This window comes from Apus apus, chromosome 3 (genome assembly GCF_020740795.1).
Source record: "Apus apus isolate bApuApu2 chromosome 3, bApuApu2.pri.cur, whole genome shotgun sequence".
In the NCBI taxonomy this organism is placed as follows: Eukaryota; Metazoa; Chordata; class Aves; order Apodiformes; family Apodidae; genus Apus; species Apus apus.
In genome coordinates, this window is record NC_067284.1 from 31,201,594 (window position 1) to 31,345,772 (window position 144,179).

Sequence of the window (144,179 nt, forward strand, 5' to 3'; positions counted from 1 at the left end):
GATGCATTACCAAGATCAAAGAACAAAATTCTAGCCCCACTGAAGTAATCAGGAGGTAGCCATTGAAAAAAAACTGCTCCCACATCTTTCTCAAACTAATATATCTCTTAGAGAATTACTTGGTTGATTGTTAGTGTTTGTGGGGTTTTTTTCTAATTAAGCAAAGCTTCTGACATTTCAAACTGTTTACACCTGAACTGAAGCAAAAAAAAAATATTTTTTTTTTTTTTATTAACTGAGGGAAAAAAGTCTTGGGTAAAGCAATTTTACCCCTTTTGAATAGATTAAAACAGTTTTGTTTTTTTTTGTTGCAGCAAAATCTGTGTATATTTTGTGCTAAAAAATATTGAGAAAGTTTTGCTTTTATTGTCTTTATTGTCTGTTTAAAAAAAAAACACCAAAAAAACAAACAAAAAAAACCATAAGACCAACAGACAAAACAAACAAACCAAACAAACAAACCAAACAAAAAAAAAATACACAAACAAAATAAAACACACAAAAAAACCCCACAGACAAACAAAAACAACAACAACAAAACAAACTTCACTGGAATATCCCTGCAGAAAGCTTCAGTCATGAGAAACAAATCAGTCATTTCATGATGAATTTGTCTATGGCTCTATGGCTCCATCAGGATAGTATGCAAATGCTTCCCAGATGGATTTGTCCTGATAGCATCTTTACGACATGAAGAGTTCTCACCCTTCTCCTGCTATGGATGAGGAAAAAGGCACAAATATTCACAATGAAACCTTTTCCTCATTGTTAAATCCTGATTTGAAATGCCAAGTCCCAGGTTTTTTTAGCCAATGTTTTCTTAAGGCACTTCATTTATCACAGGGCGCTTTATATACCCTGAGCACGATTCCCACTGACTCCAGTTCTCTCCCTGAAAGCTCAGTGTTGCTGCAGATCAGACACCAGGTGTCCCCTGGTAGACACTACAGTGAGGATCCACACATTTTGTTCCCACCTGTGAAAAAAAAAAAAAAAAAAAAAAAAGTAATTTATGCTGCTTGTCCAGGGCTGTAAGGTGACATGACCCTTCAAGAGCCCTTGGGCTCAGCTGGACCTGCCACAGCCTGGCCCATCTGCCTGTGCAAAGGGAAGGGTGGAGGCAACTGGCAATGGACAAGCTGGTGTTGCCCCTCAGAGGACAGCTCTGGAGACTTGAGTTGCTCTGAATTTGATAGCTTCTTAAAAAAATCTGCCCCACCTGCAACTGCTGTTGGATGATTTATTTGGAGAGGCTGGGGAGAAAATTGCTATCCCCTACCCAGGACTGCTCAGGATTTTCCAGCCAGACAGCAGGAATGAGAATCACCTCCTTGGTTGTAAGCTCTTCACATTTTCCATTTTTATAGTGAGATGAGGGTGCTTTTTAATGAGGCTTTGTTAAATCCCCATCTTGATCCTTTTCCTGAATCCCATCTATCTCATGTGGTGCCTGAGACAGGGTTATAGAATAAAACATTTAATTGGACTGAACCTGGTGAGTCCTGTCTCGATCACCAGCAGCTTGGGCCTCAAACAAGCTCCGCCCCTTGGCTCTGTATACACAGAGTGGTCTTCCATTGTGCACAGTCAAGTACGTAGCTCCTTGCTTTTGGCTCATCCCAATATTTTTGATCCTTAGGCTGATACCATGGAGCTCTTCTAACAGCTCAGCAGCCCCCGCAGTAAGCTGAGAGGGCTGGCGAAGGCAGCCCTGTGCCATGGTGCCTGGTGCCTGATGCTGGATGTGAGAGATGATGTTGCAGGGAGAACTCTGCTCAGACAGTGCTCACCGATGGGAACATTGGATATCTTTAACAAGGCTCCTCTGAGCTGCAGTGAACTGAAAGGCTCCAGAGACTTAGGGCTTGCCCAGATGTTGATAGCATTTTTTTTTTTTTGGTGAACACTGCAATCATGTTTCAGGCACCTAATAAGGAGCAGTCCACGACTCAGGTTTCAAATGTGATGCTAGAGTCTTTCAATAAAATGGTGGCTGAAATATTCTAAAATGGGTGAAGCAGCTTGTCTTTTCCTGCATGGCGTACTGAGGAATCAGTGCACCCTTTCTACAGTGTTTTTCCTGGATGTTGTGATAAAACTTTTCTAAAAGCATCCAACCTGGGGTAAGCACTCTGCAGAGGACGTTTCAACTCAGAAAGACTGGCAAAGTTATGAGAAACTAAAAATGGGAGTTTCAAAAGGGCACATTTCAGGAAGCTTTCACTATAAATACCACTACTTATACTGTTTAGAAAGGCATGGACTTACGCAGTACATGTAATTTTTTAGGCACCACAAGCAGTTTTTCAACAGTAAAAAATTTTCCTCCTGCTTTAAAATCAAAACTCAATACAACATCAACTCTGGAGCTAACTTGTTACCTGCACAATGAAATTTTGTACTATCTTTAACACCAGTAATTCATATGACTCCTGCCATTATTTGTGGCTTGAAAGATATCAGGAGAAGGAGGGGGAGGAATTCCTACTGACTTGAAAGAGGTTTTTAGAACCAGTGCATTATGGAGTGCAGTACCCTTTTTCATAATGGCCCAATTTGGTTCAAAGAATGCTTCAAGGCATTCAAAACTGCTTTAAAAGCAGCAGGTTCTAAACTACATATGTCAAGTTGCAACCAAGAGTGAAATTTTATAGCTCACTGAAAAATAAGATTGTATTATGGAAAAATCTGACACGCCCTTAATTATTGCAGCCTGAATGAACCCATAACAATAAAGCAAACTAATAAAACTCAGGAGACACAAAAGGCAGGTCTGTAATAGGAAGCTGGATCAATGGGGTGTGTGAGTCACTGCAGAGCTCTGAGGAGCTTGACTTTTTAATCAGAATACCTGGCTTGTAGCCTCAGCGGAACCCCCTCTGCATGGCTGCATGGAAAACCAGCCCAGGATCCACTTGAACATGAAATGGCATGCTTAAAAAATGTCCAGTTATTTTATGCTAGTTGTAAGAATCAAAGCCCTTGAGCCCCAGGTACCTGCAACATATAACCTTCTTACACTCTTTAGTCTACTAAGCATGTTCAGTTTCTCTGTGAGGGGAAGAAGTTGTAATGCATTCTTTTCAGACATATAAAGCAAATGGGGCACAGAGGAAACAGGACTACAGTATTATTTAGGTCTTTCAGTTCTGCAGTTTTTCTAAGTATTAGTTACCTAATTATCCCTGAGAATCTGGGTTTGGGCGATTTGCTCACAGCCACACAAGAGAGGAGCGACAGAAATGGCAAACCTTGCTTCAGCAGTGCTGTTATAATGATAACATGTTGTGTTTAAATTCTGTGCCACTGAGGGTCAAATTAATCACCTTATTTAACATTTCCCTTTCCCCTTTCTCTTAGAGGGACGGTATAAATGTAATTGTAAAAGCTGCATCTTTATGCCATTCAGAAGCTTAGGCAGCTTAGCCAGTGTTCTCTATAAAAAGATCAAGAATAAAAAAAACCAAAACCAAACAAACCACAACAAGCAATGCCTACCATATGTATCAAAATGGCTTTAAACAGACTTTTGGTTTTCCAGCTTTTAATACAGCCACATTAATCTGAGTTAAATCCTCACGTTCTTCCAGGTTTCTTTACGGTTTTTGTGTTTATATGACTCTAAAGTTGACTCTGCTTATCCAGAGGTTTAACCCTCTGTTAAATCCCAGCCTGCTATATTTAATACTCTCACTCCCTCTCGTGGCTCTATTTTGTTTATACACTGACTCTGAAGAACGATTTGCAGACCAATTGCAAGCAAGTAACATCAGAAGAGACAGAGTTAATCTAATGTGCTGCGGATTTCCCATTATGCATGAGTGTGCCTGGTACACTGGATTAATAAAAGCAGTAATAGAAGCTTAAAAGAAAAGGAACAGGCATTGCAACAGATTTAAGTATGCAAATGGAGCGAGGCAGGCGGGCCAGAGCCTGCCATCTGATCCACAGCACTTCCCCCTTTGACGGAATTTATGGCATGGTGCATTTTGAAATCAGGCTGCTTACATCACCCATGCCAGATCCACTCCCTACTTGGGGAAATCTGGGCAAGCGGCAGGATAGTCTGAGGTTCCCTGAACAAAGCTTCCAGCAGATTGTTTGGTCAGATGTTTGCCACCCCGCAGATAAAGCCCCAGGGTTTGTAGGTCTCTGAGAGAGCCTGCCAAAAAAACAGGGTCACTGGGGCTCTGCCCTCCCTCCCTGGCCTTGTCCTAGCCTGCATGGAGGGGAACCTGACCTCCCTATCTCCCTTTGGGCTCCCATGGTCCCACAAGGGGAGGATTTCGCTGTATAGGAGTCTGCCTGTGGCAAAATTCACTCACCAAATTCACAATAAAAATTCTCTTCCAGAGGTAAAAAAAAAAAATCTTAATGTCAAGAGGCAGCCTTCCTTTCCACACACATCTCTGCACAGATCACCAAGGGACATCAATAGGTCATGCACACAAGCAGACAGCCAGTGCTGGAAAAAGCATGCAACCTGAAATCCCTGCTTCTGTTGGGATGGGCAGACAGCCCCTGCAAAAGAAAACATTTGACAAAAGAAAACAGATATATTTGTCTAAAAGAAATGTTGTTCCTCTATGCTCTTTCATGCTATAGAAGAGACTCTGAGGACAGAGAGGTCTTTTGAAATTCCTGTAATTATTTCCCTGGCAACTCCCTTCCTTCAAATATTTGATTATTCATAACAAAGCATTCAAAAATTAGGCTCACAAACCTCTTCCACTAGCTGATACAGGGTGAGATGCATTCTCACCTCTGACCAACATACAGGACCTGCTAGTCTGAGCCTTAGCATGTGCACAGCTCCTGTTAAAGACCAGGGGATTGGTGCCCAGGGCTCTCCACATCTGAATATTAGATACCAAATCTAGTGTGTGGATCTTGTTAATTCCACACTGAGAAAGAATATCAGAGCTCATTGTGGTAATCTGTGATGGACCTAACCCAGCCAAAACAGCCATGACCTCTGAAGGAGTTCAGATCCAGATCCAGACCACAGTGCTGCACCCCAGCTCTGCAGGTCATGCATGCAACATTAAAGCAACCCTAATCCCAGGAGAAAAAAAACAGACCTCAGACTTGTTGATGCCCCAGCTGTCCTTCATTTATTGAAAGTGGATTCATGGCTTTTCCTATCACAACTGGTCATACCAAAGGCATGGCTGGAAGCGAAGAACAATATTTGTTTTTCTTCTGCAGTGTGCTAGTATGTTCCTGTCTATTTGCTGCCCAACAGTGTAAACCAAGGAAAAGCAAGGTTTGATATTTACTAATGAGCTGTTTTCCATAGGGTGGGAACTAGAAAACAGCTTGGTAACAGAAATCTTTGCACTCCTTCACACTGGTCATCTCTTTATTCCTTCTTATGTCAATAACTCCCATGCTGCTGCTATTTTTTGCTCCTTAACATGGTAATGGAAAATGCTAAAATCACTCACCTCTACATCTTTTCCTGTGGGATGCAAACGAACACCGGCTACAATATATTCATTTCTCTCTCAGTGACTACAGCTGCTGAGGAAGAGAACAAAACAAAAACAAACCCTCAAACAGGGAGGTGAAACAATGGTGAGAAAAAGCCTTCCACAAACTTTGAAGCCTCCTGTGGTTTTATTGATTCAGACCCTTCTGAGAGCAGCACTTCTCATCATGTCAGCATTTGTAGTCCTGAATGAAGGCAGGCAGAGGTACATGTCTGAGAGAAGTTGAACTTCAGAAGCATCTTGAGCAGTTCCTTGGGCTGCTAGGTTTGGTTTAAGAGTTTTAATCATGTCCAAAACACTCCTCCTATCCCTATTACTGATGTTTTCTAAAAATTGATCAATGCATCATTTTTTTGCCCTCTGTCTGCCAAAGATGAATTAGAAATCTGAACGAGGTACCTGCATTTTACATGCAGAGTGTAGACTTTGATCAAGGATCTTGTTACAGCAATTACACACAGCTTAAAGGTCTCAAAAAGTACCAGAGCAGACTGAGCAAAAGGTCCCTATTAAATCCTCCTCCCTACCAGATGCATTACTCACGTCTGCCCAGAAGTGCAACCTCAACTTGGCAGTACCCTTCCAGTGAAAAGACTGGTCAGGGCTCACCCACTGACCTTGAGAGCACAGGGGCAGAAATGCTGTTCCTTTGTACAATAGATTGACAAAATACATTCCAGGAAGACATAACCAGGGGTCAGATCTTCACTCTGCCTTCAAAAGGTTCAATCCCTTGTCTCTTTTCTCAGGTAATAGTCAGGCTAAAATTGCTTTGGGAATAAGAGTGCTCATGTTCTTGTAGCCCTGCAGAGAAAAGATTAAGAAATCACCACATTTCTATTTCCTATTTCCAGGAGGCATTTGGGAAAACAAACAAACAAACAAACAAACACAAAGAAAAAAAAAGTCATATAACTAAGCTACGTATTTAGTGACAGATTTAATTCCCTATGCCTTGCCCCAGCATGGATGTGCACACATATGCACAGTTCAGGATAGTGTGCATCCCATCTAGCATCCTTGCATCCTTTTAATTTTGCATCAGCATGATTCTATCATAGATGATCAAGTTTTGAAAAAAAAAATGCCTCTACCCTTTGCATTTTCTTCGGAATTTTTTTTCCATTGCTGTTTTTGTATGCAATATCCACTCTGCTTTTTGTGGAATGACCTTTAAGGAGGGAAATGTGTATTCCTGACCATGCCTTTTGTTTGAGTATCCCCCATTTTTCCTGTCTCATTCTTTATTATGGCATGGGCTGAGCACAGCCCTTGCTGATTCCCCTCTGACTCACATCTCCCCTCTACCTGGTGGGCTGCAAACTCAGAACAGCTCCCAGGTTGTTTTGTTTCTGCTGGAAGACATTACCTGTTTTCCTTTGCCTCCCTTGAGGGGCTTTCTGTAGCCTTCTGAAATCTTGTTTGATCAGGTTTCTGAAACATGGGCAGCATCAGGCAGGGCTCCGTGGCCAGAGTGGACATCAGGGACTGTTTGGGCCAGTGAATTTGCATGTACAATTGGCTGCAGACCATTCTGCTCCTCTTTATCCAGCACAGTTCTGCAGCTGCTCTTTTGTTTTGCCCTGAAAAGAACTGCCCAAAGAACCTTGGAAAAGAAGATAAGGGTAGCAATCCCTGTCCCTTCTGAATATCATGAAATCATCCTGAAAAAAAACCAAAAAAGGATTCAGACTTACAGGAAAACCTTTTTGAAATGCCAAACAATTTCTTCCTAAGATCAAACACTTTGAGAAAGTGAATCTATTTTTGGTGATAGCTGGCAATGCTACATATAGGTGCTTCCTTTGAATTGCAGCTGCAGATAAATAAGTTTTCATTTCCTATGTAGAGCCCATATTCAGATAGCTGTCTGCCCAGTGAAGCTCCCACACAGAAAAAGGAGAGGCTTTTCATGGTACTTTGTGAACAGTTTGTTGCACAGATGATGCATCCTCCAAGGGAGGCAGCTATAAGTGTAAAGCAGATGAACTCTAGTGCTGAACCCTTTGCTGTGCTACAAGTGTCATTTGAGAATGCTGCTGGTAGCCGAGGAGCTGTGCTGCTATGGGAAAGACAAGCCAAACCCAGTTAAAGGCCTCTGATGCTAAATATGATGGTTAAATCCAACAGCAGTTCAGAAGCTGGGAACTGCTAAATAAAAGCTAACTGGAAGTATTTTCCCTTCTCTAAAATAGCCTCTGTTCCATTTACCAAACAAATTTCACATGGAAAATGTAAAAGCAGAGCAAACCCCATATTGCTGGGACAATGCACATACATAATACACAAAAATAGTACAGTAACTACATTATTAAGGAATGTCTATATGGCTTTTTTAAGAACAGACATACTTAGGTAACCAGCTCCAGTAAAATACTGTTGTAGAGATCGAAAGTGTAACATTTATGAGACATTTATGCCAACCTGACACAGAAGCATTCCATTTTGGAGTGAAAACTAAAAATACTCTTAAGATGTTTGAGGATTTCTTTTCTAGAGGGACATGCTCTAGCCCCATGCAGATCTGACCAATACCACTAGAGTCAAGGAAGACTTATTTGGAAATGTTCCTCTATAGGAATATTCATACTCACTAAGAAAAGCCTCAGAATCACTGCCCCAGGAGACTTGGAGCTGTGGGAGGTAGTCTAGATCCTCTACAGAAGCTGTTTTCTCTCCTCTCAAGAAAAGACGTGCCTGCTTGATCACAGCATCTTTTGCAAAAGAAAACAGAAAGCCAAAGAAAATACGCAGAGTGCCCCAACCTTTCACCTGTGCAGCTGTCCCTGGGGAGGAGGAGAGCAGCAGAAAAAGTATGTTACCGCACAGGAGTTAATTCTGTACCTGCTGTGTGCTTAAAATTGGGCCTTATCTGGCTGGCTCTTCATATACAATGAGTTTGTGGACATTGAAATTTTTTTCAGTGTATTTCCCCTGCTTTGGGGTACATCACATACACTGTCTCTGTGGCTGAATAAAAGGTCATGACTGACCAGCTGGTAACACACAATGCATTTTTACAATGATGGCAGGGTATTCTAGCTTTTGTTTCATATTACAATGCCTGCATATTTACATAAACCCTACATCTGTTTAGTAAATTAAGCCAGAGGGTGATGATCTTTGTCTTTCCAAAAGAGCTGATTTAATTTTATTGAACATAGCTTTCCATTTAGAAGATCAAAGTCAGTGTAGCCCTCTGCAGCAACAATTCAGTCTTATGAGTTTCTTCAAATATTCAAATTAAGAAAAGAGAGGAACTAGGACTGAAAAAAAAAAAATGAATTTTAACAGACAACTAGCAATTATTCATTCCTAAAAATAACAATAAAATAAAACAACCCACAAAACAAAATAAACTCTTTGGGACCTTTGTTTATCCTGGGCTTGAAGAGAGACATTTTTCTTTCCATCCAAGTCCCATGTAGTGTCCTGACTCTCCTGTCAGGAGTTGATAGTACAGGCATCATGAACATTTTTAGGCAAATTTCTAGAAGGCGGTAATGCTGTGCTGTCCTGGCAACATGGACCAAAAGGAGATACAGCGTGTTCCAGGTTATCACTCATTCAGAACACTGAGGAAACTGACCCAAATTCTCCAAAAAAACATTTTGAAGATATATATGTTGCTTCTACATTACATCTATGTAATACATCCATATTAGCAGTTCAGCTTGGATCAGGAAGACAAGTTTGAAGCATTTTTTCCTCACCACTTTGCTTCACATCATGGAACAGTCCTGGTGTCTGTGAACTGCACTCCATCCAGACAATGCTAAACCAGAAGACCAGGTGAGATCTAAAGCCAAAAGTTATGTAGTGCATTTCCTGCACTACAGAGAGACCAGCCCATGTGACCAGATTAGAGCTAGTCTGAAATAAATTCCCAAAACACATGAAGGCACACAATGGGTCCTCTACACCAGTTCCTCTGTGCTACGCATCTGCCCTACTTGTTCCAGGCCACCTGCTAATAAAGACACAGCCCAAAGAGGCTGCACTACTGCTTTCAAACCCTCTCACTGCTTAAATGGGTGAATAGTGCCATTTTAGGCACCATATGCTACCCCTGCAGGCCTCCAGCTGCCACTCTGCAGATCAACAGCTCAACCAAATGTCTCCTGTCATATCTGGCAGCCCCATGCAGATGTCTCAGATCCCTTAGGGAGAGTAACTGGCTGTGGATGTCTGTGTTTAGGCAACTGAATACCATTTTATTTAAGTATGTGTTGTGCTCCCTTCCAAACCAATAAAGTGGAAGCAAATCAAATCAAATATATATTAAAAAGAGTCAAAATACTATGGTGAGCTCTATGAAATAAAATAAAATAGTTTACAAAAAGTACAAAAAACTTAAATTGGCCGAATGAAAGTCTTGGGTTTTAACTCAAGAAACACACAAACTTTGCAAATAGTGCTTATTTTCCATTAAGGACTGGATGCACTGACTTTAACAGAACCGTTGAGAAACTTGATATTAGGTTTCTGTGTGTGCTTTACTGGTCTAAATCCCCTCATGCTCTGAGAACTGTAGTATCACGACCTTTGCACAATCACATCCTAAAGGACTGTACTTGTAAATCCATAAATTGAAAACATTCTAAATTTATTGAGATGTTAATAAAAGAAATATGCATGCCTTCAGCCTGGAGAACGATTGACAGGGAGCAGCCTTCTTCTGTTAGTAACTGCCCAGCCTCCAGAATGGGTTGACCACCAGAAAACAGGGATACTCCAAGGGCTCATCACACTCAGGTTTGCATGGCAGAGGCCGGTGGCCACCGGCCAGCACTTTGTCATGGTCCAGCCTCCCAGTCTTAGACAACACCCACACCCCAAAGCTGCAGAAAAACTGTTCTCTCCAGCAAGACACAGCCGAGGTTTCTGAACTTGCATGTACTAATTTGGAGCTTCAGATCTTTTGAGCACTGAAACCGAAATCCTGACCTCTTGTGGCCACCAAGCTGACCAGCAAAACAGTCGGTAACACATAAAGCCCGTGGTGTTCTTGCTGGGCACGAAATAGCGTTCGTGTATTCCTGCTGCTCCTCTCTCAGCCCTGTCTGCATTTCCGCAGCTAGTGTCAGACTTCTACATTTGTTAGACAAGTAAATTAAAGTAATAGTGCAGTTTTTTTGGACACTGTGGACAAAATCACGACAGAAATGCCACAGATAGGGGAAGTGATTGTGCACATTAACATCCTGCATGTGGCACACAACCTCTTGCAGACCTTTATTTCTAACAGACGTGAGAAAGGAACATGAAGGTTTGGTCTGCCTTGCTTTGCTGGTCTGTTAGTCTGCCTACGTAGCTTTGGGTTAAAGAAAAATGTGGATGATCAATATATACTTCATGTGCATAACTGATGGAATTGAATTAATTTAATTAATAATTCAACATGTGTTTAAAAACCACAAGAAATAAAGGGTGAAGGGAAAAGGTTCAATCATTCCCATTGCTCAGATTCTCTGCAGTTTTACATTTCACATTATCTTAAAAGAACACAATTAACAGTAACAAAGCTATTAATAGGATATAGAAACGTTTTATTAAAAATATTTTAGCAGTGATTTATCAAATGTTTTTAATATCAGGCTTCTGTTTCCCCCTGGAATTAATTGATCTTTCAGTTGCTTATGTTCAGAGGCTTGGACTTTATTACTTAGAGGCCTTGATGTTTATTTGCCCTCATTTATGACACATTTTTTGCAGGATGCCCGTAAGAACAGCAGCTGCTTATGCTCTATTCCAGTAAATAACACCAGGCCACTAAATACTCAGTTCCTCAATGTTACAATAATTTTATTGTTTTACTTCCAGATGACATTTCAGCCTCTCCTTGGGCACCTAAAGTTCCTGCTGCAAACCAGTGAATTTTGGTGCACAGCAGATGTGGGAACAGGTTCTCCTGGTGATGAAGATGCAACATGATACTGTCTTGAAATATCACAGTGTCAGAGAGCACTCTAAGGGCACTTCATACATAACCATAATATGTTTGTGGCTTTGGTAAGATGCTGAATAACATGTGAGTAGTATTTTGCCTTATACAGAAAAGTACAGTAGATAACAGTGAAATAGAAAACCTGCACAGGCTACTATTGACAGAAGAAAGTGAAGATTCCTCATTGGGATGAACACATCACAGTGTTTTTTCAGGTACCAAAACAAGAGAGACAATAAAAGTGCACTAAAAAATATCTTTTAACCTCTATTACTCAGAAGTTGCTTTCACAAAGCACAATGTTTTTTAATTAGTTGTAGCACTGTCTGAAGAACCTTTTCCTTGGAGGGGGTGGCATCAACCTCTTGGCATGCAGGATTCACCATCCTTCTGTATGACTCTTCAACTCTATTGAAACACAAACCAAGATAAATGGAACTACAAATTGCAGGGATATTAAATGGCATTAGTCATCAGTCTCAGAAGAAAGTGTTCACATTGCAAAAACAAAGAGGAAAAAGTTCTAATATGAAGCTAAGAATGAAATGTGAACCTCAAAGCATATAGGTTCATTGATACTGATTTCTAGAACTCTATCTATATTCACATGGCATGGCATGAAAGTATTTCTTTCTTTACAGCTTGGCACTGGATACAGTCTGGTATAGCAGTACAGTGGACAGCCTGCTTCTAAAACCTAAGTTAATTTATTCAGAGCTTGCTAAGGTGTCTCTGAACTATATGGCATGGCATTGCGTAGGTGTGCCCTCTGACTGATAGCAGCTTTGAGTCACTGGATTACAGAGTTGACACATCATTCAAACCTTTTGTCTGATCAGCTCTGCTAGCTGGATGAATACCAGGATAGAATGCAGGATGAAAACCTCCCCACTTAAGACTACAAGCGAGAAATGACATATAATGCAGAACTCTCCCACATTTAGTCTATGAGGCTGTGAATATAATTTTTCCATGTTCCCACAAGAATTAATAATGCCAAACATTTAGGCCACATGTTGTAAGATGAATCAAGAAAGACTCTGAATCTCTCATCCAGGTTGCCACAATTAATGACTAGAAATAACCAGTCTTTCTGACGGGTATAAGAAGTGACAGAATTAAAACATGAAAGATTCTTAAACGACAGCATGTTCCCTTGGCTCACCCATTCCTCTGCAGGTCCCACTGCAGGAGCTGTGTGTCAGCACACAACTTTTTTCAGAATTAGGCAATGGATATTCTTAAGGTACATCATCACCAGAAATGTTAAAACCCTAGAGGCAGATTTGAACTTTGCAATTTGTAGATACCAACACTGATATTCAGGTGTCTACACTGAGGTGGCTACACAATCACTAGGTATCTAAGTTTCCACTGCAGACAATGATGATCTAATCAATACACTTGGCAGAGCCTAGATGGCAATTCAGCACACCCTGAAGCTCGTTACAGAATCACAGAATCACAGAATTGTTCTGGTTGAAAAATACCTTTAAGATCATTGAGTATAACCATAACCTAACTCTACCCAGTCCAGTACTTAATCCATGCTCCTAAGCACCACATCTATCCATCTTCTAAACACCTGCAGGGATGGTGGTTCAACCACCTCCCTAGGAAGCCGATTCCAGTGTTTAATTATCCTCTCAGTGAAGAAGTTTCCTCTAATACCTAATTTAAACTTCCCTTGAGTCCATTTCCTCTTGTTCTCTTACCTAGGGTGCAATTCAGTTGCCTAAACAAATGTGCTTAGTACTGCTTGAGATGCATCTCATTTAGCTTCCTGTTGCTGGTCCAGAAAGGGTCCACAGGTTCTGCATCACATCTGCCAGCCTCTAACAGATGCAGCAGGTCATACCAAATGGATCTAGATACATGTGTTTAGATCATTTCGCTCCAAGTGGGTGGTGAGCTGAGTAATTTCAAAGGCTCCATTAAATGTTTACTATATTGGTACCTGAGACACATAGCACAACTAAGGAAATGTACAAGAAGATGTCTAAATTTTGTACTCTTAATCTGGAGCTCAATCCCCGACTTTTCTGGGGAAGTTATGTCCTTCCCAGTTCTGGAACTTGTAGGTTTCTCTCCTTTAAGACCTCCATAAGAAATGTGCTACAGTATCAGCAGCAAGCAGAAAAATACAAGTATTTTATCTCTGAGATCCTTTACAGGAGATTTAAAGACTTCACTTGCAGCTTTCAAACACTTTCAGTCAGAAGTGATAGAATTTACCCTCCTTGTTAGCCACAAATCCTTTCAAAAAAACCAAACCAAAACAACCAAAAAACCCCAAAACACTCAAAACATTCAAAAGCTCAGAAAAGGAAATTCTCATCCCAATAATGTGAGTAGGACATTTTGCTGCTGGTCCCATGGGAACCAAGACTGTCTCCATCCTCTTATTCCTCAATAAAAAGTACCTTTTGCGAAACAAGCTGTTAGCTTCCAGCTCAGCTTCCTCCTTTGTTTTCTCCAGCCCTCGATGCTGAAGTCTCCGGACTCGCTCCGTGGGGTCAACAGTCAGGAGAAGAACAAGATCAGGTTTAAGCAGATCCTCAGGCCACTGGTACACCTCATCATGAGCTGGTGGAAGATCCTGCACATTCCCATTTATTTCAGTGGCAATTGTGTAGGCAGCCGTGCTATGCCAGTATCTACCAGCGAAATACAGCATAGAGAGAGAAATTTTGAAAAGGACACTAACTTTTTAGTAATATAGGAGACAGGTGTCAACACAATGGCAATAAAGACAAGGTAGGTGACAGAGTGATTTTGTAAGGAAACGTAAAGAACAATTCTGTGTCATCCATGATTCCTTAACTGAGCAATAATACTCAATGCAATGTTCAGAATGACTGAATTATTAATTAAAACATATGGCAGAAGCTACACATTAGGCAGAGTGTTCAAGATACTCCTATCAAAAGAAAGTCTTCTCATACAATGAGACATCAAAAGAAGAGTTACATTATATGTCAAAATCCAGTATACCCTTTTTTGTGGTTCCCATCCTACTTGATGCAACCGATTTGGCAGAGAACATGCAGTCTTCAACCACATGTGAATGAAGACAGACTTAATGGTTATGCATGGCACTTGCATTTAACTTTCCCACCACTATGAGGCACTGTATTTTCTATATTTCAGTGGTTTTGAGGCTGGTTAAATACAGCACTCAAACATATGTAAACTTCTGTGTATGTCTGTTACAGTACATTTACTGAAACAAGTGCATCTACACTTTATTAAGAGTAATACTGAAAGCTGCCTACATAGTTAATGAAAACAAGAAATTACATAAACAAGACCAAAAAAAGTCGGAAGCACATTTCAGACTTTACATCCTCAAAGAGTAAGTCTACCTAAAACTTGGTCATTCTAAGCCACTCGTATTTCAGACCCTTCTTAGAGATAGCCATGATCAGCAGACTTCCTTCTCCCCAGACTTGTCACAGAGTCCTGCTTTGCCTCATGCTGCACAGTCCATGCCTCCACTACTCCTAACTGAACATATAAGGTGTGATAAAGCCAGTTGTGTTACACTGACAGAACTCCCCCACTTGACTGTTATCATAAGTATAGAAGTATTACTCTTTAAAAGATTTTTATTTATACAAATACTTGCAAATTAGCACTTCTAAAAAAACAAGCCACCACCACCACCACCAAAAAAAATTAAAAACCTGCAACAAAACAAAACTAATAATAATAATAATAATAATGAAAAAAACAAAACAAAACAAAACAAAAAGCAACAACAACAAAACAACCAGGAAAAAATAAACCCAGAGACTATAACCGGCAACTTGTGCTTGTAACACTGAACAACTGTATGATGGTACTGATATAAGATTACTTTTAAAATACACAAACCTGTCTATGATCACAGGTGCCTGAGTGGATGCTTCTGCTATTTCTGAAGCAAGAATGTAGTTGCCTGCAGCATAAAATGCTCTTTTAACAGGTGCTGGTTCATCATCAAATATTGTCCTCCACTGGCTGATGCAAGCTGGTGGAGATCTCAGCAGTGTGGCATTCAGAATGTTCTTAACAGACTGGGTTACTGTGGTTTTTCCTGCATTTCATTTGCATAAGAAAACATTTCTTATATTACATACCAGATACAACTGAGTTTTAAAAACTGAAAAACAGCCCTATGTGTTCATTTGGAGCACACGTTCTGACACCTGGATATGTGACCTAAGTAATTTGTGATAAGGTTTTCAGTGAAAAATGATTGAGTCTGGTTCGATGAATTATTACTCCACTTTCTACTCCCAAGGCCTTCCACCACTCCTTCTTGCCAGCTTTCTGTCTTCACTCCTGTAAATGCATTAAATGCATGGCAATTTCTCTATATATTCTTTTACAATAATTTTCTAGTTCACAGTTCATGTGGATGTTGCAACGTTGTCACACAATACCTTCTTTTTAGAGGGCATTTTCAGTTCTCTTTAACTGAAAATACAGAAAACAAAGTTATTCAGAGGCAAGTAATATTTCTCTTCTAGAAAAACTGCTGATGGTTTCCCAGACTACCACTATTTTAGTTCATTTATTTGAGAAATCTCCAATACAAGTATGTTTCATCATCTGCACAAGACATTTAATTTCCAGTACTCCACTCTTCTTATTATTTCATTTACAAAGATAAGGAATTAATCCACTGAATGAAAATTAGCATAGGCTTTTTGATCATTTACGAGTAAGAGAATCATCAAATCATAGAATGACAGGGGTTGCAAGGGACCTCTGGAGATCATCTAGTCCAACCTATCTGCGAAAGCAGGATTGCCTGGAGCACATCACACAGGACTGTGTCCAGGTGGGTTCTGAATATCTCCAGAGAAGACTCCACAATCTCTCTAGGCAGCCTGTTCCAGTGCTTTGCCATCCTCACAGGCAAGTTCTTCCTCATGTTTAGACTGAACTTCCTGAGTTCCAGTTTGTGTTTGTTGCCTCTTGTCCTCTCACTGGGCACCACTGAAAAGAGCCTGGCTGTCCTCCTGACACCCACCCTTTAGGTATCTATAAGCATTGATAAGACCCTCTCTCAGTCTTCTCTTCTCCAGGCTAAACAGTCCCAGCTGTCTCAGCCTTTCATCATAAAAGATGCTCCAGTCCCTAAACATCTTTGTAGCTCTCTGCCAGACAGTCTCCAGCAGTTCCTTGTCTTTTCTTGAACTGAGAGGCCCAGAACTGGACAAAGTACTCCAGATGTGGCCACACTAGGGCAGAGTAGAGAGATGACCTCCCTCTATCTGCTGGCCACACTCACTTTAATACACCTCAGGATGCCACTGGCCTTCTTGGCCACAGGGCACATTGCTGGCTTGTGGTTAATTTGTTGACCATCAGGACTCCCAAGAAGACAGCCTGGTACTTATAGTTACTGTAATAAGTAATTATTTCAAATCTGTTACAGATTTCCAGGATTTTTTGATTTTTTAAGCCTTACACCTGGCTGAATGCCACGGCTGCTTTTTTCCAGCAATTCCTCATCGCAGTCCTTCACCCACACATTGCTCTTACCTGTGGCATCCAGCCCCTCAAAAACTACAACGGGAAATTTTCCCTTCTTCTGGTGCTCAGGACATTTCCCCAACAGGTCGAGTACTGCTCCAGCCTCCGGGATTCGCGCTGCGCACTGCAAGGAGAGATGAGACTCTTCGTAGGGATTGCTACCCAGGTTGCTCTCCCCTTCGGGAAGCCAGCAGACCCTGCCCGCGGCCCGGCCCGCTCCCGCGGCCCCGGCCGGCGCTCACCTCCCGCAGCCGGCGGCGGACGTCGGGGGCGGTGGGCGGCAGTACGCGGCGGAGGGGCGGGGACCCCAAGGGGCCCCCCAGAGGGCACCCCAAGGGGCCCGGGGCGCAACGCGCCAGCATTGCCGCCGGCACACGGGGACCAGAGGCCGGCAGATGGGACCGGGGAGGCGGCAGCGCGGGGAGGGGCGGGCGGCAGCGGGGCCAGCGGGAAATGAAACTAGCCCCGCCGGCTGGGAAAGCGTCTGGATGCGGGGAAGAGCTCGGAAAACAAGGACTGCTCCTCGGGGGGCGGGAACACTGCATTCCCTTCCCCGCTTTAGTGGCCCTGGAATAAACAGGTCCCCGTGGGAAACGGCTCTGTGCATGGATGGGCTGGAAGCGAAAGTGAAAAATAAGGTCTTGGTCTCGGGATCCGGCCTGCCTCCCCAGCAAAAAAAATGATCACTTTGCCACGGACTCCCGTGGCTGAATCCTGGTGTCCTCCCAAGAAAGAAGCTCAAATACACTCTGCTGTTCCGAACTGGCTCGAAGAGACAAACAAGCCGTAAAGCTATTTGAACTGGTTTGCAGTGTTACAGTGCCCAAGTAGCACCAAACTGGCAGGCTGTATTTGTAACTGAACCCCATTATTCTGTTACTCAGTGCCATGATAACAAGACCAAAGGATTCAAATAATTTTGGAAATAAAACGGACTTTTACAAGCCTGCAGTGTTCTCGTAACTTTTTGATAGCCAATTTCAGCTTTTATCAGCTCAGGAGCAGGAAGCAGAAGCACTGCCAATAGTTGTAACAGGTTCCTGTCAGCTGCTGTGAGTAATGTTGCACAAAATGTGTGTTTTCAAAATACGTCACTTGAAATCTAGGAGAACCTGCACCTCTGCAGAAACCTATTTCTCTTTTTCAATAGTTGGAAAAACTCACTTAGTGATATCTGAGGTTAAAGATTCTGGTGCATCTTCTGAAAGAATATACAAATGAGCACACTCTGTAAGAAATTCTTCAGAAACTCGATGTCTTCCTCTGTCCTATTCAAACATGCTGCACAAATATCTTTTGCTTAGTGTATCTGCAGTGAGAGGCAAGCAGCTGGTAAGCAGTATCAGTTAGCTAAAGACCAACTGTACTAGCTGGAAGCTTCCCATACTGAGGAAACTGGTGGTAGGCCAGGCCAGAGCAGGAGCTGGCAACACAGCCTTGGAAGCTCTTTAATACAGCCCTAGCAGCAAGTACCAAGACTGGCTTTTTTAAAAAGATGAGACATGCCCTTTTTCATACCTGGGAACTCCTGTATTGTTCCACATTGACCAAATACATACCTATGGCAGCTATGTATGGATGCCAGAAGAAACAGGGTAAAACATGGTTCAGTATACATTACATGGTAATTTTAAAAACATAATATGCACTACTGACTAGTGGCTCTTCTTGTCCAATATTTTGGCTGGCAGAATGACATGCTGTGCTTAAGCCTGGCTTATCTGTGGTCCCTTCTCCTAGTTCACATGCTCCTCCAGCATTCAGTCACCAAATTAGGAATGTTAGACAGCACATCCTCATCTCTTCCTTTTAGTGCCTATTTATGGACCCTTGCTCATTTATCTGTCCAAATCCCTTTTTGACTCCACTATATAGTCTACCTCCACAAACCCTTGTGGTCTCAAATTCCAGCAATGCACAACCTGTTGCTTAAAAACAATTTTCTTTTATAAGTTTTAAATTCATATCCTACTTCTTTCAACACGTGCCCCATGTAAGAATACTTTGGTGAATAACAGTTCAACATTCAGCTTATTTATCACCTTCATGGTTTTGTAAATCTCACTCAGCTTTATCATGTCAAAAATGAGAGCCCCTATCTCTTGTAAGGCAGGTGCTTCATCCACTGGATAATTTAGATGCTGGGATAACTCCTTCAATGCCATGAGGTCCTGCCAAGATGTGAAGACCTGAACTGTACCACTAGTCAAGGTACGGCTACACATACTGAAGTTCAACAGAGCAGCAAAACAATGCCATCTGCCTTCTCAATACCTTTCTAGATTATATTAATTTTTTTGTTGACATTTTTTGCTGCTGCCTCCCACTGAGCAGTGATTTCAGAGAGTGAACAATAGTAAATCAGATCTCTTTCCTGAGATATGTGTCACTACTGAGCTTAGCATTAGTCACACAAGGTTTCAATTATTCTTTCCTACGTGCATTGCCTTACCTTTAGCTACACTGAAGCTTATCTGCCACTTTTCTGTCTATTAGGGTTTTTTAAGTCCAACTGACTTTCAGCCAAGTTTCTCTTCAAAAGTGCTTGAAAAGCTGTGTTCCTCAGTGACCTCTCTGGCTTCTTGCTCTTTTTTTTTTCAGTTTTCGCTATGCCACTGTTGCCTTTCACCTTCTGCTGACCAAATGCAAACAGCTTACTTTCGTTTTCCCTTTTCCCCTCCCACCACCTTGATATAATCTTGTTTACAAGCATTCCTGAGCCAAGTGGGTGGTACTGCCCTCTTCATTTATAATATGCTTATACACATATTTATAAAAGGCATGTGATGTCTGTCCTTCTGGCTAATTACTTAAAAGCACCTTCTTGCAAGGCTTTAGCTTTTTCCCATCAGATTATACACAAACAGTTCAGTTAAAAACATAGGAAGGTATGTTCCCTTTTACGTCCACGGCAGGTCTTTGTTTTTAAAATCAGTGTAGAGAGTATGAATCTGTTTTGAAATTAACTTACAGTAAGTATTTTTCAGTGTCTTCACAAGGACCTTTTCAAGGATGAAATCATGTTGAAGAGCAAATGTGCTAATTATGTGAGAAACACTGTTCTGGAGCCTCTTTGCATCTTTGATGGCCCACTGTGTTTACATATAGCAAGAGGGAAGAGATACAGACCCAACAAGAAGCCATATGACCATTTAAAAATGTTTTGATCCACCAAAAGTGGAAAAAGAGAAAAGAAAATCTGAATCTTAATAATAGAATCATAGCATCAACCTATAACTGTAAAAATATGTCTAAGTGCACAGTCCTGCAATGTAGATAAAGCAGCTGAGGCACAAGGCAGGAATTACTTAAACTGAAGGCCCATAAAATGCATAGGTGCATAAAATAAACACAAACAAAACATAACTGTTTTCATGCAGAATAAACTTGGAAGAGCACCAGTAAAGGGCCCTCCAGTAAAGATAAAGGTCTGCAGATGAGATCATAAGAACACCTAAGTCAGTATAGTGACAGGCCAAGAGACCTCCTTCTTCTGCCCATGCCAGTGGTCAGTGCCAGATGCTTGGAGAAAAGTATGGAAAGGCCACAGAAGGATCCTTCTCCCCAGCTCTTGTCCCACATTCTAGAAGTCGTTTGCTCAAATGCTTCCTGAGCTGCAAATCACATACATGCCATTAAAGACCCATGGTGGAAGTACTCCAAATGTGCCTAATCTGTGCCTTTGTTTATATTGTGTTTTACATGTGTTTCATAATTTGATTGCATGTGGGTTTTAACTTTCTGTTTGGTAATTTCAGTGGCATACTTTGGATTCATGCATCCCGAGGCAGGATGAGTCATTGCAATTACAAGGTCCTTGACAGAATCCCATGTATGGTGCTGCAGATGCAATGGGAGCTGGGAGTGGAGCAAGAAGCAATACATTTATCAAATGCTAAGAACTACATCTGCCATTGCGTAGCTGGCCTGGTTGGTTTTGGACCATTTCTGGTTCTCACAGGTGACCTGACAAAGGCTTCTCCTTTATCCTTATTTATGTTACTGGTTCATGTCAGTAATTGGCTTTTCCTAGCAAGACGCTCTTTGACTGGGACTGCCAACTAGCCACACTGAAGAGCCCATCTCTTTATTAAAATAAATAAAAATACATTATTTAGATAAATAATACACCATTGTTTTAAAGTTTTGCTTTCCTAGCAACTAGGGAGTACAACAACATTATCTATGTTCATCCAAGTGGATTATTTCATGCTAATTGTGTACCTATGTACCATCCAGGGCACCATTACTACTATTATTCAATCATTTAAACAAACAAACAAACAAACAAATGTTGAAAAGATTTTTGGTGGAAATTTGCAGAACTGAAAAATGTTGAATACTGGGCTTCCATCGTCCCACTGTAGGATGGCTTCTGTAGGAAAGAAAAGGAAGGAATCAGACCTAATGCTTTCAAAGAACATCTGTTGTGCCATCGCGGAACTGAGGAATATGGGAATTGCCAGCTTGGTCCCTCCTTGTGTTACCATGAGAGGGCAGACATTACCCCGGCAATGTGCCATCTCAGGCAGCTGCCAACTTAGCTGCTGTTAAGGCTAACCCTAGATTCAACTTGGTGCAGTAGCCTGAGGTGCTTTTGGCAATATTGGAGACCAAGAATCAAAGAACCTTCATGGATTTTCTTTTAATGAATCTGAAGTCATCAGACTCCCTAACCTGGAGTGCTCTGCAATGCAAACCTTTTTAAACATAGAGGAGTTTGTGGCTGTCTCTGAAAAGGATGCAGTGCAGTTAGTTACACAAGCTCAGCTTTCCCTGTGCTTCACGAGACACATTTGACCAGAAGAACTAAAGCCACTGAGCCCATACATATCAAAAGAGGTACTCAGGAGCTAGACACTCAAATCCAGAGATGCGCAAACCAGCTTCCAGTCCCGGGCGGCCGGTAGGGTTCGTGATGGCTCTGCAGGACCACGAAGCGGGTCGGGAGAAGCGAAACAGCGCCCGTAGCTTGGTGCCAAGTTTCCCTTCTGCGAGAAAGGAAAACGAAACTAAGCGCTTCCCCTCGCCCCGCGGCGACGGGAGCGACTGGAGGGGAGGGGAAGGCACGGCTTTAAGAGCGCAGCGCCGGGCGCTGCGGTGCAGCTTGCGAGCTCAGCCGAACCGAGACTAGACTACTTGAACCGAACCGAGTCCAGTCAAACCGACCCCAGACGGGTCCAAGTGAACTGCATCGCATCCCGCCGAGCCGAGCCGAGCCGAGCCGAGCCGAGCCGAGCCGAGCCGAGCCGAGCCGAGCCGAGCCATGCAGCTGGACGCGCTGTGGCACCGGTCGCTGGCTGTGGCGCGGGCGGTGGTGGCGGCGCTGAAGGTGTGGCTGCATGCGCTGTGCTGGGGCCTGATCCCCCTGTCCCTGCCCCTGCCCGGCTGGCGGAGGGTCTCAGCACCCAGCCTCGCCACCTCGGCGAGCCCACGGCGGGAGCGGGACGACGCGTCCCCGACGCCTACCAGCGTTAATTACCACTTCACTCGGCAGTGCAACTACAAGTGCGGCTTCTGCTTTCATACAGCCAAGACCTCCTTCGTGCTGCCTCTGGAGGAGGCCAAGAAGGGGCTGGCGATGCTCAAGGAGGCAGGTGGGTCAGGGGGGCGCGCCGGTTGGGAGCCTGGGCCGGGGGATGCGCGACGACCACGTCCCAGCAGGGACGGAGGCTGTCCCTCGTCACCGGGCTGCAGCCGGACACGGGCAGCTTGTGAGAGAGGCGGGCAGGAGGCAGGCAGAGGTTCACAGCATCTTTTGTTGGTCCTTTTCTAGGAATGGAGAAAATAAATTTCTCAGGAGGAGAACCGTTTCTTCAGGACAGAGGCGAATTTGTAGGCAAACTGGTGCAGTTTTGCAAGCAGGAGTTGAAACTACCAAGTGTCAGCATTGTTAGCAATGGCAGCCTGATAAGAGAATGGTGGTTCAAGAAGTACGGTAAGGAAAAACAGCTGTTCCCAACAGCACTGGTGGGGTTTGGGAGCCTCCGCGGGGCAGCCTCACCCAAAGATGGCATTTGGTGCAAGTGGGAGATGGTTTGTTAGTGGTTCATTTACAGTAAATGCAAACCAAACGTAAGTACCTCTGAAATACTGTTAATTATATGTTGTGAACATAGGCAGTTTCTACTATTGCCTCTTTGGTATATTAGTGTAAAAAACTAGTAGCTCAGACTGTTACCATAACGCTGGGGACGCACAAACAAAATGCATGTTTTGATGCTGCTGGTGCTGTTGCTTTTGTGGTTCATGTGATGACTCCACAGACCTGTATTTACATGGCACTTTGTGACAGATGACAACAAAGTGAAAGTGGGCAGGATCCTCACAGTTTTTAACTGAGGGACTGAATATTAATGTTTAAAACTTGTTTTCAGGTGAATATTTAGACATTTTGGCAATTTCGTGTGATAGTTTTAATGAGGATGTCAACATTTTGATTGGCCGTGGTCAAGGAAAGAAGAACCATGTGGAAAATCTGCATAAACTGAGACAATGGTGTCGAGACTATGCTGTTGCTTTCAAGATAAATTCAGTGATCAACAGGTTTAATGTTGAGGAAGATATGAATGAGCAGATCAAGGCACTCAACCCTGTGCGCTGGAAGGTAAGAAAGTAGTGTATACCATAGGTTTCCCATTCAGAGAAAAGAAGTAATGAATTCCTGGAGTTGTCTGAACCTCTAATGACCTCAGTCATATGTCCAGCTTGATCAGGTGCTAATGGACTTCTTGTCAGTGTTACATGGTGTTGAGTTAGGTTGTCTCTTTCTGCACCTACATGGAGCCTAATATGTCAGGAATCTTTTTTGTTGTGATATTTAAAGGAAATTACTATTTCAGCATAGGTAGATCTATTTTTTTATGATGCTGAAAGTAAGACAGAGGGCCTTTGACATTTGGAAATGTGTCATGGTGTAGAGAAAATAAGGAAGAGTTAGCATACAATGAAAGATAGTATTAATATATTATTACCAATATATGTGTACATTAGACATGTTCTGTTGTAAAGTATTAATGGTTAGTGTGTATATATTGTTATATTTTCTTCTAGAAGTATATTAAATACATTATGTTACCAGTTTGAAAATGAGTAGAAATGATGTGACTTATAAATATGGGAGAACTTGTGGAATAATTTCTCATTGTTAGCTTCATGGAAACTGTATATACACGATTTCCCAGAAAAACAAACAAACAAACAAACAAAAAAACCTGTAAGTGAAATCTTGGTCCTATTAAAGGAGTGTAAGGAAAATATTACATACTTTTTAATATTTTATCGAGCTTCCTGGCCTACTTTCTTACTGAGGTGACAGAGCATGTTGATGGCAAAGGCACATTTTTTTTCCCCCTCAAAGTCTATTCTGAAAGTATTTGAGGACCTGGCCTTTAGAAGGAGGCCGTTAGAGAGACAAACCATTACATTTTGTTTCTCAGGAGTCTTCCATGTATTTTCTGTGACCATCTGAAGCTAGTAAACTTATAGTCAACAATCAGGTTCTATTCTTTTATCTGAAAGATTGACTTAATGGTCTCCATCATACATAGTACTTACTGGCATTTATAGTACAGCCATGGTACTTGAGGTTCAATCCAAATTTTATGTGAGCTTTGATTATCTGTTCCCTTATTAAGACCAGAGCAACTAAGATTTGTATGGAAACCTGATCAGGAACCATGACCGTATAATTACATTTAGAACTATGTAATGTTAACATCATAAATATATATCTGCACCATGCCCTTCGTGCAGTATTCATTTATCACAATTTGTGTCAGTGTGGCTCCACTGACAGAAAAATTGAAGACATTGCTACTGAGACAACTAAAGGTTTTTGTTGTGGGGAGAGTCTCTTATTCTCAGTGCAAGTGAAAACATAAAATCTTAACCAGATTCTTTCTGTCTTCAGGTGTTCCAATGCCTGCTAATTGAAGGGGAGAACACTGGTGAGGATGCTCTGAGAGAAGCAGAGAAATTTGTTATCAGTGATGAAGACTTTGAAAAATTCCTGGATCACCACAAAGATGTCTCCTGTTTGGTACCAGAATCTAATCAGAAGGTAAAATTGAAACTGTCCTTTTGTAACTTGATGTGTAAGTGAAGCTGGAAAGATGGAAAAGAGCTAGAAGCTTTAATGGCAATTAACACTTTCCCTAGTAGTATTGGCTTACAAGAGATACAGTAAAACTTTGTCAGCAACTGCTTTTTTTATGGTGAAAGCCAAGGTTTTAAATTTTCTTTAAGGCTTTTTATTGAGCACAAAGTTATTAATAGAAGAGTAAAACCTCACTGATCACAATCCTGAGGAAACCAGCAGGAATCCTCTGCTCAGTGAGATGTATGCATGAATTATCAGCACAGAAACTGGAGAAACTGAGTTTTCTATAGCTGAATGGTGGACTCTAAGCAGTAGTTAAACCCTCCAGAAAACAGCTTTTCCCTACCAGGGCACAAAAACCTGTTAAGTCTGACTATTAGTGTAAACACACGTCATACTCTAAGCATAGTTTCCTAATAGGGTTTCAGTGTCATTGGCCTGTACAAAGTAAATATGTCATCCCAGTCAGCATTATATTGGGTATAATTGGGAACAAGAAGTAGTATTTTTGCCTGACAGATCTTACTGGGTACTACCACAATAAAGTAAAAGATTTTTAACATTGTCTGAACTCCTTTGGACTGCATGTTCAGGCTCTTCATTCACAAGGAGACTCCACTCCTTGTGCTACTGTAGAGCCCAGAAGTTAACTTGCTGAGCTGCCATCCATCTTACGTTAGCTGCAGTAAAGGACTTTAGTGCCTAAGGGTGGAGCTTAAGACATTTTGTAAAATGCTTACAGACCCTACACGTGGCATGAGGAGAATTAGAAGACTCATTGTTAAGAAAGTTTATGAACTGAGTGAGCAGATACTAAGTTGAATTAAGTTCAGGATTGCCAAGATAGGAATCTCATGTTCCTTTTCCTCTCCACATATTGAGACTCTTTATTTACAGTTTGCTTCTTAATGTATAGAGAGATCAAGTGAGGAGTTTGGGTTGCCTTTACTATGTCAGACATAGAAGAAGGACTGTGCACTTTAGCAGTTAAGGCATTTGGTAGAAGAGAATACTCATCAATGAAGGTGTTTAGATGAGAAGCCCTACTTTTTTTTTCCTTCAAAGAAAGAAGTCCTTCAAAAAAGAGTAGACTTCCCTCAGTAGGTTTGGTTACAGAAGACTGTTTCTGGTATCTGTTAAAACTGTGTGAAAAAGATGGACACCACATTGATCAAACATGTTTTGTGTTCTACACAGCAACAAGTTCCAACTACCCAGAGGATTTTAGGGAGGATCATGAAGGAGATGCCCAATTAGCTGAGCAAACATGTCTTATTTGAACTGTTAGTCTATTTCTTGGTGCAGATCTGAGAGCTCTTTCAACTGAGAGATTACCTTTGAGCTGGGAGAACACCTTTTTCTGCTGAGGTGATAAAGAAACACCCGAGCTTAAATAGTCATGTCACTTGCTTGGAAAATTACATCATCATTTCATTATGCAAAACAGTCTAAGTTCTGCTGTTGTAGCAGTTAATTGAAAACTTGGATATTATTTAAAACACCTTTATCCAGCTGGGCACCCACATTTCAGGTAGACACTTCATAGGTCATATTCCAAGAATTAAAGGTTTATCATGCATTAACTCACGCTAGTAATCCTGTCATTTGTTTCTATAAATTTGATCCAAGGTCACTGAAATAGTGGTAAGGCACGACCTGCATCAACGGTTTATATCAGGCTTGAAACAAATAGTTGTTAGTTTTCTCCTTGATTTTTCACTAGAATGGAATTTTGTTTTCTATATTAATTTAGTTTTTTCTTTTGATGTGTTGCAGATGAGGGATTCATACCTCATTCTGGATGAATACGTAAGTCTTTTTATTTGTATGCCCATATATGTATGTGTGCAAGAGTAATAACCAATTCCATTTACTGTGCATTCTATAAAATAATTTTATCATGTAGTGCAAAGGACAGATACATTTTTTTTCCCATCAAACATACTGAGAACTATACATGGAACCTGATGGCAATTTCTCCTGAGGTAATAATACTTATGTTCCAGTTCTTAGTATGTTTAAAGGGAAGAGCAAATCTTAAAGTGTAGATGTGTTTCTTTGCAGGACATCTGTGCTGTTTTCCTTTGATTTAAAAATACAGAACTTGTCCTGTAAGTTAAGTTTCAGAGAGCTTTCTAACTTAGTTTACATGTAACTGAAGAGCAGACATTTAAGTTTCAGGATTTAAGGTATGGCTTTGTGACTGCCAAGATGTGTCAGTGTGTCTAACCATGAGCCTTCTGAGGACTACAGTGAAACTGTTCATGCACTTACAGAGGTTTTTGTGGGATTGCAGTGCAACTCGCTTAATTCTGTAGAAAAAAAAAAACCAAAACTTTCACAAATTGACTTTCTAATGTCTTTATCTGTTGATGATCCAGATGCGTTTTCTAAACTGTACAAATGGACGGAAAGAGCCTTCCAAGTCTATCCTAGATGTTGGAGTAGAAGCAGCCATAAAATTCAGTGGATTTGATGAGAAGATGTTCCTAAAGAGAGGAGGAAAGTATGTGTGGAGCAAAGCAGACATGAAACTGGACTGGTAACTCAATATACTGAACTAGAACAGGTCAATTATGTAAATAACATAGGTGTGTATATATGTATGTATGTAATGCTTTTAACTACACTTGGTATATTACCTACCTTGATGTTTAGCATAACTTTGTATGCAAATGTGTTGAATATTTTTAGAATGTAGATTATGTTCTTATCTATTGTTTGGTTGAACATTACCAAATAGCTCAGAGCTTTCATATAAATGTATCTGTGAAATCAACTTTCTAGTTCATTGTATGAAGGACTTCAGGGCAAATTGTTAATATAATGTCATATAGGAAACAGTTTTAAGATAACACATAAGTGTGCATGCCAGGAAACAAAACCAAACCCACTCCAATCTCTCATTCCTTATAAACCGCTGTAATGTTTAACTGGAAACGGCTCATGGAACGATCTGCTCCGTTCATGTGGAAAGGTGGATCGCAGTTCCTCACCAGATCACAAGAGGGCCACCTTCACAGTCCCTTGGAAGCAGGCCCTGCCTTTTTCAGGGATAATAAAAGGTCAGAATATAGGAATCAGTATCTGTAATAATGTATTTTGAAGGAAATCAAGATGAAAAAATTGGCGGTTCTCATTCTGTAAGACTGAAGTGTAAAAGCATATGTTTTTGTTCTCCCTCTACTCCATACACCCACACAGTATTTGCAAGGATGTTGGGTGGTGTAATTTTCTGTGAAAATTTATTTTTAAGTATGAAAGAATATATTATTTATCCTAAAATATAAAAGGAAATTTTACCCAATGATAAGCAACTTATTTCACATTTGCAATGGCCTTACTCCTAACAAATATTTACAGTGAAAAAAATATTTGCATTTTATTAATAATGTCCTCCGTTTTTCTTTTGTCTGCAAATACTGATTTATTATTTTTAAAACTTTCTTTTCTCTCCCCAAACATACAGTTCTGCTGAAGATACTTTCTGAAATTAATTAATACTGTGTAGCATACCTAAGACACATCTTCTGTTGCATGCTGGCTGTGGTATTCACATGCGTTTTATTTTGCTAAGCCATGGAATTACAAACAACAAAGTTTTAAAGGTTTCTTGGCTCAGTAATCATTCTTGGTTGCTGGTTAGAAATGTGCAGGTATTAAATGAAACTAATCGGGTTTTGTGATAGCTGTCTGCTTTTGAGGCCTGGCAGCATCAACATGAAATAGAGAAAAGTCAAAAAACCCTGCAAGATCAGTATTTTAAATTACTCCTTTCATTCTTGGTTCTCTAGCAATTGTTACAGCTTTTAATTGCAGTTTTCCAAATTTAATGAGTCCCATGCCTCCCTCCACCCTGTATCCCCCCAAAGAGCAAAGCTCTGTATGAAGGGCACGAAGCTCAGCATTGCACAAAGCAGAAGAGAACTAGCACTTACTCGTTCATCCTGTCCATGCAAGTCAAGGAGTGTCTCACATGTTTAAATATTTGCAAAAGCTGGGAGCCAGCAGGCATTTAATGTACCACGTAGAGAAAATGACACCTTTTTTTCATTTTTCTGATAGATGATTTTTTTGAAGTGGTTTTAGAGAGAAATGTTTAGCATTGACTTAATGCATCTTCAAAATTGAGGGGAAAGTGCTTAAGTAGGAGCTGCTACTTCGGAATAAAGAAAGGAGCATCTCTGAATACACTGTGAAAATATTTCCATTTATAATTCCTCCAGTTTCTATTTTTTACTATCCTAACTAAATATTCTGTCTCAGAGGTACTCTTTTGTCTCTTTGTATTTTCCATTTTTCAATCACATTTCCTAGACACTTACATTTCAGGGTTTCTTTTCGCTTGTACTTAATACTAAGTGACATTTTAAAATGTGGCCCACACACATTAACCCCACAGTCTTTTGGCAGTTTTTTCACTGACCTCAGTTGGAGTTCTGCCTGAGTAGCAACTGTGAGCAGTGCAAATGTATGTAACTGCGAGGTTTGACATCCTCTATGTTCCCATTGCTCAGATATTAAAGCTAGCCTCTTCTTCAGCATCTACACTGCATGATAGAAACAAATCCTTTTCCTTTGCTTCTGGCTCAGTCCCAGCATGGGGAAAGATTTAATGCATCAATGTACCAGTAAATCTACCAGCTTGCTGCTTCTGCAGAATATACCAGCTGTACCACAGCACGCAGATGTGAGGTGGAGAAACTCCCATACTGATGCAGAAATCCTGCCATTCTTTTCTTTGCCTTTTACTTGGTAAATGGTTATTCTTTTGCTGGAAGAGATCCTCTGTGCCTACAGGGGAAGTTGTAGGATAAACAAAGGGAAGCTCAAAATGTGAAAATCCAGTAAAAAATGTAAAGACATTGAAGAGGGTTTTTATCAGAAGGTTCTAAGTTCTTAAAATATTAAGGATTTTACATTGCTTCTTGCTACCATACATAGTTAAGAAAAAGTTTCTGCTCTGTGTGATACGCTTTTTCAAAGGAAATTCCAGTCATGTATATTGGAAATGAAGAATTTGACATAACACAGTTTGACAGACTATCACTGAAGTTAATAGCTATTGCTATATGCACAATTCACTTTTGTGTAAAATCTCAACATTTTCTTGGGCTACAGCTTGATTACCCATGGTTTGTTTTTTTATAGTTGTTGTGTTTGTTTTTTTTTAATCTATAAACATAATTCATGTTGGACCAAAAATGGACTTCACACTTTCATTCTGAAGTTAGACCTAACTTTCAGCATGGGACTGGAAAAAATAATACTGAATTCAACAGGGCTACTCCCACACTTTGAAGACATGCACATTGTTACCCTGAAGAGTCAGGATTTAAATTCAAGTCCTGTAAACACAGATATGCTTAATTGTATTGTCACGTGTAATCTCATAGTACTGCAGCTAAGTATTTCCTAAAGATGCTGAATTGGGAAGGGAGTTACACTGTGGCTTTCTAGCATTATGCAGCTGTTCATATTTGTAAAATTGTAGAAAATTAGCATTTGGGAGAATTACTTCCTTCAGTTACCATTATAATGAATATACCTTGGGTAATGAATTAAACCGTCCATTTAAGATGCCTTCTTTTCCAGTGTGAAGGATGCTTGATGTATTTTTGAATGTTGAAAATTATGAATTTTTTAACATTACTGTCACATAATTAGTGCAAAATATTTTGTGTTGCACATTTCAATAAATGCGTTTATTTCCTAAAGTTTGCCTGTAACTTATTTAACTATAACCCGGAACCGTAAAAGCAGAATGTGTGACCGCATTCACATGAGAGCAATAATTCTGGATGCAGTCTGCATTTAGCACAGGGGGCTGCTTGCATGGTGCCAAAGGCAGCATCTAGGCCGAAATGGAGAACAATAGTGTTGATTCTCCTTGTGATGAAAAGCATTTGTTACATGCTTGAGTGGACTGGGATGTGCTGGGAGAAGACCGTTGAAATACCTTGTGCTGTTCAGATGACAGCCATTAAAAAAAAAAGACACAACTGTCCATAAATATCGGAGGAGAAAAAAATATTATCTTCTGTTCCCAGAAATAAGAGAGTAAAGCTGGTCAATTTAGAGACATAAAGACAAGCGGCCTCTCAAGCTCATCTCCTGTCTTAAGGCTGCCATATAAACTGATTATACTAGAAAACGTGAAATGGGGCTTTTCACAGTAATCGCTTGTGTGTGTGTGGGGGAGGTTTTGCCAGGTTTTTTCCTGCTTATTCTAGTGGAGCGAAGGTGCCCAGGAGCAGAGCTGCAGCAAAATGCTTTCTGCATCCTGCCTTCCCTGACCCCACAACCTCTGCAATGTGCCCCCCAGGGACTGCTGTGTCGTGTCACCCCTGCTATGGCTCAGGCAAGGGCCTGAGCTGCCTTTTAGTAAATCAACGAGACAGCTCCTGCTCATGGCTGCAGCTCGGTGTTTTTCCTTTTGTGTTAAGGAAGAAAGCCGGTCATTGCTCCATATATAAACCCACAACAGGAAAGCAGTTGTTTTTGCTAAACAGTGCTTGCAAAACAGCCGTGACCTTCATGGTTTCCTTACGTTTCTTCCCTTCTTCCCTTCTCTGCCAGCAAGGTTAACCCATCTGCCCTCCCTTGTAAAATCCCCCGTTGCTCCTCTCCTGCCGCTCAATGACCTGCTGGGCCGAGGCCGCAACGCGAGGGCAACCTGAGATGCGTTCCCTTGAAAAATGTTAAAACAAAGCCGGCAGCACGGCCCGCCGAGGGAGGCTGTCCCGCCGCTGCCGGGGCCAGCACAGGGAGCACGCCCGGCGCTGCCAAGCGGAAAATCCCGGGATCCCCGCTTGATCCTGCCGCGCGGGAGGCGCCTCCCGCCGCCGCCGCCAGGGGGCGCCGCTGTGCCCGGCGCGGCCGAGCGGGGCGGCCGCTTCAAAGCGGGCGGGCGGTGGCGGCGCCGCGGCGCTTAATGGCGCCCGCCCAGCTGCGGCCCGCCCGCCTCCGCCCGCCCCCGCCCCCGCCGGAGAAAAGCCCGGCAGCGGCGCCCGCCGCCCGCACGCTGTGGCTCCGCGGCTGGCGGTGCTGAGGGAGCGTGGAGACCATGCCCGGGGAGGCGGCGCCCTGCCGCGGCTCGGCGGGATAGCGCGGGGCGCCTCGCGCCTTCCGCAGGCAGAGGCGGTAGCAGCCGGGTAAGGTGTCCTGGGCAGCGCGCGGGGGGAGCCGGCGCAGCAGTGAGGGGTGCGGCCGGGAGGTGGGGGTATCTCCTTCGGCTCTGCCGAGCTCCGGGGCTGGGGGTGTCTCCTCTCCCAGCCGCGGCGGGGCACCCGCATCCCCTTAAGGCGACTGCTGTGCCTGCCGCTACCCGCGCAGGGCGGCTGGCGCATCCGCCGCCGGTGGGCTGCGGGCCTCCTGCGGGCCGCGGGCCGCCTCCTGGGGAGGCGGGAAGGGCAGAAACAACCCTCGTTCTGCTGCCGATGACTTTCTGCTCCCGGGAGGCTGTCCTCGGCGCCCAGCGGCAGCCGCTCCGGTGGGTGCCCCTCACCGGCGAGGTGGGGTGTCTGCGGGGCGGCGGAGCGCTTGTTTTTGGGAGCGGTACCTGGCTGTAGTAAGGGAGGTATGGCAAACTGCAGGCTGGCTTGGAGGAAAGGGTGCTGTGCGGCTTCCAGCCGGTGTGGTCGGGGGCGTGAGGAAGACAGTTACTTAGACTCGCGTGTTTTCTGTTCTGTGATTTCCATAAATGAACTAAAGCTTTCTGTTCGGTGCCTTGGAGTGCAATAGCCACTCTTCGAGGGGGTGAAAATAATTAAATGAAGAGGGTTGTGGATTGGCATCCACTGCCAATGTTCTGAGGTACAAATGAAGTGTGCAGTTCGAGGAGGAATTGGTTTGTTTGGGTTGCAGGGGTGGAAGAAGTAGGAGTAGGACTCGGTTTTTTCATGCTTGTAATTTTTTTTCTTCCCCCACTGCTCTTAAGAGATGCTACTACTGACTTTTTTGAGATGTTGGAATAAAGTATATGTATGATAATGAGGTTGCCTCCCACCCCCCAGGATTCTCAGTGTCGTTTTAATTCGAGAGTATCTTATTCCTGAAAAAAAAAAAAACAGGCCCTGAATCACTGGGTTTATTGCTTCTAGAGGACTGGAACAGGGAGTCTTACAGGGGTGGGCTGGTGGAAGACGGTGCAAACTGTTTGAATTTCCATTGTATTCTTGGAAATACTGTCATTTCTGTCCAGGAACATATTATTCTCTGTTCTGCAAAACGCATGAATGTCAATTTATAAATAGATCCATTTGTTTATATTGTTTCAGCGTAGCTAAACAGCCGTTTACTTTGTGAAATGGATTGCTTCATTCCGCATTGAGCTTATCAGTGCTGCCCCAGGAGTGGCTGCAGCTGAAGTTACAATGTTCCTGGGCAGAGTGCTACTGGAGAGATTGTATCAGGAGTTTGGAGTCAAACTCCCGGTTGCTGCCCTTTCTGTTCGTTTGTGTCAGGAGACGTAGTGAAGGTGGGGGAGGAGGGAGAAGGGTGTCTGGCGATGTGAAGTGCTGGGGGGCATATTTGTGCCTTTATAGAGACTGTTCTGTACTTAGATGGGATTTTACAGCATGGGAGAATTTATAGAACTATCTGCTGTTTATGTTAGGTCATCAGACAAAGTCGCCTGACTTGAAGTTTGTTAAATACCCAACAGAAGCAAGATCAAGTGAGAAAAGGGTGATGGTGTTGGGGGAAAATCTTTACCTTTGCTTAGGATCTGTGTGAAAAAGATAGGATTTTATTTTTTTTTTTCAGTATGAAGCTTATTCCTTTACCCCTGCTTTCCCTAGTCATCATGTCTCATTATCCTCTCATGCAGTCTGTATATTGTTCATGAGGGGGAGAAACCATCTGTGATTGAAATACAAATACAATAGCGGATGTTTCAATCTGATATAACTACTTTGAATGAGGCATCCTTCAGATAAAACAAAGGGTCGATTCCCCCCTCCCAAATTGCCCTGCTTCCTGTTTAAGAAGCTGCTAGATCAAATAATGTGTTTATCATCTGCAGGTATTGTACATTTTTGCCCTTGAAGTACAGTCAAGTATTATGATTTATTGTCACTTACAGTCTCAATTTTGCATATTCCATTATATTAAGGCAATAATTTGGGGATTAAAAGACTATGTTTTTGCTTATCTGCTTTTGATTCTAAAGTTTTTTTCAGTACTGCATTCCAAGTCTTTGTCACATTTTCTGCATATTTTTTTATAAAACTTCTGACAACTTTCAGTTAAGCCAAAGGACAAGGCTGTTGTCTTAACCATGAGTTTTGGCTGCAGTGCCATACTGGGGATATGAATGGCTTCAGTGTATCTGCTGTCTTTACAAGAATGCTCTCATAGGCTGGCAGAAAACTGTTGTTTGCCCTCCCAGTGCTGATTCAGGGAAAAAAAAGCAACTCTGATCATCCTGTGGCTTCATCTGTGCACGCAGACCCTTTCTCTCCTAGACAACTGATGTAGCAGGGGACTCGGGACCTGCTCTATTTTTCACAGTGTTTCCTGTGGAGTAGTATTAGTAGTTAAGCAGTTGAGTGAGTAGTCTATGGTTTGATTAGGAGATTTGCCTTTAATTATATTAAACTGCAGATATGAAAAGGAAATGGAAAACAATTACAAACCAACCCACCACTCAGTTTGAATGGTTTAGCAATTCTGTTGTGTCTAACAGGCTGTGGTCAGCTGTCCTTTTTCTAAGACAAGATCCTTTTCTATTCTGCTTTGCAGATGGGAACTCATAATGTTCATATTTCTGTGACCTTTTGAAGGAGATCAGATGAAAAGATCATAATGATAATTCCTATTTTTTACTTCTGATGGCTGGGAGGAGCTGTTGAAAAGATGCTTGCTCCTCTGGCTGCATGCTGTAAAGTAATGGGAATGATTTTTTTCTGTTTAATAATCAAATTAGATCAGAGATGCTTTCAGTTTTTCTTCATGTACAGTCAGTGAATACTGGAGCTGGCAGTGCTGGTACAGAATGGTTTTCAAATAACTTAATTGTTCACTGATGGTGTCATTTATGGTGCTGACACCATAAGTGTCCTTTCTTAAAAAGGCTGAAGAAAATGAGGAACAGAGAAAGTGAACCAATGTGTCTGATAGTTTTATTTACTGAGGAAAATATCATCAGATGGTTCTAGTCTTGATGAGACAATATTATGTTTTTCCTTTTTATAGCCTCATTTCCATCTTTTTGAAGAATAGTAACTGAGTGATAGCTTTTTGCATTAAAATACTTTTCTGTTATCCTCAATGTGCCACTATGACAGTTTAATTATACAACTACACTCTGCTTATATTGAACTGAAATTAATTATTGAAGAAATGGACTAATGCTTACTCAATACAGCCTTTTTCTACCCTATAAAATCTAAATGATCATCAGAAATACTTGGAAATGTAGATGGGTCTTGCAGGTTTTCTGGAAAATAGTGGATTCTGATGTAGCAAGTTCAAGCATAGGGCTTTTTCACTATGATAAAGGGATCAGCTTTATTTGCATTGATCACAACTTCACTTGTGAGCAGCTAGGTTCCTAATTTTCAGAATCTTAATTTTTTTTTTCTTGACTGTCACTTGGAAATTTTATTGACTTCTGTTTCTGGAATATTGAGGTTATTTCTTGTTATCATAAAACTCCACAACAAATTACAGTCTCTGAAAGCTATCACTCTGGTTCTTGGAGAAATTTTCAGCTGACCTGCCTCCATCCCAGCTCCAGCCTCTAGTAAGTAGGTCATTTGCAGCATAAGAATTGGATAATACCTGGCACCTGTTGTACACATCTAACTCTTGGGGACTTCTATATTTAGCAAGTGAGGAATATGAAGATGAATTTAGGAAAATATATTAAGGCAACAGTTCATTACTGGCCCACCATACTCTGCTATGTGATCAACTTCTTCCTATCTTTATTATTTCTGCTACTGCTGTTTACCAGGCTTCATGTTTTGTTGCTGGTGAGGATCCACTAAAGGAAGCATCTGTGGATTTCTTAATCTCACAGGTGAAGATCTCCTTTATCTATATATATGTGTGTGTGTATATATAAATAGAAGTTACATATAATTTTCCAAGTTATATAATGTGATATACGTATATGAAATACTTTTTTACCCATTAATTTATCTAAGCAATGTCTGGTAGGGGGTGGATCTGACAGAATTGTCAAAGTGATTGCATACTGTCCCACCCACACTGGCTTTCCTGAAGGACTTGTTGTTAAGACTTCTGATGTCTGTCTTTTTCTCAGCACATTGCCCTTGAGGTACATCCTCTTCAGATTTGGGTATGTTGACAATCATGCTTTCATTTTGCCAGGCAGTGCAGGCTCAGTGTAGCCTCCTTCTGTTGCAGTTGGTTGCTATGCACAAATTGTGGCAGACCTGTTCAGTCTGTTCCTGGTAGGGTAGTAAAAGAGGTGAGGAGGCCAGGTTATTGAATCACAGGATCATGAAATGGTTTGAGTTGGGAGAGACCTTCCAAGATTATCTAGTGCAATCCCTCTGCCATGGGCAGGGAGGTCTTTCAGTAGGTCAGATTGCTCACAAGCTCCATCCAACCTGACCTTGAACACTTTCAATGGTGAGGAATCTGGGGCTGGTTCTTTTTCAGCTTTTTAAAAGGATCTTTCTGGTATATCAGTCTGTTCTTACTCATAGATGAACCTGTTAGATGACTGCTTCCTGCCCAAATGCCTCTGCCTAGGGACTATAGGAGGGGTCATGCCATATTGCTTAAGGCAGTTGTAATTTTCTGGACCTGATGCTTTAGTCGATGTCCTCTTAGGAGGAAAATGAATGTTATTTAACTGTGGTTTTCCTTCTGTTGCTACTTTCAGGAGCAGTTTTCCCTTTGTCTCTCTATATCGGTATTAAGAAGTGTATCCATCCAAATGGAATGAGAGCGATGCTCTGCGACTTGTGTGGTCAGGCTTACATCAACAGGGCAATCTTTTAACAGTGACTGAAAATTCAAGACAAAGCTATTTGCAGTCAGTGTATATATATTTTTGACCTGGATTTCTGAGAAAATGGAGATCACATGCAAATCTCATTGTGAATGTCTTTCATTCTTGCTCTAATAACTTCTAAACCTTCTGACAAATTCCAGTTGCATTTGAGAGTGGTAGAAGCTTATCTCCAATAAACCTACAAGTTTTCTGGCAGTTTTCTGTTTTAGACAGATGGAATCATTCCTGCTGAAGAGATATTACAGTCTGAACTCTTCCTATAAGTTTGACACACATTCCTAAGAAACTAGGTTTTACTGGTTCAGTTGCTTACAAATCAACTTACATTTTGCTTCTATTTTTTGACCTCATCTTAAATTAGACTGTTAATTCCTCTTTGGATATTTTTGTAACAATTTTGATTATGGAGGAAGAGGAAGTGTTTAGTCTTTACTCTCAAGTACCTGATCATAATATTGCAGAAACTGCATGATGAAAAAGGAAAGGCTCTTGTATAAACTTACCATATGACCCCTTCAATTAGCTGATCATTTTTGCACACTGATATCTGCTGAATACATCTTATGGTTTTCTCTTTGTTTCTTCATGCTGGTTTGATTAATATTCTACCATCGTCTTCCTTCATGTATGAAGTATTTCTTGTCATGCATTTGCAGCCCAGAGGAGAAAACACCTCCTCCTACTTTCTTTATATTAATTATGCATTGCTCTTACCTTTGATTTGTACTGTCTGTTCTTTTGTGGAAGAAGTGCTGACCAAATGTATGTGTTGAGGATATGTGTAAGGTGTGTTAGATTTGTGGAGAGTCAGTCCATACTTAATTTTTTTTTTTAAAAACAAAGCCCATAACTTTTAAGTGTTCTGGTTGTTTTTTCCTAATGTTATTTGTACTTCTGGTATTTGTTGACATCTTAGATTTTGAGAGGCTTGCAGATGACATTTCTCTCCACTTTAAATTGCTAGGTTATGCTTGTTTCAGTCATTGTTTCCTAGTGTTGTCTGTGTGTGTGTCACTTTCTAGAAAAGCTGGAGTGACAACATCCATTAGGTTTCACTAGCTGCAGCTGGTAAGCTGGGAGAGGTAGGATAATGACAGTCACTGCTGCAGGATGCCTGTGCCAGCTCCGATGAGCTGTTGGTGCTCATTGCATCTTGAGGCTTGCTCTCAGCTGATCCTCAGGACCAGACTTGACAGCTGTGCAGGCAGGAAAGATACAAGTGTGCTGCAGGGGCTGTCTGGGAGGATGCAGGAGGGCTTCTGACAACTCAAGGTGACACTGGCAACTTTGCTGTGTATGTGATACAAGTGGGTCAAGAGCCTACTATGCTCTGACTTGCTGCTAAGAACAAACTGCAGTCATAGCCTTTGTGCCTCAGAAAGCTTCAGGTAAAACAGACCATGCAGCTCTTCCTGTTAATCACTGAGAAATGCAGTCTGTCAAGGCTGTTAAGCACAACATAGTGGTGAACTTTGTAGTTACTGCATGTGTTGATGCTAACCACTTCCTAAGGGTGCAGTGTGTTATCTCTGATGGTAAACAGTTAAAAGCCTTAAGTTCATGGGTTTTCATCTGTCTGTACTCACTTGCAGGGTGTAAGTTTATCTCAAGGCTCCAAACTAGTTTGTTTTTCTTTATCTTGTGATGTGACAATCCCCGGCCTTGGGAAAGGTTAGGCTAGGAGCATTTGGGCTGTGTGAGGCTTGCGCTACATAGTGCTGCTGACCCTGGCACCTGTCCATGCTGTTGTTGGCTCTGGTATGTCTGTGCTCTGTACTTTGGATCAGTGTGGCTCTGAGGGAGCCATTCTCCACTGTGTGAGTTCATCCTTCTCTCTGCTGTATTTTCTCACCTCCACTGCTTGGCTGAGCAAATGCTGCCAGAGCTTAACTTGCATCAGATTGCTGCTGTCACTGAGCATCAACTCTGGTAGTGTTCAGAGTATGTAACCTCCCCTATTTATCTTCTTTCTTCATGATGTGATGTTCCCCTGGGGCAGAAGCATCATCCATGCACTTTGTATGGATTTGTGTCTGGAAATCCATTCTCAAATATTTAATCAGTCATTGTTATTTAGGGTAAAATGTGTACAGTTCGTTCTCGTTTTCCTGTTCTCTTTGCATCTGCAAAGAGATGTTAGTAGGATGCTAACCCACTTCTTTTTCATCTCTTGTCCCAGGTTGACATTGCCTTTGAAAATTATTAGTTTAGAGGGAGCAGAAATGTAGTTCTAGCTTCAGTTCACATTAGCTGAACAGCAACTTAAGACAAATTCTTAGACAACTCATAAATCCGAAGAATGCAATAGTTTTTTTAGCAAACTGTCAGTTAGTGCTGTTTTTACCAGTCCCTTCACATTATCATTAGCTCCTTATACAGCTGCAGTTCACAGATTTGAATGAAATCTAGTATTTACAGCTGTGTTCCTTGCCTTTCAACTTAGACTACTGCTTTGAAGCCTTAATATAGTTACAGGTAAATGTGATTTTTAGGTTGGGATTTTGTTTTCTTGACATCCACGATTCTACTGTACTGGTCTCCAGAGAAACACAGGTCTGTTACCTTTTGTTAATGGGGCTCATTGCTTTTGGGTGGAATGATTCAACATAGCTGCCAAATATAAGGAAAAATGGTCATGTCCCCTCATTTTGCTAATAATAGTGATGTACCATGTATCTGGCAGGCAACACTGCTGCTAGTGGCAACTTCAGGAGGGATTTCTGGAAGGGCAGCAGGGTCATTTAGGATCCCTGCTTTTTTTTTTTTTTTTCTCAGGATCTTTCCTCATACAGCTTCATTTCTTATCCCTTGGAAGTGACTAATTTTCCTTGAAATAACAGCTAATTTCTCGCTGTGTTATCAACTAATTCTGATTTTTGAACTGTGGAAGGATGGCAAGGATGGTGCTTTTTTTGGAGGAAAAGACATATGCTGGTCAGAGTGTTACTATAATTACAAGTTGGAGAGTGCCAGTGTAAAACAATATGTGGATATGCACATCAGGATGTCCTATTAAAGTCACCTCAACTAACATGCAAATCCACTTCTCTAAATATTAAGGGAGTTTTCGTAAGATTCCCGTAACATGGGTGATACGGAAATTGTCCAGCCCTACTAGCTGTGGAGGTTTTAAAGAATTCACAATATCTGGAGTTGAATGTGAAAGAGGAAATTCTTGTTCTTAAAAAATAGTCTTTACAGTCAAAGCAACTTAAGAGAAGTATATTTAAATGAAAGGCAATAGAAATCTGTTAGGCTGCAGTAAGGTTTAGATCTTTTATCCTTTAAAGCTCTCTGATAAATTTTTTACGGACTTTGGTTTTTGTTTCTTCAATGTTTGCCAATTATGCTAAGATGTTGGTAATCTTGAGGAAGGGAGGCAGTCTGAAGGAAACCAAGAAAATAACCTTTAAGTGAAGTACAACTTAATTGCTTTACAAGCAGCAGCTCTCTCTCATCCCTGTGTAACTGCCTGCATTACTGGGAAGCTCGTGTAAAACTGCTAGCAAGTAAAAATGACCCATTCCATTGTGTGTAGCAGGCTGCTTGCCTACCCTCTGGGAGGGGAAGGGGAAAACCAGCTCGTCTGATGTAAGAGAGCAGCTTGCAGTATGTACAGAGAGCTGCCTGAAACTAAATGTGAATGGCCCACCTCTGAACAGGTACTTAGTGGTGATTGAGAAGGCAGTAGGTATCTTTGCACTTAAAAGTTGGTGAAAGGCTGTAGGTAGTTAGTACCAGACCATCAGCAAGTAAATCTTCCAAGAAACGTGGGAAATGCTCATTATAGGAGCTGTGGAGCTGAGCTTAGGTGTTTCATGTCAGCTGAAGTCTTTATCTGCTGTCCAAATGTTTCAGTACTTAAGTGGGAGAAAATCAGAAGTGAGGTCTCTCCCATACATTCATGACAGCATTGATTATTTCTGTGATGGTATGCAGAACTCTAGTACTTGAAGATGGTAAATGCTGTAACATGAAAATAAAAAATAATTTAAAAGGCTTATGCTTCTATTTGGTATGGACATCTTATTTCTGAACACATGCATCAGATTTAAGCAGATCATGTTTTGATGCATTTATAAATGCTCAGTTTGGCTTCATTATACCAGTATCTTCTGTGATGGAGTCATTATATACTTAGGGAATATCAGTGCCAAATTGACTTTCTCTTACATTAAGGTGGCTCCTGCCACTTAAAACTATTATGTTCCTACAGTGATGGGAAGTCTGTAAGGATCAGAAAAGATTCCTTGATTTGCCTGAACTTTTTTTTTTTAATATAACTTGTTTTAGAGAAACCCAGGAACAGTAATTTTCATAATACTACTACAAAAAAATCTCCTAGTTTTATTTTTCTTCCTAGTCAGTGTCCATTCAGTACACTGGAACAAGGAAATGAGGATATGTTGAAATAGGGATACTTTGCATAAATAATTTCCAAAATACTTGCCAATTTTGGATGCTGACATTTCCTGTGGATGTTAAAACTTAAGTCATATAATGGAACTGTCAAGGCAAACAAGATGAATTCCTCAGAAAAAAAATAATGTAAATATATTGGTTTTCCCCTCAATGTCATATGCAAAGTACACAAATGCAAAGAGAGTAGAGTAGCTTCAGGGCAATCTGTCTCAAAATGGGCAAGTGCATTGTGCATCTGAAGATCTGTCTTAAAAGGGGGTGAACTCTTAATGTGTAAAGACTGGGTTTGTCAGTAAATGAGTACTGTATGACAGGGAAGATGCAAGTTATTTCAGAGCCTTGTCAGAGAATTGTCTGGTGTTGGCCATGGAGGCAGCCAGGCTGAATGGGGGCCTTTGACTACTGTGGTGTTATGAATTGCAGCGTCGCATGCCACGCTGTAAATGAGTAGCAGCATACACAGAGAAGGGGTTGTGTACCCTGTATACAGAGCTGTATTTTCCTTCCTGACAGTTCTTGTTCAGATCATTCTCATCTTTTATGGTTTCTCCCTGTGTGTGTAGGGGAGTGTTGGTTGGCTTGGTTTTGAGGCTACATGGGAAACCTGAGGTTGAAAACTGAAGATAAATAGCATATCAAATTCCCTTTTCCATCAAAAGGCCCATAGTCCTCTCTTGACCAATATTATGCCTTTGGTAAATGTGTTAATAAAATACAAGATGCAGAGGAAGATCAATGGCAGTTGCAGTACAGCTCTAACCCAACAGGCATAGAAAGAGTGCCCCCACAGAATTCTGGGGATGTAGGGAATATATTCTTTGGCATAATGCTATCATAACAATCTCTTCTTGCCTCCTATTTTGACCTTGTTTTGACTGTGTAGCTTGCTACCAGTCATCAGAGATCAAACCATTGCCAAGTCTGTCCCTCTGGCCATAGACTATATGAAATGCAGAGGTACAGAGGTTAATAGAGATACAACTGCCCCATATTGTGTGGACATTTTGTGGTCTGAAAGGGGTTGCCCTGTGTATTTCTCTTCACTTGGTCCATCTCTCGAGTGTTCATATTTCAAGTGGGAATGCAAGTGCTTCAGGACTACAGGAATGCAAATCTAGGGCATTTAAAATGAAAATTTCCTGCATTAAAAGAAAGCTATCTTTTTTTCCAGTAAAATACTTTGTTTCAAAGTGCCTGAGATGAGCACTAACTTTTCTGGTCCCTTTATGACTGACTGTCAAAATGAGGTCATGTTAAATCTATGGAATTGTAGGTCAGGCTGAACCTGTCCTTAGTCTCCTGTTTAATTTCTGTCTAGTACTTCAAGTGAATAATAGCTTTAAAAATATTTTAAAATGGAGGAATTAAACTTATCTATGCTGTCATACATGTCTAAGGGATGGATAGAAATTTTTCAGAATTTAGACTTTTTTACACAACTTTGCATTTCCTTCCAAATCCTAGTAAAATTATTTTAATATTTCCCCTTAAGAAACTAGAATAGAAAGTCACGTGGAAAAAGCTTTTTTTCCTACACAGTATCACCTACCTATATCACCCTTTTTATAAGAATCCATACAGTATTTCATCAACTTTACTACATTTGAAAATCATCTGGAAGGACTGCAAAACCTTCTCCAGTAAGACAAATATGATATACTGATTTCATTGTACTAACAGTAGGTTTTGATTGTTCTTCACTGGAGGGAAAAATAGATACAGGGAAGACATTTTCCATTCCGCCTTTTTAATGAGCCGTGTGAGTGTGTAGTTTTCTTCTCTTGAAGACTTAGTGTGTGCTCTTCTATTGCATATATTAAAGTAAACCTGATGGTTAAATCCAAGTTATGACCACCTCTTCTTACAAATCTAAAATGACAAGGCTTCTTTGGCAAGTGCATCCAGGAGTTACTAGAGTATTAATAGCTGTCAGGTTCAAGGCAAAGCTAGTAATTAAATCTTCTGGTCTATCATGTTAGAAATGTAATATATTTCCCTGTTTTTAGCACACAGTATCTCATGTACTAGTATGAATGGATCTGTTAAAATACCTTTTATCGCTATGCTTTGAGCTTTTCTGTCTTCATGAAATCATGTAACTACTCTCTGTAATAAGCTTTAAAGAGCTTTCCACACCTGATCTGACCTGATAAAAAGAATCTTACTGTCATGAACCAGTGAGACAAATAACTGTTCAGCTGTGGTAACCTGAACAACCCTTGCCAAAAGAAAATGATGTGGCATATGTAAACTTAAGGAAAGGAGGGGAAGGATTGTTGCAGCTGGATAGCTTCAGACTCCTCTGGGGAGTCCATGGGAATTTTGCCTTCTGACTTAAATGACCAGTGGAGTTAGGCTGAAACTGAGCAGCAAAGAGCTTTACCCAAAGGTCATATGTGCTTTTACCTTCACTAAACAGTATATCTAAGTTCTGCTTAAGTGTCTCAAGTTGTTACTCTGTCTAACCTCTCTGGCATAGGGATTACAGGACTTTAAGACATATAAATACCTTGCACAGCAGAACTTCCCTCTGAGTGCCGTTGTCCTTGGCTCCTGCAGAGCTGTCACTGCTGAGAGATCTCATCTTTCACCCTGAGGTTCTTTCCCCTTTCTGTGAGGGTGACAGTGTAGGACTGTGTGAATTGTGGCCTCCTAACTAGGCTAAGGAGGCTGGTGAGGACATAAGTTTTGCATAATCACATATTGTTACCACCATAAGTAAAGGTGAGAATCCAAGGCTGAAATTCCCTCTTATGAATATAATGTGTCAAACTTCATCCTTTTCTTAAGCATCCTTAATCTTTCATCCTTGGACCTTGTGCCTACTGGGCTGTGTGAGCTGCATCATCAGCCCTGCCAGGATGAAGTCGAGGGAGGTGAGTTTCACAGCCACTCGTGCCTCCTAGCTGCTCTTGGCTGGCACAAAAAAAACCAGCTGAACCATGGGCTGATGCACAAATACAGAGCAGATCCCACAAACTTTCTTTCCGCATCTGTCACTAGTCCTGTGCTGAGCCTGACACAGGCTTCCCAGTTCTGCCTGTCAGCTTGTGGCTCTGTACAATAGAGCTTTTCTTGTTGAGAAAACTATTAAAGCACGTGAGCAAAAGCACATCGGGTGAATGGAGCAGCCGCTAACTGTAAGATATGTACGAGTAGATGTCTGAGAAAAAAAGTGAGAATCAAGATGGTCCAGAAGGACTGGGCCTGGACCAGACACCATTTAACAATTTCATTTGTAGGACAGAAACCTAAAAAAACAAGCCAAGTATGGTGTTTACCAGTCTGTTATTTCCAGATTTTTATGATAAGTGAGCAGTCACAATTAATTACTTTCTTTTTTACAAGTAAAACCAAAGGCAGGTAAGAAGAGTGTGGCTGAATGCAGTCAAATTTCTGAGAGATGAGTTTTGTGGACATCCATAGCATGGGAGACTGCATCCAGGAAAGCAGCAACTCTGCAAAGGTACTAGGGATCAGGATGAATAGAGGACTTTAAGTTACCAGTGCACCATTGCAAGGAGAGAAGAGAGGACTTGGCAGATGGGATATATAAAGTAAACTTTTTTCTTTTTGCATGGCATTAATGGCAGTAATACTCAAATTCTGTGTCTGGTCCTAGTTTTCACATCTTTAAAAGGTCTTTTGAAAACCTGCAGGATGTATAGAAAAAGAGCCATGAGAATTATTAGTGCTTAAAAAATTCTTGGTAAAGATTTAATGCAAAAAGCTTGCGGTATGAGCAACTTTTATTTACTTTTTTTCCTTGCATTTGTTTTATTTGTTATTATTGGATCCCTGTCCAGATAATTTTAGGACAGACTTAATTTTATCCAAAGATGAATATCTAAAATAGGTCAGGTGGATTGATCTGTCAGGTCCATCTCTGAGACAGATCACTTTTGCTTATGGAGGACATTGTCACTGGCTGATCAGAAGCAGGCAACTAGCTCTTAAACACTGGTGAAAAAAAGATCAAGGGAAAAGAGGCTGAGAAAGTTATTAAAATTATGGAAAAGGAGTTTGAGGCTTTTCACATTACTTAAATATCAAACGAGTTTAAAATGGCAAGATATCATCGCAGGAGAGATGACCATTGCTTATGTCCCTTCAGAAATACTTCTTAAAGTCAGATTTTCTTGGTTGAAGCCCAAGAAAAGGAAGGTCATGAGCATGTTAGTTGTCTGACAGGTCAGAAGGTGAACACTCCATTTCATGTATATTATGCATGTTCTTTCTACAGGATTTAGACTTACAGATTCTTGTTAAATATCATGATCAGCCTGCAGGCTGGGTAGCTGGCAGGGTGCTGGCTAATAAAGGAAGAGCTTCTTGGGAAAGCCTTTTGTGGGAGGAGAGATAAGAGGTTTGTTTGGCTCTGTGTAGAGCTTAACCTTGTAGCTGTGTATCTCCAAGGAAACGTCAAGAGAATTGAAATTTCCAGTTTGGATAAGGGGAGGCCTGGAACAGGAGGCAAATCGTTGAGATCTCTGTGTAGAGAGGATAACTTTTTTTTTTTTGTGGCTGAAGAAGACTGCCCAGGAGCAAACAGGAGGAGAGACAAACACTGCTGATAAAGGGAGATCTTTCCTCAGAATCCCTACTGCCTTTGAAAGATAGAAGTGATAGAGAGAGCCCCAGGATGGCAGTGCCAGTGAAGTGCTTAGTGAGGTGCTGGCAATGGCAAAATGTTGTAAGGGTGAAACAGGTCAGGAGATGAAGTGGGATCAAGCTGATGCAGTGGCAGAGTACTGGACAGGACAAATTTTGTGCTCAGGAAGAAGGGCTGGAAAATACCTGTGGTAGAGCTGTAAGCAAAGAATTTGCAGGTACCTTAAACACTAACTGTACCTTGACAGTATGCAGAGACTAAGTGTCTTAGCTGCCTTGACATGGAAGTACCTTATACTAACTTTCTTTTATTTTCCTTTAATTTTTGTTATTTCTCTCTTCCTCTCATTTAGAGAGTGAGAGTATGGTGGGTTGACCTTGGCTGGCAAAGCTAGTCTGTCACTCCTCAGCAGGACTGGGGAGGAAGAGAAACTAAGGTAGAAAAAAACTGGTGGATCAAGATAAGAGCAGGGAGAGATCATTCACCAGTTACCATCAAACCACACTTGGCTCATGGGAAAACTAGTTTACCAATCAAATCAGACTAGTTTAGTGAGAAATAAAAAAACAAATCTTGCCTCCCACCCCCTCCCTTCTTTTCAGGCTCAACTTCACTCCTGATCTCTCTACCTCTTCCCCCTGACTGGTACAGGGAGATGGGGTATGGGGGTTGTGGTCTGTTCATCACATGTTTCTACCTCTCCTTCCTTCTCAGGGGAAGGACTCCTCACACTCATCCTCTGCTCCAGTGTGGGGTCTCTCCCATAGGAGATAGTCCTCCATGAACTTTTTCAGTGTCAGTCCTTCCCATAGACTGCAGCAGTTCTTCTCAAACTGCTCCAGTGTTGTTCCCTTCTGTGGGCTCACAAGTCCTACTAGCAAACCTGTTCCAGTTTTGGCTCCTTTCTCCATAGGTCCTGCCAGAAGCCTGCCCCAGCACAGGCTTCCCGTGGGGTCATGAAATACTTCAGGTGTCCACCTGTTCTGGTGTGGGGTCCTTGGCGGGCTACAGCTGGATATCTGCTCCATTGTGGACCTCCGTGAGCTGCAGGGGGACCCCACGGTGGAATCTTGGCTCCAGTGCCTGGAGAACCTCCTACCTTTCCTTCACTGACCTTGTCTCCAGAGTTGTTGCTCTCATATTCTCAAGCCTCTCTCCAGCTGCTGTTGTGCAGGTTCCCCCCATACCCACTTCTTAAATGTGTTAGTCCAGAGGCTCTACCACCATCACTGGTTCTGCCTGGGCCAGCAGCTAGTCTGTCCTGAAGTCAGCTGGCATTGGCTCTATCAGATATGGGTGAAGTTTCTAGCAGCTTCTCACTGTAACTCGGGGAATCAACGAGTGGCTTCTAAAACATTGCCATGCAAACCCAGCTTGGAGGCATAACTAGAACCACTGGCAGAAGTTCTAAATTGAAAGAAGGTGAACAGTGCAGCTCTTCAAACCATTTAGTTGTGCTTCCCACCATTAAAGAAAGTGGCAGGTCTCTTGAGGTGTCCAGCCCAAGGCAGGTCATGTACACAAGCAGTATTTGTTAGCCATGTACAAATTCCTTGTCTTGCTTTCAGAGTCCTCAGGAAAAAGGTTATTAATTTGTGGTGTTCAGTATAACAAGCTGATGCATCCAACGGTACTTCTGACCCTAAGCTCTAGAAAGCCTTTCTTATTTTACAAGCAGATATGCTGTAATGAAAATAGATCTTGTTTGTCACTTTTTTCTCCTAAAAAGTTAAGAGAATGTGGGAAGAGGGTAATAACATAGTTTTCTCAGATTTCTTAATTTTCAAGCAGTATTTGCAGCAAAGAAACAAGTAGGAGGGGAAGGTTAAAGTGAGAAGGATCTGGAAGAAGGAATAAGGGAACCTCCTTTTGGTGATATAACTTGGTTGAATAACTGATCAGTAGCCTAAAATGTTACAGTTCATATATATCTGAGCTTGTTCAAGTGCAGGTTACCTGAGTGTTCAGGTGGTTCCTTTTAACTCCTTTTTTTTGAGGTTTTTTGTAAAAGTATGGCAGGTATATGGAAAATATATCTCTCTCTAAATGAAAATAAGAGACTGGAGGATGAGAATATTGCAGCAATTAAAGCTTATTTTCAGAAGTTCTAAATTTAACGCATGCTTATTTAAAACATAGTGCTTGTTTAAGCATATTGCTTAAAACTTACAGATGAGTACAAAGACCAGAATCTTGTGTGTTTGGCTATAAACAAATTCCAAGCTGCATTTTTTTTTTTAGCTTTGGTAATACAGGACAGGTTTTATGTTAAAAATCTACATATTCATTTTTGAGGACATAGGTTTTCTGATTATTCACTGTAAAGTAACTGAGCAAATGATTTCTTTCACAGAAATAACCCTGTTGGATAAAACTGAAAATGGAAAATAGATTGATGCGAAACTCAAGACTCCTGCCAATTGCTGTGTTCTGTGTTCCTCCTCTTCTCTGGCATCTCATCACATTAAAATGCTCTGCCTACAGACTGAGTTTGCTCAAAGTAGTGGGCTTTGTATGTGGTTTTATATGTATGTTTTCCTGGTACGGTTTCTGGAAATGCGTTTCTAAATGTGTGGAAAGTTGCTGTAGATCAGTGTTGGTTTTGTACATAAGAAATCCTGGAATCTAGTTCTGGATATAACTTGTAATTCTTTGGAGTATGCTTTCCTGAAGTTCTAGGTCACGGGGCTTCAGCTGTGCTAGATAGTAGTAAAGTGTATTTTTCCCCTTCTGGCTTGGAAATCTGATCTCTTGTGCATTACAATTAATCTTCCCAAGCTAATAAATACAAACTGAGCCAGTAACGGCTGAGTAGAAAGGGTTAAGAGGTGAATTTTGTCTTTCTGCACTAAGACAACTTGTGCCACCACACAGTTTTAAAAGCTCATTGACGGAATGGAGCTGTTAGTTCCGGTTTTCTACAGTCAATCTAAATAAAGTCTGACCCTTATTTTTTGTTTTTCAGGCTTGTCTAACACTACCTTGAGCCAAATTCCTAGACTGGTTGGTGCTTTCTCATGGGATCCCTGTGACTGACAAAGGAGAGATTGTTGTGGTAGGCGTTTGCATTGACTGTCTTGACAACACTTGGCTGGGACACAGACAGATGCAGTTTCCAACGCAGTCGCTCTTTCATAGGACTCTTGTGCCAACAGGAGATGGGGGTGGAGGACGAGTGCCTCAGAGATGGGTTTTATAGTCTTTAGAATTGCTGTTGTATTCCCCCCATAAAAGTCAAAAAGGCATAGCCCAAACTACTACAGAGGAGGGAATTTGTCAAAGTTTGCTTTTAATTATGGAGCCCTAGAATGAAAAGGGTTGGCTCATTTACCTATTAAGTGGAAGAAAATAGGAAAATCTGCATTCTAGTTAACTTTCTTGCAAAGTACAAGGTGCAGAGAGAAGACTTGTTTTGGTGCAGTTCAGTTATGGTCTTTTGAAGCACAGTTTTACGGTACTGCCTAAAACAGGTTCAATAGGGTTTTATTGCTATATCTGTATATAAGGTATATGGAGTATGAATATTTTTCTCTAACAGAGCCTGTTTTGCTTTCATATGTGGTTCTTGATTTAATAGTTTAATGTCCCACAATACTACATTTCCAGTTTTAAACAGCAGTGAATCCATGCTCCAAGTAAGGGATATAAGTAATTTTCTTTTTTGAGGTGGCTACAGATCTGTATGTACTCCATAGAAAGCTGTTGATATATTGGATAAATGCATTTCCAGTTAGTAAAAAAACAAAACAAAACATTTGCCTTCTTCTAGAAGGCAGTAAAAATCCTTTTTAAACAATTAAAGTCTGTTCTTTAATCTGTTTGTGGTTTGGAAAGGATCATTCTATAAATATCACTAGAGCTGGAAGTGCTGTATTATGCTTACTCTAATACATGGCAATATGCACAAATAAGACATTTCTAGGTTCTTCATTTGCTTGAGCATATGATTTGCTGTTGGTTGCTTCCCATTTTCTCAAGCAATCCCACTTTCACTTACATGCATCTTCTGGAAACGTTGAGAACTCACTGGCAATTTTTTTTTTTTTCTTCTTTAGCTCATGTTCTTGGCTTAATTATGAAAGTGTAATATCTTCTTGCTTGACTTTTTCTGATTATAGGAAAAACCTCTTGTGAAGAAAACATAATTGTGCCCTCACTGGCTTGAACTTAAGTGTTGAGGTTTTTATATAGGAAGCAATATGGTCATCTTGAGTAACATGTCTTAATGTGAAGAAGTGCTGTCTAATTGTAAAGCTTGTTGAAATATTTTTTGTCTGAGATTTCTGCTCACTTTTTCAGTACTAAGTGAGAATTTTTTTTGTCACATCTCTTACTCATAAAAAAAAAACAAAATGGGGGGGAAAAAAGGACGAGATTAAATTTAACGTAAAACCAAAATATCTGATACTGTTTTCAGCATTCCCTGCTTAAAAAGCAAGCCGAGGTTAAAAAAAAAAACAACAACAAACAAACACAAACAATTCTACAGCTTAATTGCTTTATTTTTATTTTAACTAGTTCATTTTAAAATTTCCATGCAGAGGAGTAGAAAGGATTTCTTGGGTCCCAGATTGTGCTGTAGATTGTGTAATTCCTTTAATAAACTTTCAGCTGACAAGTAGTCAGTATTTCTGTTCCGTTTACTTTTGGAAAGCTGTAATAGTAACATATAATACACGTCTGATACTTAGAAACCTATAGAAAGTTTCTATAATATATTTACAATGGCCAGTTTATACATGTCTCCTTGTGGCCAATGTGTCTTTTTGTCTCAACTAATTCCTCTCCATTGTCACATGTTGCCCGGCGTCACGTGCAAGGAGTGACCCTATTTCTTCTTAATTTCCCTATGTGAAGCTAAATAAGCCAAGCTCCGTTAGCTTCCTTTCCTTCAAGAGTCCCACAGCTGTGGATTTCTGGTTTTTTGTGGACTTCTGTGATCAGTGCAAGAGCAGCTCCGACATACTGTGCACATACGTAGCTGAAATGTGCCTCGAGTTTTTGAATCTTTGTTGCCTGCCAACCCTATTTTGCTGAAATGGCTCTGAGGGATTACTGAAATGGAGCATGTCCTGGCAGGGATCTGTATTGGAAAATATTTGTGGCATACAGATGATCTTGAGGTATTTGTGTAATGAGCAAGAACATACCATACATAGTTCAAACTGTTCATACAAAGCAGGGGAATGCTGTCCTTTTATTTGCCTTGTCTAACAGGCAAGAGCCCACCACTTCCATCAGTGTGATAGCGAACATTTTGGCAGAACTTACTGATCTTTCCTAAGCATCTAGTGAAAAGCTTATGCCTTCCCATACCTGACAGAGGCCTACAGGAAAGCTGGAGAGGGTCTTTTTACATGGGCGTGTAGTGATAGGACAAGAAGTAATGGCTTTAAGCTGGAAGAGGTGAGATTTAGATTAGACATTAGGAAAAAATTCTTCACTATGAGGGAGGTGAGACACAGGAGCAGGCTACTCAGGGTAGTTATGGATACCTCATCCCTGGAAGTGTTCAAGGTCAGGTTGCATGGGGCTTTGAGTAACCTCATCTAGTGGAAAGTGTCCCTGCCCGTGGCCTGGGGGGTTGGAACAAGATGATTTTTAAGGCCCTTTCCAAACTGTTCTATGATTCTTCTTTAGAGATGCTTTTATCTTGTTCATTCTCATTAGAAGGGAGCAGATGGGGAAAGTTAGAGTTTACCGGTAAAAGGCAAAATTCTTCTCTAATGATCTACTGTTGGCTTGAAATTGTGGGGCTTTCTTATGGAGTTATTTATTTCTGTGTCATTGTTTATAACTTTACATAGTTATAATGTTCCATTTTGCTGTGAAAGGAAGCAATCAAAATATTTTGGCTTTGCTTTAGATAATGTTTTCTAAGTAGCTGTGTGTAACCTTAATGGCAGCTGAGACCTCTATAACTGAGTCAGTGTACCATCACCTAGTGACAAGTGTGCAGTGTGGATTCATAATTTGCAATATTATTATTTCTTGTAGCAGTAGCCAAAGGCATAGCTTGGCTTAGTGTATCACAGAAAACTTTGATAGCTAAAATGAAATTTAGTAAAGATGTAAATATAATCTGCCTACAAAAGTCAAGTAGCGTGTTTGCAGCCTGTGATGAGAAGGGAGAGCTTCAGAGCTGACAAACTCATCCTGTGGCAAGAGCCACAAAGTCAAGTTTGTTTTTAATAGTAGTTTATGAAACAGGATATAAAATTAAACCTATTCATTGGTTTTAGTCCACAAAAAATCTCCCTCAATAGCAAAGACAGTTCTGAAGGTTGGAAATTACATTTTGTAAGCAAAAATTTTAATGTAACTTACATCAGCTCATTCTAGAGCCATCTGCATGCCTTTGTTTATATGTGAGTTTCTGTGGCTTATGCAGAGCAACATGGAGTGGTTTTGACCAGGCAAGAGCTCTTCAGTCTTCTAGGTTTTTAATTCTTAGTTCTGAATGGTTGACTATTACTGTGGAATAACTTAGCATCCTATTGAAATAAATAGTTGAAAGTTGCATTTCTGAGGTTTTATCTCAAATACTGGAGTGGTTCTTCTTTTTTTTGTTGTTGTTGCTTGGTTGTAGTTTTTTTAAACCTAGTATTTTGTAGTAAATTCAGATTAAGAAGTTTTGGGGTTGTACTATATGCCAAAACCTGAATGGGATTTATTTTCCCCCTTTATTTTGCATGCTGTAGAACTGAAATCTGACTATGAATGTTTACTTATTGGATAGATTCTGTTCATATGTGAAATTGGCTTGCTGGATAGTTTCTCCCAGATACTGTAAAACTGGCCGCTTGTCTTGTTAAGAAGGAATTGGAAGTATCAGTGGAGTTGGGGATAGTTAATGTTTTTCCTGTTCAGATGCTGACTACTGCAAATGCACAAAGCAACAGGGAGAAGCTGTAGGATTCCAGTATTTCAATGTGCTGGAATGTACTGGCAATGTATGAAGTAGGGGAAGAGGCAAAGTCAAAACACTTGTCTGCTGGTGTGTATTTTGACCTTCATAAAGAAGTTAGGCAACCGCTGGATACCATAAGTTCTTGTAGCAATCGTCTGTCTTGTGCAGAAGGATCTTACTGCTGCATAACAAAGTCAGTTCCTAAGCCTTCACAAGCAGAACTTCCACATTTTCCACTTCTTTTGAGTGCAACTTACACAAATTCATTACAACAGTACTTGAGAAATTTTCATGCCACTGCCTAGATTAAGACATTACACTGGGGCCTCAGTTTTATCTCTGATCGCTTTCATTCTCCTCTTGGTATACTGATACTATCTCCTGCCAAGTTAAACCAGTTCAAAAGCTCCCTCCATGTTTGCTTTCATCTCAGTGTAACTGAATCTGCTTCCCACCCCAATAGCTAGAAATTGAGCTCTTTCTTCTTTTTTGTTTAATTCTGTCTTGCTTTCTGCATGTCTCAATGCAGTTTCACTTGCCTAGAAAATTTGCGGGTTGACTTGAAAACATCCTGCAGGTAAGAACTTCCAGTGGGGAATGAAGCTGCCAAAGAACTCTGCATCTCAGAGAGGACCAGTCAGCTTCATCCCTTTTACATCATGATAAAAGACTGATCTACAGCTTGCTGTAATAATTGGTAGTCCTTTTAATGTATCTGTCATAATTCTGATGTGCTGGTTCCCATTTCTGTAAAGACTAGAGGCTAGGGCTGAGGAATAAGCCGGCTAGTGACTGGTCTGTCACGGCACAAGCTGAGCTGTGCAAGCAAAGTAATATTCTCAGGGTCTGTGGAAGGAACTTCTCCAGGAACATGGAGTCCTCTCAAACCTCTCTACTTGCTGTTCCAAGCACAGCACCCACTTTTCAACCAGAGCACAAAGCAAATCTCTCCAGAAGAAAACATTTAATTTTGAGTATTAGTAGAGAAGGCAGGAGAGAGCGCAAAGTGAGACAGGATAATTATATTGCCTTATGCGCTATGCGCCCCTTTGCCTGCTTTTTCCATGGACAGTGTCTCCAACTGCAGGAACCCAGGCCTTCTGGTTATTTCATGCTGCTAGTAGGTATTGATGCATCTTCCTCTCAAACCACCTCAGCTGATTTAAATCTATGGTTAGAAGTGAAGTCCAGTTTGTCACTCAATATTGAAGTGTTGTGCCCAAGTACAAGAGTGCCCCAATGTTCAGTGAATGGGGCAATAGTTCTTTGCCCTGCAGCCTGAATTCTTACTCGAGTGCTATTTTTCTGTGACTATAATCAGTTCCTTTTATACTGTTTTGTGGCTATTTTTTTTCCTACTGAAGTTTTTTGATTGTCTTTATCAGGCATTTTTACAAATAGTCACTTCTATTGAATTGCTAACAATGACTTAGAAGCCCTATGTGGTCAGCTTATTCTTACATGCTTTTAAAACTTCTGTTTGAATGTTCCCTGTTCTGCACGTTCTTAACCCATTTTCATTCTTCTGTAGACCTTCAGTAGTGGGGTGTGGGGTTTTGTTTTGGATAGATCAAAAATGTGCCTGTAGTTAATCAGTTACTGACCTAGTTGCTTTGGTCAAATTCCCAAACTCTCCATTAACTCAACTGTGTGACTTTAGCCACTAGACTTCAGAGGCTTAAAGCTTATGTAGCATTGCCTTAGCTTAAATGCTGTAAGGTGCTTTAAGTCTGCAAAAACCTCCATATTCTCCACTTAGAAGAGTTTGGTATGGTTGAAAGAAACCCTGAATTTCCCATCTTCTGTTGCATTGTGTTGCCTTCCTTCCTACACTGCTCTACTCTGGCCTGTCTCACCTAAATGAGATCTGAAGCTCACCAAGCACCTTTGTTCAAGTTGTGATACTCTTGCTCCCATTTGTGCTGACTGGTGTAAAGAAGATGCACTGCTCTCATGTCTCCAATTTTTTGAACAAAAGCTTGTTTCAGCTCTTTTAGAGAAACTGCAGCCAACTTATCTACTCCTGCCTCTTGTTTGTTTTTAAAGTAGCACTGTTTTACTCTTGAATCTATTTAATTGGTTTCCTGCTGCAAAGAAACTAAAGGGCTGCTTTTGCCAATTAATTAGGGCAAAATACTTGATTAGTAGACAATGTAGATTTACCAAGGATTTCAGTAAAGAAGTGTGGGATACCTTTGGTTACACACGTGTTCTCTGGGGGGTTCTTTTCATTAAATATAGACTAGAAATTCAAAGATATTCCAGGGTTCAGTTCCTTCCCTTTGAAATTTCTCTTCCTGTCTAGTTCTAATATTGACAAACTATTTAATCAGAAAAGCATGTAGAGCTCTTAACTCCTAGCCAAGCACTTATTATCCTCTGACCAAAAAAAAATAATAAAAAAAAATCTAAAGGATTATTTCAGGCCTGTGATACAGCTTACTCATGTAATAGGCTATCTTTAGGAACATTAATAGCCATATTTTAAATGAAATTTCTATTATTGGCCTCTTAGATTGCTAGTTGCAATAAAGTCAACCAAGAGAGAGCAATCAGTTTGAGTTTGTTACTATGAATATCCAAAACCAAACCACAAAAGCTAATTTTAAACAGTGGGTTGCAATCAATGTTGTTTAGTTTACAACCTCTGAGCAATTCCTTTTCAAACATCTCTATTTTAAACTGGTATGTCAGGCCAGTGTGGCTGCTCTTTCACAGTTGTCTTAGCATAAAGCACTATGGTGGTCATTAGAGTAAATAGGAAAAGGTAACAAATACAGAACTTGCCAAAAAAGATTCATGTCTTAGTACAGTAGATTCCCTTTAAATAGGGAGGTATGTCTTAAGAGCTGAGTGGGTGGTGTGTGTGTTTGTACCATGTTACTTGGCTGGGACCATAAGGAAACAGCCTCATCTGTGGTCTTCCCAGAAGCTGAAAAGAAGGCAGACTTCTGTGGTTTGTCTTGTTTGGTTTGGGAAAGCACAAGTTGATCTTGGAAAGATTCCTGCTATCTAAAATGTTCAACATGTGGCCTGTGGAAAGTGTAGAACATGTTGCCATTTTTTAATTCAGCCTTTTTAATAATAAATGTTTACAGTAAAAAATTATTTTACTAAGGCCTTTCTGCTTCATTTTTTAAAATTGAAATAATGTTAAATGGTTGAGGTTCCTTCTGCTTTTGCAGGCTGCATACAAAAGCAAGGAATCCACAGGAGTCAGAGCTACTCAAATACTGTTTTTTTCAGACTTTCTGACACCCAAGTGGGTCTAGAGAAAATGGTTGTTCACTAAATTCAGCTACTCATCCATTTTTTGAGGAAGTTAACTTAGTACCAAGGATATTAAAATTAGTTGTTTTATGACTTGGTGTTGATGTTAACATCTAAAACCTGTGTTTCACTCTAGTATGCACTGTGCAAACAAAGTCTCTTTGCCACAGAGGTATTTGCAGTCTGAGGGTGATACAGACCCACTTCTGGGTGTCTTGCAGTATGGAGAAATACCTGACCTAATGTTTAAGGCAGTTTGATTACTATTAGTAGGCTGACTGTGTCAGTGCAGAGAAACCATCTGAGTATGTGTTAAGCTTCTGAAAAGGATTTTTTAGATGTAACTGATGTCCAAGTGAGAGGCTTGAAGTAGATATTTTAGGTAGGATGGGGCATGTCTTCAAAGAATTCTTAGCTGTTTCCTGGGTATTGCTTTTGTGGGACAAATGTCTATCATCTTTTAGATAATAGACTTGTGGAAGGAGCTCATTTTCTGAAATAGCTTAAGGAATATATTGTATACATCAATGCTTTAAATATAAGTGTTGCTGCTTTGTTTTAATGCCCTTAGGAAGTGAAATGACTTAATGCTGGTAATGTTAACTTCCTTTAAAAACCATTAACACTCACTGAAGAAAGCTCTTTGGCTGTTGATTTTTAAAGCTCTTCATAAACCCCTAGAATGATGAGTGCAAACTTAAGCTGCCCTAGAAATGTTTTTCCTCCTTGCCATAATAAATCTATGCAAATTGCTCTCACTTTTATGCTGCATGCCAAATCTGTCTGCTGGGAAACTGTGAAAAATAAGTGTGTTTTCCATCCTTGTGCCCAGGATGCTCTCTGCTAGTAAGGAGGTCAGCACTGACACCCATAAGAAGAGCACAGTGGTTTCTAGCATCTTTTCTGGCTGTGCTCATGAACAGGTAGGAGTTAAGGATTGACCAAAGTGTGGGAGACTTGCACAGAGCCACAGTCCAAAACTGTTTCACAAAGTGTGCTGCACGGGATATAGTCGCCGTGCCAGAACCAAGTACGTGTGTGCATGTTAATTTGGGGAAGGGTTTAATGTGGCCTAAGAGTTCTAAGATGCAATGCAAAATGTTAGCAGGAAATTCTTACCTTGTGAGTAGCCTGTCACTTTCACTACATATCAAATCTCTAGCAAAGTCAAGTACTGTCATCAAACTGGGTGTGTTTGTTGCTTCACTGTTACTGAAGTATTCCCTCTTTAGTAGGGTGAATTAGGTGGGTATGTAGAAGGTGTAAGGGCTACCTTAAGTACTTTCACTTTTCTCTTCTTAACAGCGCAGTGATATGTAAGACCACATGTTTTTTATTAATTGTATTTTTATTTTTATGGCAATTCAAATCAACTATGCTGTTATAATGTTAGAAAACATTATCTAAATTATTTTTTGATAGCTTATTCTATACCGAGATTTTCCTTTAATTTTTCACATCTGTTCCATTTGGGTAACTCAAAGCGAAGTTTGGCTCAAAGTTTGGGTAAAAAAAGCCAAGCCTCTTTCATAATATTGAAGGGTAAAAAACCCAAGAAATTCCTAATCAGTTCCATACTGTCCTTACTAAATGAATGAATTGGCAGGGAAAGCCACTTGCAAATGTAGAACTGCCAGTATTTTGTTCTTAAGGTGTTGTTATAAATGATGAAAGAAAAGCTACATTTCAAGCTCCAAAAGCATCATAATTTACTGCAATTAATCAATGAGTGAGAGGAGAAAACTATATGGAAACTGTAAGTATTAAACATGGCCCAACACCTATTGATTTTTAAGAGCTGTGCTCAAGAGTACAAAGTGGTATGGAGAAAAAACCAATAGCATTCCTCTGCATGTGTTCCTGAAATCAAAGGTCTGTAACTTACCGGTACTTGTTATCTAGAAAACTGTATTGTGGGCAGCCCTGAAGGGGAGGGCAAGTGTGAGGAGGGGAAAAAACCCCACCAACAATGTAGGAAGCACTACTATGCTACAGTAATATTACTGTGAAGGGTTAGAGCTAGGGCTGTCCTCGAGGGCCAATACATCATACCTCTGAAAATACTGCATTTGCAGTATTTTCTGCATTTCTCTCTCACTGCAGAGGGAGAAGGAAAACATTCACTCAGGCAGCTAATGCACTGCTGATCCACCCGCTAGCCTATGTGGTGTTGTAGGTACCAGCTGATGTCTCTGTCTCAGACACGACTAAACTGTGAGCTGCTTGGTTATGCAGAAAGCTTGAGGCAGAAGTGGTTATAATAATGTTCTTAACTCAGGTATTGTTCTAATCACTAGATCATCCTTTTTTTGGTGTGCACAATCTTAATGGTTCACACTGACATAAGAAGTTCATTGTTTGAAGGTTTTCCAAAGCCTGTGCTAAATGACTTAACTGGACCATCAATAAGAAGGTAGGAAGAAACCAGACCCAAGTGAGCATCTGTCCCTAATCAAGTGTTAATACATAATAATCTTTTTCTAAGTCCCTTGGCCCATGTGAGTGGCAGGTCTGTGCCAAGGCATGTGCTGGTTGAATGTCACATCAGATCATGGCTTGGAGGAATGTAGTTGAAACATGTGATGCTGTAATTTGTGAAAGGAAACTTGGGAACAATCAACACTTTATTCACAAAATTAGCATGGCTGAGATATTTATTACTGTGTTTAAAAAAAATGAACTGCTTATCTCCCAGAGATAAAACTTGTCCTGAGCCAGTTTCCTAGTAAGACACCCTCACCTCTCCTGTTTGGGTGACCTGTGCTACCTTGCCTTGGACCCTGTGGACTGGAGGTAGGACTGAAAAACTGGATTGTGATGCAGATGTGATGGGAAGAGGACAGGCTGCTTCAAGCAGGAGGAAATTAAAGAAACAGTTTTATGTATAGGAAAGGAGAAAAAAAGACAAAGGAAAAAAACCAGCAACTTCCAGGAGGATGCAGGGAAATGATCAATGGATTTGAACACTGAACAGACATACTTGAATCCAGAGTAAAGTTTGTCAGGCCAGAAGTTCTTTGTAAAATATCCTAGCTGATAGGTGTAGTTTTTATCATGTGAAGCATCAGATGATACGGAAGCTTTACTATTTGGTAAGAGATGCAGGAATTCTCAAACCGTTTCCTCTCTTGCCCCTGTTTAAGTTCAGTACTACTATTGAGAGAAACAGTGAGTAGCTAGTGCTATCAATCAGGCTAGATCCTGTTTGCAGGATGTACTGAGTCAGGCTTTATTGTTTTTTTCTCTCTCAAACACTGAGGGGGGCGGAAAAACCCCAATTTTTCTGATCTAAAATACAGTCCATTGCACAGTCCAGGCCATTGGATTTATTGTCAGGAGATGGAATTCTTCCAGAACATTGTAGTGGGTTTTTTCTCTTTGGGTATTCTTTTTTCTTTGGCTGAAGTGCCTGATACTAGACACAATGTCCCTCTGAAGGCCTTCCAAATCACTTTCCTTCCTCTCACTGAGTAGGTAGTTAAGGTGGTTGCCTTAGAAAATCTGCTTGGTTTTGTACCAACAGTAGAGTGACTGCCTTAGATAGCCTGAAACCTATCCTAGGTTTCTCCTTGTGCTTAGTCTGATGTGTGACAATAACGTGATGAGTTGGTATACCGTGATGTCTAATTCAAACACACTGTACTTTTCTGTCTTCTGAAGACTAGAGGGACACTTCTAGGTCATAATTGATAAACAGTGTGAGATGGTAGAATGGAAACTGACTTCTGCAGTCCAACATCTAGCTGGAGTTGCTGTTTTTAGGGATGGTTTTGGGAAGAGTAAAAGGAACATTTCAGATGGCTGTAACTGCTGCACAGAACATTTATATGATGGTTTACTCTTTCTGTGAAGAATCTATCATTTCTTGTTCTTCAGCAATATCTTCTTTCTAGTCCTATTGTTTGTGTGTTCTGTTGGTTCCTTTCCCTTTTAATATTGTTAGTGGAAGATAATTCTTCAGAACAAGGGAGGACTTCATGCTAATCTCTTGAGTGGCAGATCTGGGTTATGAGACTGGGTGCTTGCTGTCCGCACTGGGAGCTGTGAAAAATGCTGTCTTTTACAAATATCTGCTTGGAATGTTGTGGTTGTTGTTGTGTCATGGGAACAAAGAGAGCTGTGGGTAAGTTAACCAGACTTCACCCCACTCTTAATGCTGTTTTCAGATGCCAGCATATCTGCTGTGTGGTTCAAATGTAGCATAAGACGAGATGGTACTTGTGTGCTGCCATCCAGTGTGACCTGGACAGACTGGAGAGGAGTTGGGCAGAGAGAAGTCTAGTGAGGTTCAATAAGAGCAAATGTAAGGTCCTGCACCTGGGAAGGAATAATGGCATGCATCAGTATAGGTTAGAAGTTTACCTGCTAAAAAACAGGCATGGGGAGAAGGATCTGGGAATCCTGCTAGACAACATGTTATCTATCAGCCAGCAATCTCCCCTGTTGTCAAGAAGGTGAATGCTAGCCTGGGATGCATGAGAGACTGTGGCCAGTAGGTGGAGGGAGGTCATCCTCCCCCTCTTTTCTGCCCTAGTGATACCACATCTGGAATACTCTGTCCAGTTCAGGGCTCCTCAGTTCAAAAGAACTACTGAAGAGGGTCCAGCAGAGGGCAACAAAGAAGACTGGGGGATTGAAGCATCTCTCAGGATGAAAGGATGAGAGCTGGGACTGTTTAACCGGGAGAGATGACTGAAAGGAGAAGTTATAAATGTCTGTAAGTATCTAAAGGGTGGGTGTAAGGAGGTTTGAGCCAGATTCTTTTTAGTAGTGCCCAGTGGCAGAACAAGGGGCAATGGGCAGAAACTGGAACACAGGAGGTTCCATCTGAACATGAGGAATAACTTCTTTACTGTGAGGGTAACAAAGCACTGGAACAGGCTGCCTAGGGAGGTTGTGGAATCTCCTTCTCTGGAGATGTTCAAATCCCACCTGGATGCAATCCTGTGTAATGTTCTTCAGGGAATCCTGCTTTAGCAGGGGGATTGGACTACATAATCTCTAGAGGTGCCTTCCAACTCCTGATTCTGTGATTGTTGTCTTACAGCTTGGAAGTTGTTAAAACCTGAGCTGTTAGTTCACAAGTGTCACAAGACAGCAAGAGGGTTTGCAGAGGGTTTTCTCAGTCCTATGTACTTTGTTCCTTCATCTGAGACTTGTCAAATGCAGTGGAAGTACAGCACTAGGCAGTGCACCAAACATGCATTTTGCCGTAGTTGCAAGGAAAGACAATTTTGACTGATGGAAATGAGAGAATTGCTCAGTGGGTCTCTCCAAGTGTCTCAGTCAGAACTACGGCTCTGCTCCCTTGCTCATATTCACCTTTTTTCAGTAATATTGCACAGCTGTAAATGTGATTTCTAGCTTTAAGCTTCCAAGGCTTTTTTCTGCCCTTCCATGCAACAAAGAAAAACCCGCAGACCTCAAGTTTGATGTTACTTGGTTTTTCTGTAAACATAGCTCTTACTTTCCTGAGACAGTCAACTGTGAAGAAGGTAAAAACCTTGTGGTATGTTAAAGTTGCAAACTGCTCTTACTGATTTATTGCCAGTGTGGAGACAGCTCAGTATGCACTAATTAATCAGTTCTTGTAAGCAGAGAGGAGGGAAAGAATAGGGGGAAGCAAGGAAGAGGGGTGGAGGAGGAAAGAGAAAAATTAAAACAGGAAAATGTTAGGGCTGAGAGGAAAGGCATAGCAAAGTAATTGGTTTTGACTGTCTAAACATGTTTCTGGAAAACCATAGAATAAGACGTTAAAGTAGAGTGCAGTGGAGTTGTTTATGCCCTTGTTGCTACTGTTCCCTTCACAAGGTAGAAAATAGTTAATTCATGAGTCACTCCTCAGTGCTAGATAGTGTTCAGGGATTGTTGCAGCTGTGAGTTGCATGCCTAGGTTACATCTCACTTTGGTTAAGACGAGTCTCTTTTAGGTTGGCTTCATCTTACCTTACTTTAAGACCTCTTACAGATCTTGTCTGATTAATCCTGGGTTCCTTTCATTGTGGGGGAGTTAGGACCAGCAAAAAGACAAGGCATATGAGTGGAAATTTAAGATATTTTCAATCCAGGAGGTTAGTAGGTTACCTGTAGCCAGTAGCAGAGCTGTAGGTGGTATGACGAGCAGAACTGCCAAAACAGTCAGCGTGCCCTGAAGTACGTGTCTACAGCCTATGACTATAATGGGATCTCATAGCTGGAAAATATTAACATATCTTAAACATGGTAATTTGGCATGTTCTGAGCTGCCTGCCTTGGCTGAAAAACACTTAGCTGTGTTGCCCTTGGTGGACCCCTGGCTTTGAGCATGAATTCTGTTAACAAAGGTGGTGACCACAAGGTGCAGAATACTCTATAAATCTGAAAACTTAGTGACCAGCTTTTCTGGTAGAAGCAAAATCTGAAAACATTCAGCTAGGAAAATGAGTTTGGCTGTTTATGATTGTCTTCTGATAACCTAAAAACCCAAGTCAACAGGGTGTTGCTCTCTCACTCTGGAAAGCTCCTGGTTGTTGCCAGGATCTGCTGAAATGGTTATTTATATCACAACTCCTTTCAAGAAAGATTACACTGCTTTTGCTCTACTCAGCTGTTAGTGGAGAGTGAAGGGTTGGGGTTTTTTTCCTCAACTGTTGTTCCTTTGGTCATTATGCCTATAATGCTTTTCAATCTGAGCTTGATCTCAGAGTCTCGCTACTAGGGAGTATTGTCACACACAGCCGGAGATTTAGAAGCTGTCCATGATTTTTCTAATATTTTAAAATCTTTGTGATTTGATCTAATGAAATGAAGCTGTGTAAATTTCAATACATTTTTTGCCTTATATGATGTTAATTTCTCAGAAGAAACTAAAAAATGTTAGCCAGTTTTTACATTCACTTCCCCTAAGTTGTGACTTGTCCTAGAAGTGGTCCAGTAGATTGTTTTTTGCAGGGTTATTTTGCACTCGTGATGCATTTGTTCTCATACCTTTTATTAGTGAGAAAGCAGCTGTTGTGGTTTTTTTTTTCTTTGGCCATTGAAATGTTTGAATATGGTTTTCATGTATATATTTCTATATCACGTGTCTATACATGAATATATTAGATATTTATATATATTTAAAGTATGTTATGTATCAGTCAGGAAAGTAAAGAAACATAGTGCCTATTCATGGGGCAAACGGAAGTCCCTGGAATAATTTTTTCACCTCAGGTAGAAGCCTCTTTCCCGCATACTGTATTGGCCAGGAAGTTGAACTTGCTGACAGTGCTCTAATCCTTTATATGTTTTTTTTATCTCTTCTGGGCTCAGCCCTGGAATAGCTTGAAGGTAAGAATAGAGATGGTGAGCTTGAAGTTGGTGGTGTAAGGGCTTAAAGGCCAGATCTGAAGAGTTCACAGTAGATTGACACTAACTCTGCCTGCCAACTCTTATAATTGTAAAATCTACCTAGTGGGTGAATTTGTTAATGAATTTGTTTTAAAGAGGGGCTTTTAAATGGCATTATAATGCTGTTGTACATTTATGTAATAAAAACTGAGTGAAATACGTGGAGAAATTTGTATAGATGTATACTTTTATACATTTCTGAATATTAAGTGTACAAATCTTGCATATAGATATACCTTATAAAAAACATACATAAAATGGTACTATGAGAGATATGTTTAATTCATTTAGGAAGAAGGGTGTTGCTTCAAATTAACATAATTTTTTTAATTATGTATGTTATTAACATAACTCCTTAAGGCAGATGACTAAGTGTACGTCATTAACTAGTTTTCTGGTAGGAGAGGGGACTGAAGCCCTGTTTTAGTACTTAAGCCCAGCCCTGATCTAAAGCTGAAATTTGGATTCTATTGAAAGTTCTATTTTGGATCTTGCTTGATGAAAAAGACCCAACAGTTAAAGTGTGTTGTGTATGACTTTTATTCAACTGGATTTTCTAGTCACTTTTATTCTAAAAAAGCTGGTTATACATATCCATGAAATGTTAACTTGATGCAATTGCAGCTTAACTGTACAGTGTCAAGAAATACTTGAGTGCAGTGAAATGAGAAAAAAAAAATCCACATTTTATAATTTCTTGAATGACTTGCATGGAAGAAAGTTGCATTATTTCCTGCTTTCACAGTTTTTCAGACACTTGAATAATTTCTGTGTTCTGCAATTTCTTGAAGCCTGGAAAAAAAAGAATTGCTCTGTTCTTGACAAGACCAAGTCAGCTGCTTGTTCTTGGTTGAAAATGTAGTCTGTGTAGGTGTACCAAAAACTAAGGGTTACTATTCAGAAATCCAGTTTGTGTTCACTTAATGAATTAATAGTTAGGCAGAAATAATGAAAGATTCGTTTCCCCTCTATACCCGTCTTCCAGAATGTGTTAACAGTCACAGTTTAAACATATTGATATGTTGCTACAGCAAAAAGATTTCAGTTGCTTCTGTGTCTTTATGCAACGGTTCATTTTTTGTGTGGACGTGCACATGGTTGCAGAGTTAAGTAGTTATTAGTCAAGTTGCTGATTATTTATGAAAAGACTGCTCTGACCAAACAAACTATTACGAAAGCTATTTCCTGTGCTTCCTACTCCCAGCTTGTTTTGGGATGCTGTCCTAGGAAATGATAGGCTACTTTACTGCATTTATTGCAAATCCAGTACTACCAAATATGAACCACAGTCTGCAAAAATATATAAATGAGACTCATGTTAAATGCAGTTGAGTTTGTTTTCTGAACTGCTGACCAACTTGTCTTCTGGATTTCTGTGCCTCTAGTTCTGATTTTTCACACCAGTTACCAGGGCCTATGAAGTATTGATGTTTGTACTGAGTTTGGTAACCAACACTAAACCTCTAATGAACTAAACATTTATTGGAGTAATATTTGTTCAGTAGGGTGGATTGGACTGTAGTTTTGGACCTTTACTAGCTGTATTTCCTGGGGCCTCCCAGCAGGTAGCCAAACCACAAGGCAAAATTTTCTAGTGACTGGTGCTGTCACTGGTGCCATCACTGGTGCCATGCTTCAGCATGAAGGCACACCAGTACACATCTTTCATTGTTTTGCTCCTCTAGACATCCTTTCAGATGCCTTATCTCCTTGCTGTTATTTTACATCATCCCTAAAGCATTGCACAGCACTAGAACGCAAGAGGATAGAATCTGAAACCATGAGAGACCACAGCTATGAAACAGCAGGAGCCTTAATCTGATTTTGACAGAAGGTAGTTTTTTCTCTGCTGTAATGCATGTTTGTTTTTAAGAAGTTTAAGCAGCATGAAGCAATGTAGAAGCTTACTATTTAGTTGCAATGGTGTGCTAGATGATCATGAAGCAAGATCTAGCCTGTGCTTTGAAAGCTTCATTCCCTGTGTTCCTTTACAGGGATACCCAGCAGAGATGTTCCACTGGGATGTGGTAACTTTCTGTATGCCTTTACCAAGGCTTTACCAGCAACATTTATTCACATGCAAATGAATATAGGTTTTAGTTATTAAAACAAAAGACTATTTTAACATAGGTTTAGTGTGCAATTAAGGTTGTAATGGTTGTGTGCACATATAATGCTGCAGCAGGCTGAAGTGAAAGGTAAAGGGATAAAATGCTACCTTGTATTATTTGTACTTTATTTGAAATAGTGACATACAAAAAAAAAACAACTAAGACTAATTTGGTGCTTTGGAAGCTGTTTTCTTTGGCAGCATGGAATAGAAGCCTTTAGGAGTAAACTAAGCACTTTTTTAATGCAGCCCTATGAATGGAAGCAATCAGCCTCTGCTGAGCATATTCCTGTCTCAGCAGAAGGTGGTTGGCAAGAAAGGGTGAACACAAATGGCTCTACTGCCATTTGAAGCTACATTCAAGTTTTACTTTCTGTTTTTACCATGACTGAGCTAGTCATGGATTGCATGTCCATGTGTATTGGGACAGCCATTGTATTGGGCAGCCAATTTCTGCTGGCCTGATAGATGCCAGCTTGAAAGAAGCTTCACTTTAATTCATTTTTGCTTTGCAGGACGGGACAGAGACAATAAATATTTCCCAGTGAGATGTTACTGCAGTATAGTTGTGCTGCCGAAGAGGAATTACCACAGTGATACCAGTGAGCCTCTGAAAGTCCTGGGGATCAGGGAACAAGTGTAAGCCTTGAACCTGGAAGGTTAATATTGTCCCCTTTATCATTAATTATTGACCATAACTCAATAAATATACATTCCTTTTTTTGTCTGGATTGTACTGTATTGATATATTTTAACTTTTTGACTGAATTGTGGCAGATTTTACCTCTTTGTCATCTTGTTTTTTGGTCTGCTCAATGTGCGCAAGTGCATCCTTAAATTTTATCCCTCTTCATTGTTCATCTGCTAGTTCTGTCTGCCTGCTGTCACGAGCAACAAATGTGCAACATACTTGGCAAAACAAGCAAAAGACACTCAAAATAATGGCAAACAGGACTAATTCAGATAGATTTGATCACTGCTTTTCAAATACTTTATCTGCAAATGTCAGAAGAAGAAAATTGTTTTTGCTGATATCTTGTGTTAAATGAAAAAATACTGATAATTGACAGTAAAGAAGCAGCCTAGTAGCCTTTAAACTCTTGGATTTTCATTCATATCACCTTGTCAGACTTTCATATTACAGTCTCAGAAAAGACTCCATAGCACTAGTCTTATTTTGTGATGTGGAGCTGTTATTCCATATGCTGTTCTGTGGGACTATTTCAACTGTTGCCTTTTGAAACAGTGTGGAGCTCGTGTGGGGGTTTTTGTAGGAAGTGATCCAGAGCATTCCTGGAAATTGGGCTATTGAGTCTGTGTTCTCTCCTCCCTTACAGCTGCACTAGAAAAAAGTATTATTAGGCTCATTTAGTGTCCTTTATATACTTTTTTTAAAGGGCATCTTCTATTAAGTTAGACTTAACAGAAGGCTAATGCAAAAATCTTCACTTTGTTTCAGAGTATTTAGAGACCTTGGTGGAGTCATGTCTACAATTAATTGAATATCAAAGATTCAGACTTCACAAACACTTCTTTGAACTCTCACTGTGTCTTGCATGGGGCTACAAGCATATTTTGCCTGAACATCTGCTTAAACCTAGTCTAATAACCATAACAGTAACTTGTTGCAGTTCTGGAGGTCTTAGTAAGGTCACAGATAATGACTTACATAGAAGCAGTTGCTGCCACTAAAAAAACCTGTAAGCATAAAGTAACATAACTGCCTGTGTGGGGAAGGTAAGGAATAGCTAATATTGTGAAGGGGTGGGCGGGGGTGGTGTGAGATAATGGGGACCTCCGAGAAGCGTAGGGGTGTGAAATTCCCACACTTGGAAGGTCAATATCACAGTGACAAAACAATACTAGTAAATATGTGAAGATTGGTTATACTACATAAATTATCCTAGATGTCTGGGGAAGTGTGTGGGTTTTTGACTTTTGTTTGGGTTTTTTTTCTCTATGTGTGAAATGTGTAAATTAACTTTCCTATTTGTGGGAATACATTTGCTATGTGTGAGATTATTTTGTTTCTGGTTAGTCATTTGACAGCTCTACGTCTGAGCCCTGAAGCCTAGGACAAAGGTGCTTTGTATGGTCCTATCCTATTGCTGTCTAGAAGGTTATAAATAGGTATTATAACCTTTTTATCACTGACTTAGTATTCTTACTTGCTCCAGCTGGTTGTTGCTACAACAAAGTTGTGCTCTTGGCATATAGCAAAGATTGGGACAAAAATGTGGAGTAGAATTCAGAGTGTACTCAGAATATTTGTCATTATTTTTAAAACTAACTTAGCAAACTGATCGATCTGCCATGCTCTTAAGAACGAAAACATCTGACTCAGTTGCAACATCATCAGACTGGAAAAGGGACGTAATAGATGCTTGGTTCACAAATGACCTTGTGAGTCTCACCTGGGTAGCTGAGTTGTGGTATAAGGGAATGTATTAAGTGATGGGTAATCAATATTGGTGGAAGAAAGCTTGTAAGTAGTGGTGATAATGGCAGGAATTGGGAATGAGATCTTAGCATGCATAATGTCAGACAAAAGTCTGTGACCTAAGAATATTTCCTGATTGCTCTCATATTTGGTCAGTGTACAACACAGGGTTTTTCCCTCTGCTTGCTATATGCGTGTTCTATCAGGCAGGGGATGTATAGCATACTGCAAGTGTTGACACTGTCAAATTAGCCATTGCTGTTTATATGTTTTTTCCCCAAATAGCTAGCAGGTGGCATCTGACAATGAGATTTTTTTTCAGTGGCAGAAATGTACTGAGTATCAATAAAGGAAATGATGGAATGTCGTTTGTACTGTTTTTCAGACTGCTCTGCAATGACTACAGCAAGATATAGGCCTACCTGGGACTTGGTACTCGACCCATTAGTGTCCTGTAAACTCTGCCTCGGCGAGTATCCCGTGGAGCAGATGACAACAATAGCACAATGCCAATGCATCTTCTGTACCCTGGTGAGTTTGCTTTTTTATTAGGCATTAAAAAACAATGCGTAATTTTGACTGCAGAAATTGTCTCTTTCTGCTGAGTGGGTTTCACCCTGAAGTATTGATGTTGCAGTGGAAATAAGTACTGTTGCTGCATACTTGACACAAATGTTAGCAGGTAAACTTTTCTGTTTTCCAGTTTAAAAAAAAAAATTAAAAAAATGAATTTACTCAGCATTTCCTGTACTGCTGTATATAGTTATCTCCTTAGGAAGGGGGGGCTTTGGTTTGGTTCCTTTGGCTCTTTCTGGATTTTGTTTGTTTATAACTTTAGCCCCAAGTCTGTCTGGAACAGAGCCATGCAAACACTTGTAACTAGAATAGTATTTAACGTATGATGGATTCTAGTTTTACTCTATCATAATTACAATGACATAAGAGGTTTTCATTACCTTATTGCATACCATGTGTGCCTAGAATATCAAGAATCTTGTCATGTTTAGCAAATAGGGTTTTGTACTTAAGTGTAGTAAGTAGCAAAGATCTTCATAATAGTAAAATCGTATTGTTAATTTACAGAGAAACAAAAGTTGTAGTAGTTTTCCATCCCTAATGATTTTGAATGAAAATGTTAAATCCTTAAATTTTGCTGCCTGTGCAGGTACACAAAAAAGGACCTTTTAATGATGGTTCAGCAGTGCAAAAATTACAGTAACATCAATAAGAATATAATTTCTGGGTTGCATGCTCTCAGACTTTAGTACTGTCATAAACTCTTAAGAACTAATAAATGCAGACATGGAATCAGGTGTTTTTTATTTTGAAAGTCCTTTTCAACAAAGGTGGGGTTTTTCTGTTCTTAATGTTGAAGAGCAAGGATTTTTTCAAGTAGTCTTTTGTATCTTTTATTTTTCTTCATGGGAATACTATTTTTTAAATAAGATTTTTTTTTCTGATAGTTATTGAGAATCTATAGGGGGTTGTCAACAGAACAGCTCCTTTTTGTTGCTTATTGAAAACAGCAAAAAAGAAGCAAGGCGAACAGCTCAGTTTCTAGTATGTATAGTGTTCTAAAAACTCCAAGTTGTCACAACCAACTTTAATGCTGATGCTCCATGGGAAGATAGAAAGCTAGTACTCAGGCATGTGAACAGGTATAGTCTGTTGCAAACATTATGTCTGTCCAATTAAAACATAAGTATTGCTTCATTGAGTTCTTTGAAAGGAGTGTTTGCTCAGGCATGCAAAAATATCTAAAATAACAGGCTTAATGAAAAAACAGAATAGTAAGCTTCATGAAAACTGTCCTCTACTGCACAGTGGATAGTTCTAGTATTTACAGCTGTGTTTTCTGTGTTTATTGCCTGGATGTGTAGAAGATTTTAATTTCATTTTTCAGTAACAAATACTTAAGTGACAGCAGAAAGGCTCCATCTTGTTCCTTCTGACTTTTCCTGCCATCACTGATCTTCTCTTTCTTCTTGGTGGGATCCTTTTGACACAAGACTTTGGATGGAGTCTGTATGTAGTAGATCCTGTACATTATACTAGAATTAGTAGAAATACAATTGGAGAAATATTTATCATCTCTGTTTTGTTCTTGGTGGACCAATATATACTTTTGTCCCAGCTTCTTGCTTTTATGTAAATTATCTTAGTTAACTGGCCTCTGTAGTGATAAGAGCAAGAGAGATGTCTGTCAGAAGTGTGAAAACTACTTTTGCTGCAGCTTTTGCTCATAGCTCTAGTACTTCAGTCTAAATTGCAGCAAGCAGGGACTACATGAGCAGGTGTAGCGAAGAGCTCTTTCAAGTGCAGTGCAACTGGTATGTAGGCAGAACTTAGGTCACACCCTGGTTTGAGCCAGGACAGGGACAATTTTCTTTTACTTTTCAGTCAAGTCCCTTCTAAGTAACTGCACTTGCTGAAATTAATAGCATGTTTTCCAGTCAGTGTCTGTGTCTAGGACTGTTAATGCTCGATGTTTATAGTTAACTGCTAGAGAAGAGAAGGGAATGCAGAACCAAAGCCACTGCTTGGTTCTGAAAAACATCTTATGTTCTGGAAACAAAAGAGAGGAAAGAGGTCACACCTGTGACCCTCCTGTGGGGAGGAGTGGACCAGACAGGTGACCAAAATTAACCAAACCAAATAGTCCATCCCATACAGCTTATACTTGGTGTAAGAGGTATCACGAGGGTCAAGGTCTCTTCATCCATGGCTGGTGTCCTGGGAGTACTTGGTCCTCTTGTCTGCCTTTGATCCTGATCCGTGCATTCCTGAACCCATATGTCCCTCCCTTCCACTCCCATCTGCTGCTGAGTCCATGAGCCCAGTCTGGGACTTTTCCAGGCTGGGCCTGCACCCTTGGTGGTGATGAGAATGTTTGCGTTGTGGAGCGTGATAGTGGGTTTGTATATATTTGTACATATTTCATTGTTTTCCTTTTCTTCATGATTGTTTCATTAAAGCTGTGTAGTTTAGTTCTCAACACGAAAGTCTCTCCCTTACTCTTTATCCTTCTGGGAAGGGAGAGGGGTTTTCAGAGAGCATCTGCCAGTCGTTTAACTGCTGGCCCAGCATTAAACTGTGACAGATTAATGTGCAGATTTCTCAATCCTATAAGATTCTGCAAATCGTCACACATCATAACTGTAAAAGTGCTGTGGCAAAGATCTCATGAAGGCTTGTCTCATCCTAGCACTTGTACAGTAACACAACATTGCTATTCAGAAAGATAGAATGGGGACACTGTTTCCTTTTGCTCTCTGGCAGAGCTATGCATGGATCGAATACAGCAGACAGCCACTCCCCTGCTGCTAAGGCAGAGATGCTGCAATTTCCCAGAATATTATTTTGCCAGTTGTAAGCTATTAGTATAATACTCCATTATGGTTTTTATCATTATGATCATTAATGTGCACATAATGCTGTAAGCTCTCAAGTTTTGTACATCTCATTTATTAGGAATGTATCCATTGTTGGATTGCTCAAGGTACCAGAGGAACAAAAGTCGAGAGAGTAGAAAGGAAAACAAGCTATCTGCTGTTGGTTTTTTGTTTGGCTCTTTTTCTGAGTATTGTCAAAGAGCAAGCTAATACCTCATTCCTTCTGGAATAATGTCAGCCACAGGACCAAACTTAAGTGTACTTCTCAAATTTTGGACCAAAATAATTACATCTCTCTTAATACTAAATCACTCTTACTCAATAGCACATAGTAGATAGCTAGTAGCCTTAAATTTCAAGATAGTCACTGAGCAATTGCTTGCCTCAGGAGAAGTAATTGAGTTTGCATATTGTCTTCAGAATGTTTTCCTCATGACCCTTGTCTCCTTAGGAAAGGAAAGGGACAGTAAAGCCAACAGAGCATCACTTTTTGTTTAATTCTGTTTTGTGTTAGTTACTTCATCAGAAGTTTTGAGTTACTACTTAGCCTTTGCTTTTTTTTGGAATGAGGGGAGATAGGAACAGGGTAATTCCAGTTCCTGCCTAAAATTCTAACAATTTTATCTATGATTAAATTATCGTGTGTCTTAAAGGATAGGTTGTTCCCTTAATATGTTACCAATTGTGTATGTATTAAAGTTACAACAGTTTTTATTCCAGTTGGTACTCTTGCATGAAAGTCCATCAGTCCAGACAAGCAAATATCTAGAAGAAATATGAAGCCCAAGAGATAACTTGTCTTTCATGGGAAGAATTATTATAATTACTCATCTGCAATCCACCTTGTTACCAATGGAAGGAAAGAGTGCTATTCACATATGACGTGTCCTACACTCAAAAAGAAAATAACAAAGCTAATGTTAAAACCTGCCTTCTGCTGTTCATTTGATTTCTTGTTGGCCAGCTATGGACAGGTAAATCAGCATTGTGGTGTTTGAAATGAATACTGCTATGCCAACTTGATACCTATCACTTGCACTTTGATTCTTATGCATAGGCTCTACCTTAAGCCCCTAAGACAACTAGTTGATATTCCCTGGATCTTTAGATGTCTGAGTTTGGTAGAACTGTGATAGAAGTCTATATATAAGTGTATTCTGTATCCAGTAGCATAAGTGGGATAGTGATAGACTCTTCTGCTATCACTAGCCCTCTTTAATCAGGTTTATTGCATTTGCCTAATCATGGCTGTTCATATATGTCTACTTAATTCTGGTCATGCCCCTAACTGAGCATCTTCATATGCTGAAGATCTGAAAAGAAGGTAGGATCCTATGTGTGGAGAATGGCCCACTATGATAAGCAAGGCAAATGTCATTAGCCTGCCTATAACTGGCAGAAGACTTTTTTTCTTGTTATGTTTGATTGGAACCACAATAAGCTTTGCTGGCCTCTGAGTTGAAAGACAGGAAAAAACATGATTTACATACTGTTCTCGCTCATGCCAATTGAGGCAGGATCAGCTTCTGCTTCCCCTGGGGTGAGGCAGATACCAAGAGAAGCATGGATGGGAGCAGGTGGGCTCACTGCTTTCTTTATCTGCCATGGTTTGTCCCTGCTTGCTAAAGGAAACCTGCCTCAGCAGCACAGCACCTGACTGTCCCCCAGCTCTACCAAGAAGAGATGCCCTGTTTGCTTTGAAACAGAAGGGAGGGGGAAATGTAATGGCTTATGAGGTTTTACAGAGCTCTGGGTACTTCTTAGCAGCTGTAATGTTTTCCTGTTTCCCACCAGCTGCTGGCAGAGTTAGAGCTTGCTGCTTTTGCTCACTTCCCCTAAACCTTAGCAGAGAACTGATAATAATCTTGACACATGATGTGTCAGAAAGGCTTTTTGGTTAGAGGTCACTGTATTTGCATAGCAATTTGCATGGCTTTCTGGGTTATAACTTGTCTTGGAGGTGCTCTGATGGCAAAAGTACCTGCTTAAATAATAAACTCATCTGTTTACAGGGGTTTACAGGTTAGGAACTGCAGATCCCTGAGTGAAAACTAGATCCAGAGCCTTCAGCTCTCCCCTCTCCTGCGTGATGTTACTAAATGAGATTAACATTATCTGTCTTCATCTGGATATTGGGAAAGCTAGTTCATTTTTGTTTGCATAGCATTTTCATTGTGAAAGTGAAAAGTCCTTTGTTTGCAGGTGTGTTTTGCTCCCACTCAGAAATACTCATTCTTTTCTGAAATAGAATAAACCTTTCTCAAACAACCATATAAGAGAAGACTGATTTTTTTGTTGTTGTTGTTTTTTTGCCTCCTGAATGTTTGAGTTTCATCCTGCATATGTTGGCATTCGAAAATACATTTCTTTTTGTGAAATTTACTGTGTTCTACACAAAACAAAAGAATTTTTACATTATCTTATGCAAGATAATGGAGGGGTAACAATTCAACATGAAACAAATGCTTACATGTACATCCATTTGAAATATCTATTCGAAGATTAAGATATACAGGAACCACAAGCTATTATCACAATTTTGCCATTTTCTGCTGACTACCTACTGATGTGAAATATTTCTCTGAAGAAAATGTGTTTATCTTCTATATACTTTACAGTACACACTGATACATAAAGTATATATGAACTTCCAAAAAACCCTCACAACAACCAACCCACAATTTCAAAGGGAAGGCAGCTTTATGTCCTCTTTGTCTTCCCTTCCTCTAAGATGTTCACTTGCAAACAAGCACTTGTTGTTCAGGCTCATTTAGTTTCTGTTGCTTGATCCTGTTGGTGATTCCCACAGCTATTGATTGCTGTGTCTCAAAGGGTAGTTGCCATAGCCTAATAAGTTAGTAGGGCTCCTCTTCCAGAGATAGCTCTTACTGAAAGTAACTGCCTCCTTGATCATACATACATTTCTTCTTACCTCACTGTCATTTGTTGACTGATGGCTCAATGCTGACAATTCCCTGTACTCAAACAGGCACCAATTACTTCAATGCAGAGGAGCTGGAGGCTGTGCTCAAGCAGTGGGCTGATGCACCTCATCCCCAATGTAAATATCTTAGCTGTGAGTTGTTTGCATCAGCTGTGTACCAGGGACTTCTGTGATATTTGGGTGCTATGTCAAAGTACTTGGGCAGAGGGTAGAGCCAAAATCCTCAGGCTAAATCAACAGCTGTCTTTGCACTAACGACAGTGGTGTTTGCAGGCTGCTGGCCATTTCCCATTTTGGGATTCCACCAGCTGATGAGAGCACAGACTTTTGAACAAGACCAATTTTTACAGCTCAGGAAGAGATGCTCACATATGGAAGCACATGGGTTTTTATCTTCCCCAGCCAAAACACCATTTGGCCCCTCATCCACAGGCAAGGTGATGTGACTGGATTTAGTCTGACAGTACAGTCTCTAGCAGAGCTGCAGAACAGTGCTCTATTTGGCACTTGTCAGACCACACCTGGAGTATTGTGTTCAGTTTTGGTCCCCTCTCTACAGAAAGGCTGGAGAGGGTCCAGAGAAGGGCCAGAAGTTTGATCAAAGGACTGGAGAGGCTGAGAAAGGTTTGTTCAGCCTTGAGACAATAAACCTTATTACAGTGTTTCAGTACTTATAGGGAGACTACCAAGAAGATGGAGACTCCCTGTTACAAGGAGTCACATGGAAAGCACAAGGGGTCATGGGCACAAGTTGCTCCTGAGGAGATTCCAATTGGACACAAGGTAAATTATTTCACCATGAGGACAATCAAGCATTGGAACAGGTGACATGGTGGATCCCCTCACATTGGAAAGTTTTAAGTCTCAGCTTAACAGGGTGCTGAGCCACCTCATATAAACTATAGCATGTATAGGTATTTTCCAGTGAGTCACTAGTTAACCATGTGTAGGATTAGGGTGATACTAAAAAGCCTTATTGAGAATTGCACACACTGACACAACAGTGCAAGAGTATTTCAAAGCTGAGCCTGTGATTAAATAAGAATAGATTTGAGCAGGATTATAACTACTGCTTTACAGAAATGTAGTAAGTTTGAAAAAAAACAAAACAAACTTAAAAGCTCCCCAAGAAACCTACCTTCTTTTTTTGGAAGAAAGTAGTGGTTTTTTTCTATGAAGTACAAAGATTAAAAGTGCTGCTTTTTTTTTTTTTTTTTTTTTTTCCTTCCAGATGAGCATTCCTGTTGCTTTTAGAAGTATCCTCTGAAATAGTAAAAAAATGTAGTACATTACAATAATACACAGCTACAGGTAGCCCTACTCTACAGGAATAGGGGAGACTCAGCCTCAGACCTTAGTCATTCTTCCCTCCTCTTCATGAAATATCCCAGCTCTAGGCTGCTTGGTTTAGGGAAATTTTTCCACTTGGGATTGTTCAGCTTTGTCTAAATTGAAAGTCTTTCAACAAGATGTCTTCTTCAGGGAAAAGCTTTATAGTCCAGAGTGAAGTTACTGTTTGGACAAAAGGGGTGGGGGCTGTTGTTCCAATAATATTAGCCTCCACTGGAGATGTGGACACCCAAATTAATGTCTCCAATTTGTTTGTAGTGAGAGACATACAGTCACATGCACACTCTCCCTCCCTGCCCCTGTGAGTATTGCACACTGCATCACTGTTTACTAGTCTAATCTGAAGCTAAAACTGAGCATTACATCATTACCTGAAAGACTTATGGCTGATATGTCTACCAGGTTAAATACCTATTCACCAGACTGCAGAATTGGCTTAGTGGAATTAGCACAGAGCAGAATAACCTTGGTGTTATGCTGTCTTCTGGCAAGAAAAGCTATCACCTTCTCACTATTCATTTTTAGCAAAAATGCCTGGTCTCCAGAACATAAAAATAGTACAAAGTACTATCGAAAGTAGTTGTTGAAGTAGTTTTGTTCATCTGTGTAGCCTCATCATGTGAATTTTGAGCTTTGTTTTAGCATCTTTTTATCACAAAACCTACCCATAGAACAAACTGTAGGTTTGTAGCTGCAAATCACTGTTAAATAAGTGCATCTGACTCAATATAATTTCATATAATTTCTTGAAATTTAAGGCTGAAAGGTGTCGCTGTGTTCATCCAGGCTGATATCATTTATATTATGGATTGTAAAATACCAACCAGCATTTCTTGACTCTTCATGTGGTTGAATGCAAGTTTATATGAATATATGTGCTTATGTATATGCATATTTTCAGAAGTATGTCTAATCCTGGTTTGCAGATGATACACAATTTGTGAGTTCAGCAATTTAGTATACATGTTAATAATCATTTTACTTGGAAACATTTCCTTTTTCAGTTTGAGTTTTATTCCCAGTATTATTTTCCATTTCCCCTCTTTGCATTGACACTTAGACCCAATAATTTTAAAATCAGATTTTTTGGTTTAAAAAAAAAATTAAAAATATCCCATGTTAAAAAGGTACATCAGCCTTGCCTTGTGTGCTTGAAGCACAGTACAGAACTCTTAGTGATTGTCTGCCCAAGGTGAAGGGTTGTTTCCCTGATTAATATTTCTGCATAGTAGCAAATGCCTTTATCTGCCTTTAATATTCACCTTTACTGAATGTGTTGTAAAAAATTTTCATTCTGTTTCTTTTTTAGAACTTGGTAAACTCTAGATTTCTTTCCTTCTATGTCTTCTTTTCTTCCCTTTTAATTTTATTAATAGGTGTTTGGGTGTTTTTTTTAAATGCTTTACCAATACCAGCATATGATGATTTTGTGTGTAGTGAACATTTCATTTTGGGATGGCTGTGGCCTAGTGCCAGCACTAAAATACATTTGAAATTTTACAAAATAAATCAAATTATGCAGTGATGATATGCTTAGCTCTTCAATCCTGTTAGGCTTTTTTGGCCCTTCCTTCCAAATCCACTGACTTATTTATAAATTTTTCCATATGACTAGGCATTTGCATCTGCAGCATTAGTGTAGCCAGAAGTCTGCATTTTGAAAAAATCCATCTAGCAGCTCTTAAGAAAATAATACAGGATAATCTTTTAGGCTGCCTACCTCTCAAATAAAAGGTGACATCTTGAAAAGCCATTCCTTGTCTCCTGTGATAGTAGCAATAACTTGTTCTTAAAAGTCAATGGGTTGTAACTTTTCTAAAAGATATTCTGCTATTTAAAAGAAAAACAAAGACGTTCACTAAAAATCTCCAAGTATTTGTAATTGTGTGCATTTTGTATTGTAAAATTATCTTAGGCACCGAATGATAATTTTTTTCTGTCCAGGTATGTGGCAGATATATATTTCCCCACACAGAAGCAATGGAAATTAGGGGATTTTTTATGAGTTATGATGGTTTTTAGTTGTTTTGGGGTGTCAGGAGAAGTCAAAGCATCATCATTAGAAATAGAATTGTTTCTCAGAGTCTCCTAAAAGAAAATTAAAAGCCAGGCATTACATTCTTTATGTTGAGATTTTACTATGGCCTGTGTAGGTTTGTTAGTTAAATACAGCAGAGTAAAATTGTGTTATGGTTTGGAAAGCAGGCAAAAAAATAACCATTTTGATTTTCACAAGGTATTTTGGTCTACATACTGTTACACAAAATAATGTGCAGCTCCAAAACAACATCACATCAGTGGTCACTGAGTATAGCTGTCTGCATGACCAGTCCTTCATGTACAAAGGTTATAAGTACAACTTATCTTGCAGAGTTTTGAATATTAGGTTATGCTTGGCAGCTTCAAAAGAGAAGTCACTTCTGGGCAAAAAAAAACCCCTTTCCTAATTTACATAGGCAGCTGATAGGAAAGCTGCTACTGAGTTGGGCTCTCAGTTGATCCTTGTGAGAAAATGGATCTGCCAGAAGTCCTCAGAGTGGGTGTGCTCCTGCCCTTTGTCATGGGGACAGTAAAAGATGGTAGTATTCTTGGATTACCAGGTGAAAGAAAAAAGTCATGCATACACCAGAAAGGACAGCAGTGATGTGCAGAAAGAGGACAGGGCAGGAATGCACAAGAAGCACGTATACACAGGGAGAAAGAAGTGATGCTCTGGGGAGCCAACTGGTTGGTCTCTTTTGACTGGTTTTAGTAGCAGTTGGGTTATCTTGCCCTGCAGTTTTTATGAACTTGTAAAGTTTTATATATAGTTTATATAAATGATTTTATATATAGTTAACAGTCTATATATAGTGTGCATATAATGCATATGTTGCACAGTGCTTTGATTTCCTTTGCCTATTGGAATTTACAAAACTTACTGCAGTTTTCATGAGGTTCCCTGTCTAACATTCATATATGGTAGTATATTACAATCTTAACTTAAAAGAATATGAAGTTGTAAAATGAATGTTAAGATCTGTATAGTTAAGGAACCCAAGCAACCTTAGTAGTATTCTAGAGTGCCACCATGTAATAATTATTTTCCTCCCCTGAGTAATTTTGTATGCTAAAAGTATTCATGCTGGACAGGAATCTAAGCAACTACAATTACCTGTCTCTTGTTGCAACTGCAGCATAAAGTAACTTGCCTAAAAATTGTTACAAAGTGACAAGGTTTAGTTCTGGATTGGAAAAGGAGTAGGAGCATATTTATAATTTGGTACTGTAGCTGATTCATGACTAAAGGTTTACACACTTGCTCCTCTCTTATTGCAGCAGGGACAGGTTTTCATTATTCCGGGTTAAATTGTCCAGATTAAGTACAAAACTGAATGCAAAGGAGATGTTTCCTCTTATGACCTACTTAATTCAGTATGCAACATCTAACCCTGGCTTCATCGTGTCAGACTATATACATAGCAGAAATGTACAGAATAACCACCATCAGTTTGGGATAGATTTAGAGTATCTCCAAGTCTGACTGCTTTAAATATAATTTTAGTTATTCAATTACTGAAATTCAATTAGGTGTTTTTTTTTAAAGAAAGAAACAAGTGGAATTTAGCAAAAGTGTTGCTTCAAATGAAAACAATTGACACACATCCAGTAAAGGAAGATTACAGATGATCCTCAAGCATATTGGTTTCATAAAGAAAATGTACAACAAGAAGGGTATCTTGTGACTTATTTCAACCTCAACCCTTAGGTACCTAATTTCAGTTCCTGTTTTCTCTGAGAAAAAATATGTAATAACAGTTAATTTTGATAGTTGTTTTGGGTGAAATACATTCTTACGTTTTTTTGTTCATCCTATACAGCACTTTATTGCCTTAATGGAAAGGCTATGAGAATATTTTTTTCCAGCATGGGATCAACTACAAGCTGCATAGAAAATGAGCAACAATTTATTTGTCATCTTTTTGTAGTAATCTTGTAATGAATTTTTCATAGTATATAACTGAGTGCCTAGTCCTACTGTATTTTGTTTGCATGCTGCTACATTTCTAGTACTGTAACCAGTTTAAAATTTTCTGACACAAGTGGCATATCTTGTGTCCATTCTCAAGAGAAGCCACAGCTATCCTGTGCTTCAAATTCTCTTGCAACCACTTTAGGTTATTTCTTTTCCACCCAAGAAATCCCTGGAGTGAAGAGGTCTTGAGTGAACAGATTGTTTTATCCTCTGCCTAATTTACAGTGATATTTCATGGCCTCGAGACAGCATCTGTGTTCCCAGCAGGTGTAGCGTAAGAAGCACACTTTGGCTGTGCTGGTTTTGAGGAGGTAGGTGCCACATCAGGGGAAGGCCTTGGGCACGGGTGATGGCAGGAATGAACTGTGGCATTCCTTGGAAGATGTGAGGAAAGGGAAACAAATAGGCTTTGGCAATGGTCCCAAACAGGTTGAGGAAGAGAATTAACTGCATTAATGATTAATGATGGCAAAGCTAATCCAGCCTGAAAAGTACTTCCTATAAGTGCTAAGTGCTTGCATTAAAAATGTATGCATTTTCATTTTAATCCACACTTGGTGTCTGCAAATGGAGGGGAAAGGGAAGAACCAGCAGTGTCATTATGACAAAACTTACATCACTACAGCTGAAATTGCAGTTTGCCAAGACATGCAGCCTAGGACATGTTTCTTGCAGAGCTCAGACTGCTGTAGTTGCTACTAGTGCTACTTTTGAACTGCTTCACCACCCACCCAGCAGAGCTCTAAGCAAAGGCTTAGAAACCTGCAAGTTAAACACCTACTAAGTAAACAACTGTCTTCATTAAATCCCTACTGATAAAGAGGAAACTATAGACCAATTGTCCAGTCTCTGTTTTTCTCTTAAAAAAAAAAAATAGATCAGTTGTCTCTGAGTAGGAGATGCAGGGAAGGGGACTCTGACAGAAATTATTTGTTGTGTTATAAAGGTGATGATATGTTGCCACCAGAAAAGCTGTGTACCAGAGCAGCTGAAATTCTGGGGGCCGAAAGTGATGTTTTTGCTGCAATCAAGCTGAGAAAAATAAAATCTGAAAGAAAATGTTAGTATAGGTGATAAGGTCTCAGAAAGGAGCAGAACAGATGTATCAAGAGGCTGAAGGAGTGGACTCAAAGTCTAGACCTTAGTAGCTACAAGCCACACACAGAGTTAGGCTGGAAATGTCCTTGTTGATGGGCCTGTGTGGTGGCATGGTTGGAAGGAAGAAGCAGTGTTATGCTCTGAGCTGCAGTTAGGCACACAGGACTTGGCAAGGTCAATGCAGCCCTTTGCCTTTGCAGGCTGATGTTGAGTCAGCAGCTTTGTACCTTTTGCAGGTTCTGTCTGGAAATGGTACTTGAAATCCCAGTTTTGACAGCTTGCTGCAGAACTAAATTCCTCTCACCTTCCACCCAGCTGTATGCTGAGCTTGTTTCATAACTTTATTTGACCCAGCTGCTTGTCTAGCCTTACTCTCTGCTTGTATATCTGGTAACAGAGGGTTATAGACCTGCTTTCTGTAAGTGTCTCCAGTTTGCCACTGCCAGCTGAACTTATGAACAGGGTGAGAACACCCAAGGGTGACCCATCTGCTGGAAGGCAGACCCTCGTTTGGTCTTTCTGTGGAGTGTCAGGCTGATAGAAGTTGCACAGTATCTGCAGGGAGAAGGACATCTCCCCCTCCATCACTCCCCTTGCCTCCCTAGCAAGCACCTATGCAGTCCCTCTCATCTTGATGTGGGAAATGTGGAGGTAAAGGGGGGTGGTTGCTCTTCAGGAAGGTCTGGTCTTCATTTTCCCTTAGTCTAAAATACCCACCTTTCTTCTCTGTTTTGTTGGTAGCTGGGCTGTGCATGACTGTACATTTTTAGTTATGACTTGGGCAAAATCCTGTGGTTGCTAGGGGAGAGAAGTACTAGTATTACCAATATTTATTATTCTGTCCCCATGGAAACTAGTTCTTCTGGGAGTCCTAGATGTCACATTTTTTCTTCTTATGGAAAAGGAAGTAACCATAAAGTTCAGATAGTTATTTTCTAGAAATAGAAAGCAAAATACACCACTCTGCTCTCTGGTATGCTTGACAGTTGTCTGTCTATGGGTAGTTATTGCTTACTAAGCTGTGTTGTGGTTTCCAGTCACATAAAAGATTTTTGGAGTGTGGTTAATCTAATTTTATCTTCATGGTCTATTATTTTTTTCTCCCCTCCTAGCTCCCTGTTTGATTGTCCTTTTCCCCATTATTGCTATTTTTTAATTTGCTGCATATCTTAAACTGAGGAAGAGTTACTTGATGAGGAAATGAAGTTGCTGTTCTATATTTAGAGGTATAACCATGGCAAAAGTTGTGAACATGGCCCATGGTTGTAAAAGGGTACAGTAGTATCTGTTTTTTCAAAGACGTTCGAGTTCTTTAGATTTTCAGAGGAAAGTTGTTAAAAAAACTGGGTAGTATATCCTTGGTGGGATAGTTATGTCAGTCTTTTGCTCTCTTACAGTGCCTAAAACAGTATGTGGAACTTTTGATCAAAGAAGGTCTAGAAACAGCAATCAGCTGCCCTGATGCTGCCTGCCCAAAGCGAGGTCATCTGCAAGAAAATGAGGTATGCTTTTATTACATATAGTTTGTTGTTTTTTTTTCTTTTTTGACTGTTTAAATGTCTTGCTCTGTATGTTACAGCTGTCATTGTTGCCAAAATACATTTTTAATAATTCTGTAAAGGTCAAATATTTTGTCTCTATTTGTTGAAAATGCCTCAGATAATTGCTGTTGCTAATGGGAAATTTTTCTTTTCCTTCCTTCAATAGATTGAGTGCATGGTTGCATCAGAAATCATGCAAAGGTATAAGAAGCTACAGTTTGAAAGAGGTAACACATGTAACTGTACTCCTTGAAAGGCTGTGGGAATGGTATCACTGCAGACTGATCCCATAAATCAGAATCTGGCTCTGCACATATTCGTTCAGTATAGCATAATGTATTAATTGTTTGGTCATCTCAAACAAAAAAACCCAACAACTTGAGAAATAGAAAACATTGTTTCTGTTCTTGCCTGTGTGATTCCCAGAACTGCAACATGCTGGGAATAAATTAAGAAAATTGCTGTGTATTGTGTCGCCCTATAACTAAGGGAGGGAATGAATTCTACTTCGAGTTTTTCTCTTTGAACTGACTACCAGTATTCTAGGGGCTGGAGAGGCAGACTGACCTCTTTTGTGGAGCCACCATTATCTCTTGTGATGGCATGTGGTGCAGAATTACTAGTTCAGATAATCTGAACCTTGTTAATTTTTATGAGCATATAAGATGACTGAGTGCCTATGGGGATGTGGAACTGTGTTGCCATAGAGAATTTCCAGTAAGGTTTTGCTGAGGGTAGGATCCAACCTAGTAACTACTGAAGTTATTGGTGAGTTTTGATTGACTTCAGTGGGCTTTGAAACATAAAATGCCTTACCAGTAAGGCATCCCCTCAGAGAAAGGGATTAAACTGTATAACAGTAATACACTATTTTTAATCATGTAGTTACATTAGGACAGAGACCAACTTGATACAGAGTCTTACCGGACAACGCACTGTACACTTTCTGATGGGTTATACCTGCATAGTATATGTTCTGTTTAACTCCCAAGTATAACTGAAGAAAAATACATCTCATTCTCAGAACAACTTTGTTTCTGTGAATGAAAGTGGGCAATTAATTCAAACTCAGAAAACTCAGTTTGGTTTGGTGCTTGTTTGCAAAGCTGGCCAGATTTCTGTCTAAGTGGGTAAAGCATGAATTAAAAGGATTCCTTTGAAAATGCATCTTCAAATGCCCTGCCAGCCAACCTCAGCTAAATACATTGCTATGGAAGGCTGGTCTTGTAACCGCCTTTGAATTTTGTTCTTTTATGCCCCTTTACAGAAGTGCTTTTGGATCCGTGTCGGACTTGGTGTCCATCTTCTACTTGCCAGGCAGTTTGCCAGCTCCAGGAACCAAGCCCACAGGACCCCCAGCTGGTCCAGTGTAAAGCCTGTGACATTGAGTTCTGCTCTGCTTGCAAATCTAATTGGCATCCAGGTCAAGGCTGTCAAGAGAACATGCCAATATCTTTTCTTCCAGGAGAAACAAGGTAAAGTATTGTAAAAGATCAAGTATTTATAAACAAAACACTCAATCTTGAAACAAATGGGAGAATGAATAGTAAAGAGGCATTTTCCTGATATTTTGTTTTAAAGCTGTTTCATTCACATAGTCATTCCTGTTATTTTAATGTCTTATTCCAAAGCTGGATAGCTCTTGGCAGCCTCACTCCTTGCCGCTAATCCCAGCAAAGTACAATGAAACTACTTGAGCCTCTGTCAGCCACTCTTTTTGCCCAGTGGGAAAAATATTATATCCAGGCAGTTCATGAACTTCCCTTCAGAGATTGTCATTGCTGCTACTATTGTGGGCAGCATGAAATATGGTAACATCATCGTCAGCCAGTGATTTCAGGATACTCTCACAATCATCCTAGCTGCTGCATGTTTGGCCAAAGATCCTAAGTTCTGTTTCAAGCTGTTTCTGGGGCCATAGAGCAGCCAGTGGATAGGAAAGGTAAAATACTGTATCTTTTTTCCTCAATGTTATGGCTGCTTTTAGTTTTTATTTCATGTTTCATTTTCTACTCTGTTGATGATTTGTTGTTTCATTATTCTGAGCATAACATACCAGTAGCTGTTTGTGCTACCATATGTTTGGAGTTTCATATATATTTTATGGATTCAAAGCATTTTTCTGTCATATGATTGCCCCTAGTGTGACTAACAAGCATGTGTCCTGCTGTTAGGCAGATCAGTCAAGGGTCAGTCCTGTTTTCCAGCAAACTGTTCATTCCCCAGCAGTCGGTCTTGTATCTCCCACTGGCAGTGGCTGCAGGGTGTCATTTTTTTTAAGGTACATTTTAGTTGTTGGTTTGCCTGCATATGATAGAAAGCTACTCAAGGGAAAGAAATGTTCTTCCAGTGTTTCCACATTCCTCTGTGTTGTGCTCACTATATGAGGGGACATCCATTGATTTTGTACAGTCCTGCAAGCCAAGAAGAGGTGATGCTGATTCTAATTCATTAACTTGTTAGGACAATGTTAGAGAAAAATATATTAATTCTGTAAGAATGGCATGCCCTAAAAACCTCATGGGTCCTGATTGGGAGGGCAATTCCTATATCCTCAAGATGGACAGAGCCAAGCAGGTCCGAAAGAATGTGGACTGGGCTTATTGTGCTATCAAGGGGCTGCTTCCTCTTTTCTGAGAAAGAAGGGAGAAAAAAGGAAAATTATCTAGACATGCAAAGCATTTAAGTGTGACCTAGCTGCTGCTCATCTGATATATTCCAGGAGAAAACTTCAATATCAAGTAGTATAACTAAATAACAAAAACAGTTGGTATAATATGTGGTAAAGTGTCCTGACTCTGACATAGGCACTGTAGTCATTAAACATTTTTTTTCTAGACATATGTTTGAAAAATAGAGCATAGCCAAAATACCTGAATAACAAAACTCAGTTGAATATCTTTAAATTAAAAAGGAGGCTTAGCTTCTTAGCACAGTTCTTAAAGGTACTTCTCTAAACTGATACGGCCGTACATCTTACTAATTCCTCACTCTCTCCCACAGTTCAGTTTTTAAAATGGAAGAAGATGATGCTCCAATCAAACGCTGTCCAAAATGTAAAGTTTACATTGAACGAGATGAAGGCTGTGCCCAAATGATGTGTAAGAACTGCAAACATGCCTTTTGCTGGTACTGTCTGGAATCTCTTGATGTGAGTATATGCCATGCAGTCTGGTTCTCAGAAGCTTAGAAGCTCATTGCTTTGCGATCCAGCTGTCTCCCTAATTAAAAAGTAGCTCACTAGCTTCTGCCCAACTTGGTGGACCGCAGCTCACCAGAGCTGATGCTGTTAATTTGATAGGATTTGTATGTTCTGTTTTATTTGTCTGACCTCTGTGATCTTAGCATTTTGCCTATGTGAGTCAGTAAATAATTATTATGAAAAAAAACCACAAACAAACCTAAAAATATTCTGGTTTTCAACTTCATATGGCAACTGACATGGGGGAGGGGCACTGCTGTTGCTGCTTTTTTTTTTTTTAAATAATACTTTATTTAGTACTGATTTTTCAATATTTCCTTTCTTGAAGGGGTTACAGGATGAGCATGGCAGTGTTCTTAGTCTGTGGAAGTTTAGTGGGCAAACTCTATATTTGGTGTGTCATCATGCAGGAGACTAGCAGTCAGATTTGTTTACTGTTCATTGTGTTCTGTGGGACAAGAAATAGATCTGACATCTGAAAAAGAATACAATGTTCTCCTAACACCAGGAATTAGTCTATAAGCTGCTGCTGTCATATGTTTGGTTTTTTTTAAAAACAACCTGTTATCTGCCCAAGGATCAGAGTATGTACGATGTGCAACATCTGTTTCCATGTAATTTATTTCATATTATAGCATGGTTAACAATAGAAAAGGAAATGTTTAGGTTCCTGAAAGCTAATCTAACTATACAAATCCCGTGGTTGTCCCATTTGAATGCTTTACTAACCGTCCTTAAGTCACAGGCTTCTCACGTGCTTGGTTAAAAAGCAGTGTTCCCTTGGTACTAAGCCTGCTATCTTGGCTGATTTGTAAAAGGGTGGCAGAACAGAGAGGCACATAGTTTCTCAAAAATCAGTATTGTCCTTTAATTCTTCAACTACCAAAAGGAACCAAGATTGGGAAGTCTGCAGTACAAGTATTCATTTTCATTTGCTCTTTCTGTATGTGTGTAAAATACTTGCAGTGGTCAGCATTTAAATATCCAGCTTGAGAGCCTTTGGCAGAAGAATTTGTTATACATACACAAGACGTGCTAAACAAACCTGTTTCTGAAGATGTTTAAGTGTAAACAAAGCACTTTGGAAAGATTGGACCTGGCTGCATCCACTTTACTTCGCTTCTATCTTCCTGTACAATTCTCAGAAATTAGTGTTTTATAACTTGAAGAACAGTTTATACTTCTCTTTATTGCCTACCATTTAATATTTTGCAGGATGATTTTCTTCTTATACATTATGACAAAGGACCTTGTCGAAATAAGTTGGGACACTCCAGGGCATCTGTTATCTGGCACAGAACACAGGTAAAGCTCATTTTTAAAAGCTCTATACAGGTCTACTACTGTCATAGTGCCTTCCTTTGCTTTACTCATTTTAAGAAACTTGAGGTAAATTTCTGGGCCAAATGGTGGCTGACTTTCAAAGCAGTTTTAAAGAAAGGTGTAGATTGGAGAGGAACACTTAGCTGTCCCAGAGGGGACACTGAGAGCTAGAAGGGATATGTTTGCAAAGCCAGATAAATGCCAATCCAGATATACTCTCAATAAACCTGGAAGATGAACTAGGTTGCCACTATCCATATTATTAAATGGGAAGCTGATCCTGCAAGGGATCTTCAGGTCCAGCTCTAGAACTGGAAAGGCATTTGTCTGAGTATGCTCAGTATCTTGCTGTGGACTCTTGCAGTTGACTCATTCATATAGGTTGGACAGAAGGTAACCCAGTGAGCTTATTGGTAGTTTCAAACACAGATTCAAACTGACAATTAAAAAGAATGTGGCAATACCTCTTGTAGTCTAGATCCAGTCTTACTGGACCCAGCATGAATGCTCATAATGAAAGACCTCTCTGCACCACTTTGATGCATAGGATATAAATGCCGGTGCATTACTTGGTCCAACCTACTGCCTTTACAGTCACTCTAGAGATACAGGGACATCTGGGTATCTGAGTCGTCTCTTCTTAAATTAACTGTGTGCCAGTAAAAAGCTACCTTAGCTTGAGATAATCTGTACTTCAAGAAAATAACTTTTCTTTCCATTTGAGCATAAACCCCAAGCCTGGACAAACAGCTAAACTGAAATAAAAGAAGGATCGCACCCCTCTCCCTCTACATACACCCCCGAGTTTTGCTTGGTTAAGCCAATGGTAATTTAGGAAGTATGTGGATGCAGAAGGTTTTTTTTATATGCCCATAATATCTTTAGACCAGAGGAAATGGCTTGATGCTGAGTAGGGCAGTAACTTCTTTAGAAGCAACAGAACCAAGTAGAAAATTGGTAAAGTAATACTCAGCAGGCAGTTTTGTTTGAAAGAACAAAAAAAAACCACCTCAAAAAGCACCAAAATAAACACAGAAAAAAAGACCCACAACAAGCAAAATTAACCTTGATAAATTCTTTGATGGCATATTGAGGCTGAAAGGAAGATGGAATAGGTATCTCATAAATATTACCAGGAGTCAATTCCATCCACTGAATTTCTGACTTTCAGAGCTTGGCTCTGGCTGGCAAGTGCACCTGGGCTGCAGAGAGCTAGGCAAGGGCAGGCTGTCTCCAAAGAGCAGCATGGCAATAGTTGCAGCTCACTGTTTTTAAAGGAGATGAGAATTTAGCTTTGGTTTATGTCTGTAGTAAAGAAGTGCAAAGATTAGCAAAGGGAAGTTGCCTCAGTGTGTCAGCACCTCCTTAAAAAAGGAGACATGAAACGTGCACAACTCTGACGCTAGAAAAGAAATTGCTCTTGGCAAGAAATAAGTGTGAGGGCAGGCAAGCTCTTTATCCCTGGACAGCCAGGAGCCAGGACTGAATGCGTTTGGCGGAGGGGGCGGGCAGTGACGGTCCCACAGCGCCATCTCCTGCGACCAGCCCTCCCCTCGGCCCCTCTGACATCCCTGGAGAGGGAACTGCCTAAAGAAATACGTAGTAATCAGAACGAGAAACTGCCTGTGGCCGACGAAAGTACTACTAAATAATCTCGTCTATATCATGGCTAATTAAATATTGCCAGGTAATTGAAGCAGCATATCTAGCCCTGGCTTCATTTTGCCTTCTGTTGTGAGGTTTTGTTGGCAGATGAAGCATTACACTCCTGCCTCCATTATTCACAATTATTCGCAGACACTCTCCTATGTGAATTAATCTAAATTATTTTCTCAAATAATTCGCAGACATATTGTTGCAGCATTATTCTTACAGTTGCCTATGGCAAATAGGAAACTTCCTTAGGCAATGGACCTCAACATCATTTTAAAAAAATAATTTTCCAAATTTGAAATCTGTAGAAACTAATGGAGTTTGGCATGCTAACAGGATGGGTAGCTCTGTGGTCCTCTGCTCCTGCTGCTAAGAGGGTGATCAATAAATGTAAATGAAAAAAATGCTTTTAGATAGGGTTAGGTCACGTCCCTTGAAGCAATGGGATGAGCTCAGGTCTGATTGTAAAAAGCCATTTGGCACATGCGAAGTCTTTCTATAGTCCACGGTGTTTGTAATCTGTGGCTGAGATTCCCAATCCCATTTCTGCTGGTGAGAAGTTTGTAGGAATCTTCCCGGTTTATCCATTAATAATACCAAAACCTTGTTTGTTTCATTTTGGTGATTTCTCCCACAAAAAGGGGAGCACCTGAAAGTGGGAGTCTCTAACTCTCTTGTAGTCTTGATCTTGATGTTTAATATTTAGACTTGATGAAGAAAAAAGTAGCTAGTCCTTTCATTAGTTATTTGAGATACAGCAAAACTCAGAAAGGCAAATAACCATCTGCATCAGTTTGTGTGATGTGACTGTGTCGTGTGGCATGATTCTGACTGGAGTAATGAAGCACGAACATTCACTTTCTGATTCACTTAGGTTTACTGATCACAGGCACTGACTGTAGCACCCACTTCAAGGGAAGTGCTGCTTCTACTAAGGTCAAGAGCATTTGCTGAGGTGCTTTTGAAGGACACTGATGATGCACTAGTAGCAGCAGAATCTATAGACAAAGTGTCATCCATAATGCAATGGTATTCCCTTCTTTTGCAGGTGGTAGGAATTTTTGCAGGATTTGGTCTTCTACTTTTGGTGGCCTCCCCTTTCCTTCTACTTGCTACACCATTTGTTCTGTGCTGCAAGTGCAAATGTAATAAAGGAGATGATGACCCTCTACCTACCTAACCTGAGAAGACTGGACTCATCACACGTGTTTTGATTTTATTGTTGCTGTTGATGTTTTCCTCTTGCACTTACATTGCTGTAGCCTTACTTGCCCCATTCTGCTTTTCATTGACATACAGTCTTGGTTCCAGGAACTGTTGTTTCTACTGTTGCATAGATCAATTGAGAACAGACAAGGAAGTTAATGGAAGGCAAGTTTGGTGCTAAAGGGAGACCATGGACCCAGGTAGCTATCTGAAATGAAGAGATGATACGGCTAAAAATGATGCAAAAAGTTTCTGCTGCCCTGCTGGTGGACTGGGAACTGTGCTGAATGACATCAGCAAAACAATCTAAAAAGCATACAAATATAAACTTTCTGCATATCCGTTTACTTCAAAATTTGGTGTCTTATTCCTGTATATATTTAAGTTGCCTATGATTTAAATCAGATAGTCAACTTAGTGTGATTTTTGCCATGCTTTTGTTAAAGCCATCACAATGTCCTTTTTAGTACCTATTTTTCCAAGTATAATAAAATCAGTAAGGTGCATATAGGCCATCCTATGCCTTTCTTGAAATTTGGGGAGGATTAGAAGGACAGAGTTGGTCCTGTTGCCTTCCCGGAATTTTTTGAAGTCTTATAAGAAATTTGTTTGATTGAAAGCTACATTTTAAAAAATGAGTTGATGAAGCTGTAAGGTTGATTGGTGACACAAACCCACTCTCTAATCAAGGTTCTTTTAAAAAAGCATTGATGGTTGATTACCACTGGACCACTAGTGTTTTTTCTGAATTGTTATTTTATGCTGTTGTTTAGGGTTCTGCTATACTTACAGGGCTATGTAACTTCTAATCCAGGTATCTTAATCTTTTTATATATATATACACATATATATATAAAATCCTATTTAAACCAAATATGTAAATAGCTGGGCTATTGAAATATTTTGGAATTTCAAGATAGCTTGGTTCTGTCTTTAGGGCAATTACTAAAAAATACAGGACTAATTTTACTATTCAGCAGACTCTTGGGTTATCAGTCTTTCCTTTTAAGTATAAAAATACATTAGGATTATCCCTGCACTTAGTAATAACAATGCCTGGGATATTTGTGGAAGTTGTACTTTACATTTAAACTACTTAGCCCATTTTCAGAGTTAATATGATATGATGTGTGGTGTGTGATGTTAATAACAATGCTCTGACAAAACAAGTTTTCATTTGAATACTCTTTTGATTTGATAATTTTGTGGAATTCACAGTACAGTGTTTCTAGGGTAATAAAGCATGCTAGTCAAGATACTGTTAATCAACTAGTTTCTCATTAGAAGTATTTTGTTGAAAACCATTTTGGTCTGATTTTAAAGCCTACAGGAATTTGATTAATAACTTCTTGCCATGAAATATGAAGCATCTGAAAAAATGGGTATGTCTGTGTGTAGTGCTGAAGGAAAACATTGTTTTGAATGGCGTATGGACTGAAGTTTGACAGTGTTTTTTTCATCATCATTTATTTCTGTGCATTATTAATGTACTGAGATGGATGAATATGTTCAAGCCAGGATATTTTTGCCCCTAAAATGTATTAAGACCCTTAAATGCAACTGCTTCTTGCTGCTGTCGCAGGCTGGGAATGTTTTCATTGCTCAAGCATAAGGAGATTACTAATTTCTTAAATATCTTTCATTTTATACTGTCCATCCGTTAAATAAAAAGTCTGGGGTACAATTTTGAAAGGGGCCACTGTCTTTTTATAAAGCTATTCTTGAATTTCTCCTCCTCCCCTTGTTCCAAGTTTAATGTTATCCAAATTCAAACTGTATCAAACCACAGATTTTAGCTCTGGTAGCTGGAGATTATTTGCAATTTGCTTACTTATTTTAATGAGTTCAGCCATTAAAATATGAAGAAGGATAGCTGGTTATCAGCAAGTCTGAACTTTTGATAGCTTCAGATTGTTTATGGCAATGCACAGTTTAGATCTTTACTTGCAATACCTGCTTTTGTTATCTCAGTACTTTTAGTGTTTTAGCTATCTTTGTTATTAAAAATTGCTTAGTTGTTCTAAAATACCTGAAGGGAAGTCTGGGTGGTGCATTTGATCGCTGATTGCCGGCCATCGAGGGACATCTGAAGCACTGCTGGGTTCAGGGGGCAGTGAAGTGGTTATCTCTGGCCCTGGCAGCAGCTCAGTCCATGTCCCCAGCAGTGCCCTGAGCCAAGCACCTGCCTTGTCCTGGGCTTATAGCTTCAGTGTGCAGAAGCAGTGGAAACCCTTCTGTGAAGGACACCTTCCTGCAGGTAAGCTTGAACTGTGGCCTTTCATCCTTGGCCCTGTAATTCTATTTAACTGGAGGAAAACAAAACCCAAACAAACAAACAAAAAACCCCTCAGCTGGACAACAGAAGGTAAAGATTTCATGGATTGTTAATTATCTAATTGGGAGCATTAAGGGATTTTACTATATGTGGCAGTGGCTCTAATGACTGATTCTACTGCTGGGATGATAGTTAAACAGCAGAGGTGCAGCAGCCTGTTAACTGTACCAGCGTGCCCTGGTGTGAGATTTATTTTCTCTGTGCCTTTCTTAGGGACTGCCTTTGTGTGGCACTGAAGCAAAACCTGAGGTTTCCATCATACTGTTAATAGTCAATGTCAAAGTTAATGAATTTCCAGATTTAAAAGAAAAAGGATAGAAAAAGAGGGCCTTTACACATACAGACATTTTAAAATGATAGTTTATAATTGATACAGCTAACATATATAGTCAGAAAACTGTACTTCTGTCAGTGAATCTCTGTAATCACAACATACTTGAATTGCTACTGGAGATTTTTCTGACATATCTCTTCTTTCACATCCTGGCTGTTGGGATATATTACATGCCTACATATACTTACCATATACCTAATCCTTTCAGATTTGCTCAATGTCATTCCATCTATATTCTTCTTGGGGATTTTAATTTTTTTTAATTTTTTTTTTAATGCTGTTTTGTTTCCAAAGTAGAAACATTTCACAGTGGTGTGTTGAGTTTGGGGCATTTTTATGTTACAGCTTATGTTGATGGTGTGACATTTAATATGGAAAAATGAATGACTCTGCTGCTTTTTAGGTGGAATTCTATTATAACAGCTTTGGCTTTTTAGATTTTCACTAGCAAAATAAGATTAACTGCATGAGTTCTGTTGCATTTTTATGGTTATGCCATTATTTAGGCTTTTTGCATTGTCTTAAAAGCTGATTTTAATGGAGTTTGTAACAGTACATCATTTGCATGTTTTGCTGGGGTGAAGTGGTGTCCTTTCTAGTGAGCATGGGACTGAGTGTGGAGTCCAAATTCCAGAGGCTTTGCAGTCCCCCTAAACTTGCCATTCATTAGCTGAGCTGAAGTCAGTCCTGAGAGAGATCAGGACCACAGCCTGCTCTGACTTCAATGGCAGTCGTGTTGGTTTTTCCACACATGACATTAGACAAGTCACTTATCTCCTCTTATCTTAATTTAACCATCTTTGAAATGGATGGACCAATGTTTACCTACCTCACAGGAAGGCTGTGAGAGCAAACTTATTGATTTTGAGGCTGTTCAAGATTCTGTGATGAAAGATTATCTATACATTTTTACTGTACTTTTATGTTAATATGTCATTTCTATTCGTGTTGGCATTCATCCTGAAGCCTCCTGTTACTGACTTTATAATGCCAAGAGTTTGAGATGCTTTCCCCCCATGCACCAAGCAGTATGATCTTTCCTCAAATACTCTGGCTTATGAATTAGGCAAAATCCCTAATAAGTGCTGACTGGATCAACTCACATTTTACAGCTGATCTCCTCACATGTAGGAAACACAATCAAAATTGTGAAAAGCTCTCTTGTCTATGGAGCTGACAGCATAAAATATTCATAGATCAGAAAAAGATTATTTAAAATTGTTACAGAAAGGAAAACAAAAGTTAAGTTCGTGAATTTCATCTGTAGGTCTTTTACTTTAGAGGAATAAATATAGACCACTCTCTCCCAGTGAAGTGCAGCATGCATAAAGCTTTGTGCAAGTTTGTTTTTTTTAAAACCAGAGTTTGTACATTTCACATCCATAATCTAAAATCCTGAGCAAAACTGGTAGAATATGGTGGTTTATGACCATGATAATAAAGACATCAAAAAAGCCTGCATCGGTGCTTAATTGCTAATGCACTTATAGTAAGGCATGCTGTTTGTGTTTAGAGCCCTGTGGTCTTCATTATTGCTTTGATTTGTATCTCAAGAATTCCAGGAATATTAGGTACAGGTACATGGTACATGACTGAACCTTTCTTGATCATTTCATCATGGATGTATTTTAAACTTGTATAGGGATAAGCATGAAGAAGTCATGCATATGTATAAATAATGTATTTGGCCAGTGTAAAAATAGTTCTGTTGGTGTAAGTACATTTTGTGCCACTAACACTGTGATGTATAAAAGAGCTGTTGAATGCCTTTTAATGTTGTGTTTTGTACTTTGAATCATATTGAAGAGTTTAATTTGTAATTTCAATAGATATTTTAAATGAATGTGCCTCCTGTGATTCTTCTTAGTGACTATTCAGTCAGCTATACATTCACTAAAGATAAGTGGTTTTGTTATGCTAGGACTCCCTATGCTTATCTGCCTCACCATCCTTCAGAGCAAGCACAGGCTGTGGCTTTGGAGACGTCCTGCCTCACTTCTGGGTTTAATTGGAGTTTCTGACTCATCATCTCCCCTCTCAGCCGAAAGAGTGAAATCTGGGCATCTCTAGAGCTAATTTGACCCACAGCTGGGGCTTTGGTCCAGCTGCTGTTGCAGTCATCGGTGTGTGCTCTAGCTGGGTGGATGTGCTGCTCCAAGGATCACTTTGAGACGTGTGTATATTCTTGCAGATTTATGTCTGGTGGAGGTGGCCAGGATCATTCAGTCACCAGAGGTGACCCACATCCATAGTAATATGTTCTGTTAATAGTGGTGCCAGCACCAGAATAACTCCTGAACCATACCTTGGCACTGGTTGGGAGTGTTCAGGTCAAAATCATGCCAGTAACTGTCCTGTGAGAACTGAACAGTTGAGATAATTTATTCCCACAGCACAAAAACATTGTGCTAGTTCTCACATTGTGACAGTTATGGCACTAATAGAGATGTGACTGTAGACAATGAATTATGGGCACACAGATATATGGGGGTAGTGGTAGAGATTGCCACTGCCTACCTTGAAGCAGTGTGGTGGTTTATGGTGGTGGTGTTTTTTTGTTGGTTTGTTGTTTGTTTGTTTTTTGTAATGGAAATCATCTAGGATGTGTCTCATAGGAGATTTTGTGCTGTGGATACTTGCTTGTTAGCAGTGCACTGACAAGTGCAGGATATATAAAACTAGTTGAGCTGTTGACTTTGAAAATAAGGGAACTCATTTTGTTGAAGTTTCATGTAACTTCTGTGATGGGTATAGGGCGAGTGAGGGATACCTGAGCTGGAATATGGATAAGCTTTTCCTGATGTAATAGAAAAAAAGCACATAGGAAGGGGATTACAAGGCCTCTCAGTGAGTGATGCTTGTGAGCCTGTGAGCCAGCAGGGTGCAGCCTCTGAACGCCTTTGCAAGCAAGAAGGACTGGCTTGCTCTGAGAAATCCATATTAACAAGATTTCTATCCAAGTTTTTAAAGTCTGTGTTTCAAAACTTCCACAGAGCTAATTTTAATGATATCACAGTTAAAAATAACGATGTTATGATCGGCGTGCATACTCTGCTGGGGCTGTTCTAGTCTCTAGATATTAACATATGTTATTTCTCCTGTTCTCTGAGAGCATGTAAACCTTTTCTGAAAGTGAGGAAGTCTAGGTATTTGAATTTTCAGAAAACTGATATAAGTATAGAGATACTCCAGTCTGCAAATGTGAAATGAGTGGTGCAAACCAGAGGTTTTTCAAGATGTCTTGTTCAGAGAGCACTGGTTAATCACACTGAGAGAAGAAAGGGGAACACTGAAAGTCAGTTAAAACAGTTTAAGTACTGGTTAATAACATTGCATCTTCTCTATATTTTATAATTGACGGATGTTGTAACTGAGCCAAATTATTCTCTTCTCCCTTCCTACCCACGCCTGCTGTCGTATCTGTGTTCCTCAATACAGATGTTCAGCAGAAACAATGCAACTGTCCAAACAATAACACTAACCATCCGTCTAACAGTCAACATGTTTGGTAGGGGAGGCAGGCTGCAATGAGGGGTTGCTGTGAGTCCTGCGTTTACCTCCCTCTATTTATATATGTTCTGATGTTAATGTATCTTCCTTCGCCCTGCCCCCCAAGTACATTTAAAGTAAGGAAAGTGGAAAGTTAGTTTATTGTAAGTTTTGTGGCCTAGAGGTATGTTTCAGGGTCATACCAATGCTAACAAAAACTCTAACTTTTAAGTAAAATACATGTGCTCTCCTGGCTGCCACCATCTCCCTGCCAAACTTCCAGAGACTCCTGGGAAAATTCTGGTTCATGCCAATTACAGTCTGTTAGGGATGTGTTTGGAGCATGTTTTTCAGGACATCGCAATTATCTTATGCAATGGTGCAATTAGAGAATTTGGATAGCCCAGTGTTGCTTACCAGACTGTTGTTAACACTTTGCTTCCGCTGTATCACTGCATTTTGTTCAGCAGATTTCCCCAGCCTGCAGCACTGATCAGGTGGTTACAGACTGAGGACCTTTGCAGTGCACGGTGCCTCCAGCCTTCCAGTGCTGCTTGCAACTCTTCCTGGCTTCTCAGCAACAGGGTATGGTTTCTAGGTGCAGAGCAGCTTTACATGTTGAAGAATATCCCTTGGAAGTATCAAGTTTACAAGGGCCATCTCAGTCTGAAGGGGCCATCTCACTGCTTCCTACAGTATGAAACATAAAGCAGAGAGATCGAGAGCAGCAGAAAGGAGGGGCACTGAGAAAGAGCACCTTTCCCTCTGTCACCTCTACCTATGTGCTGACAAATAGAAATGTAACTTTGGTGCTTAGTGCCACCACCCTCATCAGCATTTGTGATCTTAGGATGTGCTGCATTGCAGGCTCTGCAGGCAATTACTGGCATCTCCTTACAACTAGAACTTGCGTGTTTTCTAGGGTGCAATCATCTCCCTTTGATGGCTTTTATTGTGCATGAGAAAACTTCCGAGCCACAAGGTCTGGCAAGAGGCTGTGCCTGGGAGGCAAAGGAAACAGAAATACCTGAGGTTCCAGTAACATCTGCTTTAAATCACAGGATACCTTAATGACCCTTCAGGACACTCAGTACTTAAAGTCTTTAAAGTTTTTGATGGCAACTTCAAATGTGCAGCCTGTCAGCACAGATCAATATGGTTGTAACACTTTATTTTGGCTGGATGGAGTACGACTTTCCTTACTCCAACTTGAATATTAAGCTTGCAGAGTTTTAGCTGCTATCCAGTGCAAGCAAAGCGGCTGAGAGCTGCCTGCTTGCCCCTTTACTGCAGCTCACAGCACCATGTAGCACTCCATTGAAATGGTCATGATTGTCTCTGCTCATAGATAATTTCTGAATACAGGTGGGCAGCAGCCCCACAGAGGCAACTGTGACGTTTCTAGTGTCTTGCTTCAAGCAACTGGTCTCAGCTGGGAGGCTGCATTGGGTGGGATTTGCCAATAAAACAACTAAAAATAACCCCAGTAGGAGGAATTTATAAGGCTTTATGTTTCTGAGCATTCAACAAGCACATGTGAAACACTATGAATTGTAAAAACTCCTGAATACAAGGAGCACTCAGTGTGTTGGTAGGGGAAGGAAAACCTTATCTTTTTATATCAAAATATAATAATATCCTTAAAGGCCATAAAAACAGTCAGAGCACAAGGTCCACAATTTTTTCCATTACTCTCTACAGCATCCTGTATGTCCTTTGTGTAAAGTAGGTATTTCCACTCCAAAGAACTGACCCTCTCATAGCATCACTGAAAAGCTACTCAAGATTTGACATAAGGTTTGTGATGGGTGTGTGGGTTGCGTGCTGTGTTCTGGCTAATCTCTGCTCCTGAAGCAGCTGGGAGGGGGTGGCTGCAGAGGAATATTTAATGAGTCCATAAAGATTAGAAAAGGTGTTGATCACTTGATTTTTCAGGAGCAGAATAAGACAACTTAAGCAAACAGCTCTGAATCATTATTATTGTTTCCTTCAAAGAGCAAGATTTTAAAAGATACTTGGCATCCACCTGTCTCCCACCCCACAGAGAGGAAAACCTCGCTGGTGTTACTGCTGACGTATGTTTCACTGAAACAGATTTTTCTTGCTATTTTAAACATAAGAAACAAAACCCAAAATTCCAATAAGCTCTTGAGTGCTGCACAATGCCTGGCTTATTTCTTTTCATGCATGGTGTCATGGCAACAGGAAGAATTCAAAATTAATTATATTCCAGACAAGATGGCCTCTACTTACATTATACGTTGGTTTTAGCTTGGCCTTGTGTTTTATTTTTGCCAAAACAATATCAAAGGTGCTCTTTGCTGCTTGAGGACGTTTCTTTATCTAGTATTAAGTCTTGTGGTCACTAATTTGAATGTATAGCAAGCTCCCAAAGAAAATTATGCCTTTGAATTAATCTAAAGATAAGAGACAGAGGAAGATCCAAAGGGAAAAGCAGAAAAAGGTAGTAAGTCATTAGGACAAACAGATCTTATTAAACTTTAGTAAAATCTATGAGTAAAACAAAGTATGTTCTCTTTAGTAAAAAAAGTTCAACAAACATTGCTGTTAAAAATTCTTCCACAAAGATTTGATTTATGGACTTACTAAACAGATAAGGGAATGCATTTCATCTGAGAAACATTCAATACTTGCCTTGATATGATGATGCTTTAACCTTAAAGACACTTCAGTGGCACCCAAGGAGAACTCAATGAAAATTCCATTATGCTTTCCAGCCTAGCAAGTGTTTCATTTGTTCATCCAAATACAAAGGCCCAGATTCTTAATTTTTCTCTTCTGCTGTGCATTGCTAAAGAGTCATACATTGCATATATTTTCCAATATATAAAGGGCTAAATTAACATTTTTAACCACTAGATAGCATTCTTATACCTGGAAAACCAGCTCTGCAGATCTGTACCAGCAAGGCTATTTTGCAGTTCCACCTGTAGATGTACTGTGCAACCTAAGAAGGGACCACAGCTGGCAGAAGAACTTGCAAAGACTGAGATTTTTCTGCAGCAGATTCCTGCAGCCTCTGGTCTGCATGATCCATTTATGAGGCACCTTTCTGAAAATCATGAGGTGTAAAGGTCTAATTCATAGAGAAAAGGGAGTTTGGGATTCTTTATGTCCATCTCTTGGCTTTTTGAGCCATAAGCATCTGTATCTGCAGCTTTCATTCGTTATAAGGACCAGAATCAATGCATTTTTAAAAAACAACAAAACAAACCAAAATTGAGACTTAGCACAAGCTCCAAAAGTATGATTTCTGAATAAATAATAAATCCAAGAAGATGTTGCTTTTTTATTCTTTTGTTTGTGTGAAATATTTTGCATGCCATTTATTTCCTTTGTGCCAAGTCAGTTGTGAATTACGTACTCCAGGTGTCAGGCAGCCACAACTAACTTACCATTGATTAAACAAGATCTTATCTTTTTTAAACTGAAGGAGAAATGCCATTTTTCATTGGAATGGAAACCTTTATCCAACTGGGGGGGGGAATAAATAAATAAATAAAAGATTTATTCAGGGGTTACTGTGCATTTAATAGAATCAGAGAATGACAGAATTGTTTTGGTTGGAAGAGACCTTTAAGATCATCAAGTCCAAATGTTAACCTAGCATTGCCAAGTCCAGCATTTAGTTCTTGACTAAATTAAAATGGAAGAGAAGACCCTGAAAAAAACTGATTATCCCTCAGGATTTGCACACTAGACAGTGTTGATGACAGTGGAAGTTCCAGAAGATAATGCCACCCCAGACTTTGGCACTGGGGATCAGTTGTATGTCATAAGTAATCTCTGAATATTATGACTAATTTCTATGTCAGAACAACAGCTACTCATTGCAACAACTGAGGAAGAGCATGTGGGAAAAGCAGCAGCAAGAACTGAACAACACATTGAAGCATGTCTCCGAAGTAGTGTTGGAGGATTCATCCACTTACCAGAGGTATGAGAGATGTCCAGGCCCCTTTCTCAATTCCTCTTGTCTCCACATATGGAATATAATAAAAAATAAAAAATAGACTGTTACTCACGTTTTTGAAGAAGAAATGTTACTCAGTTCTTCAACAGAAATATTTTGGGGGTATAGAAACTTCCACAAGATGGAGGATGGAGATTTTCTGGTGCATGGTGCAACTTTAGGATCAGCTTCATAAAGAAACCTGGGAGGCAAAGGACCATCAGTAAGAGACAAGGAAGTGCATAGGTTCACTAGTCTGGAATTAGTCTGAGGAGCAGTGTTATAGCTGTGGCACTCTTACTGTGGCTCTGTTTCCATGTTTTGTATCTGTACTGCTTGGAGCCAGCACTGTTTATTGCCACAGATGACCCTGGAGGATTGTCAGCATCTGAATTGCTCTAGCATGTTTTCAGATAGTTCCACAAATGACTATTGCCATTAATTTTGGATATTATTTTAAATGGCTGTGCTTCTTTTATGCACAGAGATAACGAGACCCAGGTTTTTTCCATATGGACTGGCAAGCAAGCAGTGATCAAGAGCATTGACGTGTACCAGTAACCCCTCTCTCCCAGGAGCATGCTTCCAAATTGTCACTTCTGAAACATGTGGTCCCAGTTAGCAAAACAGTGAGACCTCGTAGGCAGCTGCAGAGAGTCTGTATATAGTAATCCATGGTGAAACAGGAGCAGGAAAGCAGTAGGAGCCCAGTAACTTCCTGGATATGAGCAATGTTATGTCAGCTGAAAACTTGGCAGAGCAGATTGATAGTGGGGGTAAGGACTAGAGATCAAAGAGTTAGGGAAGAGGCATCCAGTAGAGTACAAGAGGACATGATATTTAATAAAAAAGGGAAACACACAGCAGCCTAATTTAAAAAAAAAACACACAAACAACCCCCCAAAAAAACAACAACAACAACAACAAAACAACACCAAAAAAACCCCACAATACCATGCAAAAACAAGTGAAAGAAGAGAAAACAGCAAATGCAAATTGAGGATGTGAAAATGTTTGTGTGAAAAAACACACTTTATTTCACAGAATACCTGTGTGAAAGACTGTTCTTACTCTGTGTGATAAATTGTTTGTGTAGAGAAGTGCCTATATCAGGGCTACTTTGTACTTGCTATGAAAACTTATTGGAGCCCAGGTTGCTGGCAGGACACTTTCCCTCAGTGGCAGCAGCATTCCCACCTGGCTGAGCACACATAGACTTGTCACCAGCACTCATGCCAGGGTCACTGAAGAAGTGGCACTTTGCACCTTCACGCAAGGCAAGTTCAAGAACCAAACCTTATGATAGTATAATTTCAGCATCTCATAGCTTAACATTTATTAAGTTATGTTGATACAAAGAATGATTAAGCAGTTCCAAAGGTGTCCATGGGAAACATTCCTCAACTACAGTGGACAAAACGGAATAAAATAAGACTGGAAATTGAGAAGAATTTGACCTTGGCAAAAGGTGGACTGAAATCAAGGACTGGCACCCTTTCAAGGGTGTTGTGTCAGTCAGTATTTTTCTTGCCCAAATTAGAGATTAAACGTGCTGGTAGGAAGCTGACAGAAGCCACAGGCATTGCTTCTCAGCCAGACCATGTGCCAACAATGAGAGGTTCAAACCATCAAGAGACAGGGCCGGAAACTGCTGCCTCTCATAGGAAACTGGACTTTTAGATCCCTGCCAATGCTGACCCTGCTGATAGAGTCAGATGTCTTTCCAATAAAATATGACTGCATAGCCCCTTTGCAAAGTTTCTGATCCTGATTTTCTCATCCTTGGTTTCTAAAAGCATTTTGTTGTATTCAGAATTAGAAGCAAATGCTAAGACTAGTTAGGAAATAGACCCAAAAGGTGACCACAAAAGTAACTTGTTTTATGTTATTCACCATCTTCTCTCTCTTTTACTTTTGTTCTGTCGAACAGGCAAATCCTTAAGTATGTTGGAGAAAGTTCCAATAAAAAACAAACAAACCAAAACAAAACAAAAACAAAAACGAAAAAAAAAACACACACAAAAAAAAAAAACCAAAAACAAACAAAAAAAAAAAACAAGCAACAAGCTGCATCCAAACAGCAGTGATGGGTCTAGCAGTGGTCACACAACAAGTAACGAAACCTTGCAGGAACACAGGAAGTTTCCATCCCACTTCAATTTGGAAACTGATATACAGGTAGCAACTGCATCTAAAAGAAACAGATTTGAAAGGCAGCCTTATTTCTTCAAAATTTTTATCTCTGTCATCCATTTACATACATAAATATAGATTTCCAGTATTTACACTTGGTGTGCTTAATTTCAATTGCTCTGCAAAGTTATTCATTCATTCCTTTCACAGGACTGTCAAGAGGAGCCCAAAAAAAGAGTTTCTCACCTTGATTTTTGCAGTTTTTTATTTCACTCAAACTGGATGTCTACTAATCCCATACCTAGATAGCAAAGTCTCCCATTATATTCAACAGAAAGAAAGCTACATCCAGAGGTGGATTATCTCACAAGACATGTGAGATTTAGACTAGTACTCTGAGTTTGGTGTCTAAGAAGGATGATATGAACTGCTGTTCCAGTCTATTGAAGTTGAAGAAGCATGTGGTTGGTTTCCCTTAGCCCAAGACAGATTGACTAAAGGCTGGTATGGACCTACCCTCAAAAGTAATTTCTTTTTTCCTTTCCCAAGAACCAACATGGGAGTTTGTGGGATCCTTTTCAACATGTTCATTTAGCAGACCATCAGAAGAAACACTGAAATTACTGTAAAATTACAGTCAGTGATTAATAACTTTTAGCTGTTTTAATTTCCTGAGCTAATTTTATTTCCATTTTGTTTTGTGTTTGCTTTTGTTCAACTCATTAGAGGTTTATGCTTCTGACTGTTTATTACAGAGGTCAATTCCCTTTCTGGTTTCTGAGCTGACAGGATACACTTGCTGTTTTCAAGTGTTATTTCGTAAAAGAGGAAAAAAGAAGTCTAGAAACCCTTCTGGGAAATGAAAACAGAGTGTTGCAAATGCTCTGTATTTCAGCAGTCAAATTCCTGAGGGAAGCACCCAATACTGGAGAAAGCAGAAACAGTGAACTTGATACAGCCATACAGGGAAAAGCAAAGTGAATTTGATTAAGAGTGAAAAATGGCAAATGGTTAAATGTTTATGTCTTCTGTTCTAAACTCTGATAAGAAACTGCCAGATGAGCTCCCTGTGCAGCAGACTTGCCTGAAATCACCTAAAACACATTGGGCCATCTTTGCAACTCTTCTGCTTTTTGTTGTTTATAGCCATCAGTTATGTATGTGTGCTTCTTCCAGTGAACAGTTCACAATTTCATATATCCAGATCAAAGAATCATAGAATGTGTGGGGTTGGAAGAGATCTTTAAAGGTCATCTAGTCCAGCTCCTCCCTGCAGTGCATAGAAACCTTTTTGACTAGATCAGGTTGCTCAGAGTCTCGTCAAGCTTGACCTTGAATGTTTTCAGGGATGGGGTCTCCAGCTGTACCCTGTATATAAAAAGATCCATGCACAATTTAAATAAATATAATTTTAGGTAGTATTCTGTCTTTCCTTTCTCTTCTAGTTTCTGTGTCTCTCTTCTAGCATAGCCACAGAACACTAATATCATAAGCCATATGTCTTCACTTTGAATATTTATAAATAGTCTATCATCCCCTTTGGTTTATTGTTTCTGACTGATCTTTGTTTTTAGAGCAATTCATCAGTTTAAAAATAGATGTATATGTTGTGATGAAAATGAAGGATGAACGCTTTGATCTTTTCCTATTCCAAAAATGTGCTAAATAATAACTCTTCATTTGGTGTAACTCTCCCAGACTTGTTTAATGCAAGTATTTATTTTTTTCTGAGCAGTTTGATATTCCAAAATGGTATTTTAGTAATGAAAATGCAGTTCAAAAAATACAGGTCAAAATAATGATCTTATTGTTGCTATTTATACATTTTTTGCAAGTCTTACCTCTCCAATATATTTTCTCTAAATTCAAGGCTCACATTTACATCTTAGATTCAATTTTGTTTAAAAACATCTCCTAAATCTGAAGGCCATGACCAATAATATTTCTGAAGTAATAAGGCCTAAGATGAACCACCTATTCCTGTCTTTAATTTCTATTTTCTACTCTAACTTCCTTTCTAACTCAAAGTGACAAGGATCTTTGGTTCTGTGGTTCTGTTCTTTTTTTTTTTTTGCTGCTTGAGTGTTTTTGGGTTTCTACAATTAGCAGCCTACAAGGCTGCTGAAATATATGTGGCATTTGAGGAAGGTTATTGTAACCCTCCACACCAGAAGCTGAGGTGAACAAGTGAGAAGATGCCTTGAGAGGATGCTCCAGCTTCTGGCTGCTGGGTGGGCTGTAGCTTGTCATCCCAGCTGCACGAGGGGGTTATGTTGTCTGTATGACAAAAACAAGGGATTTCTTCAGCTCTCCTCAGTTTGGACAGTCCTTGTAATGGCTGGGTAGTTGTTGAATTTCCACCTGAAAAGGGCTCACCCTCCAGTCAATTACTTGCATGTGCAGGTATTCAGCCCTTGAAAACCTAAACTGTAATCTGAGTTATGAACCAGGAGTTATGGAAAAATTCAAATACACATACTTTTATGGCTAAATCAAAGATTATTATCCTGCAGTGCCTGAACTGCTTTGTTTTCCTCAGAGTAAGATGTTTTATGATTGAAGCACATTCTGCCTGTAGTGGATGGGTAAACAGTGGCTTTAGCCTGCAAAAAAGGAGGATAAAGCTAGAATCAGAGATTTACTAATGGGTAAGTTAGTGAAGCCCCAGAACACGCTAAGGATTTTGAGGATTCCCAGTGTTACAAGTTTTAATAAAAGATTGGACAAATATTTCATAGGAAGGGTGTTCTGGTGATGGATTGAGACCTCCTGAAACATTTCTGAACTCTGCGCTCTAACAACCTGATGAGATTTTGTGTTATCAATCACCATTCAAGTAGTACCTACTCCAAACCTTGAGGAAAGTTCAGACATGTTCAGACACTTGGGCATGTCATTATGATCCCTAATATAACCCTTCAGATTGGATATTAAGAAAAAATTCTTTACTGAAAGAGTGGTCAAGCATTGGAATAGGCTGCCTAGGGAAGCGGTGGAGTCACCATCCCTGGAGATGTTAAAAAAAATGTGTAGATGTGGCAGTTTAGGACACGGTTTAATGGGCATGGTTGTGTTGAGTTGACAGTTGGACTTGATGATCTTAGAGGTCTTTTCCAACATTAATGATTCTATTATTTTATTATATAAATACAGGAAGGGTCCAAAAACCTCACTCCTGGCAGCAAATACTCAACATAGTCTCTGCAGGAAACAGTCTGAGTTTGTCTCAGCAAATGTTTCCCATGACCACAGGGTTGTACAATTATTATGTGGCTGTTTGTGAACACCAGAAGTAATGTCTTGCTTAAAAAATGGAAGAGGTTTTTCCTTGACCTGCTAACAGCCCACAACAAAGGTAGTGAAAATGAAAGGACAGTGAATCCTGTGCAATGGGCTCAGTTTTACAGAGGCTTTGAGAAAAGATAGGAAGAGGGAATATTATCTGGCTTTGAAATAGTTTCAACAAAAGCTTGGGAGTGAAGAGAACTCAAGAAACAAACGGACACTGAGAAAAGGGTTAGTTAGGCAAAAATGCTGCTAAGGGAAAGCCTATGTCATAGGCAATAGAAGACAAGTTTACTTGTCCAGAAAGATTTGATGTAGATGCATTCAACAACTTTATTCTCTTTTTGATAACAAAACAGAAGAACAGTTTGGCACATCAGCAGGGCCAGGTTGACTAGATTTAAAACAGAATGAAATACTTCTCTGGCTGGAGACAAGACTTGCTGTCTTTGCAGATGTTGGCTACAGTGCTTAGGGAAAGTTTTTATGAAATAGCAGGCAATACTGTTTGCCAAGTCAGACTTACTTGGGAAGTCAATAGACTAAATCTCTACTCTCTGTCTTCTTATTGTTTTTGTGGAGTGAAATAATTTCTCAAAAGCTTGTTTCCGGAATTCTAGAGACCCTTGCTAAACCTACACATCCACACTGCACAGAAACAAATTGTTCCTGCTCCCGCTTTATGGAGATCAAAGTGAAGATAACATTCCCAGGGACACATTGGCAAGTTACTCTTTTCCAGGTGTGTACTATATTATTCCTTAGTCCCCTTGGGCTAGCTATGAGCTGGACAATTATGTTGCAGAAAAATGTGTGCACTGAGGACCAGTAGACAGGCTTGGTAGTGCTCATGCAAGCCTTATACAGATTGATCTCAGACAATACTGCATGTTTGGTAGACCCCAGCTGGACCTGAACTCTCCCCTACTCCCCAAGCAATGGTACAAAATCCTACTAATGTGTTTTCCTAGGAGATGAAAAGCAAAGAGACAGCTGCTCTTTCATTTTTTCCAGCATATTTCTAATGTAAAATAGCAGCAGAATTTACATATGGAGGAGTGGCAGGAAAAGATGTGACTGGTAATTTAATCTTGCATGGGAAAGGATGGAAGGTGTTGTGCTTCAGTTTGTCACAAATGCAATTCTGTACTTCATTTCCACCTTTCTTACCTCTATTGTATTAAATGAAAAAACAAAGCAATCTCAACAGGTGCAAAGAAACAAAACACTACAGAGTAAAACAGAGTATAAAGTCTCACTGTTCTTATTCCAAAACAATGTTTTACATCTGACTGTATATGTTATTACTTTACTGGGGGGGGGGGGGGGGCAGGGAGAAGAGATAAATAAATCAAAGTAGGAAACAGAAAGGAGCCATGGGAAACAGATGAATGATGACATTCAAAGAATGGCATGAAAAACTGAAGAAATGCTACACAAAGCCAGGAAATTGTCATTTTGCAGCAATGGCATCTAGCTGTGATCGTCTCCAGCACTGTTTCACCACATCCATCAACGAAGGACACACAGATGTCACCATGAGAAATTCACATTTTGAATCAAGTTCCACAGCAAGCAATGGAAAGATTTTGATTGACTCCAGAGGGCTTTGGATCGGGCTCTTTGCATATCCTGGCTCATTTTGGCTCAGGACCTGAAATCTCTGTTATTCTTTTTACTAACAACATGTTTCACTTCTGTAGTGACTTCTATCCTCAGAACTCAGTGAAAGCTCAGAATATTTCCTCTTGTGAGTTCTATTAATATTAACCAAGATAAAGACCTTTTGGCATTAAAACCGGATCATCTTACCTTCTACTACTCTCACAGTTGAGGGCCAGCTGAAAATTGTAATAAATTTTTTAATAAGAAATTGTGACATGTTTAATGTGTTGATTGAGAACAATTCATTTCTTATTAGATTAATATTAAAAAATCAAACAACCTAAGAAGTTATTCAGATTTTGAAATATCAAATCAGAGATCGTTCTTCAGTTTCTTACTTATGAAATGGGGTTTTCTTCTTTTACATGTCTGAAAGTAAACATCAATAATTAATTACTGAAATGTAAACTATCACTGCTTGTAGTGCACCATAATGGCATAGAAATAGAATTTAAAAACTCAGTTGCTTTTGTTTTGTTTTGTTTTGTTTTTATTTTATTTTAAATTATAGGGGCACCTGCTTTTTAGTAACGTAGTAACTAATTAACTATCTCTTTTTTTATCTTTTTTTTAATTTTTTTAATAAGTATCTCCTGTTTATGTGACAATGAAATTGTTTGATCCTTTAAGACAGGAGAGTACACTATGAAAACCAAAGGCAATAAAGTAAAAAACTCTGCCTTGATCACAAAGAGCAGCATGAAAGCTGTTCTGCTACATGTTTAAAGAATGGAAAAAGTGCTTGTGCAGAGCAATATGATAGTGGATTCTCCTGGGAAATCTGTCCTGGATTATAAATAAGTTTAAAAAAAAATGTATTTTAATAGACAACCAGTGATTTGTAGACAATGAAGATAACATATCTCTGCAGAAGTATAGACAAAAAAGAGCACACAAGACAGGTGTGTCTGTGTCTGTGTGTGCACGTTGCTCTCCTCTTTCCTAGAAGGGATTTCCAAATCCCAAAAGATGAGACCAATAAAAGCAAACAATAGTAAGCTATTTTAGCAAAAAGAAATAAGAAAAAGACAGCTACAGCAGGAGCATCTTGATGCAAGAAAAGGGCTTTTATCTCTCCTTTCATCCTGATATCATAGCCAAGCATCATGATGAGAAATGCAGTCTCAGTGCAACAGTACGCTCTGTTTTTCTAGGCCAAAATGGATTCTGATGAGGCTGTCTTAATTCATTTAAAATAGCCTTGTGCTGAAGTGGAAGAGGACTTGTTCCAAAGCCCACTGAAGTCAATAAGAGTTTACTTCAATTGCCTTTGGATCTAGGCCATGGTAGTGACAGAGGCACCATGAGGTCATGGCTTAACAACTTTGTTCTAAAGCACAAAGCCTAAAATGTTCCAGCCCCCGTGAGTTCCTTACTTAGCTGCAGGAGGCTTCAATGGACAGTTTGCATTCTGAATTGAATCCACTATCCTTTTAGTTGAGAGGATGCTGCTGAGTGCTCAAGTTAGAAAAGCTTGTGGTTGCAGTGGTTAGGGCTGCCTCTAGAACAGTGAGGGCTCTCAGGGAGCTCTGGAGCTTTCTCCATAAATTACAACAGTGCATCTCAACTCCATTCTTCAGCTGCCACCACAGATGGCCTGGATGGGCTCAGTAACTGCACGTCACTGTAGCTGTGATTGCAGAGATCGTCCTAAGGGCTTACATCAGTAGTTCAGCATTCAGCACTCTGCAGTAGCTTCTTTGTAGAATTTTTATTTTTTAGATTTGCTATAAATACATTAAAAAATCTATTTAATATTATTTTTTTCCTCTCTCTCATTTGTAAAAGCTTTCCTCTTTTTATTTTTCATGGCTCCCATGTACCATTACAGTCCTCATTCCCAGCCTGGCAGGTATAGCAGATTGTATGTTGCTGCTGTCCTGCCTCTACACATTGGCCTTTAGCCATGCGAGGAGAGCTCATAGTAGTTTGCTGGGTAATTCTGGGCCCATAAGGTCTTTTGGTTTTGTCCCACAGCCCTATAGTACATTGTATGCACCTCAAGACTGCCCTCAAGGGAAAGCTTTTAAATCCTGAGCATGGGGTTTGTCATTGTACTGCTCAGTAATCCCACTGAGCTAGTGGGGGGCAGTGCAGGGTGCTCCCTGGTGACTCTCTCAGAAGGCCAGCACAGGCATGTAGGAGGTTGGTGACAGGTTCAGGATGAGGCAGGTGAACAACTTGAATGGGGCCTTGCTTGAAATTAAATCTGATTTTTAACCCAGTCTAAACCAACACACAGTTTCACATGCAAACCAAATAGAACCTGTAGTTTTTCCCTGAGCTTTTGTGTGAAGATTTGGGTAATTCAAGAGTCTCAAAACACAGGTTTAAACATAAGAAAAAATGATGAAACATTAGAAATTAAACTGTGACTAGAAAATGGGTCCCAGCTGCCCCTGTGAAAGGAAATACTACAGTAGGTTTCTTTTTCTTCTGCAGCAGATGCAAAATCTAAAGAAGTAAAATAGAAAGGAAGAAAATGTTCTGACATTGGGCTAGATTTGCCTGTGCAAAAGAGTCCCATACAATTAACAGTCTAGTCCTGTGGGGCTGTGACTTAAATAATTTGGCTGATACACCACAATCATCAGAACTATATTCAATAGCTGTTTCTAAAAGCATCCGGTTTTGTGAAATATTTAACATTTTATAAAAAGAGGTGTAAAACCAAGACAGGCTTATTTTCAGGAAAAGGTAACATGAGCCTTTAGTATGATCTGAAATGTATGAATTCAATATCCCAACAACAAAAAAAAAAAACCCTCCCTATCTATCTTAGGCTTGTGTATTTCACAGCATAATTATTTACTGTCTGTTAGACATGATAGTTGCAGTCCTTTGTCGGGTTCCAGTAGTCTGAGCTCTGGTATTTCTGATGAGTTCTGCTGCTAAGGATGCTTGCTGGTTCTTATCCTTGATCAAAGCTTGTGTCAGGAAGTATTTTACACCAGTACTATTAAAAAGGTAGCTCGAATTAATTAATATTAGCTAAATAAATAACACAATTTTTATTCTCTGTATATGAAGTGATTCTTTCATGGACAGTAAAGTTTTTGTCCATTCTCCCTGAATAAACAGTATTTTTAGTCTATTATCTCCCATCATTATTGTAATGTTACTCCATAAAACTAAATGGTTTATTTGTTCAGCAGGGTGACAGTGTATTTCCTTAACAACACAACATCATTGTGTGCTTTAGGAAACAGCTGCACAAGCCAGTAAAGTGATGACACATACTTGGAATTTTCTCCATCTCTCAACCACATTTTGATGAATATCCCATGAAATGAATAGAAGCTATCTGCTGTAAATGTCAGGCAGGTGCTATGCAGCTGCACACCAAACACGGAAAGACTATTTCATGAGAATCTATCTGCTGTATCTATCTCTTCATCTTTCCATCTCTGCTCTGTGTCTACACATCTACATCTTTTCTGTCCATTCTGCCTAAATCTTATCTCTAAATCTTTTTTGATCTAATCATCCTCTTGCTTCTATATAAAACCAGGTTTTACTTCCTGCTGTGGCTATGCCATTCGTTTTACTAAGGATGTGAAATGCAGCTTGTTTTCTAGATTTGGTGTTGGCTGGAATGTCCTGCTAAGGGACATTCAAGAATGTCATCTCACCTTTAGGTACCATTTAAATAAAACGCTCATCAAAGTAGGACGGACTTCTGAATGTTGAATATCTGACCATAACATCTTGCACAATTCTTGCAGTGCAGAGAATTTTTAAAAGGAGCTTTGCCTTCACATTGCACTGGGTAGAGGCAAAGAGGAAATTTAATGCCACCTTCCCAACAATTTACTGTCAAGGCAGGTATATTTGGCTCAGCTGGCTGACAGACAGTATGTATTTGCTTCAACGAACCTTGACACTATATACAGCAATCTCCAAGCCTTCTGAAGAACTGATAGGAGGACTAGGGAATTGTTGACATGTGCTGTCCCTGTGGCTGTACTTGACACATGCTGGTGATCAGATCTGGATGGTGGGGCTCACTCTCCATAAGCAGACTTCTCTCCATTGTCTGTGGAATATGGATGGGACTGACACTTTCTAGAATGTGCTTAAAATGAGATTAATCTACCTAAAATCTATTCACACTGTATGAACCTGTCTACTACATGTAATGTATACCCATGTGGATATCAGTGTATGTATTTATAAAAGTAAACATACATATATATACCCACATTTGTGTGTTTATATATATAGAGAGAAGAGAAGAGAAGAGAAGAGAAGAGAAGAGAAGAGAAGAGAAGAGAAGAGAAGAGAAGAGAAGAGAAGAGAAGAGAAGAGAAGAGAAGAGAAGAGAAGAGAAGAGAAGAGAAGAGAAGAGAAGAGAAGAGAAGAGAAGAGAAGAGAAGAGAAGAGAAGAGAAGAGAAGAGAAGAGAAGAGAAGAGAAGAGAAGAGAAGAGAAGAGAAGAGAAGAGAAGAGAAGAGAAGAGAAGAGAAGGGAAGGGAAGGGAAGGGAAGGGAAGGGAAGGGAAGGGAAGGGAAGGGAAGGGAAGGGAAGGGAAGGGAAGGGAAGGGAAGGGAAGGGAAGGGAAGGGAAGGGAAGGGAAGGGAAGGGAAGGGAAGGGAAGGGAAGGGAAGGGAAGGGAAGGGAAGGGAAGGGAAGGGAAGGGAAGGGAAGGGAAGGGAAGGAAGGGAAGGGAAGGGAAGGGAAGGGAAGGGAAGGGAAGGGAAGGGAAGGGAAGGGAAGGGAAGGGAAGGGAAGGGAAGGGAAGGGAAGGGAAGGGAAGGGAAGGGAAGGGAAGGGAAGGGAAGGGAAGGGAAGGGAAGGGAAGGGAAGGGAAGGGAAGGGAAGGGAAGGGAAGGGAAGGGAAGGGAAGGGAAGGGAAGGGAAGGGAAGGGAAGGGAAGGGAAGGGAAGGGAAGGGAAGGGAAGGGAAGGGAAGGGAAGGGAAGGGAAGGGAAGGGAAGGGAAGGGAAGGGAAGGGAAGGGAAGGGAAGGGAAGGGAAGAGAGGAGAATATTTCAGTTGGAAAGGGCCTACAGCATCCATCTAGTCCAACTACCTACATGCTTGTTCTATGTATTCTAGTACATAATATGTACGTTTGTGTGTATGTATGTCCTATGAAAAAGAGAACCATGTATGGTGCATGTAAACCCATGGCTTCAGCTTGTATCCTTGTGGCTGTAAAACTGGGAGGAGTAGCTAATACACCAGATGCTTATGCTGCAATTCAGAGGGACCTCAACTGAATGGAGAAATGGTCCATTTCCAACAAGAATCTTATGAAGTTAAGTAAAGAGAAAAGCCAAGTCTTGCAGCTGGGGAGGAATGACTCCATGCACGAGTACACACTGGGGGCCAGCCAGCTGGAAAGCAGCTTTGAAGAGAAAGCCCTGGAGGTTCTGTTGGACACCAAGTTGAGCATAAGCCAGAAATGTGCCCTCACAGCAAAGGTCAACAACATTCTGGCCTACATTAGGGCTGCATTACCAGCAGATCAAGGGAAGCAATCCTTCCTCTTTGTTCAGCCCTCAGTATCACACCTGTATTTCAATCGTGGGCTCCCCAGTACAAGAGAGACATGTACAAACTGGAAAGGACCCAGTGAAGAACCACAAAGCTGATGAAGAGAGTGGATCATCTGACATATGAAGAAAGGTTGATTTGGCCTGGAGAAGAGAAGGCTTAGAGGAAATCTCTTCAATGTGTGTAAATGCCTGATCAGAGGACACTCTTCAGTGTGAGGATGGTGAGACACTGGAACAGGTTGCCCAGGGAAGTTGTGGAAGCCCCATGCCTGAACTGTTCAAGACCAGGTTGGATGGGGCCCTGAGCAACCTGATCTAGTGGGAGGTGTCACTACCCATGCAGGGGGTTTGGAACTAGATTATGTTTAAGGTCCCTTCCAGCTCAAAGCATTCTATGATTCTATGATATGATGCTATGATGTAGTGAGAGGACAAGAGGTAACAGTCACAAACTGTAATGCTGAAAATTCTGTTTTAACATGAGAAAAAAAATATATTCTAATGAGTGGCTTGTTAAACACCAAAACAGACTACTTAGAGAGGTTGTGGTGTTTCCATCCTTGGAGATATTTAAAACCTGACAGCCTGCAGTCCTTAGAAACCTGCTCTAGCTGACCCTGCTTTGGGCAGGGGATTGAACTAGGTGATCTCCCAGAAATGCTTTTCCCCTTCAGTGGTTCTGTGATTCTGTGAATGTGTGATTCTGTGGATGGAGATGCCCAGAATTCCTTATTTGCTGAGCATTTTACCTTACTTCTTGGGTCAGTCACACTAGAAACTTAGAAGCAGAGATCTACCTTTAATGCATTCAGCAGACGTCTATAACCCCTGATATTGCCTGTTCAATGCCTGCATGATACAGACTTTTGTACTGTCTTCCCTGCTGCTCCCTGCTCTCTCTGAAATGCCCAACTAGTGCTTATCTTTCTCACTTTTGGTACAGAGGATTTTATCCAGTGGTTATATTATAGAGATTGTATCATCCTCAAGCTTTCTTTGCAATGTCACGGAGATAGTGCAAAAATAATGTAAAATAATTGGTCTCCATTCCAGACATTAGTGCTTTGCATAGTGCACAAAGTTTATTCAGTCAAATCTATCTATGGTCTTTGCTATTGTGATGGTCCTACTAGCAAGAAAAAAATCAAAGTCAGTTTTTAGCTTAGCTAGCTCTCTTACCTTGGTCTTACTGGCACTGATTATTTGCACTGAAAAATCTGTCAGGGAGAAGAGTAGCTGAGGTCTGTTCCAGGTTTTCAAAGTTAGAAACAACATTTAAATAAACCAGGGTTCAGTTCTAGCACGTACCACTCTAAAAAAGCAAGACACTCTCAGCTGAAATGAACATAAAAGGCCTGGGCCATTTTTCCTTTTATATGAAATTTCTTTTCACATGAAATTAAAACAAAAATTCAACTACCTAAATGGACAGCTGAAGATTTCTTTTTATTTGAGTTTTCCCTCCTTAGGTAGCATATAAATACAAATGAACCAGGGCTGTTAGGTGTGAGAAATTATTTATATAATCTTAGATTCTCTAGACACTCACAAATGTCAGCTTGGTGATTTTTCTGTTAATAATTTTTAAAATTTATTTTTCTTGGGAGTATATAAGAAAAAAATAATAAAGATTTCCCTGAAATATTAGTTCTTCCAATACATGCATGAGAAAAATTAAAATTGCCCTTAATAAGAACAAAAATGTAGGATTAAGATACATATTAAAAAAGAAGAGAGGTAAAACAGTTCAACAGAAATGAAATTTAGAAATGAAATTTAATTTTTATTTATTCAGTGTCATAAAGAAGATTACCTGTGTTTATTTGCTTCTCACATAAAAGAAGAAATCAGCCTTTATTAAATTAAAGAAGCAGCATAATTTCTTTTTGTAAATAGCACATGATTTATAGGTAAACATCACATTTTTAGGGGCTTGTCATGTTTGTTTTTCATTAAAGTATATGAGACAATATTTAATAACCAAAGAGATGAATGGAAATGTTTTCATTTTGTGTCTGTTTTTCCTTTTCTTTTTTTAATTTTCTATTTTATTTCAGATATATCTTAAACTGATTGTAGCCCTCTACTTCTATTCTCCCAGATGAAAAGGATGTTTGACTTACGTGCAAAGATTCCAAGCTGAAACCTTTGTGGTTAAACTTTCAGTCATATCCTGCTGACAAAAGAATGCTCTATCTGACAGATAGAGAAAAGGAACAGTTATTCATTCCTTTTTCACTCTCCAAATAGACTACTTTCATACCATATTCCAGAATATGAATCTGTGCAATACAACTTGTCTTCAAAGCTCTATGCTGGTTTCAAAGCCTTTGAGAGACACTGTAGTCTAAACCAAGGATATCTAAAAATAACTCTCTAACTCTAGGCTCATGGATAGCTCAGTTTCCTTGAAATAACCACATGCTTTACAGTGAGTCTCATCTGCAAGTGAGATGAAAGTTTCTCAAAGGAGCAGTAGTTATGTCCATCACAGACCTTGAACACTTCCAGAGCAGACTGTAATCTCAACTTCTCCATACTTATCTTTCTCAAAATGTATATAATTTGCAGCAACTGACAACAGGACTGAAGCATAAAAAAGATATTAAAATTGCTCTAAATAATTTGTATTCCTGAAGAAAGAGAGAATAGGATCCAGTAAAGATTACAGAATCAAAGTAAGTATGTAGAAAAGAGCCTAAAAGAAGAAATTGAAACTATACCTAAGGCAAAATACTTACCTACCTACCTCCTTACCTATCTACTTACTATAATAAGTGTTTCCTTAACCTGATCTATAAAATTTTAGGATTCTATAATCATCATTGGCAATGTAACTTGGTATTTCCCTCTCCTTACAGTCAGAAAACTTCATGCAAATTTCTACTGCTGCAATTTAAACCCGCAGTACTTGTTCTATCCCCAGTGTGCATTGAAAAAGAAACTTCAGGACAATTAGTACCTAACATTTCTTTCCCTTTTTCAGTAAACATTTATATAGTTGAAAATTACTTTTAAGTCTCTCCCTCACTTCCCCTATTAGCACTGAAAAAAAAAAAAAAAAACAAACAGAAAAAAGAAAATATGAAAAAAAAGAATCATTCATTTCCTTGCTAGGTTGTAAACTGCACATTTCTGATCAGACTTGTCACTGACCTCTGGAGTCTCCCCAAAAGTGCCTTAGTTTTCAGCAGTACATGTAGGACAGAGCTCTGGCTGAAGTGACATTTTATTTGAAGTGAAAGGGATTGCATCATACGTCCTCCATACAGTACACCTGCTTATTATTACCAGTGTGATGTTAGCTCTTTTGTAATGTATCAAGTAATGTAATCAGTTGATTTCCTGATGTATTTGTATTTCACATTTGTTTGGTTTTTTACAGTGCCATGTTTTTCACACAGCATCATGAATTGTGTCCAATTTTTTGCATCTCATTTATTCAGTTTCCCATTTTGAGTAATTTTGAGTTCCAATCCTGCCATCTACTATATTTGCAGTTCCAGGTTGGTACAACCTCACATTTCAGAAACATATTTCTGTTCTGCTGTCTAAGTTAGTTCATATGGACACTGGAGACTATGAGACCAACCACAGAACCATATAGATCTTATCTTTAGGCATCTTCCCAGCTTGATGTTGCTTAACAGTGGGATTAACTTCTCATTGAATTCTGTGCATACATTTATTTTAACCACATATTGCTGAACTGTTTATCGAATTGGGATAGAAAACAAAGTCAGAAGCTTAAAAAACAAAGGTGCATTAAACTTACTTCTTTCCTATTCACACAAACTTTTATTCTGTCTTCAAAGGCTTTTCAATGGACTTGACAGTGTTTTTTCTTTACAATCCATGTGTCAAATACATATAACATTTATTATTTATTCCACTGTCATTCTAGAGCTGAAGTTAAGCTCCACTGGTCTATAAATGACAGGATTCCTTTTCTCTGGTTTTATACGTGTTACACTGTATTTTATCTTTTCTGTCTTCTGGAGCCCTGGTATCCTCCATAAAATGACCATATTTTCTGATATTGCCCTAGAGAGTGTCCTGAGACCTCTGAGGACAATCAGAAAAGCGTATTAAATGATATGAAAACATAAACCTTATTTAGATAGCCTCCGAGCTGCTTTTTTTCTATCTCAGCTGACTTCATACTTCTTTGATGTTGATATTAATCATGTTAGCTACCTAATCACAGTTAGTGAAGGCTAAAGCCAAAAAAACATAAAACTGCTCAGATCCATTGGCAACATCTGTCTTTAGCCCTCCCTTTCCATTATGCAGAAGACTATTATAATACTATTTTTAAAATTACAGAATTATTTCTTTTTAGTCTTTTTCTTATTACTGTTGTGTAACAACTGTATTGAACCTGCCCTGTGTTTTTGTCTTTCTGGCATGATACTTCATGTTTATGTTATTCTTCATGCTTGCTATTAGCAATTTGACCCGTTTGTATTTTATATTAATTTATTTCCTAAGAGTGAAGTACAGAAGAGGTAACCCTAGTTGAGCCTCTTGCTGTTAAGTTTTTATATTCATTATTAAGGAGAATTTGAGGTGGAACTTGTGAGACAGTGAAAGGAGCCTCCTCTATTCTGGTTTTCAAGACTGCTGAATACATTACTGGATCCCTTAAGTTAAATCAGTCCCCATGGTCACAATTGCTCCTTATGCTTACTTTGCCGCTCATCTTTCTTGTGTCTTTGTTTAAGAAACTGCCATCTCCCTTGGACCCTCTTTCCTATAGCTGTGTTTCCTATTAAGTATTACTGATCAGTTCTCTGAGTTATGAAAATCTGTTTTCCTGAAGCCCACTGTTATTTTTTCCACTGCTGTCTCCTCTTCTACTTTGAAGAATTATCAGTTCTACCTCTTCACTGATAATTATCTCTTAAGTTGCTTGCCTCTCTTTATTTTCAGTATTTTTTTCCTTTTTTATCATAATCAAGGCAAGAATTTTGATTTTGATGCAGAACTTTTCAACATTCACAGGATAAGGGATACTAATTTGAGTTTGTTATCTAGGTTTCCTCCATAGTCTATGTAGAGAGACAGACTCATCCAGATGAAGTTCTTCCAATCCTAAAACAGCAGTCTAAGATAGGTGGAAGGATCTCATTGCAATATGAGCCTACATGACCAGTCTAAATTAGATACCTAACTATGAAACTACTAAAATCAAATTAAATATACCCAGCTTTGCATTCTCTGTCTCCTGCTGTATTTCTTTCCCAAAGATGCCCTTTCCTCCTTCTGTTATTACCCTGGAGACTTTCAACAGGTCTGTCTCCCACCAGATTCCAGATCTCAGAGTGAACATGTGCATCCTGCATCATATAAGGCAGAACACTTTACACATATCTGAAACTGATTCAGTCATTTCCTTCTCGTCCCTCTTATGACCCTATTATGAATACCTCCTCCTCCCTTCAGGAAACCCAAGTCCTCTAAGCTGCACCATCTGTAAAGCCATATATTTACCTCCAGGATATGCCTGTCCTTGCTCAGGCTTTTACCCTCTCTGATGGGACTGATAAGAACACCAGCTGAGGCTCCGATTCTCTCACCATCCCTTCAGAAGCCTTGCTGTTTCTTATGGCTCTCTCTAGCTTGTTCCTAGGACAGTAGCATTAGCTCTCAAATCAATGAGACACATGGAGGAGGTTTCAGAAGGCTGAATGAGCCTTGGCAAACTTGAGCAATAGCTCTGAATTGGGCAGAACCTCTCCGTAAGTGTTAGGTCATACCAACAAATGGATGCTTCTGTTACTGACAATTGAGTCACCAACCACCACCACTTTTCTTTTTCTTTTGCGAGCAGGGGTCATGAACCACTTAGCCATCAGAGCATGTGGTTTTTCTTCCCTCAGCACTGCAGTTGGTTTCCCACTCATCGCCAAGGCAGTTTACTACTCTTTTTTTTTTTAAAGCTTGATAGATTGCCAGCTGAGGCTGAAGCTCCATCTGCCAGCAACAGTAGATCACAGCCAGCTCTCTCCCTGTGGAGAAATGTGTTCCTTTTCATTTGCTAGGGCTTCTGCAAACCTCAGCTTTTTGTTCTTGGAGTCTATGCATCTAGTACATCTATGAAGGCTTTGCGTTCCCTCATGCTTTTCAGCCCACCCTCTCTTCCTGTAATTCCTCCATTTGATTTCTAGGAAATTATGCTTCCTGGCTCTCTGGGTTCTGCTATAAACCACATTCACTGGAAAGCCAGACTATCACCCAGATAAAAGCATCTATTGTTGGGATCCTAGTCTTGACAAAGCTCCCTTGAGGGCAGGTAGAGGAAGAGCTGACTGCTGAGTCAGCTCTAGCAAGCAGAAAATAATCAGCCTCATTACCTTGTCCATAGCCCTGTAAATTCTCTAAATCCTGTTTTATTCCAATTTCTTTATGAAGTCCTCTGTTGTTCCCATTTGTTGCTTGATAAATGATCACAACCTTTCAATGAGTAAGAGGGTTTTTAAGTAAGTCATTGGTTTAATACTTCAAAGCTGAAACTGAATTTTAAACCAAAATGTGACACCCTGTCAGCTGATGATCTGTAAAGGTTTTTAGTCACATTTTATTAATCAGCATTTCTCAAGAGGAAGCCAACCCTCACAAAGCCTGTTTCTCAGCCACCATGGTTAAGATCAAATGAGCAGTCTGGACTAAATCTCTCTTCTTAAGCACAACAGGCTGTCCAGGGCCCCACTCCACCACTCATTTCTGGAACTGACTTCTTCACTGGACTCTGAAGCAGCCTCTCTGCATATGTCCAGGGCTGCACCTAAACTCCCTGCCTGTTGTTCTGCAGCCCCTACACTGGCACCTTTCAGAAGGAAAATGAAGAAAAACATTAATAGTTCTTGGCAGGAGACATGGAGAGGAATCTAAAGGAAAGCTGCAATTCTGTCTGACTTGCCATTTGGGTTAATGGTACTGGGATTTTTTAATACAAATTTCAGTAGCCTTGAGAGTAGGTGATTGTTAGTCAACTGCTACTACAATCATTTTAAAAGAAACATCCTTTCAAAGAAAAGCCACCTGTGAACCAGGTGTTACTTTTTTGTTGATAGAAAATAAAAAGAATTAAACAGATGTGTTCTAGAAAATCTTCTGAGAGTTACTGCTAAACAGCATGGCGTAAGACTTGGACTGTTATTACTTCAGTCAGAAACCTTAGCAAAGTACTTTGAGAGGTTCTTAAAATCTCAAATTCTAAAGAATGCAGCCAGGTCTTTCATCTATCATCTAAATGCTGGAGATCTGATGACAGAGGAAGATGTAGTGAGATTGCAAGAAGAGGTAAGAAAGTGGCAAAGCTTATTTTTACAGCTTGCTGTGTGGTTATTTTTCTACATTGAATCAGAGTTAGGTCTAGGGTATGATAGATTTTCCAGAAAAAAGATGTAGAACCCACTCTCCTACTTTCTTCCTGCTGTCATTTTTTTTCTTCTTGATGAGCATTAGTATATTTTCATCTGCTTAAGTCTGACAGAGGTTTTTAAATACTTTGGTTAGTGCAGAGCTATTGATGGTGTGATTATACGGTTAGGCAAAGGACCAGAGTAGCTGTTGGTAAACATTATTCATAGGCAGCAGGCAGCGAAAAAAAACAAATTTTAATTCCTGAAAAATAGTTGCTGTTCTGTTTTATTTTATTTTTAACTTTAGAGTGTTGCCATTGTCTAATTCCTCCCATTCCTTTCTTGTGTATTTGTACTCTAAACACAACTTCTGATACAATCTCATTTTTCTTTTGCCTGTCCTATCAGATTCCTGGTTTTCCAATCAGAAGGAAAAAGAGAACAGGAGTTTTCCCAGATTTCCCCCGATCTGGTGAAACTGCAGCATTATTTCAGCTTTTAAAAGCAACTACTCCTGTACCTGCTGTCTGTCTCATTTCAGCTTTTTTTTTAGATTGCTTTTCTTGTTCTGAGCTTATCCCAAATCTCAAATACATCTTTAATACTACACATCCTCTTTATGTCATTGACACTTCTCAGGTTCTCTGAAACTTTCACTAGCCCTAACAAAACACCGTTCTTAGTACTGTCTTTCTCACTGTCCTCTTTTGAAATTTTCCAGTTTTGTCCTCTTCTGGTCTCCCTTCAGTCACTTTGACCCTTAATTTGTAATTTCCTTTAGTGAGTCCTTTTTTCCCCACTTTTCCTGTCATCTGTTTATAGATGTTCCACCTTTCCCTGTTTTTCTTTCTGTCCCTAAGTGGTCAAGTCTGTTTCCCCACATTTCCAAGGCAAATTACTCAAAACTGCCTTTGCAACTCATTCAGCCTGGGTCTAGTACTTACATTAATGGAAACTTCTCTTCCTTACTATTGACTTCAGCACAATGGGAGTAAAGGGCTCTTGGTCCTCCTCCACAATCAAACTCGGCTGCTTCATTTCTCTAGGGACAGATCTAATACATTTCCAGCTCCCAGAGAGTTCTGGAAGTCTGGGTTATCTGGCCAGGAGGGGAGCCAGGAGGGACATACCAGGCTGGGGCACCTGCTCTGGGAGGGTATGTTTTGCAAGTGTTTCCAGCATCTCTGTTCCCTTTGAGGCCTGGTGGAAGGTGAGCTACTTAGACTCTTTCCAAGCTTCAGCACTTTCCTTTCAGTTCTCACAACAAAGATTTTCATCAACTTTATTTCATGAGCTGCAGTGTCCTTTTCTCAGCATCCTTTTTTCTTTCATCCTAGCTGATCTCTTAATTTCATATGGCAAACTACCCCATTAAGGAGGAATGCCAGTCCCTGCTGCTTGACAAAGTGATCTGTCGGATCACCTCTGTACGCAGAAGTGAACCTCTCCCTGTGACAAACATATGATGTAGGGGTCGTCACCAGGTGGCACCTGGGATTTTAGACCTATCAGTACTGTCAGGTCTGTCCATAGTCAGCAAGTTTCTCTCATGTGGGAAGAGCAACGTTTGTCGAGATCCCTGCTGCATCAGGATAAGTACAGGAAATTAATGGACTAATAATTTCAAGGCAAAGAAGAAAGGAGAAATAAGTTGCGCATGTAACGACATGTCGTTTTTATTTTTATATTGTTCCTCACTATAGGTCCAACGGATTATATTCTTCCTAGTACATTTATTAGGTAGCCCAGAGCCCTGCTCTTTACCAGTCTGTTTTAGATAGCAAGATCCTTAGAACATTTACAATGGAATACCTCTTCTGCTGTCCCTAAACCAAGCAAATAGTGGTCTGTAAAGTTCAGAAAACTATGTTTAGGGAAAAAAAAAACACTTTACTTTTCTCTTAGCTCTATTCTGATTAGCTAGATGGGAAACTAAGTGCTATAAGTTTCCAGGTTCCTTATGTATGTCTGATCAGGAGGTGATTTCAAACTGCATTTTAAAATAATTCAATTTTCTAACTATCAGAAAGTAGAGAATGAGCAATATTGCAAGTACAGTTGTCAAAAAACATAATATTAATCACATGTAACTGAGTGCTAAAACAAGTCCATCAACATAGACTGTACTTTCTCATTATTGAGAGTTCATTAAAAATGCTGTAGCTGCCACACATTCCTAAATCTGAAAGAGCAATAATACCTTCTCTATCTTATACTTCAGTGTTACTCACATTTAAAAATGATTGACGACCTTCATGAAGGGTATTACAGAGATTTATGCAATGCTATTTCAACTGCCATGATATAATGTCAATAGTTGAGGTAACATCTGTCCAGGTGGTTTTGATGTGTAAAATGTGCAGTGGTACAACATTCTTTCTCCTGGAATTTCACAAAAATCTTAAAAATATGTAATCTACAGCTGATGCTGGTGTGACACTCCAGCTTATGAATGCTTTGATCCAGGTATGATGGATAAAAACCCAGGCCAACTGCATTTTGTCAGTATTCTAAATGGAACCAAATTCTCAGCATGTTTGGTTTCTAGCTTCTTTTTGAACTGTAACATTCATCACAAATTCAATCTTTAATATATATGATATGCCCTGAGTCTCAGTTTCAAGGACAAGAATGCTTTCACTTTAAAGATCTCACATGCAAAACTGAAGACACTGGATTTCAAGCTGATGGGTCTGCTTTTATTTATTTTGGAGTTTTGAATAATAGCTATTGTAAAAGATATTGTATGTTTGAGGAACGGATACCAGAAGAGCTTTTAAGGAAGCTGACACCTACATACCTGGGGAAAAAAAAAGAAAAAAAGAAAGGTCAGAAGGATTTCTAACCGGTCTTCTGCTTTGCTGCTAAGGGCTCAGCCAGACTACTTGTTCTGGTTTGGTTTGGTGGGTGTTTTGGTAGCGAGGGAAGGGCCAGAGGAGTGGCTGAAAAAAAAAAGCTGAGAAAACCCGCTCCAAAACCAGCCAAGGAGCCCTTAGAGGAACAACAGATGCGCCTCTGCGATTAACATACGAAAGAACTGAAAAAACACCTGAGCAGAGGTGAGCACAAAAGGGGAAAAAAAAAAAAATATATATATAAAAAAAGAAAAAATAAAAAAAAATAAAAAAAGAAAAAGAAAAAGAAAAGAGAAGAACTGAGCTGGAGAGAGAGAGCAGTGCTGGTGGTTGGTGAGGAAGAAGGTGAAGAAGGTGCCCAAGCAGAAGTTTCCCTGCAGCCCATGGTGAGATGGCAGCTGTCCCCCTGCACTTGTGGAGGAACGTGGTGGAACATTCCGTGAAGGTGCCAGGAGGGGTGAACTTGGCCAGTGGACTTGGCTTTTGTGGCCAGTGGATTTGCTGCCAGGGGACTCTGATTATGCAGCTTTGGAAGACTCTAGAGCCAGGGAAGCTGGCTGTTCTCGAAGGAGCCCGTGACTCTGTGGGAAGCCCAGGCTGGAGCAGCTGCTCCGGACCTTGTGGGAAGGACTCATGAAGGAGAGATTCGTGGAGGACTCTCTCCCATGGGAGGGACGCCATGGGGAAGCAGGGAAGGACTGTAAGGAATCCTTCTTCCTGAGGAGGAAGCAGCAGCAGGAACCACCAGCCTGTGAACTGACTCTAAACCCCATCCCCTGTCCCCCTGTGCCGCTGGGGGGAAGGAGGGAGAGAAACCAGGAACAAAGTGATTTGGGCCTGGGAAGAAGGGAGGGGTGGGGTAACATATGCAAGCCCTGCTCTTTGTGTTGTCTGTGTCCTGTGTGTGTTTGCTTAGTGTGAAATTATTTTTTTTCCCCAAGTTGAGTGTGCTTTGCCCAGGACCTTAATCGGTGAAGAACCCTCCTTGTCCTTTGTCTCGACCGAGGAGCTGTTGTCTGTGTCCTGTGTGTGTTTGATTAGTATTAAATTAAATTATTATTTTTTTTCCCCAAGTTGAGTCTGTTTTGCCTGGTATCTTAATTGGTGAAGAACCCTCCATGTAACTTTGTCTTGACCCAGGAACTCTGTCCTCATCCCAGTGTTTGTGGGGGTGTGGGGGGGTAGTTGAGTGAGCGGCCATGGGGCTGTTCCCCTTGTCGTGTTGTCCTAAACCACAACACCACTGCAGGTAGCTAGTTTTGAGTACCATACTTTTGAGTACCATACGACAAGAAACATGTGGACCAGCTGGACAGTCTAAAAGCTGAATTAGAGGTCTAAAAAACATGAGGCACGAGGAAACATGGACATACATAGTGAAAGGGGATGGCAACTTCAAGTGCAGAAAGAGAAACTCGAAGACAAAATAACAGGCTTAAAGTATGTAGAGAGTGGGTGCAAAGATAATCTGGTTTTTATATGCAGAAGGAATATAATGAAAAATAAAGCAACTGTAGAAAAACAGGAGATATTCATATCAGACACTGGGAAAGCTTACTGAGATTTAAGTTGTGAAGCAGGGGAAGAGGTTGCTTGGAGGTTAGGAAGTACAAGCATAGTACATGTATCTATAATTGCAAGGTATAACTAGGGTTTAATTATCAGGTATAACTGATCTCATCACACAGCAGTAGCTTTTTGAAGTCCCTTCTAATCCTATTTTTCTATGGTTCTATTTTTTAAAATGAAACAGGACTTAAGCCTTTGGCCATGATTCATTCATTACTGGAATAACTCTGGAAAAACCCACTGCTAAATGCTATCTTTAAATATGTTTGGGGTTTTTTTTATTTATTTTATTTGTCTACACAGAAATTTACTACTAACCCTCTGTATGCTCAGTTCGAGTTCCTCTCTTGGTGGAACTAGCTGGGATCAGAAACGCTCAAAGTAAATTTGAAGGCCTTTCCTCCTCTGAGGTGTTTTTCTCATGTCGTATGGGGGCCGTTCACTGGCAGTAAGGGGATGCACCCAGATGATATTCCAAGTTGGCACATTGAAGTGAGGGATAGGAGCAAGGCACGTGCTACAAGAGGCACTGTGCAGAGAGAAGGTGCGGCGCTTATAAACAGGGTGCCAATGGCGCTAAAGAACACGCAGCGTTATTCAGAGGTTTTGCAAACGGTGTGGATTTGTGCAGCAGGCTGCTGCCGAGCGTTCTGCCCGAGTGCTGGGCTCTGGCTGGCGGGAGCCCGCCGCGGGGAGCCTGGAAGCGCGGCTGCAAGTAGCAGCTCTGCCACAGGATGGAGCGAGAGGCCCGAAGCTGCACAACTTGGCTGGTGATGCATTTCACACTGAAAATTTCAAACAGAAATCTGGATGCGACAAAAACATAAGCTGTTTCTGGATGTGTCTCAACAAGACATGTCTTCTTGCAGAGAGCAGGTAGAAAAGAGGGAAGAATGCAGTGTAAAAAAAACCCAAAATATGCTGCAGCAGTGGTACATGAGGGCAAATTGTTGTAAAGCCTCTTGAAAGTGGTTGAATGCCTGTGATGCTCAGCATTATTGCTGAATCGAGTTGTAGCAAAAGGAGCCCCTTTCCAGGGCTCTGTGAATTATTATTTCATGCAGAGCATCACCTAAATTCTATTTCTTAAGAACAGTATTTTTCACTCTCTTTTCAAAATGGGGTCAACTCATCTACAGGTGAAATGAATGTGGAACAAAATGCAGTAAGGGAAGGTCTTCTCCCAACACAAAATGTTTGAACTGAAAACAGAGCTGAGCTACTAAATCCTATTTGTGAATTGCCTACTCAGGTGCCTTTAGACGACGTCTTGTCCTCTGCACCATTTTATATGCAGTGAGAGTCAACAATATTTCAGGTGGATATTCCACGAGTAGCCAGGAGGAGCTCTGGGTAGTTCACACTGGGAACAAGGTCCAGAACGGGAAATAACCAGGGCATGTTTAGTTGAGGAGTCACATCCTCAGCAGGAGTGGGAAATTGTTCTCTTAACATAGGAGAAAACCTTTGATTTTAGGAAAAAACTTGCATAGAGTGATACTAAGGTCAGCTAAAAAAACAAATCAGTAGGTATTTGGGAAGAACTCAGCAAGAACTCTCATGACAAAAATATGTCATTTGTATTTTGTTTTTAGAAGACATGGTTACACATTAACTATCACATTTTCTTAAAAGCCAATTTATACTTTTAGGTTAGATTATTTTAGGACAGTAGAACTTAATTATAAATTCATGAAACCTCAAAGACTACTTTTAATGCTTTTTGCAGAATTAGTTAGATACATTTATTAGTATTTATCTCACCACAGATAGTGAAAATCTAACCAGCTCCTTTTTTTGAAGGTAAATTTCTAACCAATTCTACTGTCAAATTTTAGTACTTCCCATTTACTCATTATTTACTATCAAATGCTTGAATTTAGGGGGTATTGCCCAATGTCAATCATCTCTTATATGGAAAAAAAAAATAAAAAAAATCTGGACAGATTATGAGAAAGAGTAATCTTTCTGTTAGCTCCATATTTTGTTACAGTATTTTTGTAAAGAGAAATGTTTAAAATTTACCCCGAGTTTTGATCATTAATTTTAATCTGTCTCTGTGACTGTATATTAAATTGGTTTTAAAAATTCAGAAATGTCCAACTTCCAGGAGATGGTGCTGTAACACTTCAGCTGCCATTTCCCTTCCTGCCAGGATGTATGTTCAGGTTTCCAACTCTGAAGAAAATTTTCTTTTTCACTATGATTCCTCAGAAATGCAGGAGCCCCCCTCCCTGACACATATTTTTCTCCCCTCCCATGAAACCCTTGAATTTTTCTGAAGTCAGAAAAACTTAAATCAAAAAGGAGCATAAATGCTGCCTTTCTCTTAATGTGGGGATCAACAGAAATGAATAGCAAGTAATGAGATATAAGATCTAGGCACTTATATTGGACTGGCTCAAACCAGATGTGAATTCAGTTCTGCTTTTTAGGTTGAGCTGCTTCTGAACGTGCTGGTCTGTATCTGAAGTTTTTGCCTGAGTTGGTCACAGTTCAGTAATATTTAAATTCATTTGTCATTGTGGCATGTCTTTGCTCCTAGAGTATCTTCAATTGTTAATGAAAAGGGTTGCTCTGAAGGCACGTTGTTCCTCTCCCACCAGTGTCTGTCCCAAACCAAATAAACAAAGCATCACAAATGTTAAAATGTTGATTGGAATAACAATTTTTAAAGGTCTATCCACAGTCTCTCTTCCCTTAGATGGTCAATGACTTCAGCAGGCTCATGTGTATCAAACTGGGTGCAGAGGCAGCCCCCAAGAGAGACCCCAGGGAGGAAGAGGCTGAGGCAGTAGGTTTATAGGGCTCTTTCCCCTCCCCATCTCCAGGGAATATACTTGATTTATGGCTTTGCAAACTGGGCAGTCTGGTCTGCAGTAGAGATAATTTGAGTCTGACAGCTAATTCTATAGCTGTGGCATTGCAGACATGAAAAATCTGTGGGTGCTGGAAAGGCCCGGTATCTTTTTGCAGCATGCTGCCCTAACTTTTGTCTTGTGTCACAGGAAGCCAGGAGTCCTGGACATAATCCAATGTCTACATTTCTGTTTGCTTTATGTAGATAATTAGGAACTATGATTTGGGAGTTTTCTTTTCCTGTCTTTTTTTTTTTTTTTTTGTGGGAGGCTTTTAATGTAATTTTTTTTCACTGGGTTTAGCAGTGACTTTCACAGACTCTGCTTGACCTTGAGCAAACCCTTCATCTGCTAGTTACCTATGTGACTGCCACCTGTGTTAGCAAAGTGTCTATAGAAAGATAATGAAACTTATCTCAAGTGTTTTTTTGCAGACACGTTTAGTGGAAAGAGAGCAGCTTTATCCAGTACAGCTACATTTGCAAATTTTATTCCTTCTGTTTTCTTTCATGTCTTTTCTAATGTAGAAGTACCTTGAATTTCAAGTTTTGCCTCTTTTTGCAAAGGCAATAGTTGGTATTATGTACAATCAGGAAGCATCAGTGTTTTTCTTCAGCATAGCAATAAATGGTTTGCAAGTCATGTTTCCTTTCCTATAGGCCATCCAGAACCTTTATCGGAGACTTGTTGGTACCCAATTAGACATGTCTATAAAATTCATGAATACTCACACGAGGATGTGTTGCCTGAGAAGAAATAATTGCCTCACACTCTCATGATTTCTGGAGTGTTTGGAAAAGCTGTAAAAATGTCAAATGAAAAAAACTGGGTGTGTGCATGTAAATGCAATGTACACAGCTATTTATGTAAGTACTTTATAGGGTGCTACTGACCTCTGTTGTAAATCTCTTCCCAGCCTTCTTGAAAAGAAGGGAATTTCCCTTTCAGAGATAACCATTGTAGTCACAGATGAAGAAAATAATGTAGGAACTCTGCAAAAGTCTGGGGCAGAGAAAGGGCTTGGGCTAGGACTTCTCTCCATTTGGCTGCTGCAAGCACTGGTGAGAGCTGCTGGTCTCACCTTAAAAGCAGGCAAGACTGTAGAACAAACTGTAAAATAATGAGTTAAGCATAGAAAGGTACAACTGAAAACAGAATAAAAAGTGAGTTTAAGGTGGATAATTTGTACTAGCTTCTTCATTTTTTTTTGAGAAGATACCTGATTTTTGAGACAAAGAAAATCTAGATCTAATCTAGTTGGCCTCCTGTGAAGCATCTGATTCAATGGAAGCATCTGATTCCAGAATAAAGATATTATTTTTTTCATTAGACTGAGAAAATTGAATCGACAGAAGTTACAAGTGACTTATATACGTAGTAGAATCATGGAATCATAGAATAATAGAATCATAAAATGTATTGGGTTGGAAGGGAACTCTAAAGGTCATCTAGTCCAACCCCTCTACAATAAACAGGGACATCTCCCACTAGAACAGATAGCTAAGATTCCCATCAAGCCTGACCTTGAATGCCTCCAGGGATGGGGCCCCCACCACCTCTCTAGTAGTGAAAATCAGTTTTATTATCTTCCTGGAAAGGTCTTAAATCTATGGTTCTTGAAGGACTGGGTCTTTTTAGCAGGTTAAAAAATATTTTTTAGTGACATTAACATATTTTATTTATTTATTTATTTATTTATTTGACCTTTTTTGTCTATGTATCATTTCTTTATCTTTTGATCATTTTTCAGAGTCCATTTGTGACTGAAAGTAACATCTGTCATTCCAGGTCTTTCTTCACTTGACCTTGCATTTTTGTAAACTCATTGCGTCATGGAGAACCATGGACATCGACATATGGAATAAATAAAACAAGGGTACATGCTGTATTCCCCCCATTAGTCAACAGTAAAGTACAGAACAAGAGACATTTTGCTGTAACTGTCAGTATTAAACTAATATTTTTTGTCACTAGCTGTACAATATCCAGTCTTAATTAAAAGCTTACATAAATGCTTCCTTATTCACAGAGAAAATCTTGTTCTTAGCCACACCCTGTCAAGTATTTGGCCTGGGTGGCTATGTTTGGCTTTGGTTTTGATGTACTAGATAATGCAAAAACAATAAAGCTGTAAGTGCTGTAGCTGTTAAGTAGTTTAACCAGGAGATTAATCTTGTGGATTACAAAAACTGAAGAACAAAGGAGAAACTGACATTGAATATGATTTTGTGAAATTTGTCATTTTTAGTTCAGCAGTGACAACATGCTTTAGATGAGCTACTATCCATATTGCAATGCACAGGAGAGTAATTTTCATAACAATAATAAGCTCTCTTCCCAGCATGGATACTGAATGGTAGAGAAAAATGACAATTTAGCTCCTTTCTCATATAGCTGCACCAACACAAGCGAGTCTATCTCTTTCACCTGACAGCAGAAGTAAATTTGTTCCAAGCTGTATTCATACATGATGCTTAAATAGTAAAGAACACTGATTTGACATTGATTTTTCCACTTTGGTTCAGCTTCACTGGAAGCTCTCTTGTCTCCCTAGCAGTAGGATGGAGAGAGAACATTATTCCATCTACAAAAGAATTTAATGAAAAAAAAAAAAAGAGCAGCTTTTTCAAAGCATACTTCTTTTCAGTTATGCCTTTAGATTGGTGGGATAGAGAAATTATCTGCTACTCTGTGGAGTCACCCACATCACATCCAGGGCTGGAAGTGGTGTAGCAGTCTGTCTTGATGCTAGGAACAGCAGTACTGCTAATATCTACTAGGAACTGCTGTACTGCTAATATTGCTGTACAACTCTGTATTGCTCTAATGTGCACCATATGCACACCCCAGCTATTCAGAGTCAGCTGGAGATGAGAAACTGGAAGCCTTGGAAGGCTCAGCCTTGGTTATTTCTTTTGAAAAAATGTCAGTATTAAACTTAGCAAAACAAGAAAATCTTGAAACTCTTTGAAGGGAAGGAAAACATGTACTGAGGATTGAGTTCCATGTACAAACACTTGATTCTGCACTTTTTGCAGACAGTGGCATCTTCCCTGAAATGTTTAACTGAGCCAAGAATTGCAATGTTAAGTATTACATCCTCAATGGTAGCTAGCACTACAGCTGACTTACAAAATAAGCAGCAATGTGCTGAGTATCTGAGAACTATGGCATACAACCCAAAAACTGCCTTTCACCAGAAATGACCCTTAGATACCTCAACCTTTAGCTTCCCAAATGATAAACAATGAATTTGTTCTCACTTGCCTCTCCTCTAAAAGAGTATGTTGGAACCAAATTCAAGAAAGTCAGATCTTGGTGTCATGTTGTAGCTCAAGCCACTGTTCAGTGACGAAGGCTGTTATAATTTCAGAGCAATTTCTTTGATTCTCAGGCAGCAACACATAGGTAATGTAAAAGGAAATGAAAATGGATAATAATTTATTCTTACTTTACAATTTGAAGTCTTTTTATATTGCTAGTCTTGGGAAAAGGGCTCTGGGCTGAAGGACAATGGAGTACATTGTGCCAGAGAGAGTAGAGCAATTCCACAAGTATGAAAATATGTGAAAATATGTTCAGCTTACCACTCCACTGGTTCATTCTTTGACCTGGATAAATTACAAACTACTTGTCCAATGAACATTTCTGTAAGTTAGTGTAAACACTCAAGTGCTAAAGATTGGTTGCTCATGACATTCACATTTCTGTGTTCACCCATCCCAACTGCTAAAGGATGTGCAGATATTTCTTTCTCCTTTATATTTTGGACAGAAACCTACCCTGACTTGAGAAACCTGTTACTAAAGGTTTTTGAAGACTGGAATGTTCTTGGAAAAATACTATGTTTCTACAAACTGACATTTCCAAGAATAAATGCTTCTGTGAAATATTCTTCACCAGCTTGACTAAGAATCTCAGGTGCTACACCAGTAACTCCTTCTTCTCTCCATTTGAAGTGAGGGTAGATCTGGACTCTTCTTCTAGAAAAGGGAAATTGTAAGGGAATATGATAAGGTGTATAAAACCATTGAATGTTTGAGTCAAGCATATAGAGGAGATTAATCATTATATTTCAGAATGCAAGAACAAGAAAGCAGCCAATGGCTGTTTTGCAGGAAGAGAGACTGTATCTTTAATTAAAGCAACTGGTACAGCTGGAAGATTGTCATGCTTATATTTGTGGACCATGGCAAGACACAGTACAATGAGGGAAAACAAGGTATTTGCTGGCAGCAGATTAAAACCAAGCAAATAAAAATCTGAAAATAAAAGGCACTACTTTACATCAAAACAGAATAAACTTATGTATTCCATCCAACAAGATGCAGAACATCTAGATTATGGAAACTAGATGTGCATCACAAGGAAGGGAGTACTCTTTATGTGATCTGCTCTTATTCTTTCCTGAGTATCGGTTGCTGCTCACTGTAAGAGTCAAGTTACTAAACTGGATGAACCTTTTATCTGAGTCAGTACAAGGAGGACTGAAATCATGTAGATAGACTTCCCCTGAGAGGAAAGGTGTTGGTTTCCTATAGGACAATAAGGGAGAGGGTGGAGGTGTGCTTTTTCAATACAGTTTTGATAGCAATGGCACTAATTTTAGCATATCTATATGACTTTGCTATGTAATACCAGAAATTATAGCAGTGGATTGAGTCCCTCATAAGATACTGCAGTCCTGCACTAGTGCAACATACTGTCCTCAGTGCTGCAGTAAGATTATGGCAGCTGCTGTTCTTAATGCTATTCTTGCCTCTCCAGTATGATACTCTTGCTTTCCAGTGGTGACTGGGTCAAAGGCTGGAGACTAGATTACCATAAAAGAGTAATTTCATTCAGGCTACAAAATCACTTGGTTTAAGAGAAAACTTTCCTGGGTTAATAACCTCAGTTCCACCAGTAAAATGGACTCAGATACCTTCAAAGACAGCCTTGCAGCTCGCTTTACTACAATGTCAGTGCTATCTCTAAGGTGATTTCCCCCTCTGAAAACAGAAGTTTTAGCTTGTGCTTCCCATTTCTGCAGTCATTTTTCCACCATTTCACATGTACTATTATCCCTATGGGTTAAATACTTATTCTATTCAGCCATCAATAGCTGCTATTCACTCCGGACGAGTCAGAAACTATTTCTATCTGGAAAATTGTTTTAATAGTGGCTGAAACTCCTATTTTTTTCACTACTGGTGAGGGGTGATATTTATTCCTTTTCACCCTGCTGTGAAATTTTGAAGCAAATGAAATGTTCTAGCTTCTTGTTGAGTGTACAACTTTTAATATGCCTCCAGGGGATGACTGAGCATGTGAGCAGTTGCATTCTGGGATCTGCAGCTCTCAGGTGTCCTTTGCTCACTGCCACATTTGCCAAGGGCTGTTGTTTTGCTTTTCCAAATGTGTTCTGGGTAATTCAGTGAAGTGCATTCAAATACATGGATTATGTGGTAAATACCTCTGTCTGGTACATAAGGTCCAAACCTGAGAAAGGTCAGACAGTAAGGTATGAGGATGCATAAGCCCTTTTCATTAAACACAGAAAACAACATCTGTTTTTCCTTATTGCAGTTTTACTTTAACAGATATTTGTCAGTTAATGATTATACAACAATTTACCATTATTAAGCAGGTGAGCCACCACAGCACAAAAAGGCATTCTTTGGAGCCATTGGAGATTGACTCTGTTCCACAAAAAGCCCAGCGCACACACCACTCAGGAGCTGCGGGGAGGCAGGTTCAAAAATGCCACAATATTAATAAGCTTTCCTCTGGGAATACTTGCTGTTCACATGCCTCTGAAATAAACTCAGGTCCGAAAATGTTTCACAGTAAGTGATGCTGGTATTCTCATAGTCAACAGTTTAGCACTCAAAGCATCCCATCTGGCAGCACACAAAAATCCAGGGAAAATCACAGACTTTTAGCTAGCACTTCAGAAAACAAATGTAAAACTCGTGTTTCTGGAGAGGTGAGTGTCACTCTGCTAGAGAAAAGAGAGGCCACAGCCCAGCAGACTCTGAATTTTTAAAAGTATTTTAGATTGTGTTCATATCTTGAGAGTGGAAGTGGATATCAGAAATATATTTTTTTTTTCCAGCAACTGGTTTTGTTGGAAATAAAATTAAACTCCCAGCTAGCAAGGAAAGTACTTCTGTATCTGTATGTGGTTTACAAATCTATATGATCACATCACACAGTGATGTTTCACTGATATCAAAGAGCACGTAACAGGAACGTTTCAAAAAAGATTCTTCCAACTGTTACACTATCTAAAATCAACTTGCTTGTTCTCTAACAGGTTGTGAAGAAGATATGCTGGAGAATGTAATCACCTGATGAAATTAGCTTTCTTCTGTCTAGATATGAGTAGCTCAGGCTGCGATAGTTGTAAACTCCTTACGTTTCCCATGTTACTGCATTGGATAGCCCTCACTGTAATAAAGTGTTAATGGAATGAGCAAGGTCAAAGAATTCTGTGGCAGTAGGGAAAGATCAAAGGAGGACTTCACTCCAGGCTTCTCTGGGGCAGTGCGTACTCTCACTTCCCACATGCTGACATGTTAGTACCTGGGAAGGTCACAGTTTGGACTTTTGTCCCAAATTCCCTTCAGCCTCTGTGCATAAAAGCCCCTGCTGTCAAAGCCTTGCTTAACTAATCAGTTTATATATGGCCATGCTTAATTTCTTGTGGGATTACATTCATATAAAAGCCCTCCAAAAAAGAGGACAAAGTCAATGAGGAGAACTGTTGAGTATAGAAGAGAAAATGTTTGCCTAGGAAAAAAGAATCAACAGATTATTTTATTAAAATCTGAGAGTTACTAAGTCTAGATTTCATTATTTCCATTACCTTGGCTTTCTGTAAATGCATTAGCCTTGTTACACAATTGAAACTCCTATTGGCATTGATAAGATTTTATAAGTTAGAGATGGAAGAAGCCTGTTAGATAATGCAGCCATCTCCCTACTGATGCCAGATAAGTCATTGAATTACTTCTGCTCATTGAAGAAGAGACCTAAAGGTTTGAAATTGCCCTTTCAGGGGTAACTCACATCAAATAAAATCAGCCACTGTTATTGTAATATTTTTAAGCTTTAAGATCAGTTACTGATTTTCCAATATAAATTGGTAGAAAAGAACATAAATAATGCAGTTTAATGTTAAAACTGTAGTAACAAACAAATAGCATACATGAGGGTGGGGTCTTTGAAGCTGTGATATCAACACTAAACAATACTAAGCAAAGTCAAATAATATTACATTTATGAAACAGACAGTAGGGTAAATAAATGTTACATAAATCTTTGTGCAATAACATATTTTATGACTTTAACTCTTAGGCTTCTATTTCCAGTCTCTGTCCACTGTGTGATGGGCTGTTACTTTCCTACATATTTCCTGCACTTAGCCACTGGATCAAACTGGATAGACAATAGCAGTTCTTGCCTTTTGGAGACTATGATTGCTGATGAAAGCAAGCTGCATCACTCTAGTTTCTGGGGTGCACCATAGTGCACCTCTGGGAACTGGAGTGTCCAGATCAAGTGCTGCTTAATAATATACTGGTTTTTTGATGCCTTGTTCTTGGGTTGTTTTTTACATGGAAACTCTAGCATTAGACATGATAAAAGAATAGCATCTTCCACAAGCACAATGCCTTAGTGCAGTATCAGGATACATCTAGGAGAGACACTGCTTAGTAACTTGAAAACACTACAGTTGTGGTAGCTGCAGAATCTAGTTTTCTTAAATTAACAGTTTAAAACTGGAAACAAAACATGAAGAGGAAAATAATTTCAGAACAATAAGCCCTCTCCATGCCCTCCTTACCAAAAATCCCATCCCCTCAAGCTGTGCATTGTACAGGTCTATTTTGCCTACATACCGCAAAAAGGGACTATGTCCAAGCACCTGGCAAGAAATTCCTGTCTCACCTCTGAAAAGATTATTTCTATTTGCCCATTAATCCTTGGGTCCCTGCTACCCAGGCTAGTAAAAAATAATGCCATTTGCCTTGGAGTCACGAGTTTGAAGTCCTCACAGGTTATAGGCTGTCTATTGCATCTTCAGAATGTATTGGTATTTACTAAAGACTCCATGTCTTATCTCTCACCATTCTTTCTTCCTGCTTGTTTCTCTTATAGCTGCAGTCAGGACGAGCTAGCATGTTCATGCAATAATTATTGAACAGCCAGGTCACATGAAATATTCATAAATCATTGCAAAACTTCCCCATCAACCACCACAGTGATATTAAAAAATGTATTCTGAAAAAGAATAACCAGTTTTTATGTTGCCAACTTCCTACATAGGCATATTTTCTTCTTTCTTTGCTATACTGTATTTGCTTCCCATTTGACGAGTAATGTAAAAAAAACTTTTGGCAACTAATCTGATGGCTGAGCTGCAGTTATTTACAATTATGGAATATTCTTAGTTGGTTGTTTAAAGTGTGCTGGAGAGCTGCTGGTTTTGTTTTTTTTCTGGTAGGCGGCTCATTACTTCATAAATCTGTGACTGAATGGGAATTGTGGCTGGGGAGCAACTGTGCTGCTTCATGCATCATGACCAAGTGTGTGTGGGAGTCAGGAACAGCACCTCTCTGGACCAGCTGCTCCATCCATCTGCAGCTGGGTCTAGGTACAGTGATCTACGGTCAAGATCTGCACTGGGAGTATTTTTATAGCTGTTTTATAGCAGCTGGTGTGAATGGCAGTAGAAAAATGAACGATCAACTTCCTAACCATGAGGAACAAACTAAGAAAGAAAAATAAGCATAAAAATTAGCACATTTTTGTTAGTATTATAAAGACACTCTTTGAAGTTCAGTTTCTCAGAAGAGCTACTGTAAGCCTACATATTTATTGGTTTATCACTCAGCTGAAAATTTGCTTTATACCAATACTTGGCACAAAAATATATTTGAGTGGCAAACGATGTTCATAATTTCGGATGCTTTTATGTCCTCTTAAAACTGAAAAATAACTATTTAAAAAGGAAATGTTACTTGAAGCTAGTCTGGTTTTGCCACTCTTACGGAGAAATAGAAGGGTACATGATCAAATTGAGCTATTTCTAAAATCCAGGTAGAGTGGGATTGCTTGTCAAATACTGAGTTTATACTTCCAGTCCTCTGTTAGCAACAACTAGTGTTTTATTAATAAAAGCACCACATACAGCTTGGTATGCGTGTAATAGATTGACTGATTTTTCTTTATTATCCTAGTTTCAGCAAAATATAAGGACAAATATTTTTATACAGCTTTGGTTTTTAATGTTGCATTCATGAGGGATCTCAGCACATTTTAGATTGTATCTGCAGCTTTTCTGGAGGAAGCTCTGTATGATGAAGCCCTGCAGCTCCTGCCAGAGGAAGTATCACCATCATATATAAGTCTGTCTTATAATACATCCACCATGGCATAATGCAACATGACACACAGAAAATGAGATGGGTGGGCTTTTCTCAAAGTTCTTTTTAAAATTAGCTCGGTGATTAGACTTCCATTACAGAAAAGAGAGGGAGTGGACAAAAAAGTGAAAGGCTTCTGCTTCCATGAGTGATGTCTGGGAAGACAATTCTTCACATCTCCTGGGTAGAGTGGAGGAAGGGGAGAAACATTTTTATGTCTTTGGAGTCTACCTTCTCTTTAGAAATGCTCATAAAAATTCCTCTAAAAATAATGTCTAGAATACAGTAACTTGTCCCCAGTTTGCAAAATAAATTTGTCAAGAATTTAATACCTGGAAAACAAAAACTCTTCAGTCTGTGGTGTTTTTCTTGAAATGACATAAGCTAAATAGAGTGTTTCAGATCACTATTGCTGTGCTCAGCCTGTCTTTCCTGAAAGAATAATGTACATGAACAATAGTCACGTAATTGCCAATTCATGATGTGTCCGTTCTCAGTTGTACGTTGTGTGAAAGGAGAATTAAAATTCTCACAGCATTGGCTATTCCCACATTGTCACAGGGCACTTCTTACCACTCTGGATTTAGCACAGGTCATTTCATGGAATGACCTTCCTAAAATATTGATATTGATAACGTATTACTGTTTCTGAACCTCCCATGTAGACGTGCTTACTCCCTTATTTATTCCTCTGCTCTGATTTAGTAAAACAGAGACATGTTAGGTGGCCTGGTCATGCACCAGTTGCACCATTTTGTTCACATAAAAAATGTGAAATCTGAAAAAAATTCAAAACTTCTGTTTACTTCTTGGACATATTTTTTCCTGAATGTGACTGCAGAAAGGTAATGGATTAAGTTTGATCAGAAACAGGAGTAAGATGAAGGTTGCAAAGTAGGAAATGTCTTGGGGAAGTCTCTTGGACTCTGCCAGAATCTGACTTACCTGAGCTTTTAGCATGATTCTGGTGTACATCTGTCTTCAGCTTCTAATCTTAGCTGAAACTTTGATGTCCTTTAAGAGGACATACGTTTTGCTAACATCTATACTACTTGTGTCTGCCCAATTTCTTCAGGAAATACTTTATCCCAAGTATAATTTTTTATTTTCCCCTTCAGAAAATAAATAAATAACTTGCCCTTAGATTATTTAGAAATATATTATTAGTTACATTTCATAGTGAGTATTTTGCATCAGTCTAATGAAACAATACTGTAACCAAAATGGAATAGCATAAAACATTCAGAAAATCTCATTCAAGATTCATTAGTATTAATACGAAATATATAGGCAACCAACATAGTGCACACCACCTGGGGAAAGATGGTTATTTTGAGAACATTCATAGGTTGGCTTTGATAATTCAGGCTATATCATGAGCGGCTTTGGGCAGAGTTTAATTCTTTTGCATCAGCTGAGCTTCTAGTCCTTTCTGTTCAGAGTGTTTTAATCCCTGGATGGTGGTGATGTGGCTGCTAAAATTACCAAGAAGGAGCAGAGAAGGGCCGGGGGGAAGGAGCAGGCATAGTCACCCCTCAATCACAGCCCCTCTCAGGTACTGATACCAAATCAAATTAGATCTGAAAATTCAGAACAATCATTTCAACATAAAAGTAAGAGCATCCGTGAGATATGAAAGACTCTAATCTGAAAAAATCAGCTGCTCGTTCATGACCATGCACAGTTTAGAGCTAAAGAATTAGAAAATGCTACTGTATATTCGATGGGAAAACAGGTCTCTTTAGTGTTTTCCAGTCAGCAGTGACAGTCTGTCTTCCCTGAGCTTGGTGCAGAGGGTCAATTTGAATCCTCTGAAGTGCCAAGAGCTCCATCTGCTCTTCCATCTGAAATGGGAATATTTTTGCTCTTTTTTTTTTTTTATCTTGATTTGGTCTTTCGGTGTTTGTGTTAGAACACACAGCCCAGATGCCAATAATGAGGAAAATATATTAAGTGATAAAGGAGAAAACAGAGAAATTAAAATGAACGAGGTAGGAAAATTGTAAATGGAAAATGGGAGCTGATTGCAATATCCAGCCCAGGTGTGGCTGTGAATTAAAGTGCTTTCCTGAGAGATTCCAACAGATATATCCCATAATCCTACACATCTGGGAAAGTGTTGGTCAAGACAGACCTGGAAGTTGTGCCAAAAACACCTTAAAGATATTCCATACAAAGATCCAACTTGCTATATACTCCAGCTGCTGTTTATTAGTGATGCTCATATTTTATGTATGCTAGCACACAGGAATTCTGTTACAGACAAAACTGTATATATAGATTTAAATCCACTGATTGTGTATTCTGCTTAGGAATTATTGAAGCATTCTTCTGTATACAACCACAGAGTTATAGTTTCTTTAGTTGAAACTGAAACATATGTATATACCTGCACTCATATATACATACAAAGGAATGCTTTAATTTTGCTTAAAACAAATATTAAAATGTCAGTGCTTCTACTCAGGAAGAAAAAAAGGCACCGAGATCTTTCACTTCTCTGTTTGCTTTGTTTTCACAGACATTCTGAGCTTTTCTAAATCCAGTGAATCTGAAAAGTCACTATTCTGAGACTGAGAAACCAACCTAAGCAATTGTGCTAATGCATGAATCAGTCTTCAGTGCAGAAGTATTTGACTAATTTTGTTCTATGTAGGAAGACCATGGCCAAGGGACATCAAAAAATATGCTCAGTTAATACTTGTGAAAAAGATTCCTTCCTCCCTCCCTCCCTCCCTTTTCCCATTCTTCTCTTCCAAGTTAGCAGGTGGTGAAAAGTCCCAGGTGCTGGTGGTTTTAAGACAACCAATAATACAAAAATTAATCTCTTTTACCTTTGAGCAATTAACAACTTTCCTTTCAACACCAGGTGTCACTGCAGTGATAGAAAATCTTAAAATACTTTGTAAAATTGGTGAACAAAGCAAGATTTGTTATTAAATATAATAAAATAATTCCAGACATAGAGTGACAATAGAAACAAAATAAGTTTGTGGAGCTCCATCAAATAGAGTAGCTGGCATAAGCATATAATTTTGAAAGCAAAGCTGGAGATAATAGTTTTAATTGCAATATGCCATTGGTATGATACTCTGTATGTAAATTAACCAATATCGATCCTTATTAATTGCCCATAGTGTTACAAAGCTACTTTTAAAGAGCATCAGTTATCAAATGATGCAAACATAGGTAGGTAAGTTCATCAAACTAAAAAATGTCAACACTTCCCTGAAATGTAGATGGCTGTGAAATACAATTCCACTGAATTTATCGATGTTTTGGGGCTAAAAACTAAATTCATCAGTAGATATCTAATACGTTCTCAATATTTTTGGAAGCAATACTTCACAACAGTATTTCACAGAGATTACTTCATCAAGTCAGAGAGGTTTCAGTGAATTTTAACAACGCTAATCTGTTATATTTTGCCTTGAATTTATTTGCTATTTTTACCACTGTCATGGTATTTTGAAAAAGGCTTAGAATCTTTAAAAAGAGGAATAATATTCAGAAATATTTTTGACAGACAATCATTACTGTTTTTAGACCAGTCCTAGAAATAGCAACAAAAAAATTCACAGAACAAACACTTGTCTGTTTTCTGTGTTCTGGAAATTCTGATGCCTGAAGGGAAATAAAGGTGTTATAAAATAAGGGTGTCATAAAATAATTGCTTGATGAAATAAGTTTTCATTGATGTCTATTTAAAAATACACTGCTTCAAGGTGACAAGCAAGACATAAACCCATGACTTTAAATAATAAAGCAGGACAAGATAAAAATATAGATAAAAGATATTAGAGGGAATTAAAACATAAGTGAAGGAATAAAGTTGAGCCTGGAAAAGGTGGGGGGTAGGGAGGCACATGTTCTAAACTTTGGGGTTTTTATTTTCTCACTTTGTTTTGTCCACTCCAGTAATGGATTAGTGATGTCCCTGATTTTATCTTAACCAACAAGCTTCCTCATCCCATTTTTGCTGCTGTCCTGCTAAAGGAGGGGAGTGAAAGAGCAGCTGGGTGTTTGGCCCTTAGCCAAGGATAAGCCACTCCATGTCTAAAGGTGTGTTAATATCAGTGGTCTATTGCTTTTACTAAACAGCTAAATCACTTTAGTCTTTCCTTCCTCAATACACTTTTTATTATACTTACAGACAGAAAGCTGTCTTTAATAAAAGGATCTACCTTTGTCCAATTGCCTTGTCATAACATAGTCATGGTACTGAAAGGAGCAATATGCTGACACAGTTTGATTAGCTGTTTTTTCATAAGGGAAAAACTCTAGGGTATTACATCATAATAAATGTGATACATTAAAATGTTAACATTAGTTGAATGCCATATCCGTTAAAGCAATCTGAAAACTTTTGAAGTTACTCTGCTAATTGTCCTGAAGGTCATCCAACGAAATGTAGTTCAGGAAATAAAACGTGACAATTTGTATCAGGGTCTTGAATAAATCTGTTGTCTTCAATCATCATCTTCACTCTTCGATTTTTACAAAAGGGTTGTGAAGTTGAATTAGTCTTTGATTCTCTGGGCATGAAACCCCATGGTTGTTTAATATATCTCAGCACAAAAGAGGGATATTTACTGCTACTAAATGGCAACAACTGTAAAGCAAATGCATGGAAATGTTTTTGTGTGGATTTTAAAATTATGGAACTTGTAACCATAGGCTGTTAAGAGGCCAAAGGTGTGAATGGGTTCCTAAAGAGAGAAGATAAATTAATGCAGGAGAAATTTGGTCCTGATCAGTGTTCTGGTTTAGTGGGTTTTTTGGTAGCGAGAGAAGGGCTAGAGGAATGCCTCCTGTAAGAAGCTGAGAAGCTCCCCCTGCTCCAAAACCAGCCAAGGAGCCGTTAGAGGAACAACAGATGCTCCTCTGCGATTAACATACGAAAAAACTGAAATAAGACCTGAGCAGAGTGAGCACAAAAGGGGAAAAAAAAAAAAAAAAGAGAAGAACTGAGCTGGAGAGGGAGAGCGGTGCTGGTGGTTGGTGAGGAAGAAGGGGAAGAAGGTGCCCAAGCAGAAGTTTCCCTGCAGCCCATGGTGAGATGGCAGCTGTCCCCCTGCACTTGTGGAGGAACGTGGTGGAACATTCCGTGAAGGTGCCAGGAGGGGTGAACTTGGCCAGTGGACTTGGCTTTTGTGGCCAGTGGATTTGCTGCCAGGGGACTCTGATTATGCAGCTTTGGAAGACTCTAGAGCCAGGGAAGCTGGCTGTTCTCGAAGGAGCCCGTGACTCTGTGGGAAGCCCAGGCTGGAGCAGCTGCTCCAGACCTCGTGGGAAGGACTCATGAAGGAGAGATTCGTGAAGGACTCTCTCCCATGGGAGGGACGCCGTGGGGAAGCAGGGAAGGACTGTAAGGAATCCTTCTTCCTGAGGAAGAAGCAGCAGCAGGAACCACCAGCCTGTGAACTGACTCTAAACCCCATCCCCTGTCCCCCTGTGCCGCTGGGGGGAAGGAGGGAGAGAAACCAGGAACAAAGTGATTTGGGCCTGGGAAGAAGGGAGGGGTGGGGTAACATATGCAAGCCCTGCTCTTTGTGTTGTCTGTGTCCTGTGTGTGTTTGCTTAGTGTGAAATTATTTTTTTTCCCCAAGTTGAGTGTGCTTTGCCCAGGACCTTAATCGGTGAAGAACCCTCCTTGTCCTTTGTCTTGACCGAGGAGCTTTGTCCTCTTCATCCCAGTGTGTGTGTGTGTGTGTGGTGGGAGTTGAGTGAGCAGCTATGGGGCTGTTCCTGTTGTTGTGTTGTCCTAAACCACAACAATCAGGAAGCCATCTTGAGGCTTGAGAAGTTTATATTTTAAAGTTTATGCCCATGCTCATATATAGTTCAATCCATGCCTTGGTGTCTCATCCTTTCTAAATGTCCATGAACAGCTGCTGGTGGAATCAGAACTACCTCAACTAGATTTTGGCTATTTTATAGTCTAGTGTCATTAACTCTTGATCTGCAGTAAACACAAATGTTCCTCCCTACCAGTCTACAGAATGCCTGGTGGCAGTTTTGTGAAATTAGAAACTATAAGAGCAGAAATAAAGTATGAGTCCATGAGCAAATGTGAGTCCCTTACTGAGTTACCGTTTATTAGCTGAATCAGCCTAAATATTGCTGTGTATACTTTTTGGCTGAGATAATTGCATAGCTAGGTTATTTAGCTTAAACCAAAATAAACTATCATATTTTGCCTTACAAATGCTTCAGGGTAAGAATACACAGTTCAACAGTGTGATAACTCAGCTAATGGATGATAACTGAGAGGGCTGAAGTTGAGCATGAATGACCAGGTACCTGCTCTACAGCAGGAAAGGTGTTCATTAGTTAGTTGCTGAGATACTCCTATGTCAACACCTATTTTCATTTTAAAATTCAAGTAAGGCAAGACTCAGAGAAGTACTTAAGTGGTCAGCTACACTTAGCCTCTGAAGTTTGCTCTGTATCCCTGATCTCACAGTTACACAGTCCAGATATGACACAAGCATAATGACACTGCTATCCAGGCAGTCACCTAAAAACCAGGACCTACCAGGACCTGGCAAATGAGGATCTCAAAACCTCTGGTGTTTTCCAGAGGCCAGACCAAGTTTTGATTTACTGTTTCTGTGGTCTTATTTTAGAGTCCAAATACTATTTTTTTTAATGTGATATGCTTCTCACATACGTGTCTTCTTAATTTCGAAAGAAGTCTTTCTGATAAATATGATTCTGATTCTTCTCTGTGTACTCTCTGCTGTTAATATTTAATCAGGCTGTAGTTATAAAGGAACAGAATTTCAGATTTTCGCAGAGAAGGAAGCTATATCAAGCTCATATTTTGTGCTCATGTAATACTTTGATTATTTATGCAAGTTTATGACAGATTTTTCTTTTCTACATTGTATATAATAATAAGTGAAAATTTATATATCACCTTGACATGTCAGATTCCTGAACCCACCTTCCTCCCCATGTCTGAAAATGCTTGGAAATTAGGAAGACTCTGAGTCAAAAAAAACTTGTCCAAAATTGTATTTTCCCATAGAACTTAAACAAAAACAAAAATGTGTTTCTGTTTCCAGGAAAAGCTCTGTAAGCTTAAGGTACCTGAGCAGCTTAAATTTTTCAATAAACATATATATGCACTCCTGTCAAATAGGAAAATACTGTAATCCACATTTCACAGATAATATATGAAGGTAAGAGGAGGTGGAAAGTCAAGTTTTCAAAGAAATATTGACCTAATGAATTTTCCTCTCTTTGGAAAAACTACACAAACTGAATCTTGGAGACATGCTCATTTTCTAATGAAAATGTTTACAAATTAAGGAAAGGTTTGCCTTTGGAAAGCTTCCTAGTATCCCACCTGATATATATTCTCAAAATGGATGTGAAGTCATATATTTTAGCCTGGCAAAACTATGATTTTTCTGGCTGAGTTTGTGCCCTCTTCCCTAAATTAAAGACACTATCTGGGCACATACGAAGTGTTCCTAGAAAATC

The 144,179-nt window shown here is 39.8% G+C and overlaps 3 protein-coding genes across 11 annotated transcripts; 2 read left to right on the top strand and 1 right to left on the bottom strand.

Annotated features, from left to right (window-relative positions):
* Positions 1-11,044: 11,044 nt before the first annotated feature.
* On the bottom strand, positions 11,045-17,399 carry CMPK2 (cytidine/uridine monophosphate kinase 2). Its single transcript, XM_051615744.1, has 5 exons — positions 17,208-17,399; positions 16,975-17,089; positions 15,316-15,517; positions 13,863-14,096; positions 11,045-11,847 (listed from the first exon to the last, which is right to left on the bottom strand). The coding sequence occupies exons 1-5, from the start codon at positions 17,325-17,327 to the stop codon at positions 11,727-11,729; spliced, it is 792 nt and encodes a 263-aa protein (XP_051471704.1). The 5' UTR covers positions 17,328-17,399; the 3' UTR covers positions 11,045-11,726.
* A 4,626-nt stretch (positions 17,400-22,025) lies between these two features.
* Positions 22,026-30,783, top strand: RSAD2 (radical S-adenosyl methionine domain containing 2). Its single transcript, XM_051615520.1, has 6 exons — positions 22,026-22,562; positions 22,742-22,903; positions 23,343-23,572; positions 24,878-25,027; positions 26,843-26,875; positions 27,448-30,783. Exons 1-6 carry the CDS (start codon positions 22,232-22,234, stop codon positions 27,610-27,612), a joined length of 1,071 nt encoding a protein of 356 aa, XP_051471480.1. The 5' UTR covers positions 22,026-22,231; the 3' UTR covers positions 27,613-30,783.
* Positions 30,784-32,105: 1,322 nt separating this feature from the next.
* On the top strand, positions 32,106-94,426 carry RNF144A (ring finger protein 144A). Of its 9 annotated transcripts, XM_051615158.1 has the most exons (10): positions 32,106-32,220; positions 49,058-49,147; positions 66,266-66,389; positions 68,576-68,721; positions 82,387-82,491; positions 82,697-82,757; positions 83,798-84,005; positions 85,534-85,681; positions 86,948-87,037; positions 89,757-94,426. In XM_051615158.1, the coding sequence occupies exons 4-10, from the start codon at positions 68,587-68,589 to the stop codon at positions 89,886-89,888; spliced, it is 879 nt and encodes a 292-aa protein (XP_051471118.1). In that variant the 5' UTR covers positions 32,106-32,220; positions 49,058-49,147; positions 66,266-66,389; positions 68,576-68,586; the 3' UTR covers positions 89,889-94,426. The 9 variants fall into 9 exon arrangements, with proteins under 9 accessions (XP_051471118.1, XP_051471115.1, XP_051471117.1 ...); XM_051615155.1 differs by lacking the exon at positions 66,266-66,389; XM_051615156.1 differs by lacking the exons at positions 32,106-32,220; positions 66,266-66,389 and adding an exon at positions 32,452-32,558.
* The last annotated feature ends 49,753 nt before the right edge of the window (positions 94,427-144,179 follow it).

Coding starts and splice junctions, on each gene's coding strand:
- CMPK2 (XM_051615744.1), bottom strand. CDS start 17,327: ATGCTGGCGCGTTGCGCCCCGGGCCCCTTGGGGTGCCCTCTGGGGGGC. Junction 15,518..16,974: donor TGAGGGGCTGGATGCCACAG/GTAAGAGCAATG, acceptor AATGAAATGCAG/GAAAAACCACAGTAACCCAG. Junction 11,848..13,862: donor AACAGCTTGTTTCGCAAAAG/GTACTTTTTATT, acceptor GTGTTTCAATAG/AGTTGAAGAGTCATACAGAA.
- RSAD2 (XM_051615520.1), top strand. CDS start 22,232: ATGCAGCTGGACGCGCTGTGGCACCGGTCGCTGGCTGTGGCGCGGGCG. Junction 25,028..26,842: donor TACCAGAATCTAATCAGAAG/GTAAAATTGAAA, acceptor GATGTGTTGCAG/ATGAGGGATTCATACCTCAT. Junction 26,876..27,447: donor ACCTCATTCTGGATGAATAC/GTAAGTCTTTTT, acceptor TTGATGATCCAG/ATGCGTTTTCTAAACTGTAC.
- RNF144A (XM_051615158.1), top strand. CDS start 68,587: ATGACTACAGCAAGATATAGGCCTACCTGGGACTTGGTACTCGACCCA. Junction 85,682..86,947: donor ACTGTCTGGAATCTCTTGAT/GTGAGTATATGC, acceptor AATATTTTGCAG/GATGATTTTCTTCTTATACA. Junction 87,038..89,756: donor TTATCTGGCACAGAACACAG/GTAAAGCTCATT, acceptor CTTCTTTTGCAG/GTGGTAGGAATTTTTGCAGG.